Source organism: Pyrus communis, chromosome 14, assembly GCF_963583255.1.
Source record: "Pyrus communis chromosome 14, drPyrComm1.1, whole genome shotgun sequence".
NCBI classification, from domain to species: Eukaryota; Viridiplantae; Streptophyta; class Magnoliopsida; order Rosales; family Rosaceae; genus Pyrus; species Pyrus communis.
The window spans coordinates 7,336,996-7,465,863 of record NC_084816.1 but is presented as its reverse complement, the minus strand read 5'-3'; the positions used below and the strand labels follow the sequence as shown (position 1 = coordinate 7,465,863).

General features: G+C 37.2%; 11 protein-coding genes across 13 annotated transcripts; 5 read left to right on the top strand and 6 right to left on the bottom strand.

The window, feature by feature from the left end:
* Window positions 1-610: 610 nt before the first annotated feature.
* LOC137715326 (small ribosomal subunit protein uS12) lies at window positions 611-2,302 on the top strand. Its single transcript, XM_068454612.1, has 4 exons — window positions 611-741; window positions 1,514-1,669; window positions 1,766-1,892; window positions 2,003-2,302. The coding sequence occupies exons 1-4, from the start codon at window positions 737-739 to the stop codon at window positions 2,141-2,143; spliced, it is 429 nt and encodes a 142-aa protein (XP_068310713.1). The 5' UTR covers window positions 611-736; the 3' UTR covers window positions 2,144-2,302.
* Window positions 2,303-14,340: 12,038 nt separating this feature from the next.
* LOC137715736 (dof zinc finger protein DOF3.2-like) lies at window positions 14,341-16,337 on the bottom strand. Its single transcript, XM_068455078.1, has 2 exons — window positions 15,960-16,337; window positions 14,341-15,315 (listed from the first exon to the last, which is right to left on the bottom strand). Exons 1-2 carry the CDS (start codon window positions 15,993-15,995, stop codon window positions 14,476-14,478), a joined length of 876 nt encoding a protein of 291 aa, XP_068311179.1. The 5' UTR covers window positions 15,996-16,337; the 3' UTR covers window positions 14,341-14,475.
* A 28,261-nt stretch (window positions 16,338-44,598) lies between these two features.
* Window positions 44,599-51,570, top strand: LOC137716494 (arogenate dehydratase 2-like). Of its 3 annotated transcripts, XR_011065683.1 has the most exons (13): window positions 44,599-44,930; window positions 45,031-45,098; window positions 45,972-46,064; window positions 46,752-46,952; window positions 47,033-47,113; window positions 47,314-47,409; window positions 47,484-47,561; window positions 47,668-47,757; window positions 47,855-47,922; window positions 48,134-48,215; window positions 48,329-48,411; window positions 49,797-50,696; window positions 50,891-51,570. XR_011065683.1 is itself a non-coding variant. In XM_068455951.1 (12 exons), the coding sequence occupies exons 1-11, from the start codon at window positions 44,645-44,647 to the stop codon at window positions 48,386-48,388; spliced, it is 1,203 nt and encodes a 400-aa protein (XP_068312052.1). In that variant the 5' UTR covers window positions 44,599-44,644; the 3' UTR covers window positions 48,389-48,411; window positions 48,987-49,417. The 3 variants fall into 3 exon arrangements, 2 of the variants coding, with proteins under 2 accessions (XP_068312052.1, XP_068312053.1); XM_068455951.1 differs by lacking the exons at window positions 49,797-50,696; window positions 50,891-51,570 and adding an exon at window positions 48,987-49,417; XM_068455952.1 differs by lacking the exons at window positions 49,797-50,696; window positions 50,891-51,570 and adding an exon at window positions 48,595-48,976.
* A 119-nt stretch (window positions 51,571-51,689) lies between these two features.
* Window positions 51,690-52,226, bottom strand: LOC137714294 (pentatricopeptide repeat-containing protein At1g62680, mitochondrial-like). Its single transcript, XM_068453538.1, has one exon. The coding sequence runs from the start codon at window positions 52,224-52,226 to the stop codon at window positions 51,690-51,692; it is 537 nt and encodes a 178-aa protein (XP_068309639.1).
* Window positions 52,227-54,526: 2,300 nt separating this feature from the next.
* On the top strand, window positions 54,527-65,495 carry LOC137715776 (V-type proton ATPase subunit a1-like). The gene is made up of 18 exons (XM_068455124.1): window positions 54,527-54,846; window positions 57,076-57,120; window positions 58,009-58,131; window positions 58,280-58,387; window positions 58,776-58,889; window positions 58,983-59,156; window positions 59,282-59,419; window positions 59,696-59,803; window positions 59,942-60,049; window positions 60,161-60,309; window positions 60,881-61,034; window positions 61,802-61,962; window positions 62,704-62,910; window positions 63,032-63,215; window positions 63,303-63,386; window positions 63,657-63,850; window positions 63,940-63,999; window positions 64,425-65,495. Exons 1-18 carry the CDS (start codon window positions 54,703-54,705, stop codon window positions 64,627-64,629), a joined length of 2,460 nt encoding a protein of 819 aa, XP_068311225.1. The 5' UTR covers window positions 54,527-54,702; the 3' UTR covers window positions 64,630-65,495.
* A 2,643-nt stretch (window positions 65,496-68,138) lies between these two features.
* On the top strand, window positions 68,139-72,388 carry LOC137716532 (uncharacterized). Its single transcript, XM_068455987.1, has 5 exons — window positions 68,139-68,568; window positions 68,672-71,304; window positions 71,450-71,558; window positions 71,960-72,040; window positions 72,129-72,388. Exons 1-5 carry the CDS (start codon window positions 68,311-68,313, stop codon window positions 72,207-72,209), a joined length of 3,162 nt encoding a protein of 1,053 aa, XP_068312088.1. The 5' UTR covers window positions 68,139-68,310; the 3' UTR covers window positions 72,210-72,388.
* Window positions 72,389-78,928: 6,540 nt separating this feature from the next.
* LOC137714720 (protein NRT1/ PTR FAMILY 2.7-like) lies at window positions 78,929-82,020 on the bottom strand. Its single transcript, XM_068453863.1, has 4 exons — window positions 81,936-82,020; window positions 81,332-81,549; window positions 80,571-81,112; window positions 78,929-79,766 (listed from the first exon to the last, which is right to left on the bottom strand). Exons 1-4 carry the CDS (start codon window positions 82,018-82,020, stop codon window positions 78,929-78,931), a joined length of 1,683 nt encoding a protein of 560 aa, XP_068309964.1.
* Window positions 82,021-85,682: 3,662 nt separating this feature from the next.
* On the top strand, window positions 85,683-86,784 carry LOC137714293 (uncharacterized). The gene is made up of 2 exons (XM_068453537.1): window positions 85,683-86,179; window positions 86,601-86,784. The coding sequence occupies exons 1-2, from the start codon at window positions 85,683-85,685 to the stop codon at window positions 86,782-86,784; spliced, it is 681 nt and encodes a 226-aa protein (XP_068309638.1).
* Window positions 86,785-87,572: 788 nt separating this feature from the next.
* LOC137714729 (protein NRT1/ PTR FAMILY 2.6-like) lies at window positions 87,573-90,956 on the bottom strand. The gene is made up of 4 exons (XM_068453872.1): window positions 90,872-90,956; window positions 90,278-90,495; window positions 89,479-90,020; window positions 87,573-88,437 (listed from the first exon to the last, which is right to left on the bottom strand). Exons 1-4 carry the CDS (start codon window positions 90,954-90,956, stop codon window positions 87,600-87,602), a joined length of 1,683 nt encoding a protein of 560 aa, XP_068309973.1. The 3' UTR covers window positions 87,573-87,599.
* A 20,671-nt stretch (window positions 90,957-111,627) lies between these two features.
* Window positions 111,628-114,407, bottom strand: LOC137715895 (mitogen-activated protein kinase 3-like). The gene is made up of 6 exons (XM_068455257.1): window positions 114,122-114,407; window positions 113,900-114,029; window positions 113,538-113,675; window positions 113,092-113,424; window positions 112,531-112,714; window positions 111,628-112,415 (listed from the first exon to the last, which is right to left on the bottom strand). Exons 1-6 carry the CDS (start codon window positions 114,277-114,279, stop codon window positions 112,246-112,248), a joined length of 1,113 nt encoding a protein of 370 aa, XP_068311358.1. The 5' UTR covers window positions 114,280-114,407; the 3' UTR covers window positions 111,628-112,245.
* Window positions 114,408-121,517: 7,110 nt separating this feature from the next.
* Window positions 121,518-123,576, bottom strand: LOC137714292 (L-ascorbate peroxidase 1, cytosolic-like). The gene is made up of 7 exons (XM_068453536.1): window positions 123,376-123,576; window positions 122,593-122,641; window positions 122,391-122,475; window positions 122,174-122,254; window positions 121,987-122,089; window positions 121,835-121,893; window positions 121,518-121,730 (listed from the first exon to the last, which is right to left on the bottom strand). The coding sequence occupies exons 1-7, from the start codon at window positions 123,574-123,576 to the stop codon at window positions 121,715-121,717; spliced, it is 594 nt and encodes a 197-aa protein (XP_068309637.1). The 3' UTR covers window positions 121,518-121,714.
* Window positions 123,577-128,868: the final 5,292 nt, after the last annotated feature.

Genomic DNA, 128,868 nt, shown 5'->3' with positions numbered 1-128,868 from the left:
CTTAGTTGAACTTCATACATAAAAGAAAGTGCTTTATATAACTCAACCATTTTGTTAATTCTGAAACACAAAATATTGTGAGAACCAAATCCTTTATAATGTGGTATTTACAAAATAATTGATTCAAATTTGTTGATTCTTATCGGAAAACGCTTGACTCCATACATGCAATAACTCATTCATTTGTACAGATAAACCACAGTTTCACATGTGCCTTTAAATTTTCTTAAAAGTTAGTTAGAATACTTCTCACATACGCATTTTTTTATTTCTTTTTCTGGTTTTGAAATATCTCATAATCTAATATTAAGAAAGAGAATTCGAATTCAGGTGAATAATTAGGAGTAATAAATCACAAATGCTGAAGTGACTATGATTTCACTTGTAAGTGAGAGGTTAAGTTCGATTCTAACCAAAGGAGAATTTTAACCATATTATTACTAGTCCATTGTGAGGCTTAACCTAATCTCTCACAATGCCGTTTGTTAAAAAATTTTTTGAGGATGGTTTATAACATAGTGGGCCCTTTTTAGGTTCCTTACGATGGCCCATTGCCATTCAAAAAATATTTTATGTCAAACTTGTAAGCCCAAAGAGAAGGCGTATATTTAAAGAAAGCGCGATAAGCCCTTAGGGTTTCTCATTGCTGTTAGTGACCTTGAAGGCTTGAAGCTATTCTTCCTGCGGCTCCAAATCTCTCCCTGCGAATCGCCCACTTTCTTCTTGTTCCGTCGCCATGGGGTAAGCTTCTACTTCCTTCGTCAATTCTTTCCACTCTTCGCTCTCTGTTTGTTTCCTCTGAAACTATTTTCTCGATTGAATTTCTCGCTTAAAATCTGCTCTAAATCTCTGTAAATTTGTAAACTTTAGTTGGACGAAGTAGATTATGGAGAAGATTGATTCTTTTGCGACTCAAATTGTATTATTTAATGGAAATTATTACGCACCTGTTTGGATCCGATTATCGACTGCATAAGTGCATATGTTCATACTGCTAAGATGATTTCGATTAAGTTCTTGATGTTTTCATGGGATATGTTTAATAAGTTGGAATACTTTTGTTTGGAGGAAGAGCTTTTTTTTTTCTTGGGATTTTTCCAGGAAGTGTTTTGGTGGTAATAAAGATGGAAGTTCTATACACTTTATGATGATTTAGGTCAAAGACCAAATTACGGTCAAGAAGATTTATTCGGAAATATTTCATTTTTATGATGTATCGAACAGGTGTAAACTTTTTATCGAAAGTTTGTCAGTTGAATGCATTTATCGAAATATTGATCTTCGGTTTTGATGAACGTGTGTCCCGCTACAACTTATCTTCAAAACGAATGTATTCAGTGAGCTTGAATTTGTGCCTGGATGCCATCACTTACTGGCTATTAGATTGCAAGAAAACAATCAAGCATTATACAGTATTCATGTGAAGTAGCTTTTGGTTGGATGTGATTGTTATAGATTATAAGTTGTTGTAAGATAAAAAAAATGCCTTAACCCTGCTGCCAAATTTTTACAGGAAGACACGTGGAATGGGAGCAGCTCGCAAGCTGAAGACCCACCGCAGGAACCAAAGGTGGGCTGACAAGTCTTACAAGAAGTCCCATCTTGGAAATGAGTGGAAGAAACCATTTTCTGGATCTTCCCATGCAAAGGGCATCGTTCTTGAGAAAATGTAAGTAAAATTTAGCTAGATGCCTTTTCCTTTAAAAATTTTAACCAATCCATTTTAGACATGGATTTTACGATATTTGGATGTTTAATTATGCAGTGGTATTGAAGCTAAGCAGCCTAACTCTGCCATTAGAAAGTGTGCTCGAGTTCAGCTTATTAAGAACGGAAAGAAGATCGCTGCCTTTGTGCCAAACGATGGTTGCTTGAACTACATTGAGGAAAATGTGAGTATAGTGGAGAATAACTGTGTTGCCAGAATATGGCATTTATGTTAAATGCTGCCCTTGCTATTTTAAGTTTTTTGGATTGTACTGATTATTGTGGCCGCTTGCAGGACGAGGTTCTGATTGCTGGATTTGGTCGTAAGGGTCATGCTGTTGGTGATATTCCTGGAGTTAGGTTCAAGGTCGTGAAGGTTTCAGGTGTGTCCCTTCTTGCCCTCTTTAAGGAGAAGAAGGAGAAGCCAAGATCTTAAGTTTGTTATAAAATGTTTTATCTGTTGTGCTACTTCGACATTTTGATTTAGAGACAATTTTGTCAGCATTTTATGCACTTTTTGTTTCCCTTTTCCCTTACGATGCTTATGTTTTAACGATGGAAATTTCTGTGGCCAAATATGATTTTCATTTCCTTAGTAGTGAATTGTTTGTGTTCATCGTTCTTGTTCTCTTGATTGTCTGAATGTTCCATTCAGGTTCTGAGTTTGCGGTTTTATCGCAACAACTGTTTTAACTGGATATGCTGTTTGTTTTATGTTGAACCTTGTGGATTTGGTATTGCTGTAGTTTGCTGGTTTCTTGACGCTGTATCTAAGTTAGCATTTTGCTGGTTTCCTCGTGCCCTAGATGTGTTAGCTTCCGATGCACTCTCTGAATAACAGCACCGTGATTTCTTCTCCCAAGGACTTGGGTTGTTATTCGAAAACTTGTTATTTCACCTCGAGTCTTGTTCTTCTAGACTTCATGGTCCAAGAAAATTGTGGTCACCCACAAGTTAACGGTAGGTGACAATTTTTTTGGACCATGGAATCTGAAGAGAATGGGTTTGCATTCTCATTGCACTATCGAGTCTTGAATGTAGAAAATGGTTTGTTTGGTGACCGTGATCTTACATCTGCGTCCCACTTCAACTAGCAATAGATCTTTCAGTTGCACGAGTTTGTTTTCTTTTACCTGGCAATATTTTTATTAATTACTTTAATCCACAGGATCGGAGATTCGAATTAATTTGCGTGTATGTTTATACGATTTTTCAGAAAACTAAAGGCTTGTTTGAAAGTGTTTTTAAAGTGACTAAAAGCCCTTTTGTGAAATTGATTTTTGGTTTCAAATTGATTTTGGGTTCCAAAAGCATTTTAAATGCTTTTTGAAAGAAGTACCAGATATGTGCTTTTTGCAAGAAGCATTTAAAATGCCTTTTTAGGATCCACTTGGATATTTACTAATGATTGGATTCAAAAATATTATCACCAAAAACATTTTTGTCATTTTAAAAGCATTTTCAGATGAGTCCCAAGTCTTTTGTGATAATTTTATATAAATTACACCACTCGCAGGCTCATTTTTTTTTTTTTTTTTTTCAAGCTATTCGAGAATCTGTTCTGTTTGTGTGTTTGACCCACTTCCACCAACCAATTGGGAGGAAAAAAAGCCCAACATTGGAACCCGCAAATGAAAGGCCCATTTCTTCTGCTGCTTCGTATCTCAATGCCCTTATATAAAACGTAACCTCCCTATTGTTACATGTGACTACAGTCCCTCAATTCCATCTTGACCGTTGATCTAGGCATCAAAATGCAACATTCTTGCTCAAACCTCAGGCCCAACAGCTCTGCTTACTTTATCAGGAAGCTCTGCCACTGAATCAAACACATATGTGCATTCTCGTTTATATGTACTAATTAAACCTCTCAATCTGCCTAACGTATCCTCGTCATGGTTTGTTTATTGATTGCTTTCGGAGTCGTTATTAACACTCTAAAAAAATCTGGCAGTCCTCCAGTGTAAAGATACAAGGGTAAAAATTTCACTTGAAGTAGCGTGGATGACATTTTCGGAGAATCATTTTCGTTTGAGAAACGCTAAGGGGCTCTCTCAAAAGTAGGATTCTTCAAAAACTCTTTACCAACTCACAGTTTAACTTCAATTCCTAATCAACATTATAAAATATTGTGTCAAAAACATAAGGTGTCAGAGAGTTCCACTTTTGAGAGAATTCCCTTGTCATTTTTAGAGTATATACTCAAGTCATTAGGATTGTGACATCTGTCAACGTGTGAAAGGCTAGATTACAAGAGTTGGTTGGTTGGTTAGTTAGTCCAAGGTATATGGATTTAGAAGATAAGGATAAAATGTAACATAATCTTACACAAGATATATGGGTGATTGTATTGATCAGATTCATTAAGAAAAATATATGCAAAGATTTCTTTAGAGTATATACTCAAGTCATTAGGATTGTGACATCGGTCAATGTGTGAAAGGCTAGATTACAAGAGTTGGTTAGTTAGTTTGTCCAAGTTATATGGATTTAGAAGATAAGGATAAAATGTAACAAAATCTTACACAAGATATAAGGGTGATTGTATTGATCAGATTCATTAAAGAAAATTTATGCAAAGATTTCTTTCTCTCTCTAAAAACTCTCTCTCTCTCTCTCTCTCTATCTCTCTCTCTCTTTCTATCTCATTCTTCGATCTTCTTCTTCATAAGTCTCTCTAATCTTCTTTGTACAATACAGAGCATTACTGTACTATGGATAACATGGTATCAGAGCCAGGTTGTCCTACGTGTGAAGCCAAATGGCTACATGCGCTCCACGTTACCCTATTGTGTTGTCTATGTGTTAGACTTGAAAATTCGCTACATGTGAGGGGGTGTGTTGAGAATGAGTCCTACATTGATGGGAGGGTAGTTCTTGCACTCCAAGTGTTTGTTCTTATTCCTCAGAGAAAATTCTTCACAATGGTTATTGCTTCTCAACTGCAAATTTTTAGTCTCCGATTATTGGGTTGATTTCTTCTGTATTATCTTATGTGTCGGTTAAGTTGGATGACTCCAACTATCTTCAATGGCATTTTTAGATGCAATTGATGCTTGAAGGATATGGGATCATGGGCTTTATTGATGGTTCGACTTGCTGTCCGCCTCAATTCTCGTCTACTTCTAGTGATTCTAAAGTTTCATCAATTGGCATTGATTTAAGAATTGAGTCAGATGATTACAAAGTCTGGAAGATGCATGATAAAGCTCCTATGTAGCTTATTACTGCAACTTTATCTTATGTTGCCATTTCTTGTGCAATTGGTAGTACCAGTGCTAGATATTTGTGGGTTCGTCTTCAAGAACGTTTTTCTACTATTAGCAAGACTTCAATCTTTCAACTCAAGTCTAATCTTCAGACTATCAAGAAAGGGGCAGATTCTGTAACTCAGTATCTCTAACGGATTAAAGAGGCAAGGGACTATCTTGCGGTTGTAGGGGTTAATTTTGAAGATAAGGATATTGTTATCTTGGCTTTGAATGATTTGCCTGCGGAGTATAATACATTTCGCTGTGTAATTCATGGCAGAGAAAATGTAATTTCTCTTAAAGAATTTTGTGCCAATTGCTTGCAAAGGAAACCATTCTTGAGAGCAATCAAAGTCTACCATGTTCTACTACATTGTTTGCAAAAATAAATCAAGGTTCTAATTCTAGGGCTTCATCTTCTGAGTCTCAGGAGTTTTTCATTTTGGGTTTCAAGCTCCAAATGGTTTCAATGGTAATTCTGGTCGATCTCATTTCTTTAATAGGGGTCACAAGTCTAAATTCAAAGGTAAAGGTAAAGTTGGAAAATTTCAGGGCCAGAAATATTATAATAATCAGGGGCAAATGTATTACAATTCAAAACCTGTTGTTCATGATTTTACTCCTGGAATTCTTGGTCATGTTTCCCAATTTCACAATGATTTATCCTCGTCCACTATTATCTGTCTATTATGTTCTCAACAAGGTCATAGTGCTGCTACTTATGTTTACAGAAACACTGACTCATCAGAGTCCTTTGAGAATTGTCAAATTTGTGATTGAAGTAACCATACTGCTAAAACTTGTTTTTATAGAAATAAGAACATACCTCATCCTTCACAGATGACTACTATGCCAGCTACTTTTCCTGGATATATGCAGCCTCCGTATATGCTCTCTATGATGCATATGGTTTTTCCTAGTATGCCCCCTATGTTGAACATGATGTTTTCAACTGTTTCCCCAAATCTCAATTTTTTCTGCACATATGACTGGTTATACTGCATATGCTCCTGCCACTATGAATGCTTCTACTTCATATGCTCCTGCCATGTCCAATTCTATATCCTCACAAGTTTGGTTGACAGATTCTGGTGCATTCAATCACATGAGACATGACCTCAGCAATTTATCTCTGGCATCTCTATATCCAAATAATGAGACTATTCAAACTGCAAATGGGGAAGGTTTCCAAGTTTCTCATATTGGGAATTCTCTTATTCGGCCATCTTCACAGTCTCTCAAATTGAATTATGTTCTTTACATTCCCAAATTGTCTCATAATTTGTTGTCAGTTCATAGAATATGTCTTGACAACAATTGTTGGTTGATATTCGATGCTTATTGTTTTTGGATTTAGGACAAAACCACAGGGAGAATCTTGTATAAAGGGCTCTGCAACAATGGACTGTATTTAATTCCTTCCTTACCAGGTTCATCATCTCACCTCAAACTAGGTCACCCTTTGAATTCCATAGTCTCTCTTATACTTAGAAAGTCTAAAGTTGCTGTTGAACCAGATGTGTCTCCTATTGTTTAGAGTTGTTTAGAAGGCAAATTTGGTAAATTTCCTTTTTCTCATACTTCTGCAAAATCTGTAATACCCTTTGAAGTTGTGCATAATGATTTGTAGGGACATGCACCTAGTGTATCTGTGGATGGTTTCAAATACCATGTCCTTTTTGTTGATGAGTGTACCAAATTGTGTTGGCTATTTCCTTTAATCAATAAATCTGATCTTTGTTCTGTATTTGTTACATTCTACCACTTTGTTTTTACTCAATTCTCAGCAAGAATTAAGATTTTACAGAGTGATGGGGGGTGAATATATTAGTAAACCTATGCAGTCTTTTCTTGCTAAACATGACATTTCTCATCACAAATGTTGTCCCTATTCCCCTGAACATAACGGTTTAGCTGAGAGAAAGCATAAATATATGGTTCAAACAACAATTACACCTTTACAGAATGCAAATTAGCCTTCTAAGTTTTGGACTTTTGCCTGCCAAACAGCCATCTATTTGATCAATCGAATGCCATCTTGTGTTCTTCAAAATCAATCACCTTTTGAACTCTTGTACTCTGCTATTCCTGAAATCTAGCACCTAAGGGTTTTTGGTTGTGCTTGCTTTCCACTTTTAAAACCCTATAACAACAACAAATTACAACCTAAGTCTACCAAATGTATCTTTTTGGGATATGCTTCCAACTATAAAGGTTATATATGTTTTGAACTCAACCTTGGGAAATATATATATATATATATATATATATATATATATATATATATATATATATATCAAGACATGTCATTTTCAATTAACTTGATTTTCCCTATAGTGCTTTAAGTTCTAAGTCACAATGTTCACAGTCACAATGTTCAAAGCCAGATAGTAGTTCTACCATACTACATTTTGTGATGCCTACCTTGTAAAATGTATTAGTTTCTTCATCATCAGTTCTTCCTTCAGTACATGTACCTGATTCAGTACCACCTCAATCTCCCCAAACACAATCTCCTCCATTTTATATATATATATATATATATATATATATATATATATATATATATATATATATATATATATATATATCCCCTCAGCCATCATTACCACCTCAGTCCATTGCTGCCCAAGATTCTCCAGCTCCTGTGGTTCCTAAAATATAGTTATGAAAGTCTTCAAGTGGTGCTTGACATACCACCTTTGAATTTACATCCCATGCAAACACGATCCAAGAGTGGGATTGTTAAGAAAAAGGTTCTTTTTGCTTCTGAAAACATCTCCATAGTGGTTGATTTGTCTACTACTGAACCTGCCACATATAAATATGCATTGAAAGTTCCAGTGTGGTTTAATGCAATGAAGGAAAAGCTTAATGCTCTTTATTCATAGAAGACATTGAGCTTGGTTGATCTTCCACTTCATAAGAATTTAGTTGGGTGTAAATGGAATTTTAAAGTCAAGAGAAATGTTGATGAGAGTATTGCTAGACACAAGGCTCGTTTGGTTGCCAAAGTATTTAGTCAAGACGAAAATTTGGACTATGATGAGACATTTACCCCGGTTGTTAAACCAATAACTGTGAGACTCATACTTGCTCTTGATGCTCACTATAATTGACCATTGAGACGACTAGATGTGAAGAATGTTTTTCTTCATGGCATTTTGAATTAGGAGGTTTATATATCTCAACCTCCAGGGTTTGAGGATTCTAAGTACCCCTATAAGGTTTGCAAATTGCATAAGTCTTTATATAGACTTAAATAAGCACCAAGGGCTTGCAATGATAGGTTTACTCAATTTTTACCACTGTCGGGTTTCAAAAACACCTATTCAGATTCTTCGATGTTTGTTAAACATGTTGATGGTTCCATTGTGGTTCTTTTCTTATATGTGGACGATATTATAATTACTGGGAGGGCATCTTCTGTTATTCAATAGGTTGTTGCAAATTTAACTAAAGAGTTTGATCTTAAGGATCTTGATCCTTTACATTTCTTCTTGGGTATTCAAATTTCCAGAATTGCTAAGGGGTTGTTTTTGTCACAAGAGAAGTATATTGTTGACTTGTTAAAGAAGACTGAAATGATAGATGCCAAACCTGCAACCACACCATGTTTGCCTTATAGTAGACTTCTCAAAGATGATGGTCAGCCTTTCAACAATCTTGCTCTTTATTAGAGTGTGGTCGGTGCTTTGCAATATCTTCTTTTTACTAGACTTGATATAACATTCTTTGTGCATCAGGTTAGTCAATTTATGCAAGCTCCAATGATATCTCATTTCACTGCAGTTAAACGTATTTTGAGGTATCTCAAAGGGTCTTTGTCTCAAGGGATTACTTATAGTAAAGGACAGTTGTTTCTCAAAGCCTTTAGTGATGCTGATTGGGCTGGGAATCCCAATGATAGGTGCTCTACTACATGTTTGGTTGTTTTTCTTGGCAACAATCCCATCTCTTGGTCTTCAAAAAAGCAGCAAACAATCTATCATTCATCCACTGAAGCTGAATATAGAGCTTTGTCTTCAACAGCTGTTGAATTGGAGTGGATTCAACAGTTATTTACATTTTTGTAACTCAAAATTTCTGATCCTCCAGTACTGTTTTGTGATAATATGTCTGCTATAACACTCTTTTTTAATCCAGTAAACCATCAACGGACTAAACACATTGAAGTTGATGTTCACTTCGTGCGAGAAAGGGTTGCAAGCAAGAACCACTGGTATAATTTGTTTCTTCTTCAGAACAGTTTGCAGACATCTTAACTAAAGGACTTAGTACACGTCTCTTCAGTACACATTGCAGCAACCTTATGCTTGGTTCATCCAAACTTGAGCTCGAGGGGGGATGTTAAAGTTTATATTTAAGTCATTAGGATTGTGACATTTGTCAATGTGTGAAAGGCTAGATTACAAGAGTTGGTTAGTTAGTTAGTCCAAGTTGTATGTATTTAGAAGATAAGGATAAAATGTAATAGAATCTTACACGAGATATATGGGTGATTGTATTGATCAGATTCATTAAGGAAAATATATGCAAAGATTTCTTTCTCTCTTTATGTCTCCTTCAATCTTCTTCTTCATAAGTCTCTCTAATCTTCTCTGTACAATACAGAGCATTACTGTACTATGGTCAACACACATTTCTCTTCTCATTTTTAGGCAATAATTTCAATCCCCTTTTGTCTTTTTCTTTCTTTTGGGGGCAACAATCTCATTCCCAATCCCCTTATGTTGCAGGATCCCTCAAATAAGTTTATCTGAGGCATCTTTCATGGGGCCAACTGCACATTGTATGATTCAACCTTTCACCTTTAAGGTTTTCCTTCGAATATCATATCTCTACCAAAAATATTGAAATCCAAATCCTAAAATACAAAAAATATCCATGTTAAACAAAGAGAATAAAATTGCATATATTGTGTGCTCGATTCCTCGTAATGTCTCTCTTTTTCCCCATCCCCAAGTTCGATTCCCACTTGGGTGGTTCAAGTTTTTCTTTTCTCAAAATTATTTGAGTTGAAGCCTATATATTTTTGGGGGAAAAGCTGGTTTCAGACTTGCAAAAGCAAGCAAGGGTATTTCGTTTTTGTTTTTTCTAATATTTTATTCAGTACAATATGATTTTGTTTAACTCGACAATCCATATATCCTTCCCATATAACAACCCTTTGTCATTGAAGATCCTGCCACAATCCAAACATACCAAATCATATAAAATAAAAGTAAAGTTGTTGGTTCTTCTCATCTTCTATTTTTAAATGGGAAAATTTTTGAAATATTAATCTTAAGTTATTTGTCATATTAATTTTTTAAAATTTTCATATTATTTCAGCTTACTCTGTTAAGTTTTTTTATCCAAATAAGTTGTGTTCAAGGTTATTTTAGGCTTTTAACCTCTTTTCACATTTTTTGTACAAAAATATATATACACACTAAAGAGTGAATGAATAAATTGATTTTAGACTTTTGACCTCTGTGTTCAAAAGTCCTCTATGATACGAACCTTGAAATTTTTGCTAGTAGAAAAATATGATGATGCATTCGTTTCAAAAGCATATAATGAACTACTTAAAAAGTATATTACTCTCAAAAAAATGAAGTTTAGCTAATTGCAATATTTGAGAATTCAACGTGGTTAATCATGTAGATAAAAGAAGTGTTGAAATGTCCAAAACTATCTTGAAAGGTAGCGGGGAGTTGAAATGTCAGAAATAACCTTATAACAAGTCATGTGCAAAGTCATATCACTTATTTGGTATGGAAACCTTAAGGCAGTTAGTATGAGATGACAAATTAATGATTTAGAAAAGTTGATATAACAAATTGCTGAAAATTTTTAGTCTATATGACAAATTGAAAAAGATGTATAAGTTCATATGACAAATTGAAAATTTTCCCTTCTTAAATTATTGTCCCATTCCAATAAAAATGGGTCGCAATTTGTTGTCCCCGTTTTTGTATTTCATTTGTGTCTAGTCCTTAATTGGTTGAAATGCGTCCATAAACTTAAACCAAAACTTAACACCAAGTTTAAATATACCAATACAAAAATAAAAATGCACAAACAAACAGGCAACATCACCAGCCACCTCCACCACTCGTGTCCTCCTCCTCATCCTATAGAATTATTAGAGAGAGGGGCCAACGGCCTACTCTAACAACACCGATATTCTCCACAACTTGGTAATTACCACATGCCCAGTCCGTCAAGTGTGAGGTTTTATCACAAAAGGCCTTGGTATTAGTTGGAGTGGGATTAGGGTATTTAAACTCTTCTTTTCTCATAAATACGGTCGATGTGGGACATTTCAACACGCCCCCTTACGTGGGACCCAATTAGTGGGTCATATGTGGGAGATGTACACATCGACAACCACGTGGAGCCAAGGGGACTCACCCAACACGCGGGGCTAAAGGACTCACCCATCACGTGGCAGTACGATACGAGCCCGCTCTCTGGCTCCAATACCATGTAGAATTATCAAAGATACGGGTCAACAACCTACTCCAACAACACCAATACTGTCATTAACTTGGTAATTACCACTTGTCCACTCCATCAAGTGTGGGGTTTTATCACAAAAGGCCTCGGTATTAGTTGGAGTGAAATTAGGGTATTTAAACTCTTCTATTTCTCATAGATACGATCGATGTGGAACATTTCAACACCCTCTCCCATCCCAATGATTCCTTATACAACCACAATTTACCACACCAATTCTTTCATGTAGACTGCACCACGGCTTCTCACTCACATAACAATATTCCCCGCACCCCTGTCCCAAATAATAATAGGAAGATGAGTTATTCATGTATCTTATGAATTAAAAAGAGATAAATTAGATTGAGAAACTATCAAAATTGAAACCAATAAACCACAATTAGCAAACTCAAGTTTGATGGATGATCAAGAAGCGGAGGAGACGGATGATGAGGAGGTGGTTGTGATGGTGGTTGAAGGAAAGGTGGACAACTGAATGGGGGTTGGATGTGGCTCATGTGATGGTTGGACATTTGTGAAGAGACGAAGGAATAGTGAACGGTAAGGTGCGGTGACCATCAAAGTCGTAGGAGGGATTTGAGTGGCAACCATGTTTCCCCAGCCTTTTATTTTTAGTCTTTATTATTGTTTTATTATTTATTAACAATGTTACTTTCTGAGTTAATGGACGGAACATGTGTCAAATAATTAGAAAGGAGACACAAAAAGGGATAGCATATGCGCAATCATTCAAATGTCTGTCAATTTTCTCAAATAAATAAATAAATTATTTATAAAACTAGAGAAATGTTAAGCGACTATTTCAAAAGTAGGACTCTCTCTTACCTTATGTTTTTTGCATAATGTTTTATACTGTTAACATAAGAATTGACGTTAAATTGTAAAATGATAGAGAATACATAAAAAATCTCATTTTTAATAAAGCCCCCTTAACATTATCATAAAACTATATTCTAAAATAAAAACCAGACACAAGTCACACAACTGCTCTTTGAAATTTTCACATAGACGCTGTTGTGCTGACTAATTCTTTCACGCCCAAATCCTAGCTTGGATTTGGTTTGCTATAATACAAATAAAATATAAGAAAGGCTTTTTAGCCAAAATGGTCTCTAAGATTTGCATGACACATCACTTTGGTATTTGAGATTGAAAATCAATAGGAATGGTCCCTAGGATTGTCTACCATCCATTATTTTGGTCATTTCGTTAAAAACTTCATTAAGTGCCGCGGAGCTCTTGGTCGAAAATTTGGACAATTTTCAAAACTTCGTAACTCAATCGTTTCTTAACCAAATTCGACCCATAATATATCAAAATGAAGATAGGAAAGTGTAGAACAATTATATCTATTTGGAAGCCTAATGGTTGCCAGAGATGGCCGGAAAATGGGTAAACTTTAAATGTTCTTAACTTCTTCAATACTCAACGAAATCGAGTGATTCAAAAACAAAAATCATACTTCTTGACGACATGAAGAGAATGGTACCTTTCTCGATGGCTAAATCGCCGTGGTTTGGCCAAAAATGGATCGAAAGTGGCTGTCTTGGTCTCGATTTAGCCACTTTTGAGCCTTTTTTTGGGCCAAACCACAGAGAATTAGCCATAAAAAAAAAAATAAAAAAAAAAGTACCATTCTCTTTGTCTCACTGAGAAGTATGATTTTCTTTTTTGAATCACTCAATTTCATTGAGTATTGAAGAAGTTATGAACGTTTAAAGTTTACCTTGTTTCCGTCGAGTTTTTCAGTTTTCCTGCAGACCAGTCACTATTTTCCGGCCATCTCCGGCAACTATTAGGCTTCCAAATAGGTATAATTTTTTTCTACACTTTCCTATCTTCATTTTGATATATTGTGGGTTTAATTTGGTTAAAAAATAATTGAGTTACAAATCTTTGAAAATTGCTCAAACTTTCGGCAAAAAGCTCTGTGACGCTTAACATAATTTTTAACAAAATGATCAAAATAATGGATGGTAAACAATCTTAGAGACCATTTTTATTAATTTTCAATTTTAGAGATCAAAGTGATGTATTATGCAAATCTCATAAATTATCTTAAGTAAAAAGCCTATAAAAAAAAATAGTGTTTCACTGAAATTTGTATCGCTTGAGAAGAAGACAAACCCTACCACGTTTCAATTATAATTATAATAATCAATTTATTCCTAGGTAATTTAATAATAATCCCGAGATTAAAATATTCCAAGAATATCTACCTGAAAATAAGAGGTAATGATAGCAGAATATGTTGAAAACTCCACTCACTCGAAATCCAAAGCCTGCTCCTGCTGCAACAACTTTGGCTTTTACATCACTCAGACAGTTCAGATTGCACAATCCATGAAACATCACTGTCCCTCTCTCTCTCCTCTCTCTGTATCTCTCTCTCTCTCTCTCTCCTTTTCTCGAATACGGAAATGAATGAATGATTCTTTGGCAACCTCGCAAGTTTCTTGGCAAGACAAATGAGGTAATCTTTGAAAAATAAGATTTTCTATAAATTTTCCGTTAATTTATATTTTTTTGCATAATTTTTATAATATTAATATAAAAATTAATGTTAAATTGTAATGTTACAGAGAATATACAAAAATTCTGCTTTAAAAAATCTCTTTAATATTTATCTTCTCGACAAATAAAGAGGAATTTTGTCTCACAAAAATTATAGTCTCGGAAAAAAAAAAAATTTCAATTGTGTATCTTGCTTAAAAGATGTTTTTTTTTGTGTTAAAAAATATCGATTGGTCTAAGAAATGTTCACCAGGTGATGGAATGGTGAAACAAAAGATTTCACAAATATAAGATTTCATTGGTTTATCAACCAATAAAAGGTAGATGGAGAAACAAAAGATATATAACTTAGTACAAGCTTAAAAGCACTAAAACTGACATTTAAGTCTCTGATAATTAAGTGAACAAATTAAATTGAAACCTATGCTTTTCTCTTAATTTTTGTTTCTTGCTGATCACAAACACACTAATTAAAAAACCTAGCTGCTCGAGGGTTTTGTTACACTAGGGGAGTTGTGTGCAGAAGTCCATGCTGCCAAGATGAAGCGATCCCGTTCCAGCTATCTCTTCCTGAATCATACTCGTGATTCCCATTCCCCACCATGTTTGCATGATGATCTCCACCGTTCATCTGCCATGGAAACCCCCACAAAACTCTGTTGCTGCTCTCACTTTGGGCATTGAACAGTTCTTGCTTCATTGTTGTAACCGTCACTGCGGTGGTGGTTGAGGTGGTGGTGGCTTCTTCAAATGGGTGGTGGATTCCCATTCCTCCGCCACAATCTTCCACCTCACCCAAATTCCCATTACCATTCCCAAACCCATAGTTATACAAGTTCTGGAAATTACCATTGTGCGACTCAAGAAACCCAGTCCTGAGTCCATCAAGAAACCCAGGAGCTGAATTAGGGTTTCCAAGAATGTTATGATCATCAAACCCTAACTGCCCACCACATGACTGCTGCCTTTGGAGCCTAGCAAATGCAAGGGTGAGGTCATTTGAGTCATAACCTAGAGCAGGGAGTGGGTTGGAATTGGGTGTGAGCGGTTGCTCCTGAGCTCGCTTCGCCGCCGAAGACGATCTCTTGTTCTTCCTGCACCCTCCACCCACAGGAACATTCCTGAGGGTACCACCTTTGGTCCAGTACCTTCTGCAGGACTTGCAGAAGTACCTAGGCTGAGAGAGGCTGTAGTTGTTGTAGTAGCAGAATTTTGTGTTTGTGGAGTCACATCTCGGACATTTTAGAGCTTGTTCTGGCTGAGGCCTGGGCTTCCTGTCTTGCTGCTGCTGTTGCGATTTTGAGCCGACCAGCATGTCCATTGAATGAGCTGACATTTCCTGAATTATCGAGGGGTAAATTCAAAAAGTTAGAAAATTGGGAATTTAAAGGACAATTACGTGTCAAGAAATAGTGTGCTAGCTACATAGATATATTCTAAGCTTTGCTTTGAAGTTACATATCTTGCATTCACATGTATTGTGCAGGCAAATGTGTATGATGATGATGACGGCTTGTGACGGTTTTAGACTGTGAGTCCAAATTGAGAGAGGATGAACTCATAGAAGGTCATACAAGTGAATGTAATTATTAGCAACAACATTATTTCATGTTTGCTTGCTTTTTCAGTTTACTATTTCACCAAAAAGAAACAAACAAAATATCATGATTCCGATCAAGATGAAAATTCAAAAATAACATAAGACACAACTCAAATAAAGATAAAAAATTATTTTCTGGAAAATTTAAGAACTAATCCAACTCAAAGCGCTTCTTGTTTGAAAATTGTACCCAAAACCCAACAGAATCAGCTACCAACTCATAACAATCAAGGTAAATTAAATTTATTTAAAAGAGAAAATCAATTTTAAGTGAAATTTTAAAGAAAGTAAAGACTACCATCCTATAATATTATTGGAAACTATATAAAAGAAGCACAACAAAACAGAAAGCAGCTTCTGAGAATCCTCATGAAATATCCTACCTGTTGTTGTTGTTGTTGTCCACTTGAAGGATCCATTAGTTCATGCAATCAATCAAGCAGTCCACAATTTGCAAGAAGAAAACTGGCTTTTAGAGAGAGAAAGAAAGAGATAGTGATTGAAGAGTAGAGAGAGAGATTGATTGAAGGGTAGAGAGAGAGAGAGAATTCACATGCAGGTGAGGTAATAGAGAAGCTTAAGTCACACCCCAACTCTCCAATCCAATATATAACAAAGCAAACCCAATCTGGAGAGAGAAAGAGGGACAGATAGAGTTTTGATCCGTACAAGAGGGGAGATAATCGATGAGGGCGCAGAGAAAGTGTATGTGTTTCGTGTATGCAGTGGGTGCGTAGAGAAAATTCGAGTCCCACCTTCTGTGCTCTGCAACGGTTTCATATATAGCGAGGCCACACCAACGCACCTCACAGTCTCTCAGCTGCGCCAGCCCCCACTAGCTTCAGCTGCTACTTCCATCCCATTCTCCTGTGGGCCCCGATCTCGCGTGGATGCAACTATTTTTGCAGTGCCCCCACCACCACTACTTCTATTTACAATTTTCTTATTGCTAAACCGCACCCCCGGTCATATCGTATATCCACCGCTCACCCCCCAATACGTCGCCTCCTTCTCGAACTCGTCACTCGTTTTCCTGCAGTGTGCTGCTGCACAATCCTCGTGTTCCAAAAAACATATTATTCATACTATATTTTTATATCATCTTAGATGATATGATGTGGCTATTCACACTGAAAAATTTACAAAAATCAAGGAAATGAAAGAAAAAAATTTTTCGTATACCACAATCATTATTTAATTAACTAGTTTTTTTCTTAATTATTAATTTATTAAATAATGAACTAAATTTAAAAATCTGATTAATTCAAATGATGTGGCTGTTCACATCAAATACCATCTAATATGATATAAAAATATGGTATAAAAATATGATATAAATAACATTACTCTTAAAACAAATTTGTTAAAAACCAAGAAAAACGGAGATTTTGGGTAGGTGATTGTGGATTGTAGTGGTGAAGGGTGGTCCCCACAGAACAATGATGCAGTTTTTTTATTCCTTATTTTTTAATACGAATGACTTATATGGTATATGATTATTGGTATTTTGATACTTTCCTATGTGAAATATTACTCAGGATATGATATAGTTTGATATTACTGAATTAGAATGTTATACGATAGAAAAATTCTTTTGCAAGTGAAACTCACATGGGATGATAAGTTTTAGTTTTATTCAAGAAATGACACAAATGATAACATAGATATGGAATAAATATAATTTTACTCAAATTCGTACGACATTATTATTAAATTCCAACGTCTTATCTTTTTTGGTAATTTGATCTTGTAATAGTGAATGGTTGTTGGTGCCTGTTTTTTTTTAACTGTGGTTGTCTTCGTTGAAGGTTCTTATGATATGGACCGCATGATGAGGTTGGGACCGCCCGGCAGGAGAGAACACTAGTGATTATGACACACAGACACACACAGAGTAAGGATCTTCGTTTCATTTTCTTTTGTCTTATTACTAAAGATTTATTTGAGAAGTGTTTTTAAATGGTTAAAAAAAAAATTTAGAGAAAATTTTATCACGATAGTTAAAATTAATCGGTGAGGTGCCTAAAATTAATTGCTCATAGCTACCTAAAGAGCGTGTTTTTTTAATTTTTTTTTATTTCTATTTTTTAACTAAATAAAAAAGGAAAAGAATAGGTAGCTAGATTTTTGCATTTTTCTGGTTGATCTCGTGGTAGTTGTGGTCCAATTTTGTGACAAGTCGTAATCAACCCTAAAGCAATAGCACTATAATTAACAAGCATTATTTTGTACCCACTGGTACTTGTTTTACGGCTGCTTTGGCATCTGTCTGTGTATTTATGTCTAATTGTAACGCAATTAGTTGTACTTTGCTTACTGCGTGTGCAACCTAGTTTGACAACCATAGATTAGTTTGATTGTGGTAATATAAACAATACAGCTCTAATGACATTAATTCAGTAGAATTATGTGCATTGAACTAAAACTTAATGAAGAAGAATTCAAGAAAATGAAATCGACGAGTGGTGGATTGTCCAAGTAAATATGGTATTTCTTTTTATTTTATTACATCTTGCATTTGAAGACTTCTCTCCCTTAATGTCAAAATGATACTCTTACCATATATTTGTATTCTCTTTCTAATACAGATGAGACTGATATGGTTGATAGATCTATTAGAGAGATGGTTGTTGAAAATAAGTCTCACATTAATGAAAGGATGGACCTTGCATGGTATCACTAGTTTTAGGTTTCCTCTTCCTGGTAAAACCCTAGCCTCCTTCACCCTTTCTCAATTCTTTGCCGTCCCTCCTAAGGTCCAATTCCTCAAATTTTTAATTTTGTGCCGTGCCCACGTACTCCATACTCCACCGTAAAACAATTGGCAATATGGAGGGTAACCCAACTTACTTATAAGCCCATGCAAAGTCCCTCCTCTCATCAATGTGGGATTCATTCTCAACACGCTCTCTCATGTGTGATGAATTTTCAAGCCTAACATGTGGACAACACAACGGGGTGACGTGGAGCGCGTGTGGCCATTTGACTTCACATGTGTGACAACCTGCTATGATACCATGAAGAAAGTTGAGGTTCCACCATAAAACTAATTGGCAATATGAGAAGTAGCCTAACTTACTTTATAAGCCCATGCAAGGTCCCTCCTCCAATCAATATGAGATTCATTCTCAACAATAATACAAATTATCGTACAAATATGTGATAAGTGTAACATTACTCCTGTTAATGTAATTTAGAGTATAAAAATAACTTGTAATTAAAAAAAACAAAATTGATTTGTGAATTTCAAAAATAAGCTCATTGGACAAAGCAATGTGTCAGCGATGTACACAAGTTTGAGCTCTCTCCTAGTATATTAATTACAACATTTTCGAATATGTCATTGTTCAAATATACGCATTGTTATAGAACCCCAACTTGGTTTTTCTGTCCTAATGTTGTTTAGCAAGCTGACATTTTTGTCTATGTGACCTAATTAGAATTATACGTAATGCTACTAATTCATTGTTTTATAACAATACATTAATTAACCACATTCAATAGTTCATAAATATATGAAACCGTATCATAGGATAAAATCAACATAATCAATGATGCATATAAAACGCTCTAACAAGAAAACACTTTTCTTAATCCATGCACCTTTGTCAGGTTAAACAATTTTAGCCTGCAAAAGTGCAATATCGAGCCCAGATCAGATCAAATACTAGCTCAAAAACCATATCTTGTCTTTTTGCTTTGCCCAAAAATTTAAACAAATGTAATTAAAATCTGCTTCTATTGAGGAAGGTTCTTGATTTCTGCAGCATATCGCCTTTAATTACATGTGTTTGTGTGCTAACAATTACACACTCATCATGAAAGTATACAGTTTAATTTTCTTTCCTTTTCCCAGTCAAGTGTGTGAGACTTGTCTGTTTTCTTGAAATCAATGCCTCATTCTCAATGACCTAGCTGAACTCGATACACCGTATCACTATTACAGTGTTGTCTTGATTTAATATCATCATGTCATATGAAGTGAGATTAATGTGACATTATGTTATTAGATCAAAGCGCCAACTGGACGGTTTACCTGATCCAAATAAAGTCGCTCTTCTCACTCTCACGAAACACCAAACAAATTCTTCTCTGTTTTGTAATATTCTTGAATAGTAAGCTTTATTGACATCAAAATCACATATGACTAAAGCATGTTTGGATGCTACGTATGTAAACGAAACAATTTTTTGTCGTTTTCCACGGTCTAACATCAACTTTCTTGCTCTAGAATTAAAGTCTAGCTAGATCATCATTCCTTAAATGTAAATTATTAGCTCACTAATTGGCTTGATTTATTAAATAAATTTAAATTAAGCTCATCATTATCCCGATTTTGTTATCCACATGCAACCCACTTATGATGGTAAGATCGATCATCCAATCAGGTGATGATCTAACGGTTCGTATCTAGCCATCTTTACATGTGTAGAAATATTTTCCATTTATGGAAAAATATTCTTGGAGTAGCTAGCGGGAAACACAATGTTCAAACAAGATTTCAAGTATATTGTGCATGTTAAAATCTGTCAGAAACAATATAATAAACAAACAATGATTGCGACCACCATGATTTAACCTTTGGATCCTATGAAACAAATTTTTTGGCTTCAATCGGCTCCAACCATCCATTCCAAGAAAGAACATTGATCACCATTTTTATAATTAATTAAGGTAATTTAAGGTTGAATAGGATAATAAATTCGATGAGAAAGGAATTTAAACATCGGACTTTCAGCGTGATTGCGAATGAATAAATACGTTTAACGGCTTCAGTTGCAATTTGCAAATATGTTGCATTTGATATTGATTGATGATGTAGTTAAATAAAAAATTCAACAAAACTTCAGTATATGACGTACGACAAATGAATGAGTGTTGAATGTGTTTCATAAAAAATTCAACAACCTGAAATATGACAACTAAACATCTCGTACTATAAACCAGTACATACTAATAAAATATAAATCACTGATTTGAAAGTTTTATAAACTAGTTTGAATAATATAATTTTTTTTAGAAACAAAAAAGGACTGGCTGGTGGCTTTTCATGGTAATTCACTCTTTTAGGGGCCTGGAAGACTCATAAGAAAACTCAGCCTCATTCTGACCATTATTATGCAATTCACTAGAACCAGAAATTAAACTTAGAATGTACCCTACACACTTAAAATTTGTCCCCAATTACCAAGTCACCAGGTAGTTTGAAAATTACGATTCACAAGCAAGCATTAGCACTCTGTGGGTGTAAATGCAAACATTGCGATGGGGCCGGGGAAGGAATGTGGGGCTAAATTTTGAAATGAATATCAGTCAAGTTAGTTGACCGGTCAAATGGAACGGTCAAAGAAAATGCTGAAGGGAGCAAAATTTAGAAAAAAAGAAGTAAAGTGGGATAGGAAACTGTGCCTGCAGGGACAAAAATGATAGATCGTAAAAATATAGGAGGAAGAGGAGGTGGAGGAGATTGCATCTCGTGTGAAGAAAAGAATCTAGCATGCATTCTCATTTGTCACTTAAAGACTTTGTTGGTTGAAGAACAATTGGCAATGAACACGTTTTGGGGCTACGTTTTCAAATGGTGAGACTTTTAATTCGATTGTCTATGGAAAAAAAATTTAGTGATGATTTGTGATACTAATTGATATTGGATTTGTTAATTAAGTTCATCTTTTCACGATTATGTATTTTGGTTTAGCTACGGTGATTTTAACATTATTTTTAATGGTTTTGAAACTTTAAGATTGTTACCGTCCTCTTAAAGTTATGAATTTACGTGCATTATCAAGTAGTCTAGCGCACTCAATTTCTATTGAGCAATTTAAACGTTTTGCTTGACATTTTGGAGAACTGCCGCCTTTGGTTTGTGACATAACTGAACATTGATTTCTCGATTTAGCACCACATTGTTCTTAATGCAAATGATATCCAATGAAATTATGATTTGCTTGACTTATCCTTCTCCAAACATTACTCGTTCGAAATTAGTGCATGCAATTTATAGTACACACGTCACATCTCAACCCGAAACCCAATTTCTTCGTAAATTTTATAAACGTGAGCGTGATTATACTCACTAAAGCAGATGTTCTACCAAAATTCAAATTCCTTTTTGTAATATAAACTATAATACTTTGGAATATAGTTTATATAAATAATTGAAAAATAACGGAATCTTTTTTGGTAAACTTGGAAGTAATGCAATGGAAGTTGGAAGTGTGAACAAAGCAGTGTCTCGTTGCTGGAAAATTCCAGATGCGGGGAAGCAAAGAAACAAGTAGGGACAGCTATAAGTGATATGGTCGGCGTAGGTGGGTTCCACCGGATACTATCCCGCCCCCTTGATTCTGACACGTGGCACCAATAATGCGGCTACGAGACGAATATTTCGGTTTACGAGGAAAGTACACCGCACCGCACTGTGACACACAGCAGTCCTTACGCCTCATCTGTCATGCCCTACTGGGCCGCCTTAGTGGGCTTTGCCTGTAGGCCCCACACTTTTCCTCCCTTATCAAGGAAAGAATGTGTGATTCCACCCAATTCTGAACTAGGATTCTCTTCTCCTATCTTTTCATCCCATTACATCCACTTTTCTCAAATATTTTAATCTTTGTCTTTCTTTTTTTAAAAAAAATTAATATAAGATGTTAACATAATTTAACCGTGACCGTTTAAATAAAAAGAGAGGGAAGATGAGAGAAAAACAGAGGGGAGAGAATCCGACTCCTTTTTTATGCTAATAAGCTGTTTTCAATTTTTGAATGTCGGGTTGAATTTATTAGTTAGAGTGTGGGGAAAGAAAAAAAGATATGTGAATAGCATCATTCAAAAATAATTTTTCACCATTTATCTGTTATTCGTATTTTTTTTCTTCTATTTCTTTTATTAATTCTTATGAGTTATTCGATTTTGGACTATTGCTGTCTTAAGCTTAGTTACATTGTCATGCGCTTCACTATCCAAATAGCATAACGTAATTAGTTTAAGATACTTTTAATAAAATGTTGGTGATAAAACAAATCAACTAATTTAAATAACTATTAAGATTTTCACGGCCATATGTTTGAATACATATGAGTGACTAATTAATATAGAAGTTGATTATTTTGTTGGAATATAATACCTAATAACGAGAAGTAAAATGAATAATTCCGATTATAAGTCGTCGAAAATAACAAATGTATTTATCCTTACGGTTTTGTGATGGACCTGATGGTAGAGAAGAGGTTTTGGTTGGTTATTTGGCACGTGGGAATAACAGTGGGAAGTCACGCGGGTCACGAGAACGGAAAGGGTAGACGTCATCATGGCCTGAATGGAGCTGAGAATCTGAGATCAGAGAGGATTCGGTAAAGGATTGGGTTTTATCGGACTCGAAGGAACGAGTCGGTTTTGGAATATGTTACGTGCAAGAGTCCAAATTTGATTTAACTTACGAGGTTTTGCTAACGTATAATTCAAGGGAACATTTTTATCAAGTCCATCAAGACATATAATCTGGGGAGTGTATTTAATTAAGAGTTTGAAAGATTGTTATGGATTTATAAATCTATGAATTTTTATAGAGTTTAATTGTTTTGTAGAGATTTCATATAAAATTTTGATTCAATTCCCTCGAAATCTCATAGGAAGAGATGAAATTTGTGGATACTTAAAATATACTACGAAATCTCTCAAACTCCCTCTAATTCCTCAACTTTCTCAAATTATTTAAGGGGAGTGTATTCCATTGGGATTTTGAGGGATTTTAATTCTTTTAATGAATCTAGTGGTATTCAATCAGGATTTTAAGTAATTCTCTTAAATTCAATGTGTATTCAATCAGGATTTTAAAATAGCTTATTAAAATCCTTAGAAATTTAGGTGTATTCAATTAGGATTTCAAAGAAGTTTTCAACATTCTAGGTATATTCAATTAGAATTTGATTGTAAAGAATTTCAAAAAGTTGAGGAATTAAAGGGAATTAGAGAGATTTTTTAGTGTAATTTTAAGCATCCACAATTCTCACATTTCCCATGAGATTTCGAGGGAATTGAATCAAAATTTTACATGGAATCTCTACAAATCAATTAAACTCCGTAAAAGTTCATGGATTTATAAATTCATTAAAATCTCTCAAATTCTCAATTGAATACACCCCTCTAAAATCAATTTCTAATTGAATACACCTAGAATGTTATAAACTTCTTTAAAATCCTAATTGGATACACTCGGAATTCTAATAATTTTAATAACCTATCTTAAAATTCTCATTGAATACACCTTAAATTTTAGAAAATCACTTAAAATCCTGATTGAATATCCCTAGATTCATTAAAAGAATCAAAATCCTTCAAAATTCCAATTGAATACATCCTCCTTAATCCAATGGCTACAAATAGGGATCTACTTTTAAAGTTATAATAACTTTAGTCGTTGGATCAAATTTCAAAGATCCAGATTGTGTGCCTTGGTGTACTTGGTAGAAAGAATCCGGAGAGAATCATTTCCCATAATTCAATACATGCATTTCATGATCTTAGCTCAATCTTGATGCATGCATGGACATCATGCATGTTACTATAGCCAAATTCATCCCCGTCCCTCACAAAAAAATGGCAACCCTAAATTGCATAAATCATAAATGTGATGCGTGTAACGTATAATTTTACTTATACGGTAAATAAAATTTGAATAATACGTGCGTGGCTAAGTTCGTTGTTACTCGTTAATGTTAATTCAGATCGAACTTTCCATTTAATTTTCCTAAAATTTAAACTAACTAGAGTAATTGACGTGATTGATCATAAAATGCTCAAAGTTTACAGCTGAAAATTCCAAATTTTTTTCAGTCCGTCAATTTCTTTCTTATCATTTTCCTTTTCATTCCTTAAGTATTAAAATTGTCCCATCAAGTTTTAAAGAAATTTTCACGTGATTAAATGCAGTTCTTTAGAGGACTTCATAAAGAATGTGAAGACTACAACACATATAAGCATGTGAATGAAAAATAATATAAATTCAAGTCAAGTGGACAACATATATAAGGTAGTGATATCCACACACTTATTTTTACTTCTCATATATTTTTCTTAATTTTTCGGTTGTCGAATAAGATGAATTAAAAATTAAAAAATATCAATGACAAAAATTTAACAAAGATATGTGAGAAGTAAAAATGAATGTGTGAATAACACTATTTTATATATATTCCCTCTTTTTGCTAAATTAAATAAATAAATTTTCTTATACGTTCAAAAAATAAACGGGAGAGCATGGATAACGCATGGATAACTAGACGATCTGATATAGGATAGACTTCAAGAATATTGGGTTAAGGGAAATAAAATCATCACACCAGTTTTGTTGAAACTTGTCACATAATGCGCACTTTCCACAAATTAATATATATATATACTGCTAGATAAACAGTCAAAAGGCACAAAAGAACTAGAAGGGAGGATGAATTGTATCATTCTTCGTGATGCTATCAATTTCTATATTTTTTTTGTAGGTAAAATGAAAATCCGTGATTTAAGACATTGGAGGTAACTAATATTAAGCGTTCAACGATGAGCAAAAATCGGTTGAATTTGGCTGGATTCGTTTGTTATATATTTCATTGTGCTAAACTAAAATCTTGCTAATAATCATATTCGGACATAATAAAATAAACAAGCATTGATATTTTGCAGACAATGGATACGGTTGTTAAGAAAAATCTCGCATAGTAATAACAAAGTCATTCTAATAACACTACTAAGTGAGATGTTTTGATGGACTCTTGGTAAGTGGGATCTGCACTTATTATTGTAATCATGAACCTCAATTTTTTGTTTTGGCTAGTGATGCTCTTCGTGGTATAAAAGTTATTGTGAGTATCTGTTGATCCTAAAAATTACAAAACCTACGTGGCGCGCAGGCCGAGTAACTAATAAGCTAACTACGTCCTTCGGTCGAATGCGGGGCGTGCCAACTCGTCGGCCGAGCCTGGCCGAGGAGTAAAATCTGTTGATGTAGCTTTGAGCGCGTTGCGGACTTCTTTAACTTGCGATTGCGACCGAGGAAGGAACACTCTCGGTCTCTGGGTTCTACAGCCTGAAGACAAGGCTGCTACTTCTGCGGAGTTCACAAATCGTCCGAGCCCGATTCGGTCACTGTGATTATATTCGTGAGAGTATAAGCACGTCGAATCGAGACCAAGGTGTATGGGCACAGGTACTCGAACGTGATATATGTCTTGATGGTAAACGTAGTTCGGCCGTCGGAATGCCGAACCCTGAAACTCACCTGTGAGTATCCAATCATAAAACCACTCGGCAACCAGTACGCCGAGCAATGTAATTCGTAACACCTAACTATGCCGAGAAAGCTTAGTAAGGTGACCTCTGCCAACAAAGGTTCGAAAACCTTCCTCGACCGAGACTTGGATAGATAATCGGTCGGCCTCGACGCAGTGCTGTTTATCCAAACTGAAGATGCTTCTTGGTCGGCTGATCCTGCGGCAGCAGTGCTGTTTATCCAAACTGAAGGTGCTCGCCGGTTGCTTCCACAGTGCTGTTTATCCAAACTGAAGGTGTGTCGGCAGGAAAAAGAAAAGGAAAAATCTCAAGGTGATTGAGAGGTTTTGCGCAGGGCAATTGTATGCTGAGTTGAAGGTCCTTTTCCGTTTGCATGATTTCTTGTATTTATAGTGCCCCATTCCTTGAATCCGGCTCCGATTTGGATTGGGAGTCCTTGTCCCACTTCGCCTCTTCCTCGAACAAACCTACTCCCACTGGGATTCTGAATTTTCCTTCTTTTCGGGACTTCATTCCTTGCTGGTCGAGAATCCTAGTTGTACCAGGACTTCCTCGACCTTTCTATTTATCTGGACTTTTTAGGATTTGGCTGACCCTGCCAGCTGGCCCGGGCCTTATTATTCGGCCCATATTATTTGTCATCACCTTGGGCCGAGCGCATCCTGCTGCTCGGCCCAGCAATAATATTTTAGGCCCAAACATTGCCCCCTCGCTTCTGAGGTCGCCGACCGTTAACTCTTGGTCGGGCCTCGACCTTGAAGAAGCGAAAACGTTTATTGCTTTTTGGATTTTACTTCCTTAATGACCGTTATTCCTGCGCATTTATGAGACATGATTGCACTTTCCTCGTTGCCCCCAACGCGTGGCCACGTGTCGATTCTCCGCTGCTCTTAAAACTTTCAATCGTGAGCCTCGAAACCGTGCCCTAACTGGAACGTCTTATCCTCATTAATGCTTTGAAACTGGCGCCGCACGCGATCGTGCGTCCTGGATTTTCGACTCCTCGATCCCCTCTTCGCAGGTTCCCAACATATCCGAAATGATTGGAATCTTTCCGGGTTAAGTTTTCCCCAAAATTAAACCAGTGCTTTTTTAATTCCAGCGCCTTCCGAATTTCAGACGTTTGATATTCATTCTGAAAAGCCTATAAATACCCACTTTTCCACCATTCGCATCTTACGCTTTCAGAAACTCCAAAATCCCAATTCTCTCAGACCTGTTCAAGCCAAAACCCTTCCCGTTCTTCCTTCTGCGATTTCTTCACCAGTTTTCCAAACTATCTCCTATCACCTTTCCAAATGGCCTCCTTTATCTCGAAGCTCTCTGACGAGATCAACAAATGCAAAGATTTCATTGATCGGAATGCGATCAAAACACTACGCTTTGAGAATGACATGGCTACCTCTCATCAGATTCTGGGCCCCCTCTTCAGGGATGCAGTGCCGTCGTGTATCACCAATCTTCTCAAAGAGCAATGCCTAACACCCCTGCTCCAGGGGTTCGACTGGTCCAAATGGTGCTTGGCTCGGCCTCAAGGAGCTTGGCCCTCGACCACTACAGCCTGGGCTGCCTGGGTGGATCGAATGAGATCAACCTTCGGTGAGGAATGGAAAGCCCTCGGCATCTATGATGCCATCCTGTTATCGACCATGGAGATTACCATGGATAAGGAGCTGCTTATGGCGGCCTTGACTCTATGGTGCTCGGCCACCAACACCATGGTCCTTCCATTCGGACCCCTCGGCCCTACTATCCTCGACATCTCGGCTATTCTTGGGACTCCACCATCCGGCCTCCCAATTGACGCTGCTCTTTCTGGATGTCCCTCCCTTCTTGACCTGAAGGCACTTTTCGACGAGCGGGCCGTCGAAACGCTCAGCCGACGAGATCGAGAGCCTTCCAGAGAAGAAGTTCAGAAGCTTCATAAGAACTTCTTCAACTACAACACTCTGATTCTCCACTTTGCCGGCCGAGGCGAGGAGAGTCTCAAGAAGGGAGAACACGAAGCCTTCCTTTTCTATTGGTACAACAAATTTATTTGTTGTACCAAGTCGAACAAGTGCTTGGTCGAGAATATGCCGGTGGCCCAGGCCCTGGCTAGTGGTCATTCTCTGGCGCTCAGCTCGGCTATTCTTGCCAACCTCTTTCGTTGCTTGGCCGAGACGACCATCAACAAGATTGACCCGCACCAGAATGGGCCCCTCTGGGTTTTCCAACTCTGGCTGCAGGTCTATTTCTCCACCCTTCGGCCTGAGGTCCCCGCCTTTCAGCGCTCGGCCGCCCTCGGCCCCCAACTTGCCTCTCGACCGGCTCCTCCTCACCGGGCTGACGAGGTCCTCAAGCACTTTTTCGGCCTTGACGTCCTTTCGGACGACGAGTTCCTGGTGTGCCGGCGCCAGGAGTATCCTGCTTCAATCGGGCTCCCGACGGCAACTTGGGCCGCGGCCGAGGACGCAGGCCTTCGTCAGTCCTGGGGGTCAATCGTACTGGCTCGCGACCTTCCCCTTGGTTGCGATGCCCGCCGAGCCGGTTGGGAGGTCTACCAGCCTCACTTTGTTGCCCGACAGCTCGGCTACCTCCAAGGTTGCCCCGTACCCCTGATCGTCTCTCGTTCCCTCCTGAGCCGGGGACGTCTTTCTGGTTCTTCCGAGAGGGAGTGCCGGTCGATGGAGCAAGAGTTTCAGGATCGGTGCAAGAAGTTCCGTCTTCGGCCAACCGTTCCGGAATCCTTGGGCACCGACACATTTGGGGACTGGTGGGACGAGTACACTGGCGACTTCTTCGGTGCCTCGGCCGAAGACGTGGTGAGCAAAGTGTTTGGTGACCGGCCAAGACCAGCGCCCTCGACTCAAACTAAGGAGTCGGTCCAAGGTATATTGTTGACTAATTACTTTGCTACCCCAGAAACAGAGAAACTCACTTGTACTTGTTACTAATTACTTTGCTATTTCAGGGGGTCGCGGGTCGAAAACGGTCGAGGTGGTCGCCGCGGTGGCAAGGGCAAATAAGCTTGTGCCCAAGAAGAGGACCCTTATCACCGAGCGGACGGTCCCTTCCAAACGCCCCCACCGAGAGGCCGAGCCGGCGGAGGAGGCCCATCGCCCTTCTAAACGCGTCAAGAAATTTGCGAAGAAGGGCGACCGGGAAATTCATGTCGTCCCCAGTGACACTACTGGGACGCCTACTCCCGCCGGCTCTCCTTCTGTGCCGGCTGCCCCAGCCGATCCAATCGTTGCACCTGCTGCAGCTTCGGAGCCGGTCGTGGCGCCTGAAACGGGGAAGTCGGCTGCGCCTGCCGAAGCTCCCTCGACTCCAACGGTCGTTTTGGAGGTATAATTCTGCTCCTACTCTTGGTTGGTTAGGTTTCCGGTCGTAATGCTAAATGATCTCTTTTGTTCAGGATGTCGAGAGCGAGAGTGATGAAGTTCCGTTGGAACGCCGTCGTCGACCAGTCAACTCTCTTCCCGTCCATCCTCCTTCGGTCGTCGAGGCGACCGCTCGACCACGTCCTACTGCGGCGGATCGTGGCAAGAGACCTGTTGTTGATCCTGAGGCCACGGCTGAAACGCCGATCCACCCGCAGGACGAAGACCCTCCCATTCCTCCGCAGGAAGTCTCTTCGGCCTTTGTAAGTCTTGCTTTTTTTTTTTTTTTTTTTTTTTTTTTTAACTATTAAATGTCAGGTGCCCGAACATTCATTTCACCGGCAATTTTATGCGCCGAGGGGCGTTGTTTACATTTCTTGGCCGCTATCGTGGCCATCAAATGTAGATGACCTCCACCGGCCGCGTGAATTGCGTAGCGGTCTAAGGCACTGGGCTCGGCCATTAAGTTCCCTGGGTTCGAGCAATGACCCAGAGGGCATGGCCGAAGTCTCTTCTCGGCAGGTCTAAAACACTTCCCTTTTTTATGCATTATATCACGTTTTTCTTTCCTTCACTAAGTTCTCTTTTTATGTGCAGCCGTCGTGGGAAGTGGAGCTTGACGCTCTTCTTCAGAGCACGACCGGTGAGGCCGGCTCCTCTGCAGCTCCGGCCGAATCGGCGGGAGCCACGCCCGCCGAAGTCTTCGTGAAGCTGTACGAAGTCTTGTCTCTGACTGCCTCCCAAGCTCTCCGGTGCAAGGGCCTTGACTCTGTTGGAGAATGTCTTAATGACCTCGCCAGTGGTGGTCACCTGAGCCCGGAGGGCATCTCTTTCCTAACCGACCTCCTGGAGCGGACTCGGCAACACTTTCTTATCTTCGAGCGTGCCCTACAGGCCGAGGACGATTTGAAGGTGGCCAAGGTCGCGCATGAGGCTGGCCAAGTAGAGATGGAGGCTTTCAAGGCAAAGAAAGCAAAGCTGACCGAGTTTGATCGCCAGATCTCTGACCTCCAGCGTCAGATTTCTGACCTTCGACGCCAAAGGTTGGCTGCTGCTTCCGAGCTTGAGAAGGATTTTGAGGCTAACAAGGCTCGGCTGACGGCCTTCGCTGCCGGCGCACGGCGTATCCAGCAACTGCAGTGCAACAAGAAGACGCGGCAGGCTGAGATAATTTTGAGCGAGGCGAAGTGGCTGGAGCTGAAAGCTGCCCTTGAGACTTTCCTCCCCTCGACCCCCTAGGAGTTTAAATCATTGTATTTGTTCTCTTGTAATGATTCTTTTTGTTATCAATACAATGGTTATTTTGCCATCAATACAATGGTCGTTTTGCTGTCAGTATAATGGTCTTACTCTTGCATTTCCCATGTAATTGGGTAGTACTTCTTTAAAAACTTTCCATTAATCGGCAATTTGTGAACTGAACCCGTCCGATCTCGTAAATGATATGCCCCCTTGCCGAGGACTTTGTGAACGATGAATGGCCCTTCCCAATTTGGCGACCACTTACCAAACCTGGGGTCTTTGATTCCAATAGGCAACACAGTTTGCCAAACCAATTCTCCTTCGCCGAACGTTTTTTGTCTTACACGCTGGTTATATGCTCGTTCGGCAATTTTCTTTTGCGCAATCAACAAGTTACCTGCGTCGATTCGACTTTCTTCTAAGTCTTCCAACTCTTGTCGCATCGCTTGACTGTATTCAGTACTGCACAAATCATTCTGCTCGATTACTCGCAACGAGCTTATACTCAACTCGACCGGTAACATAGCATCGTGTCCATAAGTTAACGCATAAGGAGTGGTTCCAGTGGCCGACCGGGGTGAAGTTCGGTATGCCCATAATGCTTCATATAACTTTAAATGCCACAAACCAGGTTTCTCTTTTACCATTTTTTCAAGGATGCCGATCAACACTTTGTTGCTTGCCTCGGCCTGTCCGTTTGCCTGTGGGTAGTACGGCGTAGATTGCTCGAGTCGGATATTCAAACTTGCCGCGTATTCCCTAAATCTATCGGCCGTGAATATAGTGCCATTATCAGTTATGATTGTTTCTGGCACGCCGAATCTGGTCACAATATTCTCCTCTACGAAGTTGCATACCTCTTTAGCAGTTAATTCGGCGTATGACCTTGCCTCGACCCACTTAGTGAAATAGTCGGTTGCTACAATTATCCATGCGTGCTTCGCTGCCCCTGATGACGGCGTGATTTTGCCAATTACATCCATTGCCCAACCCCTGAACGGCCATGGTTTAGTAACCGAGTGTAGCAATACGGCCGGGGCTCTTTGCACGGGTCCATGAATTTGGCATGATACGCATCTCCGTGCATATTCGATGCAATCCTTTAATATATTGGGCCAAAAATAACCGTGTCGTCGGAGCAACCAGCGCATCTTTCGTCCAGATTGGTGTGCTCCGCAAATTCCTTCATGTACCTCGGCCATTACTTGGGCAGCCTCGTGTGGGCCGAGGCACAAAAGTAGTAAACCATCCTCGCCCTTGCGATATAATTCATTTTGATACGACACATAATTCGTGGCGAGCACCTTCGTTCTTCGTTCGTGTTTCCCATTGGGGTTATCGAGGTACCGTAACATCGTCTTTCTCCAATCATCTGGTTCTACTTCGACGGCACATACTTCCATGGGATCTCCTCGTTCTAGTAGGGATGGGAGCGACATTACCCTTGTACGTATTACGTGCGCGCGTTGGAGAGTTTGTTGATTGATCAAGGCGGGGTACGATCGTTGACCCGTGGTCGCAATTCCCACAATTCGACCTAGCTTGCCCCCCATGAGTTGTGCTCCGGAGGCGATCTGGGCGAGTTCGTCGGCGTCAGTATTGTGAATACGTGAAATGTGTTCAAATGTGATTCGTTCGAATGACTCGGCCAGGTAGGTGGCGACCATGTGATAGGGAGCTAAAGTACAACTCATGCAGCGAAACACGCCGTTCAGCTGGTTAATCACAAGTTCAGAATCACCAAGGACGAGAATGCGGGGGGCCCGCAGATCGTGTAAAACATGGAGGCCGATAATGAGGGCTTCATACTCGGCCTGATTATTGGTGCAGCTGAAATCTAACTTGAGAGAAAAATACCATCGGCAGTGGTCCGGCGACTGAATTGCGATACCGACCCCGGCCGAGGTCGAAGTACTGGAACCATCAAAATGCATAGTCCAATGGTTATCGCGTGTGGTGACGAAACCGATGTCGACGTCGCCCCCCTCAAAACCATAAGGGGATGGGTGTTGTGCCAGGAAGTCGGCGAGGGCTTGTCCCTTGACGGCCTTTTGTGGTACATACTGAAGGCTGAACTCGGATAAGGCGAGTGTCCATTTCCCGATTCGGCCTTTGACCATAGGCCGAGTCAGCATGTAGCGAATTACGTCGGTTTGGGCGATGACCTGCGTAACTGTGGGGAGCATGTAATGCCGAAGTTTGGATGCGGCAAAAAACAGCGCTAAGCAAAGTTTTTCGACAGGTGCATAATTAATCTCTGGGGAATTCAGGTTTCGGCTAAGGTAAAAGATAGCTTTTTCACGCCCGACATTATTATCTTGCGCGAGGAGGCAACCAATGGATTCCTCGGCTGCCGAAACGTATAACTTAAGGGGTTTGTTGCGACAAGGTGGAACGAGCACTGGTGGAGTGGAAAGGGCCACCTTGATCTGCGTAAACGCAGTTTGATGCTCTTCGCGCCATTCAAATCGGTCGGTCTCCTTCAGTTTAAGGAGCGTAGAGAATGCCTTCATTTTACCGGCCGAATTGGCGATGAAACGCCGGAGGAAATTTATCTGCCCGAGTAACGACTGGAGCTGTTTCTTTGTCGTCGGAGGTGGGGCGCTGATGATGGCGCGGGCTTTATTTTCATCGACCTCGATGCCACGATGGTGTACCAAAAATCCTAGGAAATTACCGGCCGAAACACCGAAAGCACACTTGGCCGGGTTCATCTTGAGGTTGTTTTTGCGCATGCGAAGGAACGCTTGCCTTAGGTCGTCCAGGTGTGTTTGACGACGTTTGGATTTTACGACCACATCATCGATATAAACTTCGACGATTGTACCGATTAAGTCGTGGAAGATCATATTCATGGCTCGTTGGTATGTGGCGCCGGCATTCTTGAGGCCGAAAGGCATGACTACCCATTCGTAAGTACCAAGTGCCCCCGGGCAACGGAAAGCCGTCTTGTGGACGTCAGCTTCGGCGATGAAAATCTGGTTGTAACCCGCATGACCGTCCATAAAAGATAGCAGTTCATGATTAGCTGCGGCATCAATTAATAAATCTGAAATCGGCATCGTATATTCATCCTTGGGAGTAGCCAGATTTAGATTACGGAAATCGATGCAAATGCGAAGGGCACCGTTTTTCTTTAAAACGGGGACGATATTGGCCAACCATTCGACATACCGAGCGGTCCTAATAAACCCGGCTTTCAGAAGCCGAACTAATTCTTCCTTAATGCCGAGTTCTACTTCGTTTGAAAATCGGCGAGGAGGTTGTCGAAAAGGCTTACACCCCTCCTTGATGCGTAGCTCATGTTCTACAAGGTTTCGGTCGAGGCCAGGCATTTCATGATAACTCCACGCAAAGCAATCTTTAAACTCATGGAGTAGCTTACGGAGTTCGACCTTCATGGACGGTGGGAGTAACGCACTAATAAATAATGTTCGAGGATCCTCGGCCGTGCCTACGTTAACTTCCTCTAACGGGTCCTTGACTTGAGGTCGATGGTCTTCGAGTTCGGCCGGCGCAGCCTGAACTTTATCGAACGATAGAACGGGGCCGTTATCTGCTTCGGCCAGAAATTCGATCAAATTGATGCCAGAATGTGGTTGCTTGGTAATGGCGTACCAATGGGCCAGCAAACGTTCCATTGTAGACGAAACCGCGGCCTGACGCCGTTCTTGCGTGGTATGCTCAATCATCGGCACTGATGACCAAGTTCGCCAAGCCAAGTCTCGCCGAATCCTGTTGGACAGTCTCGGCGCCGACCTCAATCACTTTTTGTACCGAAATTCTCGTCGGCCGCCCATCCTCGTTAAGGCCTTGGAGGGTGATGTAGCCGACGTGATCATCATAATAGCGAGCCTGAATCATGTTGGTTTCAAATGGTTGGTTATCGGCTGGATGGACTACGACCGATTTGCCATCCCAAAAGATGAGGACTTGGTATAGTGAGGAAGGAATGCAACTGGTTTGGTGGATCCAGTCGCGGCCAAGTAATGCGTTATAATCGGTCTTGGAATCAATGATAAAGAATGCCGTCATGTGTTGACGGCCGGCAATGCTAACTTCCAACGGGAGTACCCCTTTGGTCTGAGATTTGTCACCAACAAAGCTGCTCATAGTGATTCCTGATGGAATGAGTTCATTATCAGAACGACGTAAAGCCTTCATGACGGATATCGGCATAATGTTGACTGTGGCTCCACAGTCGACAAACACTTTAAAAATGGGAAATCCTTCGATGTGAGCCGTGACGTACAACGGCTTCAGGTTGTCCCCGAGGGGGAGCGGGGAAATAGCTCGGCCAAAACGGCTTTAAGGTTGTCCCCGCTCTGGTTTTCTCTATCGTCGTCGTTTGCGACGAAGTCTACTTGTGTTGCTTCCTCGGCAACTACGTCCCCGTCCAAGAAACTTGACTGGTGGGTACTCGGTTGGAATTCAGCCGGTAGGACGTGGACCATACTGATCTCCATATGTTCGAGGACCGAAGGGCCCATGGGGTCATGGTCGTCGTCTTCCGGAGAACTATCCTCTGTAGCAGTCGTCGGAAAATCTTCGATCAAACTTTTGAGTTCCTCGGTAAAAGCCGGTATCCGAGACGTGGGAACCAAATCGAGTGCGGGTGAGCCATTTCCTTCGGCGATGTGTACTGCCGAAGATTTTCGTTGGTCCTTTGTTACACGGGCTCGTTCTTCATATGCAATACGGGCGTTTCTTGTGTCTAAATAGGTATCCAATCGTGCTATCCGTTTTTCCTCGTCGGCCGTGAGGCCGAAGAGCGATACAGCCGAGAAGACTTCGAAATGATATCGTAAGTGCTGAAGGTCTTCGAGCGAAAAGGGTAATTCGGCGGCGTCGATATCTGTATAAGGATCGACCTCAAAACCAAGGACCCGAGCCTCCCGGATATGTTGAAACCTAGCTTTAATGGCTGGATCAGAAGTTTTCTGGATAATTTGCTCGGCATCAGGGCAAGTTAGCGCCAAGTCGAGGGCTTCCTGACATGCCTTGGGGAGCCCGTACAAGTCATTTGCGGAGTACTTCTTATGAAATTCTCGCATGTATTCCATGGATGCACCGAGGAACGGAGGGTGTAAGTTGCGCCGTATTTTGATAAGCGGCTCGCGCGGTGGTAACGGAGAAAGTTTCCTTTCGGCCTCTTTTGTAAAGTACTCTAGACGAGCTCTCGTTTCCCCAGGCCGGAGAAGGATCTTAATACGTTTCTCAGCCTCCTCAATGGTGGTTTCGAAATCAGCCTCCGCTACTTTCTTCCCTTCGGCTAACTCGGTCATGATAGTCGGGGTTGGCCGTTCGCTACTATCTTCCACGGCCTGTTTTGGTTGCCATTGATTGGCCGGGCTGGCCTGCGCTCCTCGTCGCCGAGCCATGCAATCTATTCGTTGACGACGACGTTTTTGGGATTTGGACAGTGCCGTATACAAACCAGTCGGAGAATTGTAACTGTACCAGCGTTGATCCAATGTCCTTGGTGGTTTGAAAGTTTTGCGATTGGCCGGTGAGGCCGAACTATTAGCATTGCGCGAGTAATAATCCTCATTGTAGAAAGGTGCGTCGAAATCCAGACGCCGCCTGACCGAGGTCTGGTCTTTCGGCCGTACTTGTGGGCCGAGTCGATCAAACACTTGATGCCGTGGACTTAACCCTGTCGACGATGTTGTAGGGGCCGCAGGTGGTGTTGAAGATATCTTCCTTCCAGGCTCCACTGGTGTTTTACAATGGTCACATAACACCTTCGATCCATAAGTTCCGTCGGATTTTGACCTTGTCATCGGCTCATCGGCGGGTTGCGCCGATTGTTCCGTTGGTGGTGCATTTGAAAAGATATCAAGCTTTAGTCTTGTTTGACCATTTGGTCGACGGATATGCTGCACCGGGACATATTCGGCCTTCCCTTTGTTTTTGGGAAGGTGAGCATCCACCATACCAATCGTTGTTGAAGGGAAAGGATTAACGTCGACCGCCATCTTTTCCGGAAATTTCAACTTTCCTTTTTCAATCCAGCTTTGAATTGTGTCCCGGAACACAACACAATTATTGGTTGCATGCTTATTAGAATTATGATATTTGCAGTATATCTTTCCTTTTAATTCATCGGCCTTAGGGATAGTATGCCCCGGCCGAAGCTTGATGATTTTTGCTGCCAATAATTGATCGAAAATTGCGTCAGCTTTGGTGATATCAAAAGTGTATACTTTTGATGACTTAGCCGTTTCCTCGGCGGTCAAACGTGTTTTGGCGTCTTTGGTATTTACTTGTGCCAAAGCCTTGCAAACATAGGGTTTGTCTATTATTATCTCGGCTGCATCCACGCTAGCGTACTGAGGGTCTTCACTTTCGGCCGATGCATAGCTCACCGTGGGGTTCTTATACAACGTCCCCCGGGATGGTGACTTTGATATCTTCTCTTCTCGGAGCAGATACTCATATTGTTCGACGTGTTGAGCAAGTTCGTACATATCTCGAATATTTGCCCCCAGAAACTTCTTTTTGTATTCCACGTCTAATCCGTTGAGGGCGATCCTGACGAATTCGACTTCGGGGAGTGGTACTCGGCACCAATTCCTGGCCGATTTAAACCTTGTTAGGTATTCCATTGGAGATTCATCAGATGCTTGAGCCATCCTGGCCAAGGAGGATACGGACATCTCCATCCCTGGCCGATAAAATTGTTCATGGAACTTTTCGACCAACTCTTCCCAACTCTGCACGGAGTTGGTTGGGAGATTAATGTACCAGGCGAAAGCTGAGCCTGTCAATGAAAAGTTAAACAGTCGTAGTTTGTAAAAATCACTATTGACGTCCCCACACTGCGCTGTGAACCGAGCCACATGTTCTAGTGAGGATAATGATGATTCCCCGGCGAAGAGGCTGAAATCGGGGATCTTAAATCCTCGTGGGTATTCAAACCTTTCCACATAAGCCGGGTACGGGTGAATGAATTTTGGAAACTTCGGCCCTTTTTTTAGGGCCGAATCAATCATTCTCTGGACTTCGGTCACGTTTATGGAGGCGACTTCTTCTCCCTGGCTTGGTCCCTCGGCTCTATTCCCTGGTCCTCTTCTTTCTAAGGGGACTGGTTGTGGCCGAGCGGACCTTCTCTCGGCTGGTATGGGCACATTCGTCGGGAGCTGCCGCGGTTGGCCGACCTGGCCATCTTCGAAAGCTTTACTGACTAGTAGTTCAAGCATTCTGGTCTGTGTATCGCTATTACTACGTATTGCGTCTAGCAAATCATTCATCTTCTGACCAATCGACTGCTCGACCTGACGATATTGTTCATCCAGTCGTCTCCGAAGGAATGTCCTAGTTGGTGGATCGGAACCTTCTCCACCATCGTCATCACAATCTTCTACAATCCCTTCCATGAATATTCCAGCTGTTTGATTCGGGACTGTGGGGTTGTAAGGTTGTCCGCCGAGACAGACTTCACTCTCCCGGCGTGTTATACTAGTGGCCTCGGGCGGCGCAATTATGATCGGATTTTTTGTAGAATGCAAATCCTGCCCAAGGCCTTGCACTGGCAAGTCAGTTGTTGACTTTCCCATGGTTGTTTTCTGCTTCGTAGACCGTGTCTCAATGGTCATGAACTCCGAAGGTTTAGCACAATGGTCCCACTGGGCGTGCCAAAATGTTGATCCTAAAAATTACAAAACCTACGTGGCGCGCAGGCCGAGTAACTAATAAGCTAACTACGTCCTTCGGTCGAATGCGGGGCGTGCCAACTCGTCGGCCGAGCCTGGCCGAGGAGTAAAATCTGTTGATGTAGCTTTGAGCGCGTTGCGGACTTCTTTAACTTGCGATTGCGACCGAGGAAGGAACACTCTCGGTCTCTGGGTTCTACAGCCTGAAGACAAGGCTGCTACTTCTGCGGAGTTCACAAATCGTCCGAGCCCGATTCGGTCACTGTGATTATATTCGTGAGAATATAAGCACGTCGAATCGAGACCAAGGTGTATGGGCACAGGTACTCGAACGTGATATATGTCTTGATGGTAAACGTAGTTCGGCCGTCGGAATGCCGAACCCTGAAACTCACCTGTGAGTATCCAATCATAAAACCACTCGGCAACCAGTACGCCGAGCAATGTAATTCGTAACACCTAACTATGCCGAGAAAGCTTAGTAAGGTGACCTCTGCCAACAAAGGTTCGAAAACCTTCCTCGACCGAGACTTGGATAGATAATCGGTCGGCCTCGACGCAGTGCTGTTTATCCAAACTGAAGATGCTTCTTGGTCGGCTGATCCTGCGGCAGCAGTGCTGTTTATCCAAACTGAAGGTGCTCGCCGGTTGCTTCCACAGTGCTGTTTATCCAAACTGAAGGTGTGTCGGCAGGAAAAAGAAAAGGAAAAATCTCAAGGTGATTGAGAGGTTTTGCGCAGGGCAATTGTATGCTGAGTTGAAGGTCATTTTCCGTTTGCATGATTTCTTGTATTTATAGTGCCCCATTCCTTGAATCCGGCTCCGATTTGGATTGGGAGTCCTTGTCCCACTTCGCCTCTTCCTCGAACAAACCTACTCCCACTGGGATTCTGAATTTTCCTTCTTTTCGGGACTTCATTCCTTGCTGGTCGAGAATCCTAGTTGTACCAGGACTTCCTCGACCTTTCTATTTATCTGGACTTTTTAGGATTTGGCTGACCCTGCCAGCTGGCCCGGACCTTATTATTCGGCCCATATTATTTGTCATCACCTTGGGCCGAGCGCATCCTGCTGCTCGGCCCAGCAATAATATTTTAGGCCCAAACAGTATCACTAACTATTAATTAATTCGCTTAATTTTTGAGTAATCTGTTATTCAATTGACTTTTTATAGTGAGAAATTACTTGGTTAGCCTTGCATTAGTCCTATTGTAATTTTTCATTTGATGTTCTTCTAATTTTCTAAGTGGCCTTTCAGTAATTGCATTTACATGAATGAATTATTATTGACCCAAAAAAGGTTTTAGATAAGGAAATCAGATGAAAATAAAAGGGTATAATAGGATGTGGAATGGATTTGATTTTAGCAAAAAAATTTAGCAAGTTTTACTTAAAATTATCAAAATATTATTTTAGAAGCTATCTAAAATAGTTGTACTTCAGTCATGTTTCCTACTTCTTACTTTAGAGAGTCATAATGACTATGAGTCAATATTTAGCCAATAAGAATTAATTATCTAAACTCCATATTGATAAAACCCCATTTGTCAACAAAAGTTCCAGCAAAATACAACTCTAACCCTTACACACCCCGACCTAGAATGTCCACTTGGACATCCGAATCGCGATGTGCTAGCAGACACCTGGAATGCGACGAAGCCATAAAATGTAGTGATATGGAAAATGTGAATAAATTGAAACCTAAAAGTGACTAATTTAGAGTGTGCATGTGAGCGGGATTGAACTTATATCACATAAGCAATGTCAGCATAGATAAATTGCAGTAAAAGAAGAGTAAGGGCATTTATACCGAAAGGAGAAGTCTCCTACGTGACAACTTTTACCAACAATCATTGTCGTCACGAAACCTCTAGCACTAAAATTCTTGAGGGGAGAAAAACAAGGGTGAGTGGGCCTGAAAATAAAGTTTTGTAAAATATTTTCGAAAGGTGTAACCCCTCGCTGTAAAATAAGTATATGGTTTCCCAAAAATATTATAATAATAGTATGTAATAGGTACCCTGCAACACAAGTGAGCTAAATGACGTAGGCACAACCACAAGGTATCTCAACATCAAATCTTAATTCGTTATTATAAGAAATCAATGCTCATTAATTTATGTCGGCACACAAGTCCACTGCAAATATATTCAAATAATGAAACATGATGGATGTATGTTTTACATTCTAGTACTACATCACGTGAGCTACGCTAATTGCATCACATACGAGTCCAAAACATTACACAAAAAGACAGGCTAGCACATAACTCTGAATACAAAGCAAATGTAAATGGTGCATGTAAACTACACGTGAAGTTGATCCTTGGCCCATGACAGTACAAATAACTAAGAGACACCGTGCAAACATGTAATAATGAGCAGATAACACACAAGGATATCATCCCACAAGTTTATGCTCACAAATAATATTCAAAACATAAAGTGTATGAAAAGCCTATTTGTAAGGCTAAACATGACATATCACATCATAATATATAAAAACAGTTATTGGAAAAATCACATATATATATATATATGTAAAAACGAAAAGACCCACTCATAGGTACTTGCGATGTCACATCCTTTCAAGCTAAGAAAGTCGTAGTTCCCGATAGTGGTCATACCTAAACATAATATTGAGACCCATTAGTAAAACTCAACTTAAACGATCAAATTTGAGAAAACGGTGTGCAAATTAGAAATCAGAGCGTTGAAATACTCTAAGAGGGGTCTCAAGCAAATTTTGTAAAGATTCAACGGTCAACCCTAAAAAATCAATCGAGATGCCCCGATGGTCAACTATGTTAAAACTTCAGCATTTTCCTAAACAGATGTCAAAAATAGACTCGGAACATCGAAATTAGCCTAGAAGGGTTTCTGAGAAAATTTCATAAAAATCAACACAAAAAATATTCCAGGCAATGAATATTCTTAGAGCATTCTGAAATATTCCATATGCATTTTATAACCGGGCGGGGCCGGATCCCAGATTCGGATCTTGATCCGGGTCGCGGATCTGGGCTTCCCCATTTGTTTTTTCTTCTCCAACAGGTTGCCTCTGCAACCGCCGGAATTTGGAAAAGAGATGGCCGGGATAAATACCAGCTTCGACCAATCAAAAACTTCACTAAATCTGGCCTTCCAATATGTCAAAGCGAACCTCAGAGAACAAGGAATCGGAATATACCAATGGGGTTCCCGTCCGTGATCGCATTTGGCCCGAAAATGGCCTGCAAGGGTGGAGTTTCTCGCCGGATTCTGGAAAAATTCACGGACAGCATGCATGCAGGTCAAACTCAATGATCTTTAATCAAAAACCGAATGCAACAAGGTTACTAATTACCTGGGTTCGATTTCAAAGGGGTCCGCGCACCCACAGTATGAACTAGCCGGAGTTCGTCCATTCACGCTCGTCGAAAACTGGAAAAGGGATATAGATGTGCATGCAGAGGTTAGGGCTCGAATGCCACTTCAACATTTCACCCAATTTATCATAGAGACAAAGAGGAAGAAATTTGATGTAATAGGGACACCCACCAACTTTGAACTCGACGGCATTGCGCCGGAGTTCGTCGTCGGGGTTGGGCTCGAAGTACAGAAAATGACAGAGGGTAAAACCCTTGAGTTTTCTCATGAAATCAACTTAACAGATCAAGGAACAACAACACTATCCCAGAAATAATGAAAAGGAGGCATAGTTTCACCTGGGTTCAAGTTTGAGAGTTATGAAGCTCTCGGTTTCGATGGTGGATCACTCCACGATGACCCTATGATGCATGCAAACACATATTCATGTTCCTTGAGTCACAAAGATGTTCCATATTCGCGAAGGAATTGAGGTCGGATTAAAGGTTGAGCTCTCGGCTTAGAAAGAGACGGAAAATGTCGAGAGATAGAGAGATGTATTTCAGAAATAGTGAGGGAGGGTTGAGTGGGGTAGAGAGAGAGAGGGAGAGAGACATGAGATAGTGGGAGAGAGAAAAAAAATGAAAAAGAAATGATGTCTCATGAGATAGTGGACAATTCAATATTGTTTTATTAGGGGGAGTTGAGTTCAACGGATGACGGCACAAGAGTGGGTTTTCAGAACCTAATAAAACCATATTAAATTATCCACTTGCTGCACACTTAAACCAACTTTCTTGGTTTCCAACGTACACAACCCACAAGGCTAATCAGAAAATCTAACCAAAGCAGTGGCACACTGCACAAGATTTTTGAATTTGAAATTACCTCAGGTATTTTTACATAATTTTAAACATAACTTATTCGTTATAACTTTGAATGGAGTTTTGTCGCGGCCACATGTTCCAAAAAAAATAAGTGCTATTCGAAAATAGTAAAAAAGACTGAAAAAGTGAAAAGAAAATTGAGGTCTACGTAGAAGGCCTACGCGACATCTTAATGGTATTTTAATAATTTCACTATTATTGAGAATAAAATATAATAAATCTTAAGACGGGATATCACAAACCTTCTCACCAGAACTGGACCAAAAAAAAAGACGTGGACAATTTAGTAATTACGATAACACAAATTTTACCAAGATCACAACCGTATGTAAATATAGCGGATCATATTTAAAAATTTAAAAATAAACCCCAATGTTCTCCTCCTCTTCATGTTTCTACGTTCCCCACGTTCTCATACCTTTTCTTTTTCCGTTTTTTATTTGTCTTTTTCGTTTTTAATTGTCATCCATGCTCATTAATGATAAGTCGTAGTGAAAAAAAAAAAAAAAAGCAAATTTAGTTGCACACGTGGAGTATGTGTGCCGATTGCTAGTTTGTTTTAAAGAGCGACTAGGAGCTCCTTACAGGTGAACTCTTATCTTAGGATATGGATATGGAGCATGATTGAAGTTCATTTTTTTTATTCTTTTTTTAAATGCTTCCTAAATTCTAGTTAAGAATTCATTTAGGGAGCCCATTGAAGATAAACGACCATCGATATGTACAACATTAAAATCTAAGATAAATTTAACAAAAGAAACTTCCTATCACAAACACAAAATAGGATATACAGTTCAATTCCAGCATATAGTTGAAAGCAAAATACTAAGGGTGTGTTTGTTTCACCTCCTTAGGAGGGACTGACTTGAATTGCCTTAACCGAGATTATTATCTTACGTTTGATAAGGTATTGGACTGCAATAAATGGGACTCGCCTCGACTACGAGGCCTTCCCCACTTTGCTAAAACCCATTATCTAGTCCCATACTTTCGCTTGGAATTAAGCGGGACTAAAAGAAAATTGAGGCCGAGATTCAGACCCCAGCTTTTGCTTGCTAAACAACAACATTCAATCCTTGGGCTTCCTTCTTCTTCTGCGGCGTCATCACCATGGCCAGCAGTTTGCGGTGCTTGTTCTTCCTTTTTCCTAAAAAAATCCCAGATGGCTAACTTTGTGGATGAATAGAAAATTTCCAAAAAACCCTTGGGCTTTGCGTTCTTCTTCTACCCATCTCTAAAAAACCCTTTTCTCTGTTTCAAATAATGCTCAAAGCTTTTTTCTTTCTCGATCGACACTTTGACCAACTCATCAGAAAAGGAAAATCAAGAAATTGGAAAAATTAATGGAGTTAGTCAGATAATTGATAGAGATGATGATTGATTGGTTATATAGATTATAGAGTTCAAAGGAAAGATGGGAAGGATCTGGGTTATGTAGGAAAAAGAGAAAGAAAAGGAGAGATGTGATGGAGCTAAAGAGGGGGAAGAGGAAAGAAATTTCTAGAAAGGGGTAGAGATTTTTAGAAAAAAAAAGAAAAAAAGAAAAAAAAAGAAAGATGTTGAATTAATAATGATATATTATAAGAAATGTGTTAAATAATATAATATTATAATTTGTTAATTATCCAGTTTTTTAGTTCGACGCTGCACTAAAATTTTCACTAAGTATAGTCTAAGCCTGTCCAACTTAGTCCCTGAAGCTAGTCTGGTACAACAAATGCATCCTAATAGTATTGGGTTGGAACCTAGAGCAAGTCCTATTCATTTTTTTAAGTTAGATCCAAAGTGGTTAGATTTATATTAGACTCGTCATCTATAATATTCAAATCTAAGATATCTTATTTACAAGAGAATTATTATTAGCACTTCAAAAATCTCATTTTACACTCCTCACAAATATATTTCTTTTTCTAATTACAGAAAATTTAAAGTGCTAATTGAAATTTTTGGAGTTCCAATATTAATTGTCATTTACAAAAGGAATTATTAAACCGTAATATTACGAGAAAACCCTTATCAGTGTGGTTTGATTCAAAGAATACGGTCAATGAAGGCGAATATTGGACCTAAATTTGGTATGGGCACGACGTCCGTTTGATTTGTTTGGGCTTTCGGAAGCCGAAGCCCATAACAGTTCAAGCCCAATAGTTTTCTCATTCGTTATTGTTTTTCTGAATCAAGAATGAATAAGGAACGGGATATCGGAAATATATATATTTTAAGCAAGCGCATCCAACGGTCTTTAAAAATATCTCAGACGCCGTCTGAATCTTCCCAACCGGCGCGCCATGGAGGCATCTTTGGTTGCACGATCCGCCACAACCCCACTCCCACGGCACGTGGTATCGAAACCCTCTCACGCCGATCACCTCCCCAAAACGACTTTAAGCTTCGAATCTCGCTCCGGACGCCGTCGTATTGTCCTGGCCCTGGCCTCTGATCGGTCAGACGACAACACCAGCAAAATCGACGGCGGCGGTCACAGAAATCCGGTTGGAGGTGCTAGCGAATTAAGGAGCGCCTTGGAGGACTTCCCCTATGACGTAGTGTCGAAAGACCTCCACACTCTGCCGAGTACCACTTCTGCCCCTTGCGACCTGCCATTGTTGTCCTTGCTCTGTAATTTTGTGGAAATCGGGTGTCATTTTTATATTTCGTTTGTTGCTTGGTTCAGGACCTTTGTCTTCAACCGACCTCTCCAATCCGGTCTCTGATGGCTCCCGCCTTCGCGTTGCGTATCAGGTAGTACTATGTAGCTGCAACAAGTATTCAATTCACACTGAAAGTAGCAAACTTTTTTTTCCTACCTGAAAGTTAGTTAAGTTAGTTATTTAGAACAACTGATATTCAAATTCTGAAATTGGGTTTGTTATAAAAAGAAAAACAATTAAAGATGGATGAACAGGAACGGATTTTGATATTTATGGATGAGTGAAAGATCATGATTGTATTATATATATATATGTGTGTGTGTGTGTGTGTGTGTGTGTATTGTGTATTTTATTTTGATTAAAATTACAAAGTGCACCTGTTGTAAAAGTAGCTGACTTTATACTTATATCAGTAACTTTTATGTTGTTGGTTTTATTAGAAACCAAGCTTTGGTTGAACATTCTTCTTATATCGATAATGTTTTTATTTTTATTTTTTCAGATGAGGAGCTGTCTTACCTAAATGTGTATGACATTGTTGTTTAGTAACATTTTTTTTTTTTTTTGTTATATAGATAGGTAAAGTTAGATTGGTAGCGGTATCCAATTTGACTTAAAACTTGCTTCTCGTTCATTGGAACAAATATGGACAGCCGAAGTCTCACCTATTGTGTTTCTGAAGTTATTAACTATCTAGATTTGATGTAATTGCTGAGAAATATATCCTTACTTAAGGCTTTTGTTATCTGAACGGTTGATATAGACCACTAGGGTCGTCATTAATTTATTGGCCTGAACTTGAGAGTCTTCAGTTTAGGTTCTCAGTGGATCTTCTTTATGTGTGTATGTATGTGTAATTAATTTGAATAATGCTAATTTTTGGCCTTAGTAATTTGAGTTTGGAAGTGGTTTTAGAATGAAATTCTGACAATTGTTTTGACATAGTTGAATGTTTAAATTTCAGGGGGTTCGTGGAGCATACAGTGAATCAGCTGCGGAGAAAGCGTATCCAAATTGCGAAGCAGTGCCTTGTGAACAATTTGATGCTGCTTTTGAGGTCAGTACCTACTCATTTTTCATCATCACCATCTTTTTCTTATTTTTGGATTAAATTGTGCAATTAATTTCACCAGCATTACATTCTATTTATGTTTGCAATATTTGTTGATGAATAAGACGGACTTGGATTATGGAAATAAAATGATCACCAGGCTCTCAGTTATTTATTATAAAGAGAAACTACATTTGTAAAATTTTATGGATGTGGTTCTCGTAATGCACATATTTCATGAACCTGAAGCCATAGGACCTTGCTAAGTTGGGCTGCAGGCAAAATGGTTTTCTTTAGGGGCATGATTTTGGGAGAAGTAATTGATAACGTGATTTTAAAGAATAGTGAAAATTTGCTTATCCTTTTCTTTAAATTACCATAATTTCCAATTCTGCCATAAATGTTGGCTAGAAGCCTTAGATTATTTGAAATATGGGACCATTGTGTATTCAAAATGATTAAGATTTTACGTCAATTGTTAAAGTAGGGAAGGAGCTTTGACAACATTATTTCTATGCTCTATATTTCTTCCCTTTCTTGTGTTTTTTTTTACTTGTGCATATTTTGATGGCACAAGGAGTATGGTTAGTAGTTTCGTCTCTGATAGAAACACTGTTAAACTGTCTATGTATTTTCAGTCTGGAATGTCGAATCTTTTGCTTCTTAATTCTTTTTCAATTCAACTCAATGCAGGCTGTTGAACGCTGGCTTGTGGACAGAGCAGTCTTACCAATTGAGAATTCATTAGGTGGAAGCATCCACAGAAACTACGATCTTTTACTCAGGCACAGGTTGCATATAGTAGGGGAAGTGAAACTTGCCGTTCGGCATTGCTTACTGGCCAACCATGGTGTTGAAATTGAAGACCTGAAAAGGGTTCTTAGCCATCCACAGGTGTATAAAGCATTTCTCCTAGATTCTCTGTTCATACTGTATTTTATCATGGTTCTCCCCTGTAACTAGTCATATTTCAGGCTCTTGCTCAGTGTGAGAACACGTTAACAAAGTTGGGATTGGTCAGAGAAGCAGCGGATGATACTGCTGGTGCAGCGAAGGTAAGCCCTTGATCAGATAGTTGGACAACTGATTTTCTTCTCAGTAAGTCCTGATGTCAAGTATACCTCACGAGTCAGGATATGCATGTAGTATTTGCTTTTGGTCGCAACTCCCTGAAGAATGTGGACTTACATATATAAATTGTAACTATCTTGACTTTTTTATTAATCTAGCTGACCATGCATTTTATAAATTGTAGCATGTTGCTTTCCACAAATTGAAAGATACAGGAGCTGTTGCCAGCTCAGCTGCTGCAGTCATATACGGTATGCAAATACTTGCGCAGGATATTCAGGTTTGTCTCGGAGAGCATTTGGTGTTTTCATGACTTATGCCGCACTCTCGTGGTTACTTATTTGAAATGTACAGGATGATTCTGACAATGTTACTCGGTTCCTAATGCTTGCAAGAGAACCAATTATTCCTGGCACAGATAAGCCATTCAAGGTTAAGCCCTTTCAAGATTAACAAGTCTTGGCTGTTGTATTGTTTACCTCCTTTTTGTAAATTGATTTTTTTTTGTTTTGTTAATAACATGGTTATTGGATTTTAGACAAGTATAGTCTTCTCACTAGAGGAAGGTCCTGGGGTCCTTTTCAAGGCACTTGCTGTTTTTGCTTTGCGTCAAATCAATCTTACGAAGGTGGGTCCTGGGGCTTTTCCTTTCCCTGTGCCCTTCCTATAGTTTGTTTTGCAAGTGTGGTGCACCTAACAATTACTGAATTTGTTTCGTTAACCAGATTGAAAGCCGTCCTTTGCGTATGCAGCCCCTGCGAGCATCTGATGATAGTAATGGTGGATTATCAAAGTAAATACAGTAACCATATCAACTGAATTATACGTCCATGTTAATGAAATACACACTCACACAGAGTCTATGGCATGAATATTATTGACAGGCCTCAATTCCCTACCCAATTTGATTTTGGCACCAATACATAACTGTTTTGATCTATTTAAGAGTTGTCTAGTTTCACCTTTTATATCTTTTCCTGATCATGTCCCATATTTTCTTACAGGTACTTTGACTATCTTTTTTATGTGGATTTTGAAGCATCAATGGCTGATCAGAGTGCACAAAATGCCCTTCGGCATCTGAAGGTTTTTGTTTTTGTTTTGCTTATCTTATGTTTAGGGCGGTTTTAGCCTTAGTTGAACAATTTCTTTAAACTACGAAGGAAATAAATCTTAAAACAATATACATTTCCTTGCAGGAGTTTGCCACATTCTTGCGGGTGCTAGGGAGTTACCCAATGGATACAAGCATGACATGACTGACTGACCGACCTACATTGTGGTAAGAAACTTGTGAATCTATCATACATATTATACACAAAGTTTGAATCCCAACAAGCTTTATTAGCACCACAAAGTCACACAATAAAAACAAAATCAAGACTGTATAGTCCTCACATTTCGTTTTGATACTTATCATTTCAAAGTGTTACCGGCAATTATAAGAAACTTCCTCCAATTTCAGTGTTTTTCTTCTTGGTGCAAGTGGTACAAATTACAATACATGTTAGTTGAAATTTTGTCACTGCCATCTTTCTTCTTTGTTTTTATATTCCATAGATGTCCAAGTTCAAATAATTGATCGTATGCATCAATGTTTTAAGTATGTTATTGTAACTATTAAAATCTACGTTGACATAAAAAGTTCATGTAGTTTTTGGAAACGGTAAGAAGTTCCTTATAATTTTCCTAAACCTGGATGTAGCTTGATGTAATTACTATATATAAATATTTACAACAGAGACTGTCTGTAAAAGAAAGCAGCAAGTGTATTTTTTCTTCTTAATAGCGACCGTCTGATGTACTTTCATTCTGATACTATTTTTTTCTCTATTGATCGCTGGTGTTGCTGTACAGGGTTTATATTTTCGAAAAGGTTGATTTTCGTTGCGCAGTTTTATCTTCCATTATCGTCAAATTTGATGAAAATTTTCCAAATAAGAGCACAAAATTTCTAAAGTTCGTTTTACTCGCTGTTATGCGTCCCTGCAAGTGCAGAAGTTGGGAAATATCTTGTATTCTCTTACATTTTTTTTCTTTTCTTTTAATTGTTGGAACTACCTAGGTTTTCATTTCATTAAATTTCCCCGTTCTTGAAAATTCAGTTCTCTCCCACCCCAGCATCATTTTCTTCTCAGTTTTTGTTATGGTGAATGCCGGTCGTATGACGTCTGTAATTTATACTTCTGACGTCAACAGTTTTATTGAAATGTACGGCGAGTTGAATCCCAATCAAAATCCATGTGGATGGGACAATGGAAGATATAAATCGATAAATATTTCATACACCAATGGATGTTATTGCGAGAAGTATTCCCCTGTATTCTACTATTCTGTTTGTAAAAATTCCCTTTAATTTGTTTTTATATAAACTTGCCAACCACAAGTTATTATTAACGTGCCTTGAATTGCAAGTAAAATGCTCCAAAGTCACAGGGCTTGTTATGAAGTACTTTTAAAATGACAAAACGTTTTTAGTGAAAATGTTTTGGAACTAGTCCTTAATACAAGTGCAAGTTACGTGTCTGTTGCGGGAAGCACTTGTGGGAACACAGAAACCTCTTCTCTAAAAGCTCTTTCAGTCGTTTTAAAATTACTCCCAAACGAACCCTATGGCTGGTGCGCCATGTTTTCCAATTTTCATTTCTCCCTTTGTATCCTGGTCAGTTTCTGGAAGTAATCCAAAGCCAGAGGCAGCCGGAAGTCAGTTCGCCTGGGGCCATGGATGCTGCCAATTACCGGAAGATACATCATATGGTGGGTGCGCTGCCACACCGCACACTGAGTCGTGTAACCAAGAAGCATGGACCCGTTATGTACCTTAAACTGGGTCAGTTAGATGCTGTGGTCATTTCATCCGTCAACGCCTCCGGGAGGTGTTCAAAATGCATGAGCTTACATTTACTCAAAGGGCTCTGGTTTTGGCAACAGAGGTTATGTCCTTTAGGTCAAGGGAGTATTTTCTTTGCTCTTATGGACATTTCTGGTGGAAGCTGAGAAAGATTTGTTTTTTTGAGCTACTGAGTGAGAAGCGCGTGCAGTCATTCAGTCCGTAAGAGAAGAAGATGCGTGGAATTTTGTTCAGTCCATTGAATCAATAACTCACAAGGGAGTTGCCTTCAATTTAAGTGACAGGTGCAGCAGCTTCACAAGTGCCGTAGTGTCAAAGGGCAGCATTTGGGAAGAAATGCAAAGACCAAAAGGAGTTCCTTTCACTACTAGGCGAAAGCATCAAACTTGCCGGTAGATTTTACATTGCCGATTTGTTTCCTTCATTCAGATTTCTTGAGTTCGTTACTGGGACGATCCCTGCTATGAAAGACATACAAGAAAGCTCAGTACAATTTTCGAAAGCATCCTCGACAATCATAAGATCAAAAGGTCCAAAAAGAACGTGATGATCACTAGTACTAGTACCAGTACTACTACTACTACAACAGGCAACGACAGAGCGGAGGAGGACGAGGATGTCTGAGGAGGAAGATTTTGTCAACGTACTTCTAAGACAGCAAGAGTCCATCAGACGGGGTTCAATTTCACAACCAATCAGATCAAGATATCATTCTGGTAAGAATATAGGTTTTATTTGTAGTGTTACTAACTGCAGATATTTAAGTTTAATCACAAATGGTCGCTTATATTTCGAAAACTCATGATTTTTGTCCCGCCGCACATTGAAAATCAATCATTGTCATCCTGCACTTGCACGTGTCAATATCATCCTTGCCGTCTAACTCGGTCAAAATTTCTGTTATGTGCAGGACATCTTCTTTGCGGGAAACGTGACTTCAGCTACTGCCATAGAATAGGCAATGACCGAGTTGATGAAAACCCCAAAAATCATGGAGACGGCCCAAGCTGAAGTGCGACAATTAGTTGAAGGAAAGAAAAGCAAAAAATGGACCACTTGAAATCAGTGGTGAAAGAAACTCTTGAGGTTCCACTTTTCCAGTCCCTTTGATCCCACGAGAAGCAAGGTAAAAGTGTTGAATCGCCGGATACAAAATACCAGCTACATCAAGAGTGATCATCTGTTGAGTTTAAGGGTTTCGAGTTAATGGCCACCTTAATCCAAGCACAAAACCATATTACAGAGAAGAGTAGAATGATTGGAAGTCATGGAGGGAAAAGTTCAGAAAGAAAAGGCATGAGAGAGAAAGAGTAGGTTGATGAAACCACATAAACAATAAGGTAACCTTCAAATCCATATTACCCAATTACATCAAGCTGTGTTTGTCGACTGTAACATTCATAACTACCATCATTACCGGCGGCAACCCTCATTTCACCTCCCAGAAGCTGTCCCTGCACCAGCACCACCAACTAACTGTCACAATTACCACAAAACCGGACAATAAACCCTCCGGCAATACTAGAAAGCACCCATGAAGATTATATATAAACATTCATACTTTCATGGTATCAAAGGGGCAGCAACTTCAAACTTCATTGTCACATATGCAAATCAACTTTACCATGGCCGTTTTATAAATGCTACCAAAGCATGATCCACTTAATCGTTACACAATTAATCAACAACCATTTCCGTAGTCGATGCATCTACAGAGAAACGCCTCTCCACCATTTCTGTGCATCTTGTATTCTCCCCATCTTGCAAAAGCCATCCATAAGAGTGTTGTAAGTAACTGTGTCCGGAACAACTCCCATATCACACATCTCCAGAACAAGCATTTGGGCCTCATCTACCCCTTTATGCTTGCAATAGCCATTTATCAGTACGTTATAACTACGAGCATCAATCGTGGAGCCCTTGCTAAGCATTAGATCAAAGACTTCTTTTGCCTCATCCATTTCTCCTCGCAAGCAATAACCATCCATGGGCGAATTGTGAGTAACCGTATTAGGTTCAATATCTCCTAGAGTCATCATTTCTACCATGTTTTTAGCTTTCCCGACCAAGCCCTCCGTGCAGAATGTATCAATCAAGACATTGAAGGTGTGCAGATTTGGAAGGATACCTTTGCTCACCATTTCATCGAACAGTCTCGCAGCTTCTTTCCGCTCCCCTAATTTGCATACTCCATGAATCAAAGAAGTATAGGTAATGACGTTGAGAGCAATACCTTTGCTCGTCATTTCTGAGGACAGCTTCAAGAAGAAATTGTTAGTGGTTAGAGGTGTGGTTAGAGGCCGGTGCCATAACAAGAAGAAATAGTCCGCAGCATCTCTGTGAGTTCCAGCGAAAATTGAGTGGTTAGAGGTGTGGATAGAGGTTGAAGGGCCACAAGGGAATCCATTTCTATATTTTGTAAAGGCTAAAGGCCCCTAATGTGTTAGGAAAAAAAAAATTTGTTAGTTTTCCAAATCTTTTGAGAATAGTGAGGAATTATCTTAGGGACGGTTTTATAGCCGTTTTATACTAATGTCCGAGAGAGAGAGGGTTACGATGAATAAAACGATAATTCAACCCCCCTTGTTTGCCACCGGAATTCAAGATTGCAGCTTCTCTGTCAACAATAAAGATGCATCCATGTCACAACTCAACTGCAAAAACTAAATAATTCAATTTGAAATAAGAGGGAGTTATAACATCTTGAAAGGGGATAGAAACTGCTTCTCATGAGCAATTATCTCTACTAATTAATAAAACTCTATTTGTCAATCAAAAGAGGATGAAAGGACAAATTAGTCTTCTATCACAAAAAAAACATGATGGGCAATAATGTAATTTCATAGGTCCAAATTTTACTATTTTTATTGAAACCTTACCTACAGGTGATGTTAAAATATCTTCAATATTAAAAAAAAAAAATTAAAAAACCAAAATAAAAAACCTCCCGCTCCCCCCACATTTTCTCTCTCCCTTTTTCCTTCTATAGACAAAGTGTGTAGACAAATGCTAATATTCCTATAAAGACATGTTTTTGTCTCTCTTCTCAGTTTATGTTGTTCATTACGTGCTCGTCCTATTGAGAGCAAGGACTACGTTGAAACAAAGAGAAGAGAAGAGCAAAGTTTGAATTGAACCACGTTGAGTTCTTTTGCAGTTACGGGCTAATATCAATCTAGGTTAATTTTTTAAGAAAAACTAATTAAAAGGGCTTGAAAACTTTGAGTTTTAATGATAAGAACAAAATAAAGGGTAAAGTGAGTAGTATTATGATTGACTTTTTAGTGTAAAAATATAATTTTTCGTTAAAATGAACAGTACCGTGAGTTTTTTATTAAAGTTCCTTATTTTTTATTGGATATTATGACTAGTTGAGCATGGTTTAATGGCTTTGTTGGTTTCGATACGGCTCAGTAGTGTTGATATTTGGTTTTCATGTTGTATCAGAAACAATCAATCAAAGCATTAAACTCGTTATTTACGCTGCATTTTATTTATCCAATAATTCTGCATGCTTCGTATTGTATCGTTTGTCGTGATGTTCATATTAACTCTCAATCATTTTCGTCTTGTAAAAAATCGTCCTTATAACTAATCGGTGAGTTCTGTCTTGTCATCAGGATACTGGATTGGTTTTTTGTTAATATGGATGATATTGTAGACCATAATTCTGCACGGTTCGTATTATATCGTGTGCATGAACATCCTAAATATATAATGAAAAATATATGCAATATATACATATACATACATACATATATATATATATATATAATAGTAAAACTATATAATAATGTACTAGGATTTATGCATTATGGTGAATGCTTTTATGTAATCAGAGGTTGATAAAATATCAATCTGTGTTTTAAAAGTACATGAGTTGCTGGAAACAAAAGAAAGCTTTTGAATGTTAGTTTTAGAACATCTTTATCCAATGTCGGATTTTCATCTTTAATGCATTGTATCACGTTTAACATAAAAGAAGAAATTGAATCAACATCAAGTATATTACTTTAATAAAAATAAAAAATTAATCATAGTGTGAATAATTGAAACCTAATACTCCTCTGATTGAAAATTGACAAAGTCTTTTTATTGCAGCGCACAGGACGTAGCCTATTTTACTAAGGAATTTAATACAAAGAGAGGGAAGACATGCAGAGAGAAAATAGAGAATCAGGTGGATTATGTAGTGTAATTTTTCATACTTTATTATAGTCGTAAAGAAGGAAGCAAACATTACAATCAGAAAATTATCTAAAAAATATTATAGAATCTCATAAAAATTTACTCGAATTTACACATTTCTTAACTAAATTAAGAATGTAACATTTTTTAAATAATATTAAAATGTAATAGTTTGTCTATTAATTAAAATATTTAAACTAACATGTTCACTTTAACGAATATAGGAACTTTTAACGAAAATTTTTAATACTATCCACTTTAACAAAAAAATTTTATTTTTACATTAAAAAATTAATAATATACTATTCACTTCATATTTATTTCGTGTGATAATATATTCAACTCCACAACGGGGCATGAAAGTGGTGCGATTTCTCCCGATTCCATTGGCAGTTGCCAAAAACACAGCGAAAACCAGGAAATGAAAGTCTCCGAATAACGCACTTCCAAAACACACACTCTCTCAGATAGAGGCACTTACAGATCTGAACGAGGAGTTTCGGATCCGGAGGCAAAGAGAAACGAGCCGAGAAAATGGAGAAGTTCATCGACAACTTACCCGCCATGGATCTGATGCGCTCCGAGAAGATGACCTTCGTCCAGCTCATCATCCCCGTCGAGTCCGCCCACCGCGCCATTTCTTACCTCGGCGAACTCGGCCTCGTCCAATTCCGAGACGTAAGTTTTCGGAAACTCAGATCCGACTCGGTCTTTCGTGAATTCGGTTTGATTTGGCATTGTTCAGTAACGGGAAGTTGGGATTGATTGATTGGCTTAGGATTGATGATGATTTTTACATCAGCTTGTGCGAACGCGTGCTCTAAGTAGTTGAGTTGATAGCGGGAGTTAGTAATTGAGGAACTTAATTTTGGAATTCATGATTTATTTAGTTGAATTCATCCTAAAGTTTTATTTTTTTGGGGGAAAGATTGCGGATTTAGATTGATCTTAATCGGAACACACACACATTGTATTTGATCGCTTTTCGTTTAAATTTTCTTATGCTGGTAATACTTTAGATATCGGTGTGCTGCATGAATTTCACTGAGGGGTTTCCATGGATGCCAATTGTGCTTGATATTAAGAAGAATAATAACCCCTGCATCCCAACTGATGATTTTCTGTGTAGGGTTGAGAAATGCTCAGTTTGTGCTAAGTTGTTGATTAAGAGACCCTCTCCGTAAGGATAGAAGATCATTGTGTACGATATACAGCCGCATGTTTTTCTTACTTGGATTAATTTCCTTTTAAGTTTAAGTTTGTGTACTTGTCATTTGTCAATATTAAGTTTCTATACCAGCTTACTCTATTTACAATTAGATTTGAGGGATTATAATTTTAGATCTTTATTCCATTTGAGTTGACCTAAGTCCTTTATGTTTATATCCTATTATCATTTAGATCAGGTTAGCTAACTTCATGTGATTGACAAAAGTAATAAAGTACTTTTGGGTCTGTGAAACATTAGAACCATTGTGGCTTTGGCTCAATTGCTATGGATTCACATTTCCTAGTTGCCAAGTTTTGCCGATTTTCGGAATTGATTTTTTTTACAAGCCTAGTTTTCCCAAAGGTTTTATCCTGTCATGTAGATGGTTCCCTGCACATCCACATGTATTTGTCGAACTAATTTGAATTATAATCTTTTTGTATCTAGGTTTTTCTCTATCGATCATGTAATTAGATTTATTTGGGTCCCCATATATTATGCAATTAATTTTGTGGATAATTTGAACGATTAGCTATACACGTTATAGTTCCAAATGTTATAGGAAAATTGAGGATGTACATGGTTGGTTGTTAATATTTTAGAAGTATATTATGCTCATAGTCATAACTAATAAGTGGTTTAAGAGTTTATTTGTCGTTATCTTTAGAGATTTACTGGGCTTTCTGTAGCACCTAACTATTCTAAGACTTCAGATTGGACATTGTCAAAATTTATCTTAGTCATTCCAGGGAACCAATTCTCGATTCTTTTGAGTGTTGTGGTATGTTTTTTCAATTTTAATAGCAGTAGGCAGGAAAAGAAAAAGCAAAATCCTGAAACTGAAAACTTTAAATCATATGATGTCCAAATTATAAGTGGTTTGAGATTTCTTTTGTTGATAAAGCTTCAAACCACACGTGGTCTAAATGGTAAGTGGCTTGAGAATTTTTTTTGATATATCTCTTTGAAATCAAAGAATGTACCGGACCATTTGAAGACTTAGAAATAGTTAGTGAAATTTGTCTAGTTTGACCTCTGTTTTCAAGGCTTGAAACTGAATAATTCAAAACCACAGCAGCTTGCAATGTCATAGGAGAAATAGGATATAAATTCCAAGTTTTAAAGAACCCAATGCCCATGAGGAAGAGAAATGATTTTAACATTCCCGTTTTCTCCTTGTGCAGTCCTCCCTCTTTTCCTGGCCTTAGGATTGAATAGAACAATGAAGAATCAACTGACATAAAAAGGAAAGGAGTGTAGAAGGAGAAAATGGGAGTGTGAAATGGAATAGTACTTAAAACTTTCCTCAATCTCCTTAACTGGTTATGTTTAAGAAAATTCTAACCACAATCATTAATGATGCCAAACTGTTTTAAGTTTAGATTATGAAGTAGTGTTTGGCTATTCATACTTTGCTGAGCAACAAAGAGAGCATATAATGTAGTTTTTAGCACTATATGGTGTGTTCCCAGTTTCAGCTTTGCTCTGCTCTGTTTTTACTATTTATTGGTGAAACACCTAGATTGTGTATTGGATATAAGCAATGTTATGATAGCATTGAGATTATTGGTTATTTATTTTCTGGTCTCTGCACATACATATAAGTTCTTAAAATGAATATGCAATATAGTCCTTTTTTCTAATTTTGGTATCTACTGATTGTCATATTTCTTTTCCTCTCTTTTATGTTTTTGCAGTTAAATGCTGATAAAAGTCCTTTTCAACGAACATTTGTTAATCAGGTATATACTCGGATTTGATTAGAACTACAATTGCATTGCAATCTGAATGTTTAGGACTGCAGCATCTATCTTTCTTGAATTGTGGTGGAAGATTTTGCTAATTTAATATTTTAATGTTTAAACCCTTAAATTTCTGATGTTTTAGAGCCTTTATGCTTTCAGTTTTTAGTGTGCAATGTGCATATTCTTAAATCCTGGGTAAATAAAACCTATGCCCCCCTCAACTTTGTGTTCCGTTCCAATTTGTTCCCTGAGAAAATGATTCATTCATTTGCCCTCTGTTTTGTGAATTTGTTGCAATGTGGCTTTTGTGCAACCTCGTCCAAAATTCTTTAAAAATGTGGAAGTTTAATGCAAGGGCGCTGACAGAATCTTGGACGGGGGTTGGACAGAAGATCTACATTGCAGAAAATTCATAATATACTGGGTAATTGAGTCAATGTCTTTTTAGGGAATAAAATAGGATCGATTCCATAGTTGAAGGGGCATAAGTAAATTTTTACCGTATGATTGTAAATTTAAATGCCTGGTCTTTCCACTTCTCAGTGTATTGTGTATGACATGTTTTCATAACTTCATTATTCAACATTAAGACTCGATTGTGCATGCCCCATTTACTTGTTATTTACCAGAAGATAGAAAGGTATGGATCTTACACTAGAATAGTATTCTACGTTAATCCTATTCTCTGCCTAGAATCTGTACAAATTACCCTGTATAGTTGACCTCTATATATTCTCAAAGTGACGAAATTTGGAAGTTGGAATTTAAATTCTTAGAAGCTGGTGATTATAGTTTTATTCTTATAATTCTATAGTTGATAGTGGTGGATCACGGTAATCAATTGTCATTAATTTTTGTTGTATATCCTCTTGAGGAGTTCCGCAGGTAAAGCGATGTGCGGAGATGTCAAGAAAGCTGCGGTTTTTCAGAGATCAAATTAGTAAAGCTGGTCTACTTTCATCTGTACATCCTGTTTTACAACCAGATATTGACTTAGAGGAATTAGAGGTCTGTTTCTATATCAGCACTCTTGCATTTGTTCGTAATCTGAAAATTAAAGTCTAAAATTGCACCGACCAATTGTGCCCTTGTTTAGGGAGCATTTGATTCAGTAAACTTGATAGTCTGAATTGTACGTTGCATGAATCATTTCCAGATACAATTAGCTGAGCATGAGCATGAGCTTATTGAGTTGAACTCTAATAGTGATAGAATTCAACATTCATACAATGAACTCCTCGAGTACAAGATGGTATTGCAAAAGGTAACTGGCTTTATCTTCTCCCTTCAGTATTTGTGATGTATTAGCAGCCTTTTATCAGCTTCCCTTTCTTTTAGTATATTTCATTAGGTGCCTCTTGTGCATGCATGTGTTGTGTTGTTTGAAGCTTGGCCTGTGGTCAGGTTTTCTCCAACACCATTTCGTTCATGAATCTCCTGTATATTGAATTTATTATTTTTAGAAAAGAATTAATTATAAAATCTTACTCCCTTACTCTAGTTTCAATGCTATTTCTGTGCCTTCCTATATGTTGAAGCCACCAATTTTAGAAACGAATCAAATTATGATTCATGAACCCTTACTCCCTAATTCTAATTTCATATGCTTTTATTCGGCGTCTTCTTATATAAATTTATGTGGACATTTTCAGGCAATTGGCTTTCTTGTTTCAAGTAATAGCCATGTAGTTTCGGAGGAGAGAGAACTAGATGAGAATATTTACTCAAATGATCATTATGGTGATGAAGTTTCATTACTTGAGCAGGTACTTGTTGATTATCCCTTACTAGCTTTGATGTGCTTTTGGTGCAAAACCTTTTACTGTGGTTTCATTTATAATTGATTTTGTATTTTACAGGATATTAGACCTGGACCATCAGACCAGTCTGGTTTGAGATTTGTTAGTGGAATTATTTGTAAATCCAAAGCTCTCAGGTTTGAGAGGATGTTGTTTCGTGCTACAAGGGGCAACATGCTTTTCAACCATGCCCCAGCAGATGAACTGATGATGGATCCTTTATCTACTGAAATGGTTTTTTTTTTCCGCCTCTATAAAAAGTCTTTTATTTATTTTTTCATGTGGTTTCTCTTAGTTTTTTTTATTTGTAGAATGAGAATGTCGATGCACTTCTTTACTAATTCCTCAAAGTTGTGCAGGTTGAGAAAACAGTGTTTGTAGTGTTCTTCTCTGGGATGCAGGCAAAAACAAAGATTTTGAAAATTTGTGAGGCCTTTGGTGCAAATTGCTATCCTGTTCCTGAAGATATAACTAAGCAGAGGCAAATAACTAGAGAAGTATATATTCTGTTAAGAATGTTGGAGGTTCATTTATTTTTATATTGGAGACAAGTTTCAAGCTTTAAGAGGGAATCCATTTCTTTTGAACATGTTTACAAAACTTTAATATGTTTCAATGTGTTTTTTTGTATCTGATGTGTGTTTGATGGCATCATTAGCAACTACTCCCCTTAATATTTTTTGTGGTGTTTTAGCCTATACTTGCAGGCCGTGCTAATTGTAACAACAGAAGCTCTATTCTGTTTTGTTGAAAGTTGAGGTTTTGTGTTGCAGGTTTCATCACGTCTTGCTGAATTGGAAACAACCTTGGATGCAGGGATTCGTCACAGAAATAAGGCCCTTGCATCTATAGGGTTTCACCTAGCAAAATGGATGAACATGGTAAGAAATTTCTGCGGCTTGTCTCTGGTTAACTGTTATTTCTGACAAAAAATATTTTGCTAATGTATGACTAATGGCTGCACGAGTGATTTAGTTTTATCCTGACAACTTTGTCATGTTTTCTACCCTCTCTCCTAGGTAAGAAGGGAGAAAGCTGTATATGATACATTGAACATGCTAAACTTTGATGTTACAAAAAAATGTCTTGTTGGAGAGGGCTGGTGTCCTATATTTGCAAAACCTAAGGTAACTTGTGTTGCCTTCTTCATCAAACATTTTTGTTATAAAGTGGGTATAATATATCAAGTTCTATATTTGCAAAAACTGAGGTAACCTATATGTTTTATGGTTCAACAGATTCAGGAGGCACTGCAGCGTGCTACATTTGATAGCAATTCGCAAGTGGGAGTAATATTTCATGTGATGGATGCAATAGATTCACCTCCTACATATTTCAGAACCAACCGCTTCACAAGTGCATTTCAGGAAATTGTTGATGCATACGGGTTAGTTAAAATATGCTGCTCACCACTTTCTTCTGTTTTTTGAAAGGACATTGGCTTTAAATTGATGCTTCATTTTCCTCGTAAGTGATGGATATTCGGGATTAAGAATTACATTCTGTTTTTACATGGTTCACAACTGGTAGGTGTTTATGGTCGACACATTTGGAAGGAAGCCAATATGCTGGTACAATTGATTTAGTACACATCATAGTTATTTTCAGTTGACATTTGAACTAAGAAGTAGAAAATATCTGCTGTACAACGTACTAAAGGGTGGAGCTTTGATTGTTAGGGTTTTGTTTAGGTATGGGATGGGAGGGAGGGGGAGGTGGTGATTTTGCTGCAAATTGTTAAAGAAAATATGATTAGGCAACAATTCTCCTCTTTAGTAGCAGTTCTGTTAGCATTTTTCATACCCTTATGAAAATTGTAAGTGAATCAATTTAAATAAATCAACCCAATAGTTGTTTTCCGCAACGGTTTGTCAAAAACCCAATAGTTGTTTAGCTGCCCAGCAATACCGGAATTGTGGTCTAGCAATAGAACTGATATTTGTCTAAAAATTTGGCAGTGTTGCAAGATATCAAGAAGCCAACCCTGCAGTTTACACTGTTATTACATTTCCGTTTCTTTTTGCTGTGATGTTTGGGGACTGGGGTCATGGAATATGCTTATTGCTTGGAGCATTAGTTCTTATAGCTCGTGAAAGTAAACTCAGTGCTCAGGTGTGTCCTTACTATCCAAAGACATTTTATTTGATTGTAATGAATCATTATTGCTATGGTTAATAAAAAATATTATTCTTCTAGATGCTTCAATCATGAACCATTTTCCAGTTCACAAATGTTGACTATTAGCTTCTATTAAAAATTTAAAAGTACATCTTTTGCACTCTCTGGAAGCAGTCGAATGATATGTTGTAATCCTAACCACTTCACTATCGCCCTGAGCTTTTTCATGGCTGCCAATGTTACTGTGTCTGTACTATTCAGCAACAGAAACAGTGATAGCCACTATCAATATAACAGAGCCCGCATTTATTGGGGTCCAAGGCAACACTGCAGCTATGGTTTAGTTAGCAACCTACCACCAATATGATATCTTGACTTAGATTTGCATATCCCGCATCTTGGCCATTCTTATAGAGGTACCGATGATACAGCAAATAAAAGCAGTAACAGCAGCAGTGGTAATAATATATTTTCTATGGGAGCAAGTAGGATAAGCTTTCATTTCTTATCAAGTGAATTGCTGAAACTATCTCTAGTACTTGTAGCTATTGTTTGAGAGGAATGACCCTAAAAGGACAAGGACTTGATGATAATGCTGTGATCTTTTAACACATGATTTTGATGTTTCAATTTTCGTCTTAACGAAAATATTCTTGTGTCTCAAATGCAAGGAAAAAACATGCATTTAACATGTGAAATAGAAATATAAAATTATCTTTCAAACTTTTATTAACGAAAGTTTTCATATTATTTCCTACCAGAAACTTGGGAGCTTTATGGAGATGTTATTTGGTGGGCGATATGTACTACTCTTGATGTCCCTATTTTCAATCTACTGTGGGTTGATTTACAATGAGTTCTTTTCTGTTCCTTTTCACATATTTGGCGGGTCTGCTTACAAATGTAGAGATACTGCTTGCAGGTAGTCTCTCTAATTTAAGTCTTCTACTTTACAATTGTCTTAATATGTTGTATCTTGTATTAAAGTCACCTTCAACTGGGTTGTATGTTTGACATTGTACTGCTCTGTTCTATTCTTTTAGAGAATTGAGGTTTCTGGAATCTATGTGCTTATACCTGTCTGCTTTTGCACTGCTTGCATTGGCTTAATTACAGATCAATGCTTATAGAATTTTCAATATTTTCCACGTAATCTGAAACTATCAAAATATTCACAAAAATTAATTCATTAATCTAAAGTTATGCTTCACCATTGTTTTGGATGGATTTGGGGTTTCATTGCCTCATCGAGGGGTCATTTCTAAGGCTGAAAGGGGTCATCCCTTGTTTGATCCATGGGGGTTCTCTCCACTTTGATTGATGGAGTTTGGTGGTGTTCTTTTGGAGTTTTTGTCTGGGCCATGGTGCACTATTGCTGTGTCCTACAGAATGTCCAACTGGTTAATGTGCGTCACTGTGGCACTTGCACTCCTTTCTCCCCTTTTACACCCCTGCACTTCTGTTCAAATCTATTACTGACTTTTGATATACTTAATTATAACTGTTAATTTGTTAAGCATTTCTAGCGTTCTATTTGTTTGACATTTTCTCTCTCACTTTTATGTGTAACACTTGAAAACTATCCCATCTTTTATGATAGATAAATTTATGACTTTCCTCAGAAAACTGTATACTTATCATCAATTTGTCTTCTTGTGAGCAGTGAGGTGTACACTATTGGCTTAATCAAGTACCGAGATCCATACCCATTTGGTGTGGATCCCAGTTGGCGTGGAAGTCGTTCTGAACTGCCTTTTCTGAATTCTCTCAAAATGAAAATGTCAATTTTGTTGGGTGTTGTGCAAATGAACTTGGGAATACTACTAAGTTACTTCAATGCAAGGTTTTTCAGCAGCTCGCTTGATATAAGGTGCTTCTCTGCTCTTCAAATGATTTTATTTTATTTTATTTTTTTTTCATTTTGCCATGTGTTTACACTTTTACTTCGAAATGAAGTGTACACAAGTATGACTTATTCTCCATCCTGTTAGGTACCAGTTTGTCCCACAGATGATCTTTCTTAACAGTCTTTTTGGATATCTTTCACTTCTTGTTGTCATCAAGTGGTGCACGGGATCTCAGGCAGACCTCTATCATGTAATGATTTACATGTTTTTAAGTCCAACTGATGATCTTGGTGAAAATCAATTATTCTGGGGCCAAAGACCACTTCAGGCATGGATTCTGCTCCTCTTTTTTTGTTACTTTGTATGTGCAACTTCTTATGTTCGTATTGTGGTTAACAAACCTCTGGTTTTGCAGATCATTTTGTTGCTTTTGGCTTTAATTGCAGTTCCATGGATGCTCTTTCCAAAACCTTTTATTTTGAAGAAGCTTCATACGGAGGTACTGTGGAGTAACTTGCTTAGGCATTTGTTCTTGAGTTTTAAGATGGCAGTGGGATAAAATTACTAGTAAAATTCTCTTTGACGTTTCTGCATTTTTAAATATTTTTAAAATTTGATTAACTAGTGATTAGTATTGTCAACTGGTTATGGGGGACTCAGTTTACTTATGAGAGGTATACTTGTCTTTGACTCACATAGGTATTTGAGGCGAGATATAAGGAGCTTGAGAAGATATGATACGTAATGTTTTTCTTATATTTGTTTCCAGAGGTTTCAAGGTCGTGCGTATGGGATGCTTGGCACCTCAGAGATGGACCTTGAGGTGGAACCTGATTCTGCTAGGCAACGTCACGAAGAATTTAATTTCAGTGAGGTATTTGTACACCAGATGATACACTCCATAGAGTTTGTTCTGGGTGCTGTTTCAAATACGGCTTCATATCTACGACTATGGGCTTTGAGGTATACCTATGTTTATTTTTCTTCTTTTTCCGTGGTTTTCTTTCATCTATGGGGTAGCTTTCGTTTCATATCTGTTACTGCTATTACAGCTTGGCACACTCAGAATTGTCAACCGTTTTCTATGAGAAAGTTCTCCTTCTTGCTTGGGGGTGAGTTCCAACCCTCTAATTCTTTATCGTTGCATACATGTGCATATGAATGGTAGTTCTCCTCTTTTTTTTTCCTGCTTTTTGGATGCACGAAACCTAATCCAGGTTGTAGTCTAGATCTACTGTGATATTTGACTCACACATTATGGAGCTCCAGAGTTTGATTCCCACCCCAAAATCATCTCCCCGGGCCTTAACTACATGCTAGCCGTAATCTGACTATTGCATTTTCCTCAGTTTCTTAGTGAGCATGTTATTTGTCTCACCGTCTTATAGGCTTACTCAAGTTCCTTTTTTCCATCTGGCACTGTACCATATTTTAATTCTAATTTGGCTAGCCATTCCCCAGTGTGACACAGACTGTATTGCATTTGATGCTGCACATATTGGTCAATTGTTAACGTAATTCTGAAAATTTATAACAGTTATGACAGCTTCATTATCCGGTTAATTGGGTTATCAGTTTTCGCCTTTGCAACTGCATTCATACTACTCATGATGGAGACACTAAGTGCTTTTCTCCATGCCCTGCGTCTTCATTGGGTAGAATATCAAAACAAATTCTACCACGGAGATGGCTACAAGTTCAAACCTTTTTCCTTTGCCTCCATAGCCGAGGATGAAGATTAGTCCACTTGTATGTCAGTTTTCTTGTTCTTCGGAAGGAAAGGTATTTAGCGCAAACAAAGGCAGAGCTCTATCTCCAGCCTGAAATGGAATTTGAGAGAGCCATATTTCCTCTCAGGCGGCATAGAGGAGGAAGATGCGCGATTTTGACATAGAAATGTAAAGTCGTGGCTCATATTCTTCGGTGGAATATTGGTGCAAAAGGTTCCAGATAAGAGTCGCGGTTAGTTCCCTTCATAGATGTAGTTACTTTGTTTTGTATTTCGTTTATATCTAATCGAGGAGGGAAATTAGATTCACCGATTGTAAAGAGGAGCTGGGGAATCGTCTTACAGTGTAGCTTTTACGGGACTTTAGTTTCTTTAGCTTACACACACATGCACAGTAAGTGCGGATTTTGCTGGGAATTGGTCCTGGACCCTTTACAGTTTCATGAAAAATCACAGATTCAAGGGAATTGGTTCTGTAAGGATATATATAATTTGGATAAGGGGTGTGCTATCCACACACCTTATTTTACTTCTCACACACCCCTTGATAATTTATGTTCGTTGATCTTCAATTCATCTGATCCGACGGCCGAAAATTAAAAGGGTGTGTGAGAAGTAAAATGGGATGTGTGGATATCACACCCTTTTGGATAATTCCAATCTCAAATAAACCTGAAAATTGATAGCTTATTGTATTTGTCCATTCTTAGTAGTGACCAAAAGGTCATAAATTCAAGTTGTGGAAACACTTTTTGCAGAACAAAGGTAAAATTGCGTATAATAGACGTTCCTTCCAAACTCGTAAGTTTCATGAGAAGTCATGCATGCTAGTTATAACCAATGAGTTTCGTATCTGGACCGAGGCGTATTTGTTGGCACCCAACTATATAGTTGACATTCACCTTCAATCCAGTGTTATGGGTACAGTCTCTCTTTCGTTTAGTAACGTTTAAAGCAATAATATTGTTTATATTAAAAAAAGGTTCATGACCCTTTAGTTTTAACCAACTCATTTAAAATGAAAAGGAATTTGAAGCGAACCGATGCCTCCGTCAAGTTGCGACTTGTGATTGCAAAGCTCATCTCTTTCTTCTTTCCCTTTATACTCTAAATTTAAAAATTTTACGAAATTCATAATTTTTAATTGGTGAAACAGATTGGATAATTTCAATGATTAATTTGTATGCCATGTTTTTTAGCTTAACGGGTTGTTGTTGCGTAAATCCGTTAAGAAAACGGATCATGTCACCATGTTGGAATAAGAGAAATGACCCCATGGAATCATTGATATAACGATCCGTACTTCCATGTTGGCGGTGAAATCACACTTATGCCTAGATTAATCGTCTTCGACTCAAAGTTGACCATTTCTTCCAGAAGGGCGCTTTCGTCATTTCCTCTCAGCAGTCACGTGCTCGCACGGTCTATTTGTCCCCACCCCTCCCGGTTCAGACTTTTGCCGCTCGTCGACCCTTTGAAAAATTGAAGATCCACAAACAAACACACACTGTGCACACTCCATTACTCTACTCTGCACACCCATTTGATTCGACCATTTCTTCCATCCGTAACAACTTCCTCCAATCATTCGATCTTTCTAGATATCCACAGAGAGAGAGAGAGAGAGAGAGAGAGAGAGAGAGAGAGAGAGAGATGGAGTCCGACGTCCCACTCATCGAAATCGCAGGAGAAGACGACTCGCTGCTTCAATTGACCCACGGTGACGCCGTTTCAAGCAGCAGCACCAGAAAAATCTCCAAAGACGACGCCTTTTTCTTCTGCTCGCCTCTCCAAACCCGCAGATCCAAGCCACTCGGTTAGGGTTTTCTCTTATACTTTCGTTGAATCTATGCTTCGTCTCTTGTACTTTGTTTTGGCTGTCTAGGGTTTTTTTTTCCCCTTTCAATTTGAATAATGTGGATTCAATTTGACCTCTGATTCGCTCAGTAGTGCGAAATCTGTCTGCTTATTGATCGATATTTACTTGTTTATATGTATATTTACATAATTGGACCTACATTGCATGACATATAATGAAAAATCATTGAATTGTATTGCAGAAGGTGTGGTGGTGAGTGAGAATTCCAAAAAGCCGAGTTCTACGCTTTGTAGAGAGAGTGCGAATGCGAATAAAGAGAATACGGATGCAAATAAATTAGAAGAGCAAAAACTCAGCCTCCTGCCGCAGCAAATGAAGAGGAAGAAGAAGGGGGGTGGATACAATTTGCGCAAAAGCCTTGCTTGGGATCGAGCCTTCTTTACCGATGAAGGTTTATATTTTGGTTTATGAGTTTGAGAAATAATTTTTGATAGAAAAGAAAAATTAAAGATTGGATTTTTTTCTTTCCCATTTTGGTATTCTGTCAGGTGTACTAAATTCCGAGGAACTATCCATGATTAGCGGGAATGCAAATTCTAATGGGTTGTTGTCAGTTATTGAGGAAGACACAAATAGCATTACTGATTCAGCAGATCTACATGTTATTGAAGAAAATTTATTCAAGGTTTTGCCAGAAAGTCCTTCAAATAAGAAGGATAGGACTGTTGCCGGCAGTCCATTACCAAAGCATGGCTCATCAGCTAAAGATAAAGTAGCACCAGGTTCCGCGGTTAGTTCTCAAATCTCTTATAGGATGGCAAAGTTTTCTTTTAAGTGAAGGTTGTTTGATTGGAGTTGTGTGAAACTAACTTCCTGAGTGTTTCAAAATTTTAGGCCAAGCGGAAGGTGCTTTCAGCTCGGGATATTAATAGAAGTGGCTCAAAACGCAGTGGTTGCCCTCGACCTGTGGCCTCTTCTTCATATCCTTTTGATTAATTTTCTTTTTGTAGGAGTTTTGTTGAATCTTTTGTTACTAAGATGAGATTTAGGGAAAGTTGGCCTTGACTAATGTGAACTGTGAAAAGGCCTGCAAATGTGAAGACCATGAAATCACCAATTAAAGAACCAAAAGTTTCTAAAATACCGGTTCCAAGACCAGATTCCAGTCTGCTTTCTAGGACTTCCAAGAATGTTACAGTTGGTGCAAATGATTTAAAGCGGAATCAGATTGCTCATCCTGGTAACATTTTTATAGACATTGTTACTACAATTCATTACCAAAAATATTTTGCTGTGGTGAGATATCTGAAGAAGATTTGTATATTTTACTACTTCTAGAGGGCTTTGTTGTGTAATATGTTTCTACTTTCTTAAAAGTTAAAGAAATTAAATTTTCACATTTGAATCAGAAGTAAATTATTTGTTTATATTCTGTTAACTACTACTTTCTCATACAGCAGTGAAATTGAACAACACCAAAAGTGGGCCAAATAATGCGAAGGTCACTCCTAATGGAAATTTTTTAACTTCCCAAAGTTCTGTTCGACAGGCCAGAAGGAATGTGGTGAGAACTTGTAACTTATTGTAGTAGTCTGTGTAAATTAACTACTAGATATATTTGGGACTATAACTGGCTGACATTTCCTTAGTATTGTGTGCTGTTTGTTATTTATAAGGATTTATATGCTTCCTGTGTTGTGAATTTCCATAATTTTGCAGGCCAGCTTGGTGAAGGGTTCTCCAACCAAAATATCCTGTCCACCAACTTTTGAAGCAAATAAGGGCTTAGAGGGGATATCAAAACAAGCAGTTCCTTCAAATGGTCATGCAGCATATGGCCTTGGTGACAGATCCAGAAAAACTGCAGTTCCACATATGATTCCAAAGCAAGCCCTTCCTTCTACTGCTCATGCATCACGTGGCCGTAATGACAGATCCAGAAAACCTGCAGTTCCTGAGGTGAACTCAAAACAAGCACTTCCTTCGACGAAGCATGCATCATATTGTTGTCATGACAGATCCAGAAAAACTGTAGTTCCTCTCCCTCTTTCTGGTGTGGTACATCCTCAACCCCCAACATCAAAGCCATCAGGTTTGCGGATGCCATCACCATCACTGGGTTTCTTTCATCAGGTATTTTTCTAACTGCTCTATTGCTGCATAAAAGAATTATGATACTTTCAAATTTCAATATGTCTGATTTTTATTTGCTGCAATTTTGATTATTTGTTTGCAGCCAAAACCTTCTTCTTTGCCTAGTCCTTTGAAGGCAAGCTCTCAATCATGCATTATTCCTAATTTGAGTCAAGCGGGCCCTGTAGATCCAATTCATGAATTTCAGCTGCCCTCTTCAGTTGGAGAAAAGAAAAATGTGACCATGGATGGCACAATAACGGGATATAATGATGTCACAATAACAGGAAAGAATGATGTCCATTGCTCAAGTTTGGATTGCTCCATTTTATCTATTGTGAACCCTGCCACAAAGAAGATAGTGGAATCATTCTCGCTAGTAACAGATATGCAGAAGGCAGATCTGAAGGTTAGGTCTAGCTCAAGTAATTGTCATATGACAGATAATAAGCAGAAGTTCGATAGAATTCCTGTTCATGAAGACCAAATATCTATGGGACAGGCAGAGCCATATATTTCTGAAAAGGTTGTTCACATGGAAGAGGTAGAATTTCAGAGGAATGACAATAAACTTCTTTCACAAAGGGAATCCTGTGAACAATTGGATGAAGATGATAATAGCATGAATGCTGCTTTTGTACTTCCTCCAAAAATTAAAGATACTGATAAATCGCAGGTTACATCCCACCTTAGTTCCACGGTGAAATTTCCTGGTGTTTTTGGCAGAGTCATAACTGACCATCAACTTCTTGAAGACAAACCCATTGTTTCTCTCCAGAAGAATTGCTGTGTTTTTTCAAAGTCCAAGTCTGAAGATGCAAGTTCTGTCAATAGTACTTCAGTATCATATGTTGATCAGTCTAGCGGTGATCATGACAATAAATTGCATGGGGAACAAGTTGATGATCTGTCTAAACCTTTGACCAGTGAAGGAGATCCAATGGTATGGGAAAATAGTGGTAGTTTCACCAAGGAATGTCAAACTTCTGAAGAGATGCAGACCTACAGTTGTGTGAAGGTTGCAGATGTCAGTCCAAAAGTCCAAAATTCTAGTGCAACTGACTCTGAAGCTTTGTGTGACTCTGGATTTGGTGACCGCTCAAATAATGGTGGTACATTTGACAAAATGAGTGAGAACCCACAGGAGGAAGATGCACCAATGCTGAGTCTAAGCGGAAGATTAACAGATGAAATGGATGACGCTGACCGGAGGACTTCTGCTCCAGATAATTGTCAATTGGTGATAACTGATTGTGGAAACAAAAAGCCTGAACAGCTAGACCTTTCAAATTCCTGCTATACCAGAGAACAGGTTTTCCAGGAAAATATATTGCGGTTAGATGATTGTGTATTGGATAGATTCAGTACTATCCCTGAAGAATCCCAGCAGAAAATTGCTCTTCAATGTGTTGATTTAAAAGAAACACAAGGAACTGGTGCCTGCAGAAATGAATCAGAAGTTTCTAAAGCCCTTTCTCTAATGCCACCTGCTATGCCAGATTGCAGGTCCAATGGGGCAGCAATAGTGGAACCCCAGGACAATTTTGCTTCAGTGTCGGAAGACAAAGCAATGGTTGAGAGTTGCAACCTTGACTCTAGGAATGGCTCTCAGCTTAATTGTCAAGATTGTTTGGAGTTGGAGAGTGTGGATGAAGTTCAAGCCATAGGTGCAGTGACTGCTATGGATGCCAGTTTCTTGAAAAGTGCAGATTTCACATCCCAGCTAAACCTGAAAGTGCTATTTCAAGATACTTCAGTAGAGCCGAATAATTTGATGGGTGATAAAATCAATTTCAGTGGAGAGGAAATTGGTGTGATGAGTGCAAGTTGCTTAACTGCAGAAGATAGAATACTGAATCAGAGTCCAGAGGTTCATGTGAGTTCACTTGAAGGTAGAGAATCTTTTGAAGAGCCCCTTAGAGATAACACTGGGAATTGTGCAGATATCAGCTCAAAAGTGAATGATTTAGTTGGAAGTGGTTTGCAAAGTCCCCATGGTTTATCTAAGCATAAAATCTTGGATGAAGAAAATGAACAAGTTGATGAAGGTAGTGACATAATTAAGGAACTAGCTCTTGGAGATCTGCGAGAACATACCTCAGTCTCAAACTACGCATGCTCAGCAGTTGTTAATAATGTATATGAAGAACTAGCTGAATGTCTTGAGCTTCATCATCCAAATATTGATGTTATACGAGTGTCCCAGGATATTAACCCTGGGTCTTGTTTGAATGGTACCTTGCTTGCAAACAACAGTTCCTGTAAGGATTTTGTGGAAACTGTACACGAGGTTGTTTTTAATGACTATAATGCTTGTGGAAGTGAAAGAAAGAGTTCCAAAGTAGGACCAGCAATGCATGATTGCACACCTGATTTGGAAGAAAAGGCTGACTACTTACAGATGGAAGTTGCAGAGGGTTTCAGTCATGACTATAAGCTAAGCAACCAAGCTGCTTCTCTGGAGGCTGATTTGTGTGCAACAACCACCACTGGAGAAACTTCAGTGTCAACTTTGGCATTAAATGCCTGGGGAGGAGAATTATGCTCATCTGTCATTTCTGATCGGACATCATCAAGTGGAAGTATTCTGCAGGATAATGAAGTTAATGCACTGAGAGGCAATTTAGCAGAGGAATCCGAAATTGATTTCAATAATCATACTTTTAACAGTGAACTGCAGCATGAATTAGAAGATTCCTTGCACCCCGCAGAAGATAAGGAGGCAATAAACGAGCTGTAAGTTCCAAAAAAACATAGATCAGTTTATCTGCTTATATTTGTGTCAGTGTGTTGTCCTTGTGTTCCTTTAAGCCATTTGGTGCACAACTTTTATAGATTGAAATTTCCATGCAAAATTCAGTTATCCTGTCTCTTTTTGCAGTAAGAAGCCTGGGAGTGATAGGAAGCCAGAGGGCCTTGTAATAAGGCCTCCATCAGATGCTGTTCCATTCTCTGACGAATGGTTAGCTGCACTTGAAGCAGCCGGAGAGGTAATGCTTGTACTACTAGTCTTTCATCTGCACACTATAACTTATAACACGCAAACTGCTTTTATTATCCATGTCAGCATTTTATAACTTTTTGTTTTTACATACCAATTGTCTCCTGGTACTACAACTACTTTGGATCTTCAAATGTACGTAATAATGTAATTATTGCTTTTTCTTCAAACCAATAACATTACACACTACTAACCACATTTATGAAGACGAAAACAAACCGTAGCAAGTAGTTCTGAACTTCCGGTTGATCCAATGCCTGTGGGTTTTGGATGCCTCTATTTCATTCTGACCGAACATTTTGATTATTCTCTAGTTCTCGGTTTTGATACAATACACATTTTGTAGTCTTTAGCATGATAGTAGTTATCTTATACCAAGTGTTTCTGCAGGAAATTTTGACAAAGAAAAGTGGCGCTGTACAAAATTCACCCCCCAACAAATCTCAACCTCAACTGGGTCCATGGTCTCCGGTATGGTTTTGCTTCCTAGACGATCATCTATTCATTGTTTACAGATGTACCAATGAGCTGATGCGCTTACACTGTTTTTGAATTTCAGGTGAAGCGAAAAGCTAATCAAGTAATCGGACCATTTGATTGTACAAAACATACCAACAACGTCCCCTCTAATTCTCAATAACCTTCGAGAGTAAGAGGATTCCATCCGCCTAATCATTCCATGTCACACTAACCATTTCGCACCATTCTTTTTCTTTGATCCTCTTCTTTTGTTGTAGTCACTAGCTAACTATCTATACAGACATTTTCCACATTTTCTTGTTCTGAAAACATTCAAAATCTAGAAATTGTTTCATTTCTTACCTTATACCGCCATGGTTTTGCCTTCATTTTATCGATATAATGTTAGTTGTACACAATCATGTTACTCTCGTAAACATGGAGTTCAATTTTGAACCTCTTCCGAGAGAGGTTGCCGATCTATCTGTGTACGTAAGTAACAAAGAGAGTGTCCTTTTTAATGCCACGGACAATGCGCTGCTTTATTTGAGCTTCAAACACTGATTCAGCTCGATGTAACAAGAAAATTTTTGAACACTGATTCTTAACCTTAAAGTAAAATTTAGAGATTGAGAGGTCACCTTGAGTTGAATTTGCCAATTCATTTTACAACATTTGTCCCCTTTCGATGTCTCCCGTTATCCGATATATCCATATCATAAGTATGTTCAAACATGTGATAAACAAATCTCTTCAGCACAACCTTGGCTTTTTACTTACAAGAATCTTTGCTATTACCATACTAGTGAACTAATTGCAAGAATCCGTGATATGAAAACAACGATATAACCCCAGACATTACTAGGTCGACAACCCAACACACTTTTGTCATTCGCAACTGCTGAAGTTGACCTTAATTTTCAAGGGTAAAAACGTCAAGAAGATGATGATTTACCTTTGATATGACTAACCTAGACAATGTCGTTCCTCTCTTAGACTTATCATTTTGTATGTCTCTATCCTCTGTAAATGGACTCCACCATCTTCCTCTTTGCTAACCTTTTGTTTTGGGTATATTTTTGCTCACCACCCTATTGATTACCATTGGATAAATTTGATTTAATTTATCAACTGCAAAATTCTCGAAATTTAAACTAATCTAACAATAATTAATAGAGTGGTGAGCAAGATGAAAACTAAAATGAAAGAACTCTCCTAAAGAGAGAATCTAAAATCAACAAATTCTAAGTGAATTTCTTGTAATTATTGAAAGAAATCAAAATAAAAATGGCAAAATAGTGATGCCGCTCCACATCTTCCCGGCTAGGTTCTCGAAAAGGGATTTGGATCCTCTCCTCAGCTAATGGAGAGGATCCTCCTGACCAATCATCGTGGACCGTTAGATTTTTATCCAACGGTTACAATCATTATAACTTTAAAGGAACTCCTTGTTTGTAACCGTTGGATAAAAATTCAACAGTCCACGATGATTGATCATGAGGATCCTCTCCATTAGCTCAGGAGAGGATTCAAATCTCTCGAAAAGCGCCATGTCTCACAGTTCCAAATCTATAAAAAACCGTGACAATATCCCTAGTGTTAGTTGTGTGCGTGGGCCAAAAGATAGGGAGAGAAGGAAGAGAGACGCATAAGGATTTTCGCAACCTCAAGGCTAAATGTAGGGCCGACCACAGAATAATTTTCTTTGTTTCCTCTTCGGACGTCTAGTTTTTTTATTTTTTTAGTTTTTATTTTTTTTTAAGTGATTAAACATTGGTGTTAGCTTAGATATTGTTTGGGAACCAAAAAGTTTAGGATAAATTACATAAAACTACCTTAACTATTAAGTCATTAACAGTTTCATATCTCGTCTTTAAAACGTTTCAACGTCATATCTTATATTCGAATTTGTTGCAATATCATACCTTTCGTTAGTTGTCTGTCAATTCCTCTATTAAATGTTGACGTAGCATGAGATATGGCCCATTTTTTATTAAAAAAATTCATAAAATATTAATTAAATATTAACTAAATATTAATAAATTAAAAATAAAAATACAAAACAAAACCTAGATCCCATCACCCCCCCCCCCCGGCCGGAAACCCCATCCCCATCATCATCTTCCCCATCCGTCATTCCCCATCCCCCTCCCAAAAAAAACCTTCCTTCCAAACCCAGAACCCCACCCCCACCTTGCAACCCACCCCTTTCTTCCCCCTCACGTCTTCCCCAAACCCACTGCACACCCATCCTCCACCTCCTCCTCTGCACCAACCCTTGACCCATCCTCCACCTCCTCCTCCGCGCCCGAGCCCATCCACGGAGGAGGAGGTGGAGGATGGGTGCGCGATGGGTTTGGGGAAGACGGGAGGGGGAAGAAAGAGTTGTAGAGAAGGGGGGTCGGGGAAGATGAAGATAGTTTTTTTTTTTTTTCTTCTTCTTCTGGGTTGCAGGTTGGGCTCGGGTGGGGTTGGGGGGGAGACGAACTGGGGTTTGGGAAAGACGAGAGGGGAAGAAAGGAAAGGGAGGGAGGGTCGAGGGGGGGGGATGGGGGTGGGGGTGGGGTGAGGGAATGATGAATGTGCAGAGGAGGGAAGGAGAGGGAGAAGGGCAGAGGGAGAAGGGATGGTCGGGGAAGATGATTGAGATTTTTTTTAAGGGTAATTTATTATTTTATTAATATTTTAATAGAAAGTGGATCCTGTCTCAAGCCACGTCAGCATTTAACAGAAAAATTGATAGACAACTTACAGAAGGTATGACATTGCACCAAATTCGAAGATAAAGTATGACATTGAAACTTTTTAAAGACGAGGTATGAGACTATTAATGACCTAATAATTGAGGTAATTTTATGTAATTTACCCAAAAGTTTAGTTAACAATTTGGGGATTATAGCAGTATACTAGAAATAGTGCCCGTTGCTGCGGGATTACAAAACGTGCAAGCATAATATATACAGATATTTAAAGAATGATGAAGCTTGAATCAAAGGTGTATAAGGGCTTGTGAAAATGATGACATTCAAACAAAACTCTGAATGAAAGTAAAGGAATAGAAAGAGAAAAATATGACACATACCATTTGTTTGGTGTTAACCAAAGTCATTCAAGAATGTCCATTAAACCGTAAACGACAATAGAAATTGAGGATAAAAAAAAATTAGACAAAATCACATATTTGAAATGAAAGATCAAAGCTATCCAAATACCAAACTATTCATTAAAAAGACTGAAAATTTAAGAATTAGATGAGTACATCAGTGAGTTTTGTAAAATCAAAGCAAAAAAACTTTTTCTTACTTCAAAATTTGATGTCATTGAATTAAACTGAAAGTATAGTAATGTTATTAGATTTTTTTACTTCAAAATTTGATGTCATTGTTTAGGAAACCACTTTTATATGTATGAACTTGATCCTATTACCAAATAGTTATTGGAAATGGTTTGAGTTATAAAAACTGACTCTTATCAATAGCTAACTAATGTTTTCTCTCTTCCTCTCCCTGTCCGTATTCCCTTTGTCACATAAAAGGCAGAAAGACAAAGCTTTCTAAAATTCTAATGACTCCTCTCATTTCTTCCCAAAAAATACAAATTCATTTTAATCCAACAATTATCAGTGCATCCCCAAACTGGAAAAAAGCAGAAGGACAAAAAACGTACCCAAAATATAACAGCAGTGTCATAGATGCTAACAAATCTCAGATTTATTAACTGATCAACCAAAAATACTCTTTTAGCCAAGAAAGCCCAATAAAGCCCCACAACTGACAGCACAACGAAAGCATGTGTGTGCGCGCGCATATTATTTATGAATACTTAAATATACATAAATGTATAAAGAGAGCGAAATCGTTAGGGCTTTATCCAAATTAGCAAAAATCCAAAATAAAAATTGAAAGACAACCATTGTAAAATACACCTTAGCTGAATAACATCTGTTCCGCAGCATCTGATGACAGGCCGCGACCAAAATAGGCTAGAAATCGGCCAAAAATCCGGCCACAACCCAGAAATCTCAGATGGAAAAAAAGACTAACACCGTGAATTCTTGGCCCCACCCCGATCGCAACTTTGGAAACCTTGGAAACCACTTTTGTGAGTCTCCTAAAAAAACCCCAGGTTTAAATAGATGAAGAACAATCGTCGAAGCAGAGACCACAAAGAAAATCCACGAAATTAGGAACTCTTCCTGCGAAACAAAGAACAGAATATCGGAGAGAATCAAGGATTTGAAAAACCAATGGGCAAGACCAAAAGGGTAGAGCAGAAATTAGGAAAGCAAACCAACAGAGAAAAGCTTTAGTGGGGAAGAAGACTCTCGAAGTCGAGAGAATAAGGATGACGGACACACGGACAACACGGGTAAAAACGTCTTTTCAGCGTACGAAGCAGGCTAGACAAAGGAAAACAAAAGATTGACCCAGGGGCAGTTCCGCCCTTTTACTATTTTTGAACAGTGCTAAAACTCAGTTGAGTTTTAATATATATAATATCCAAACAACTACGACATATAAAAACCAAAATAAAAAGGACTGGGAACTACCTGTCGATATTTGGATACTAACGGCATTGACACCCCAATACAACAGTAAAAGTGCAAAACACTTTAGCACGTGGAGAATTTAATTGGGTCACAAATTACAGTTCCCCTTTTTGGTAGCTAATTAGAATTATTATATAACAAGGTGCGCTGAGAGGGAAAACCATGCTTATCACTGCAACTTAAAAAAGAACACAACCATTTGGCCGAAGGACCAACATCGAAGGCCTTTGAAACCGTAACCAGCCCTATGAAAACCAAACACTCCAAGAGCACTGGCACTTACATCATCATGCACTTATCGTCTTACAGAGCCTTTGAAGAGCTAAAGCTATTCCATTCAATCGATCCCACAATATATGTTCGACTGCTGGGTTTACGTTTTGATCCTAACCAATATAAGCTTGTCATAGCCTTTTGGTATTTTCTGGACACAGAAACTCACTACAAGTTTATGGCGGGCACGTCAGATTTATATGACTCGGACCTGTATGCTTTAGCGTGCGAGTCGATCATGTACTTACACTATCTGCATTCAAATTACGCTCCTCTGGCGTCGGAGGAAATTGATTGCCAGTTCCGAACATTGTGTCTTCTTCTTCTTACCAAAAATATTCCACTTCAGTTTGTGTTTGAGAACACGGAGAAGGCCAGGGAAGAGATGAAGAGATTTATCGACAATGTCTTCGACAGAGCTTTTTGGGATATAATTATAGTCCCATCATATCCATATTTGGGTCATATACCCAGTGGTTTCCAGCTAACCAATTTGTTGAATGGTCCAATATATAGTACAAGAAGGGTTTCAGCGTAATTATTCACTTAACCAGCAGGGTGATAATATTGTTGAGGCTTAACCTCCTCTATTGCCACCCCAAGAAGCATATGATGATGTGCATCAACCTAGTGTTGACAACAATGATAGAACTTTATTATTGACATTCTCAAAGGGTCATCCTGTTTCAAAAGAAGAACTCAAAAGCTATTTAAGAAGACGACTTTAGTCTAGTCTCTTTTTTTCATTGATTACTCTAACTTTTATTGAATGGTTATACATCTAATTGCACCAAGGGTTTTTGTGATAGAAATTCAGCAACCGTCGAGATGTGCATGTAGTTAAGTTTGGACAATATCGGTGTGGGTTAGTAGCTGACTGTTGACTAGATATTGAAATTTAAACAGTTTGTACCATCTTAACCGACCATAACATGTCGAATCTCTAATTCAGAGATGGCACAACATATGGTTAGTTGAGATGGTACGACATTTGACCAGTCACAAGACTCGAAGGGCTTTAGCAGCCAAACCCAACAAAACAACCCGGAACGGCTATAGACAAGATAAGGCAGTTGGACTTGAGATTTTGTTCAGAACATAGAGATCCTTTTTGAGAGAAAAATAACATTCTGGTTTTAGTCTGAAGATAGAAGTAATAGATGCCAGTTCTGCAATTGATCACGCATCAACGTTCAAATTTAGTTTATTGTATATATAGACTAGATGAAGTTTTTGGTTTAGAGAAACAAAGGCAGGTTGGTTGTATATGTCTTATTATTATTATTATTTTTTTTTGGTAAATAGTGTATACTATCAGATTTATATGTTGTGTGACTTTTTTTTAGTACAACGATTTAGTTTATTGCATTTCCGACATTCTTTGTTTATTTTCCAAATTATATAATATTTCATTAATTTGGAATCAAATTGTTTACATTAGCTTTCAATGCCATAGCCAGCCACTCGACTCTTCCTATCTATGAAGGCCACCCACACGTGAAACAAAAGACGTCGCTAGATATGTTATCCTATTATATTCTGGAAGAGAAAAATAAAATCTTTTGACCTCAGTTGTTTAAAAAAAATTCTAACTTAAGAGCTGATTTGGTATTGCTGTGCTTTGAAAAAAAAGTTGTTTCTGCTGTGTTGTGAAAATAAGCAGCTGTGAAATAAATCAGCAGAGTATTTGGTAAAATTTTTTGTAAAAGTGCTTTTGAAAAAAAAAAAGAGTAGTATTATAGTGTTTAGTAAACTTTTATGTAAAATAGATGTGAAAAAAGCAGGTTTTTCAGAGCTGGGTTTTGCAGCTTCTTGTTTTTGGCTTTTTTTCACCCAAAACTGTGAAAAAAAGCTGAAGCTGAATGTTTATCAAACACAAAAACAGCTCCCAACTTTTTTTTTATACTAGCTTTTTTCAAAATCACCTCAATACTAAACCAGGCCTAAATATGAAACTAGCTCTTTGGTTCAAATTATGTTTATTACTTTCTCAATACTTGTAAAAGATGGGACATATCAGACAACTTATAACCAAGATAAAGTTTCTTTACTCACCAACGAACACTAATCACTTATCACTAGCTATCAGGGTCAGGACTACCATCTGCACCCTTTACATTTTGATACCTGTACAACTTAGCACACAACAAATAATAGCCGAAGTTTATCACCCCCAGCACAGCTAGCATCCAATAAACATTGTCCAGCTTCCCATTGTTTAGATTGTTTGGTAACCATCCAGTAACCCTTTGGACCATATTAACCACACCTGTGCTTACATAATATGCAATCCCAATAATCAATGAGATCAAGGCCGTCGATGTGCTTCGCAGTGACATGGGAAATTCTTGATAAAACAATGCAACCTGTCCTGGAAAATGAAATGCTTCTCCAATGCCTACCAAAACTAACTGTGGGAAAAGCCAAAAGATCGACATTGGAACAATAGTACCAGGCTGGTCTTGGAGGTGGTGTTCTTGCACTATTTTGAGCCTTTTGGACTCCATCACTGCTGAAACAGCCATGCTGAGAATGGTTAACACATGTCCTACTCCTACACGCTGGAGGGGCGACGGTAACTGACCAGTGAACTTCTGCCAGATGGGGCATAAGAATCTATCAATTAGGGTTAGAAAGATGGATGTGGAGAATAGAACAATGACTATAACAGAACTAGATGGCAATTTAAAATGGGGGCCAATGTGACGGTCCATGGTTAGAGCCTGCAGGACTGACATGCTGGATTGGATTGCTATTGGGGTAGCTAAGAATAAAGCTGTAGACCATAGTGGAAAAATTCTTAGAACGGTCTTGAAATCTTCCACCTGTTGCGTTGTGCATAAGCTCCATGGTTTCGCAATTGAGCCATCTGATTTCACGTCTCCTTCAATTTTCTGTGCTGCACGGTTAAGGAATCTGCATGAAAATATGAAGTCTTTTAATGTCGCTTTTAAATAGAACTCAACTTTACTTTTTGATTTTATTTTTTGTACCATAGCGATGGTGAGGGAGAGGAAATGGTACTAAGAACATCAAGTTCATTGGTAAATGGTTTTAGCCGACTCAGCTAGTCGCTTCGAGAATTCAATTTTACTTTAGTAAGGAAGCAAATAGCAGAAAAAAATAATTACCAAATTGAACCAAAAATAGGTTGAAAAGAATGTCATCGAACATTCTAACCTCTAAACGAACTGAAAGTGGGTAGAGAGACTCATTATCACATATACTAAGTTAGGCTTCATCTCTATAGCGTGACATAATAATCTGACCACGCCCTTCACATGTAAGTCCCTAACAAGTGTCCGTTTGGTTTGACACATGGATAACTTGACTCTATGACCGAGATTGAATTTGAACATTTAATTTGAAATCAATAGATATTGGTGGTAGAAACCATCACATTATATTCAACGTGTATTTCAATGCAATCTCTACTATCATACCATATTGACAAAGGCGGAGCTTTTTTTTTTTTTTTTTTTTGTCTTTTTGAGGAACGAATTAGGATGGTTGAGGTATGTGGCGTTGTGTCTCGGTGTGTGCGGACACATGGTTCGGTTGTTAGAACCCAAAATTTCTCCTTGCACAGAGGTATATGCTCATAACTAATTGTTTGACAAGAAAACACTACCTAGCGTATATAATTTGGTTTTAAAGTCGAGCATGTTAATTTCTCTCTCTATCTACCTTGCGTATATAATTAACCCATACTGTTTGTACCTGAAACTCTTGCTAAGTGTTGCCGCAGCCACATTGTTTGTCACTCCATCATGTCCATAATAATAATCCTTTCTTTCAGTTGATAGCTGTAGACTAGTTTTCCGAACAGAGGCAACAATAACACGACCTAAACCAACAAAAGGACTCCCTTGTGGCTTATCAAATTTATAGAAACGGCTTCCAGAGAAGAAAATGGCCATTCCGATTAAGTTGGCTATGACACAAAGGCCAAACCCCCATTTAAAACCGACGTTGTCTTCAACGTAGACAATGACTGTTAGGGCTACCACTATACTAGAGTACAGAGTGAAGAAGAACCAGTTGAAGAAACTTGCTTGATGCTTAGGCTTGTCAAATTGATTGGCTCCCAGTGTTGCCAAGGTATAGCGGGTACCTCCCAAGCCAAGAGATGCGAGAGTTATGCCGGTGTAGAAGACTGCATACTGTAATGCCGAGGTCGGTTGGCATAACTTTGAGCCGGTGGCACAAGGTTGAGGCTTCAACGAATTCAGCGTTGCGGTTAAAACTAAGAGAACGATGCCCTGCAACGAATTTATTAATTATTTAGAATGCTGCCCTAGTTCATATATTTATGGAGATTATCTAGTACACATTCGTATATCTTATATCAGCTTGCATGTTATATTGTTGGATTGCCAATCTACATGATCTCAGATCAAATTGACAAGAAATTGTATTATCCATAACCACAGAAATCATGTGGTGAAAGCATGTAGCAAAGAAATTGAATTTTTTGTTACCAGCAAGGAAATGCATGAGGATATTGAGATAACGTAGAATGAGCCAAAGAAAGAGTCAGCTATGATTGCTCCAATGATTGGGAAAAAACAGACAGAACCGTAAACTACGTTTGAGATCTGGGCAGCATCAATGCTGTTTACATTGAACTCTTCAATCAGAAACACAATCAAATTTGAGATCCATCCCCCAGCTGCAAGTGTCAAGCCTCCCAAAGCCCCTGCTCATAAACCGACTATTTGATACTGCTTTATGTAGGGAGCAATTACTAAGAAGTGTTTTTCCTAGAAACAGTATATTAGAAAAAGTTAAAATTTTGATTAAAATTCAAGTGTCACTTTTGAGTGGTTATCTGAACAGGTACTTCTCTAGAAAACGTTTCTCAAGTTTTCTGTCAAACACTGTTAAACTAACTTTTCGCTATTCTAAAAGTAATCACAAACGACCTTGTCTTATTTCTGTGTGCAGTCTCATCCCTGCACGTAAAGAATGAGACATTTGTAGCCAATACAATTGTAAATGGACCACACAAATTAATGGAATAGTGATTAGGACATGTGAGAGAGAGAGAGAGAGAGAGAGAGAGAGAGAGAGAGAGAGAGAGACCAATGATGAACGGGAAAGTGATCCAACCACCGCGTCTTCTACCAGAATCTGATGAGATATCGGCGTGGGAGAGGGACTCATCCATGGCGGTGGGTCAAGTACCAAGCTAGCTCAAAGTGTGATATACAACATGAAGCCACTGCATCGGTTAATATAATCCTTCAATCCAACGCCACCACAAAGCACGCACGTTTGCCATTCTTCAATTCTCCATTAGTGGAGAAATTTTAATTAGTATTTTTGTATTTGAACATATACTCTTATACATATTATCATACTTTCATTGATTAAGACATTTTTGTCACTTAACACATATTTTTTTCCATTAAAACAGGTACTTACTACCCACTCAATTATTGTGTTCTAACCCTTAAAATTTAGATGCCCTTTTTTTTTTTTTTTTTTTTTGTTTTTTTTTGTTTTCCAGAGAGAATGATTAGGCGAGATTAGCTCTTCTTCAATAGTCGCGTGCGAGACATCAACCCTCCCTCAAAAGAAAAAAGATTGTTGCAAATGAAAACAATGTGCTTGTGTTAGGGACTGGTGTAAAATATTGAGTAAGCATAAAAACAAATCCCAGATTTTTAGACACCAACGGATGTGGCTAATAAATTTATTTGTTCATATTTGGACCTTGCTTTTCATCATGTTTACTTTTATTAGCTAAAATACTTTCATGTCATTTTGTCCAAAACTTGAAAAGCATTTACTTCTTGTAGCATTTTTATCTGAAGCATTTGCATGCTAATTCTCTATTACTTTCAGCTTAAAGGATTTACTAGTGTATAACACTAGCAATATAATTTCTAGCCTAATGGATGAAAGGCATTTTCAAACACCATAGGGCTACGAAAGATTTGAAGTCGAGATCTCTTCTGAACGTTTAAATGAATCCTAAAACTTGATCATTGGATTAGCCGAGAAGCCTATTCTATGATAAGTTGAAAGTTAATTAATATCAAATACAACATTAGAAATTAGTGGCGGATGCAAGATTTTGTCTACGTGTGCATAATAAAAAATATAATATAGATAAGTTTGCAAATCATTTGGCAATCTGCTCCTCTAGTAAGAAATAGCGGGAAAAAAACCCGATATCTTTTGCTTTTGGATAGTGATGTTCAAACACTCATTTTTATTTCTCATATACTCTTGTTAATTTTTAGTCATTGGTCTTCTTCAATTTATTCGATTCGACGGTTGAAAAATTAAAAAGAATGTTTGAGAAGTAAAAAAATAGTTATGTGAATTGCAGAACTCTGTCTTTTCTCTAAAATTCAGCTGGGACCGTGAAAAAGTTTCCCTTCTTCTAAATCATTTTTATTTGCAAGTCTATGATTCATTTCATTCAAGTTGGTTACAAATCAATGTTAGAGGCCATCATGCCCATCGACAAAAAGATGCTCAGTAGGGCCCTTCATTGAAGCCGTCGTTGTTAATGGAGATTTTAGAAAACTAACAGAATATTGTTAAAAGATGTTTTAAGTTCAAATCGTCCTCGTTCGCCAACTAATTTTTGATTTAGTAATGTTTCTCTTGTACTACAGAAGTGTAAACTTTGAATATCTATCGTCATTGATTAGAAAAAACACTAATTGACTGGTAAACTTGGTTTAAAGCTAAGTCCCATACATACATGCAGGGATGGAGCTAGATACTTTTTTGAATGGGGACATCCTAAAACAACAAAGTAAAATTAAAAAGTTCAACCCAATATACAAACGAACCACTTATATGTTAAGTCATAATGTTTTATGTTTGTGGAAATCACTGTTCTTTATCAAAAACAACCAACATTCTTAAATCAAAATCATTTTAAAATCCAGTATTAAATAATATGCGCAAACAAGAAGAAGAAATACAACAAATAGAGCAAGTAAACAAAAATGATAACATAAATCAATTTGAACGAAAAACTCCGAATTATAATAAAATTATAATACTTATATATATTTAATACAAATCACCCACCTTGACGGTCAGATAGTAGTGATTCTATTAAATACATTTAACTACATGAATTATATTGATCGTCAGATGGTTATTGTATTAAATACATGTAAGTATTGTAACGAATGCCTACAATCATGTCCATTATGCTTCATCTCTATTGTATATGGCATAAAAGAATGGATCGGGGTGTTGTTGGCAAAATGTAAGTTCTATTTCAATAGAGTGGTTATTAAGTGAGGTTTTAGCTTGAAAGTTGATACTACATGTACTCTTTTTTGTTTAAGAACCAATGTGAGTGGGGGCGTCCGCCTCCAGTAAGCCTAGGGTGCATACATAAAGAATATTGCCTTTCGAAGAAGATGACAATATTGCATGTGGTTCATTATTTTAGTGAGTAAGGTGTTGGGTTTTCATCCATATATCTCATGTTCACAGCTATCCATCTCTTAAATTATTGTGATAATTTCGAACCCTCTCTATCCCTTAATAATAATATTTATATATAAAAAGAAGATGGCAATGTTCCTTGATATTGATTTATTTTAGCGGTCGCGATGCTAACAAGAAGAAGAAATACAACAAATAGAGCAAGTAAACAAAAATGATAACATAAATCAATTTGAACGAAAAACTCCGAATTATAATAAAATTATAATACTTATATATATTTAATACAAATCACCCACCTTGACGGTCAGATAGTAGTGATTTTATTAAATACATTTAACTACATGAATTATATTGATCGTCAGATGGTTATTGTATTAAATATATGTAAGTATTGTAACGAATGCCTACAATCATGTCCATTATGCTTCATCTCTATTGTATATGGCATAAAATAATGGATTGGGGTGTTGTTGGCAAAATGTAAGTTCTATTTCAATAGAGTGGTTATTAAGTGAGGTTTTAGCTTGAAAGTTGATACTACATGTACTCTTTTTTGTTTAAGAACCAATGTGAGTGGGGGCGTCCGCCTCCAGTAAGCCTAGGGTGCATACATAAAGAATATTGCCTTTCGAAGAAGATGACAATATTGCATGTGGTTCATTATTTTAGTGAGTAAGGTGTTGAGTTTTCATCCATATATCTCGTGTTCACAACTATCCATCTCTTAAATTATTGTGATAATTTCGAACCCTCTCTATCCCTTAATAATAATATTTATATATAAAAAGAAGATGGCAATGTTCCTTGATATTGATTTATTTTAGCGGTCGCGATGCTAACGGCTCACCTCTCTGTTTTCTTTGCTTTTTGGCTTGGGACCTTTATGTTTTGGGTGTAAGCATATACTTATCTTTTACTAGAAAGGTAAGCAATGTATATGCTTAAACTAAGATGAAGTCTTAAACAAGTAATGCAATTTGCAACTAAATAAAGGATGACATGCCTAACATACGCAATGTAAATGCTTAAACTAAGATGAAGTCTTAAATAAGTAATGCAATTTGCAAATAAATAAAGGATGCCATGCCTAATATATTGGAAATATGATTTATTTATTTCATGGAAAGATAGAGATTCAAAGAGTCCTTATACATGAGTCTCATTGTGACAACCCGACCCTAATTTTATATGTAATTTCTTCGGAGATGTGTAAATTGACATTTATGCCCTTGTTGGCAAAGTGAAGTGAACGTGATTATGCAGCTTTAAATTATTTTCCTCACTATCTGCACTCAAATTTCTAGTCTAAATGCATATAAGACACAGTGTTGGCAAAGTGACGTGGACGTGATTATGCAGCTTTAAAGTGACGTGGACCTGTATGCTTTAGCATGCGAGTCGATTATGTGCTTACACTATTTGCACTCAAATTACACTGATCCTCTGGCGTCGGAGGAAATTGATAGTCAGTTTCGAACACTGTGTCTTCTTCTTGTTACCAAAAATATTCCACTCGAGTTTGTGTTTGACAACAAGGAGAAGGCCCGGGAAGAGATTAGGAGATTTATCGACAATATCTTCGACAGAGCTTTTTGGGATATAATTATAGTCCCATCATATCCATATTTGGGTCATATACCCAGTGGTTTCCAGCATTCCAATTTGTTGAATAGTCCAATGACTTCAATATTACAACATGGGTTTCAGCATAATTATTTACTTAATCAGCAGGATCATAACATTTTTGAGGCTCAACCTCCTCTATTACCACCCCAAGAAGCATATGATGATGTGCCTGATCAGTATCAACCTAATGTTGACAACAATAATAGAACTTTATTCTTGACATTCTCAGAAGGTCATCCTGTTTCAAAAGAAGAACTCAAAAGCTCTTTAAACAGGTATTTCTCTCTAGTTTCTTTTTTTCATTGATTACAACTTATATTGAATGGTTACACGTCTAATTGCACCAAGGTCCTTTGCGATAAAACCCAACACTTGCTGGGCTGTGACCTGATTTAAACAATTAAGTTGAGACAATATTGTGTGATTAGTAGTGGATTGTTGCTCGATTTTGAAATCTAAATAGTTTATACCATTTTAACTAATCATAAATTGTCAAATCGCTAATTAATTTAGAGATGACACAACATATAATTAGTTGAGGTGGTATGACGTATGATCAGTTTTATGTGTCTAGATATATATATATATATATATATATATATATATATATATATAACTTTACTATATATTGACTTATATTATTATCAACTTCAACAATATCTGGATTAACTGTTTTAACTCATCATGTATATGCAGGAAATTTGGAGATTGTATAGAGTCAGTCATTATGAAGAACCCTGTTCATCCAAATGACCAATCACTGTTTGCTCAAGTTGTTGTTAAGGCTGCGTCAGACGCTACAAGAATTCTTGATAAACCGGACCATGAGGGCAAAGTCAAATTCTCAGTTAATGGGAAAGATGTTAAAGCCAGGCGATAAAAGCCATGTCAGAATAAGCAGGGATGGAACCAGTCACAAGACTCGAACGGCTCTAGCAGCCAACCCCAACAAAACAACCCGGAACGGCTATAGACAAGATAAAGCAGTTGCACGCAAGATTTGCCCAGTACAGAGAGCAACTTGATGAGAGAAAAAAATTACTTTTATTGTTTTAATCTGAAGAAAAATAGATAACAATTCATCAAGCATCCACGGTCAAAATTAGCTTGTTGTATAGACTAGATGAAGTTTTTGGTTAGACAAACAAAGGCAGGTTGGTTGTATATGTCTTATTATTTTTTTTCTTTTTGGTAAATAGTATACTATCAGATTTATATGTTAAGTGACTTTTTTTAATACAACGCTTTAGTTTAATTGCATATAAGATACTCTTTGTTTGTTTTTTCTCCAAATGATAGAAGATTTCACATGGATTCAAATTGTTTACATCAGCTTCAAACACCATAGCCATCCACTCTTCCCATCTATGAGAGCTACCCACACATGAAACAAAAGACACATTAGATGTACTACCCTATTACATTCTGCAAAAGCAAAAATAAAATCTTTTGACCTCAATTGTTTTAAAATTTCTAGTATAAATGCATAGGACACTCTTTGGTTCAAATTATGTTTATTGCATTTTGAATACTTGTAAAAGCTGGGACATATGAGACAATTTATACAATAACAGCAACAACAAAGCCTTATTTCACTAATTAAGTGGGGTTGGCAACGTCACTGTTCTAGGTTTGCGCCAAGACTTATGACCCAGATAATTTCTTTAATCACCAACCAACACTAATCACTTATCACTAGCTATCTGGGTCAGGACTACCATCTGCACCCTTTACATTTTGATACCTGTACAACTTAGCACACACCAAATAATAGCCAAAGTTTATCACCCCCAGCACAGCTAGCATCCAATAAACATTGTCCAGCTTCCCATTGTTTAGATTGTTTGGTAACCATCCAGTCACCCTTTGGACCATATTAACCACACCTGTGCTTACATAATATGCAATCCCAATAATCAATGAGATCATGGCCGTCGATGTGCTTCGCAGTGACATGGGAAATTCTTGATAATACAATGCGACTTGTCCTGGAAAATGAAATGCTTCTCCAATGCCTACCAAAACTAACTGTGGGAAAAGCCAAAAGATCGACATTGGAACAATAGTACCAGGCTGGTCTTGGAGATGGTGTTCTTCCACTATTTTGAGCCTTTTGGACTCCATCACTGCTGAAACAGCCATGCTGAGAATGGTTAACACGTGTCCTACTCCTACACGCTGGAGGGGCGACGGAAACTGGCCAGTGAACTTCTGCCACATGGGGCATAAGAATCTATCAATTAGGGTCAGAAAGATGGACGTGGAGAATAGAACAATGACTATAACAGAACCAGATGGCATTTTAAAATGGGGGCCAATGTGACGGTCCATGGTTAGAGCCTGCAGGACTGACATGCTGGATTGGATTGCTATTGGGGTAGCTAAGAATAAAGCTGTAGACCATAGTGGAAAAATTCTTAGAACGGTCTTGAAATCTTCCACCTGTTGCGTTGTGCATAAGCTCCATGGTTTCGCAATTGAGCCATCTGATTTCACGTCTCCTTCAATTTTCTGTGCTGCACGGTTAAGGAACCTGCATGAAAATATATATGAAGTCTTTTAATGTCGTTTTTAAATAGAACTCAACTTTACTTTTTTATTTTTATTTTTGTACTTTATTTTATTTTTTGTACATAGCGATGGTGAGGGAGTGGGAATGGTACTAAGAACATCCCATTGGTAAATGGTTTTAGCCTACTCAGCTAGTCGCTTACAGAATTCAATTTTACTTTAGTAAGCAAGCAAAGAGCAGAAAAAATAATTACCAAATTGAACCAAAAATAGGTTGAAAAGAATGCCAAATTTCATAAAATTTGATTGAATATTCTAACCTTTAAACAAATTGGAAGTGGGTAAAGAGACTCATTATCACATATACTAAGTTAGGCTTCATCTCTATAGCGTGACATAATAATCTCACCACGTCCTTCACATGTAAGTCTCCGTTTGGTTTGACACATTGACTCTATGACCGAGATTGAATTTGAACATATAATATGAAATCAATAGATATTGGTGGTAAAAACCATCGCATTATATTCAACGTGTACTTCAATGAAATCTCTAGCTACTGTCATACCATATTGACAAAGGCGGAGCTTTTTTATTTCTTTTTGAGGAACGAATCAGGATAGTTGAGGTATGTGGTGTTGTGTCTGGGTCCGCACGGACAATGGTTCGGTTGTCGAAACCCAAAATTTCTCCTTGCGCAAAGTTATATGCTCATAACTAATTGTTTGACAAGAAAACACTACCTAGTGTATATAATTTAGTTTTGAAGTCGAGCAAATCTCTAGCTACTATCATACCATATTGACAAAGTCGGATCTTTTTTTTTTCTTTTTGAGGAACGAATCATCATAGTTGAGGTATGTGGTGTTGTGTCTGGGTCCGCACGGACATATGGTTTGGTTGTCGAAACCCAAAATTTCTCCTTGCGCAGAGTTATATGCTCATAACTAATTGTTTGACAAGAAAACACAATCTAGGTACATAATTTGGTTTTGAAGTTGAGCATATTAATTTCTCTCTCTATCTCTACCTTGCGTATATAATTAACCCATACTGTTTGTACCTGAAACTCTTGCTAAGTGTTGCTGCAGCCACCTTGTTTGTCACTCCATCATGTCCATAATAATAATCCTTTCTTTCAGTTGATAGCTGGAGACTAGTTTTCCGAACAGAGGCAACAATAACACGACCGAAACCAACAAATGGACTCCCTTGTGGTTTATCGAATTTATAGAAACGGCTTCCAGAGAAGAAAATGGCCATGCCGATTAGGTTGGCGATGACACATAGGCCAAAGCCCCATTTAAAACTGACGTTATCTTCAACGTAGACAATGACTGTAAAGGCTACCACTGTACTAGAGTACAGAGTGAAGAAGAACCAGTTGAAGAAACTTGCTTGATGCTTAGGCTTGTCAAATTGATTGGCTCCAAGTGTTGCCAAGGTATAGCGGGTACCTCCCAAGCCTAGAGATGCGAGAGTTATGCCTGTGTACAAGACTGCATACTGTAATGCCGAGGTCGGTTGGCATAACTTTGAGCCGGTAGCACAAGGTTGAGGCTTCAACGAATTCAGCGCTGTGGTTAAAACTAAGAGAACGATGCCCTGCAACGAATTTATCAATTATTTAGAATGCTACCCTAGTTCATATATTTATGGAGATTATCTAGAGAACATTCGTACATGTTATATTGTTGGATTGCCAATCTAATATTGAAATGACAGTTCACATGACCAGTGGATGAACAATCTACATGATCTCAGATCAAATTGACAAGAAATTGTATTATCCATAACCACAGAAATCATGTATGTTTTGTTAGGGTGAAAGCATGTAGTAAAGAAGTTGACTTTTTCATTACCAGCAAGGACATGCATGAGGATATTGAGATAACGTAGAATGAGCCAAAGAAAGAGTCAGCAATGATTGCTCCAATGATTGGGAAAAAACTGAAAGAACCGTAAACTACATTTGAGATCTGGGCAGCGTCAATGCTGTTTACATTGAACTCTTCAATCAGAAACACAATCAAATTTGAGATCCATCCCCCAGCTGCAAGTGTCAAGCCTCCCAAAGCCCCTGCTCAACAAACCGACTATTTGAGACTGCTTTATGAAGGGAGCAATTACTCAGAAGTGTTTTTCCTAGAAACAGTTATATTAGAAAAAGTTAAAATTTTGATTAAAATTCAAGTGTCACTTTTGAGTGTTATCTGAACAGGTACTTCTCTAGAAAACGTTTCTCAAGTTTTCTGTCAAACACTGTTAAACTAACTTTTCGCTATTCTGAAAGTAATCACGAACAACCTGTCTTATTTCTGTGTGCAATCTCATCCCTGCACGTAAAGAATGAGACATTTGTAGCCAATTCAATTGCAAATGGACCACACAAATTACTTGAATAGTGATTAGGATATGTGAGAGAGAGAGAGAGAGAGAGAGAGAGAGAGAGAGACCAAAGATGAACGGGAAAGTGATCCAACCACCGCGTCTTCTACCAGAATCTGATGAGATATCGGCATGGGAGAGGGACTCATCCATGGCGGCGGGTCAAATACCAAGCTAGCTCAAAGTGTGATATTCAACATGAAGCCACTGCATCGGTCAATATAATCCTTCAATCCAACGCCACCACAAAGCACGCACGTTTGCCATTCTTCAATGGAACTCCATTAGTGGAGAATTTAATTAGTATTTCTGTATTTGAACATATACTCTTATACATATTATCATACTTTCATTGATTAAGACATTTTTGTCACTTAACACAATTTTTTTTCCATTAAAACAGGTACTTACTACACACTCAATTATTGTCTTCTAACCCTTAAACAATGTGCTTGTGTTAGGGACTGGTGTAAAATATTGAGTAAGCATCAAAACAAATCCCAGATTTTTAGATACCAACGGATGTGGCTAATAAATTTATTTGTTCATATTTGGACCTTGCTTTTCATCATATTTACTTTTATTAGCTAAAATACTTTCATGTCATTTTGTCCAAAACTTGAAAGGCATTTACTTCTTGTAGCATTTTTATCTGAAGTATTTGCATGCTAATTCTCTATTACTTTCAGCTTAAAGGATTTACTAGTGTATAACACTAGCAATATAATTTCTAGCCTAATGGATGAAAGGCATTTTCAAACACCATAGGGCTACGAAAGATAGTCGAGATCTCTTCTGAACGTTTAAATGAATCCTAAAACATGGTCGTTGGATAAGCCAAGAAGCCTATTCTATGATAAGTTGAAAGTTAATTAATATCAAATACAACATTAGAAATTAGTGACGGATTCAAGATTTTGTCTATGTGTGCATAATAAAAAATATAATATAGATAAGTTTGCAAATCCTTTGGCAATCTGCTCCACTAGTAAGAAATAGCGGGAAAAAAATCCAGTATTTTTTGTTTTTGGATAGTGATGTTCACACATTCATTTTTATTTCTCACATACTCTTATTAATTTTTAGCCATTGATTTTCTTTAATTTATTCGATTCGACGGTCGAAAAATTAAAAAGAACGTTTGAGAAGTAAAAAAATAGTTGTGTGAATTGCAGAACTCTGTCTTATCTTAAAATTCAGCTGGGACTGTGAAACAGCTTCCCATTCTTTACTTCTAAATCATTTTTATTTGCAAGTCTATGATTCATTTCATTTAAGTTGGTTTCAAATCAATGTTAGAGGCCATCATCCCCACCGACAAAAAGATGCTCGGTAGGGTCCTTCATTGAAGCCGTCGTTGTTAATGGAGATTTTAGAAAACTAATAGAATATTGTTAAAAGATGTTTTAAGTTCAAATCTTCCTCGGTCGCCAACTAACTTTTGATTTAGTAATGTTTCTCTTGTGCTACAGAAGTCAAAACTTTGAATATCTATCGTCATTGATTAAAAAAAAAAACACTAATTGACTGCTAAACTTGGTTTAAAGCTAAGTCCCATACATACATGCAGGGATGGAGCTAAATACTTTTTTAAACGGGAACATCCTAAAACAACAAAGTAAAATTAAAAAGCTCAACCCAATATACAAACGAACCACTTATATGTTAAGTCATAATGTTTTATGTTTGTGGAAATCACTGTTCTTTATCAAAAACAACCAACATTCCTAAATCAAAATCATTTTAAAATCCAGTAATTAAATAATATGCACAAACAAGAAGAAGAAACACAACAAATAGAGCAAGTAAACAAAAATGATAACATAAATAAATTTGAACGAAAACCTCCGAATTATAATAAAATTATATAACTTACATATATTTAATACAAATCACCCACCTCGACGATCAGATATTGATTCTATTAAATACATTTAATTACATGAATTATATTACTCGTCAGATGGTTATTGTATTAAACACATGTAAGTATTGCAGTCAATGCCTACAATCATATCCATTATGCTTCTTCTCTATTGTATATGGCATAAAATAATGGGTGGGGGTGTTGTTGGCAAAATGTAAGTTCTATTTCAATAGAGTGATTATTAAGTGAGGTTTTAGCTTGAAAGTTGATACTACATGTACTCTTTTTTGTTTAAGAACCAATGTTAGAGGGGGTGTCCACCTCCAGTAAGCCTAGGGTGCATACATGAAGAATATTGCCAACGGCTCACCTCTCTGTTTTCTTTGCTTTTTGGCTTGGGACCTTTATCTTTTGGGCGTATGCATATACTCATCTTTTACTAGAAAGGTGAGCAATGTATATGCTTAAACTAAGATGAAGTCTTAAACAAGTAATGCAATTTGCAAATAAATAAAGGATGACATGCCTAACATACGCAATGTAAATGCTTAAAAAAAGATGAATTCTTAAATAAGTAATGCAATTTGCAAATAAATAAAGGATGCCATGCCTAATATACTGGAAATATGATTTATTTATTTCATGGAAAGATAGAGATTCAAAGAGTCCTTATACATGAGTCTCATTGTGATAACCTGACCCTAATTTTATACGTAATTTCTTCTCGGATGAGTAAATTGACATTTATGCCCTTGTTGGCAAAGTGATATGGACGTGATTATGCATCTTTAAATTATTTTCCTCACTATCGTAATAAATTGTACTCATTGTTACGATCGCGTGAGTGTGAACTAGACTCGAATCAGATTTATAACGAAAATGTTACGTTACGTTAAAGTACGTTAGCAACGGATAGAGTTGTACATGCGTGCGTTAATAATTTATTACTGGAAACTACTGTTTTAGATAGGGTACGTTAGATTTCGTATGATTACGATTGTACAAACCCTATCTGTTTTCTTCTTTAAAATTAGACCCGTGCCCTTAAATCCCTCACCACCGATCGGCGATCACGTCGTGTTTGCGTGTTTGTGTTATTTTTGTGACATACCCGATATCTTAACATATTTGTGTCATTTTGTGATATTTGACATATTTAACATCACATGGTGAAGTAACAATTCACATCATGGATAGATCAGCTTAACAATCAACATGATTGATCTAATTAGGTACACAATTATATCATTAACTATGATACCGATGTAATTAGGTACCTAATTATATTAAATATTTCATTGAATGAACCTACTGACTACATTGATGACCTTCTCTCCGAGAGATTTTTCAATGTGCCTAGAGCACGGGATAATATGCCATATGTCAGTATACAAGTTGAGAGATTTTCTTTTTCAAGTGTCATTCCAATTGTATAATGAGATATGACGTATGTATCAGTGTTCCAGGAACACTGAAAGATTTCTTCTCCTCTCTAAACCTCTCACACATACTCAGACCAAAGAATAAAAAGCTCTCATATATAGTGTGTATCTGGGGTCCACCTCTATTAAATAGGTGCGTAGTTAACAAACAATATGTGATTAGTATATACGTACGGTACAAATAACACTTTCTATTATATTTTGTCTGGAGAGAAATCATGAGCACAACAAATAGGCATGCATTGAGACAAATATACTAACAGGGTTATGTTAGGCAGGTATGTAGAACTCCATGTGCAACTATGTAAATTAACATTATAAGTGATTGGTAGGAAATAATTAAGTTTCGGATGTTTAATCTATTAGTGAAATATTAGAATGGTAGACAAACTAAATCGTACGACGCTGCTTTTGCATGCCCTTTGTGCAATGAGATTTTTTGTTTTTTCTTTTCAAAAAGTAGGAATTAGTTGTAAGACTCATTCTACATCAAACTTTAATAATTCAAATTTTCTATTTTGTAAATTTCGATTCATAAACCATTCTTATAAAATTTCTATTTAATCCAAAATGATTTGCCTATTTAATTATTACGATGAAATTTCATTGGTTCTTATATATTAAAGTGTTCGTTAATTTCTGTGAACCCAATTAGATGTGCCAAATATTTCCGATTTGGTTAATAATTTGCAAGAATGATGTATGATGTGCAACTTGAAAAATAGACTGTTCAAATTATTGAAATTCAATGTGGTGATGACCCCACAACTAATCCTTTTTTTTTTTTTTAAAGGGATCCTCTATATATCAATATGGAAAGATGTAAATTGAATCTAAAGGTGTTCAAAAAAAAAAAACTTAGGGCCGTTTGATATTTAACTTAAGTTCAACTTTTAAAACTCAAAAACACTCTTCAAGTCTTAAACTTTGAATTCTTGTTTGGTATGACTATTTGAAAAGAATGAGGATCCTCTCCGGATCCTCTTTGTGATGATCTCGGGAATCCTCCAATCACGTTCATTCATCGTATATCGTGCGATTAATTTTCATCAGATATTATTTATATTTAATTTTAAATATAAAAAAATTACAATGATTTATGACCGCACAATATATGATGAACGAATATGATTAAAGAATTCCCAGAATCTTCACGAAGAGAGATCCTCGCGAAGAGAATCCTCATTCATTCTAAAAAATTTGACTCAAGACTAAATATCAAACGGGCCCAAAATGGTATTAGAGTTTAATCTGAAAAACTTTTAAACAAATATGATACCCATAGTCAATCATGACAAGTGCATCACCTGCATGTAGGTATTTAACCCTCGATCCAATTTTAGAAGTATGCAGCCAACTAATACAATTTACTCCTCTAGCTATAGTCTACATGGATGCATATGATGATAAATTTACATTAGGTGATTGCTTGATGTCTTGGGATCAAAAGCTCAAGAGACAACAAGATTAGACTAAACGATTACATACAAAATGTTATACTTAAGAAAATTACAGACTCAAGCATTTGAATTTTGGTTTGAGTTGTCAATTTTATACTTACAATACCATATAACACCGTGTCTGCTACCAGAATCTGATGATAAATGGGTTCATGATCCTTGTGGCAGAGGGAGCTATCCATGTTAGAAAGTTCGATCAACAGTTATTCTAGCTCAAACCTCAAATTAACTTTGCTTTGTGATGTTCAACATGAACCCACTGTTTATAAATAGTGTGAGAATCCTTCTGTTTTACACAAACACAAATTAAATGGTGAAGTTAGAGACATTATTTATCTTAATAATATTTTATAGACCACATGATGTGGCAATTGATAGTTGGATTCCTTATTTAAATCATTAAAGAAAATATATAATTATCAACTGCCACAATATATAATCTACAAAATATGGTCAAAAACATAATTTGCTTAGCATTTTCCCAAATTAAATATACATACACATTTACCATCGTTGCGTTGCTATTATAAAATGCAGAAAGAAACCCTGTTTATTTCGAAGAACTCTCTCATACATTATAGTACTTGTTTCAAAAGAAAGTAGCTAGTTTTGTCACTTAACACAACCTTCCTTCTTCAAAACAGGTACTCACTACCCACTTAATAAATTAATCAATAAGTCACCAAATTTCACAGACTACATCCAGATTTGTTACACATTTTTGGTTAATGTGATTTGTCTCGATTGCAATTTTTATTAAGATAATACTTGCATTTTTTAGGGGGAAATGTACATATATATTACGTCCCTTGCGAATAACGTATTTTTACAATATAAATTTTATAACTGAAATTATTTTAATCTTTATTTGAAGACAATCTCTACAAAAATGCATTCAAATTAGAGATCGTTTATGCATCTAATTGTATGAAACAAATCGACGGTGTGAGTATCAATTAACATATTCATGATGAGTTGTTCATTTATTTGATTCTCATGAATGATTAAATGATATTTGATTTGAATGATTTCTGTATCAATGATTTTCAAATTAATGAAACAATAAAAAATTAAACGGTTCCCATTATGAAATTTATATTATGAAGACACGTTATTCACAATGATTAAAATATGTGCATTCCCACATATCCATTCTATTTTCTTCTTTTAATTACCAATTTAAGGACACTTTTTTTTCCTCGAATTATTGGCTTCAAATAACAACCAATAACTTTTTTAAGGTTGAATACCTTAGGCATTCATACCCGCCTTTCAATTAATCATGAGAAGGGAACCTACGAGGTTAGTTTGTCCAAAACAGTTTTTAAATAAAAAAACCTGCAACAACTTTGCCATTAGCTTTAACTTATCCAGGAAGATTTATTTTAGTATAATAATTATTAGGTGTTGTCAACTATAGTAAGAAGAGGAATGTTAGAAAGACTAAATTTATGGATAATATTTTGTAAATTTAATGACATGGAAGTTGAGAAAGCATTTCTTTTTCCATTTTTTTAAAGTGACTTCACTTGCTTGTCAATAATCTAATAAATAATTCTTAAAATGTAGAACAGATGCTTGTATATTAGATTGTTGATTTTTAAGTACTAATTTATTATGTAAATTCCATATTTTATTGGGATCAGATTTTGTGGGTTAAATTGCCACCCCCGGAGGTAGGGGTTGGCATTGGATAGGTTAGTCAGCTTTGACTTCAACTCGTTAGCCAACCAATAGGCTCGGGTTGAGAATACCTCATTTCACACAAGAAAATGGACAAAACCAACCCACCAAAATTATTCTAAGGCGGGTTTGGTCGGACATGTTTCACGAGTTGAGATTATTTACTTTATTTGTTATTCTTAAAGTGAGTATGAGTGAGAAATAATCCAAAATACATGTCATACTAGACTTAAATTATGTGAATTTGGTGTTTAGGAATCATTATTTGTTAATATATATGTCACATCCCAACCCAGGCCCCCACCACATCCCAGGCTCGACTCCATCGTTGCACGATATTGTTCGCTTTGGGTCTCGACCACGCCTTCACGGTTTTATTTCTGGGAACTCACACGAGAACTTCTCAATGGGTCACCCATCCTGAAATTGCTCTCGTGCGAGCTCGCTTAACTTCGGAGTTCTGATGGAACCCGAAGCCAGTGAGCTTCCCAAAAGGCCTCGTACTAGGTAGAAATGAGAATATACATATAATACTTACAGGATCCACTCCTCTGGGCGATGTGGGATATTACAATCCACCCCTCTTAGGGGCCCGATATTACAATACATATAAGTATTGTTGATATTCGAGTGGGTGGGTTTCAATTGGATTAAAAATATTTCAGCCTAACCCAATCAACCTATTAACTGGGTGGTCAAATTTTATCCGAAAATAAATTTTATAATTTACAAACTAACCCAACCCAATCAATTTCGGTTGGGTTGGTTGAGTTAGTTGGTAAACTCACTAAAGTACTCACCCCTACATGGACGACTCAGTAACTTCGCTACGAATAAAAATGGTGGGTAATTTTCACTCTCTTCTTAGCTTCTCACTTATTTCTATTTATTTTTGGCCATCGGGTTGAACAAGTCAAATAGAATCAACAACCAACACTAATAAAAGTGTGGAAGAAGCTAAAAAAATTGTGTAGTTATCATTCCCCATAACATTTCCATGTTAAGGTCTCACTCACCCACTACCAAATACAAATTAAGGGGGTGTATTTAATTGAGAATTTGAGAGATTTTAATAGATTTATAAATCTATGGATTTTTGTAGAGTTTAATTGATTAGTAGATATTCCATATAAAATTTTGATTTATTCTCTCAAAATCTCATGGGGAGAGGTGACATGTGTGGATGCCTAAAATACATTACAAAAACTCTCCAATTCCCTCTGACTCCACAACTTTTTCAAATTCTTTAAAATCAATTTCTAATTGAATAAATCCGGAATGTTATAAACTTCTTTAAAATTCTAATTGAACACATCCGAATTCCTAAGGATTTTAATACTCTGTCTTAAAATCTTAATTGAATACAGGTTAAATTTCAGAAAATCATTGAAAATCCTAATTAAATAACCCTAAATTCATTAAAAGAATTAAAATCTCTCAAGATTCCAATTAAATACACCTCCAAGAGTGGCTCAAAGAAAAAGCTTTCAACCTAGCAGGTAGCAATATAATAGTAAGCCACGAAATATTTCACCCCCAATCGTAATCTGATGGCCAACCCAATGGGTCGAGCTGACACTACATCAAACCATTGCCGCCTAGACAATAGGCAGACCAGCCCACCCAACCTCTTTTCGGGCGAGTTGGGCCAATCCTAATTGCTTGATTATCAATTTTATTGAGCGCGTAACAAACGTATTTAGGCCAAAATCAACAGTAAATTAGTAGTTCTGTGATGATTAAAAGAAACCAACTTTAATTTCAGATCAACACATCTAAATCCCGGGTTTGTAAAACCATTTCCAATCTGAGAACATTCGGTTTGCAATCTAAAACAGAAAAGTTGAGCTCAAAAATAATGGCCGGATGATAATATGATAACAAATCTTGGAAAATTAAAAGTATCGGCTGGATGTTCATGAGCAGCTAGCAACTACCAACATCTCCAAGGATGGCAAAACCTTTCCATAAGGCCTGTCAACAAAATAAGCAACATCCATCGTCAACCGCTATACCGATAAATCACGAGAGCGGATTACTAAAACAAGAAGCATAGAAATAGCTTAACAAGCAAGTTGCAGCTGAAAGCTATTTATCAGACAAGTAAAAATGCAGTTTACCCAGAAAATAAAAGAAACTACAAGTAGTTACAGTTACCTTGCATCATTTTCTCATAAAATTGGATCTCCAACACAGATGGTTCAACTCCTATTTATAGTCGAGGACTTCAATCAATTTTGCGTGCAAACTAATGCCTCTACCATCTCCGGGGCCAGTGAACTCCTAAATGTATCAAGCAGACGCCCTCTAGTGCTAAAGGCAGACTCATACGCAACTGTAGAAATTGGTATTTGCTAAAACATCACTCGAAATGTTTGCCGCAACTTTAAACAGTCAGATTCAGAGGCAACTCTGCGAACTGCACATCCCTTTTGGATACTCTGACTCGTTAAAAGTGACTAGAAATCTGTTAGAGATAAGTTAAAGAGAGAAAAATTATTAGTAAGCGTGTTACTAACTTTATTTTAATACCAGAATTAAGACTATTTATAAGTTGTTCCCTGTAAAAATGCAAGTAATTACAAAAGGGGATGATGCAAGTGAGGAGGCATTTTGACATACTTCATGTGATGCTTCACTGAGTTCACTCAATATGGCCAAGGAGGATCAACATTTGACAACCACATTAACAATATTAGTAAGCATGTTACTAACTTTATGTTACCTCATTTCTACTATTTTCTGTTCTTTCGATACTTTTCAAATGTCGGAGCGAAATAAAGATTTCTAAAGCAGGAGGCAATCTTGTTTGAATTTGGTAGTGAACTGACCACTGACCATAATAATTTCATGCTTGTTAGAGGAAAGCAGCTTGCATACTAATTTCTTGCACCGTAGGTATGGTACTTTTTTCGGCTGGGGCGAAGGAGTGCACTTCCGTTTTCCATTTTCTAGTAGTCGACTCATGCTAAAACTCGAAAATAAATTTCATAATAAAAGAGTTCAATCAAAGTTCAAGTAAAATCAAGACAGTAAAGGATCAAGGTCCAATTAACGAAAGAAGATTGCTTAAAAAACATTACCGAGCCTAAGAATCATTCTAAAACAAAGTAATAACAAAAGTTTTGCACACCCATCAGATGCTTGTGGACTGCCATCCTTCCTGTCACCTACATTATTTGGCAATAATCCTCGAAACTCGAAATAAGACCGATCAAAGACCCGCTAAAGTAAAAAGCGGTGCCAAGAAACACAGCAGTAACCTCAGTCCAGTGAAACAATGAGTCCTCGGAAGTGGAATGTACGCAGCATGTCACATTGGCCCAAAGTTCTAAAGGGTAATTCCTTCTCTTTTTTCCAAAAAATAGTATCACATATGTAGCATAATATCTTCTAGCTATTTGTCCTTGCAGTTCAAAAAAAAAGAGGCATGCATTTGGAACTAAAGCACCAGTTACACAACGAGAAAATTAAGAGGCTTATGCACCAACAGCTTTTAAGGAAGACAGAAAGGTAAATCAATGTGAGGATTCATTGCATGACTTCTGTCTTCCATAGGAAGCAATGCATATTCATATCACTTTTAAATAGGCAAGAAAAAAATTTCTGTTTTATCCGAAACTCAAAGTTGTAACTTCTGCAACCAATACATTGTTCTATTCTTTAGCGTTCTACTGATGCGTGCAACGGTTAGAGATTGCTGAATAGATTTCTTATGAGATGCAATGACATAAAGGCAGTGACTAATCCTGTTCGGGCAGGAATGTCGCTGGGAAGGGTCCCTGGCTCAAGCACATAGCTCCTCGAGGAGTTGGCACTTTGGTTGTTTGTCAGCCTCCTGCTTGTCGGGATGCTGCAAAAGGAGGGCACAATTAGTTCTGAAATGTGCCTTTGTGGGGCTTTAGGTGTAGGCCTTGAGGCTCACAATCAAAACTAATTGAGTGCGGAGGCATGTCACTGCCATCTCTGTATGACAGACGTAGAACAAGCGTATTTAAGCCGATTACTTGCGCCCCAAGTTATTCTGACTTCTTGTTATTAAGGATTGTCGTGGATGGGTTAAGTCCACATTAAGTTCTTTTCTATGCCTTGAGACCAAGGACTATTAGTTCGTTATCTTTAAGGGGTGAAGGTCCAAATCTGATTAAGTCATTAGTTTAATCTACTTTTATGATAGTAAAAGTACTAAGTGAACCAAATCTGAGAGTTAATGGAACTTTGGATCATAAACTGGAATATAAATTGGAGAATGCATTATAACACCAGATCTATTAATTGAAAGACAAAACGAAGAGAGTCGAGCAAGATTTCACCTTGTCGGGCAAGGTTAAACGTCTTGCGGTTTTTTCTCTTGGCAGTTATGAAAGGATTGTATGTTAAAGGGGATGACTGGAAAAGAGTTTATACATGGGAGATTGATACTACAACATTTAGGAAAAAGGTAGTAGAGCTTTTACATAGACAAGGGATGTCTTTCTAAGGAAATCTAAAGCTAAAAGGGTGCATAGTCTAGACAAAGCACGACTTTTTGGGTATTTGCTTGACTGAGAGGCAAGTTGTATATTTGTTTGTTTGATTGGTTGAGTGTCCTTGTCTTTGGGCCCTCTTCCTCTTTTTATAGATGAATTAGCCCGACTGCCTGTAGCTTTGTTCTCGTCCGAAAGCAATTGAAGGGTAGTGACTCATCAATATTTTACTTGTATTGCCATTGAAAAGTACTTTTAGGCTGAGAGTAGGTTGATTTCTATCAGTTGTCACTTCTCTCGTAAGCACCTAGCCTTTAAATTAATGGGGGAGCGCCAATTTGTCTTGAGATGGACGGTCTGGGCTTGGTGCTGGGCTCCGAGTAAAACCTCTTCTTATTGAACTCTTTTGGGCTTTCTCTCCTTTAAGCCTAAAGCTAAATATTAACCCAAACAAATTAAGTTTCCTTACGAACAAGAAATAGGTAAGGAAGGGCAATACACATGGTTATTAGCAAGTAAATATGAACATTTTGTTAATTCAAGGGGACACCTGAAGCTCTTTGAAGGTGTTGAGGGCACCATATCTTTGCCGCTCCATCATTATGGCTTCTCGTGATGATAGACATGGGTCCCATGGCAAAACAATTAAGTCAGCATGAGCACGCAGGCCAAATGCCAACCCCCAAATGACATTTGTTCAGCCATAAGATCTCATGTGTCAACCCACAAGTTGCCGAGGGACTTCCTGGTATGAAAACATGGAATCAGCATACTGCATCTCTAGCATGAACGTCTTTTAGGATCCTGATGTTTCGAGTGAATGTGACCTTTGGATCTTTAAATTTTTCATGTCCCTCGTGTTTTAGTACTGTTTCATGAAGAAGGGGAATGAAATGTAATCAAGAGAGATGTGCTATTGTTCAGAGATGTTTCGAATGAATGTGACATTTGGATCCATAACTTTCATGGGCGGGTTTTGCAAAGTAGATAGAATACATGATCCACAAAAGTTGTTCTCGCACCTGCAACGTTTTGCCCATCTTCCAGATGTTCAAACGTATGGTGTTTTACTAGATGGTTCACGTAAAAACAAACATTTCTCAAGGTAGTGGAATTGTTCAGACAGATGCAAGGTATGAAGTTGGATTTGAATATTGTGATTTACACTATTATCATTGAAGGTTTATGCATAGCTGGAGAAATCGAATCTGCAAGACATCTCTTTTCTGGTTTACCATCAATGAAAATAGTATAAATCACAACATTCAATCCAACTTCGTAACTTACATCTCTCTGAATAATGTCATTGCCTTGGAAAATTGTTTGTTTTTACATAAACCATCTAATAAAACACCATAAGTTTAAAAACATCTGGAAGATGGATATGAGAACAACTTTTGTGCAATCATGTATTCTCCCTCCTTTGCAAAAACCTGTATTCACACTTCCCCAGAAAAAACATTTGCGCCTCATGTTATAACTACGACCAACAACACGGAGCCCGTGCTAAGCATTAGATCAAAGACTTCTTTTGCCTCATCCATTTCTCCTCGCAAGCAATAACCATCCATAACGTATTGTACGTAACTGTATCAGGTTCAATATCTCTGAGTCATCATTTCGACCTTGCTTATTGCTTCCCCGACCAAGCCTCCTTGCAAAGTAAACCTATCGAGACATTGAAGGTCAATACATCTGGAAGATACCTGGCGTTCGTCCTCAAGTTTAATGATTTTCACAAGCAAGCGTGGCTGGTTGTTTCTAGATTTGATTGATTCAGAAGGACGAGCGTGAAAAGGAGCTAAAATATTATTGTTGACGAAACGAATAATAGAGGATTGAAGGCAAGATACCTCTCACAAGTCTGCTGCTGCTGCCGCCGCCGCCGCTGCTGCCATAACAAGAAGAAGAAGAAATAGTCCGCAGCATTTCTGTGAGTTTCAGAGAAAATAGAATGGATGACGGGGGTTAGAGGTGTGGTTGGGGAGAACAGAGGGAATAGCTTATGGATGGTGCAGGTGACGAAAATCCACCGTTGATCGAAGGTTTCGAATTGTCCCGTGCACTCAGGCGATGAAGAATCAGACGGAAGTGTGAGTGTTGAGTTGTGAGGGACGGAGGAGGCAGAGTCTCAACGAGGGACGAAGAAAATGAGAGAGATTATAAATATGAAAAATTACTAATGTCTGGCTACACATTTTGTGTGTGAATATTTTTTAGGCTTACTTTTAGCTAAATTCTATGGAATTTTATTTTAATTTTACTTTAACTTAAAATTTATCATTTTACTTTTTAAAACTCAAAATTCATTCAATTTTAATTTGTGGACGTTCTTTTATCTCTGAAACTTATAGGTTGCCTCTTAAAACATATATAAGACCCAACACCCAATAAGACTATGTCACATGTGCAATAATTTTGATGATAAATATCTATTGTGCATCACCATTCAACAATCAGATATTTTATTTTTTTTTAACAAACAATAAGAAACTAACAGATCTAAAGTAATGTGGAGCAAATTTTGAGTTTTATAGAAACGATTTTCAAGTTTCAAGAAGCAAACTGGGACTAAATCGAATTTCACATCGGCAAAGTGAAACAAATTTTCAGTTTTAGGAAGTAAATTGATGACTTTTAAGTTACAGGAAGTAAAGTGAGGTTAAAATTAAATTCCAGAAGTCGTAGTTAAAAAATAGGGAGGGAGAGAGAATGTGGCAATGGGAGTGGGATGAAAGTTTTTGTTTTTTATTTTTTTTACTTTTAATATTAAATATATTCTAAAATTACAAGTAGGTAAGACTTAAAAAACAAATATTTTTTTTTTTTCATCTGGTTTGTCAATATAAAATTACATTAATGTCTAACATTTTTTCTGTGATAGAACACTAAATAGTATTTTTCACCTTTTTTTTAGTTGACAAAAAAATTTCTATTAATAATTAGTTTAGATAAATAAAATAAAATAAGTTATTATACCATATTTCTTTAGTTATTTAATACAAACTCAATCACAACGATTTTATATAAAAAGTTATCAAACATTTAGACACTATTTTTATCATGAAAAACACTTTTATTATATAAAAAGCATACTAAACACATATACAAGATTGGGAAAAGGATCATTGCCGGATTTTTTCTGTGGATCTTAGCGATCTTGTAATCGTGATCATTCATCGTGTATCATGCATCAATTTTCATTAAGTACTATTTATATTTAATTTTAAATTTTAAATTTAAAAATAATTTATAATCACATGATGTATAATGAACTATCGTAATTATGAGATTACTAGGATCCCTAAAAAAATCCACCGATTTTCCCCAGATTGGATCCAAGGAACCGTGAGCTGTTTTGAGATGCTTTGACTATGACTAATGCAGAAACAACCATGCTTTGAGTCTGACTCCAATTCTCAATTTTGGAGGGGCGTGTGACTAAGACTAGGACTAGGGATAGGCAAACATGGGTAATCACGGTTATCTATCTATTTAAATTTGACGGTTACGGTTATAGATAAACGTTTAGATAAATAAACGATTATGGGTATAACCGTTTACTCGTGAAATTTAAATGGGTAGTTATGTGTATTACTGGCAGTTATAAACGGGTACCCATTTAACCGTTTATTTTAATATATGTAAAACTATAAAATAAAATAAAAAATTAGTTTCTAACTAAGCTTAGTATCCGGAGATATATTTGGTTATAAAGGGCCATATATATATATATATATATATATATTCCTCACTTGAGAGAAAAATATAGTTGATAGAACGGGCTAATATTTAATATATGTGATTGAATGTGCTAAAGCATTAGAGTGTGCAATTTTGTTTTGGAGTCTTTTGGAGTTTTGACTAATTCAAGATAATGATTACCTTGAGCATTTAGAAACATGTTATTATCAGATGATGCGTACCTATATATATTATTAGAGTTGTTAGAGATTGAAGTGAAACAGGAGCCATGTATTATTCTGTTTATTTTCTTCACTAGTATCAAATAAGAGAAATGAACGTAGAGAGGGACAAATGAGGAAAACATAATTATTACTTTCTGCTTTTCATCTTTTTGTACTACCCATACGATACAAGCATACGTCTCTTTTAATGCATGTAAAAGGCTTACACACCAAAACAATAAAAACCAAACTTCTACTATTTAAGCAATATAATTTTGACTTCTATGCTTCCACTTTCCACCCTTAGCCATATGTGGTTGTTTTTTTTATGTGGGCATTCACACCAATTTCACAACAGAAATCATTACTTGAGTATTTATAGTCTCAACAACTACTAATGTTAGTGAGAAACAATTCAAGAATTAATTACAAAAAACAAAAAGGCACAACTTTGAATTACTTGTAGGGCAAGTAACCCCATTATTTTTCTTTAAAAAGACACAAGGTACGGAGAAATATCATCACAGTAAATCCCAAGCCTATCTTTTCTCTTTATGTAGCTCCACCCCTCTCTCTCTCCTTCATTTAAATTTAGGCCACAACGCATTGTTAAATACGCTCCTAAGATTGAGCAAAAGGAACTGAATGCTTGTTTACTACAAAGTCGTTCACAATATTCATCAAGCAATCCAAGTAATCTATAAAACATGGTTTCAATTTTGATATTTTTTTCAGCAATGATTGCATGAAACATTCACCATGAAGCATGAATTCTAATTTTACGGTTTTTTTTTTTCAAATTATAGATTTAGCTTAAATTTATTGTTCTTATAATTGTGGTGAATTGAATATGCGTGAATAAGAGAAGGAAAAAAATGGGATTTTTCAAACCCTACACGCATGGGAGCCACAGCCTGAAACCCCGTTGCCCGAGCCACCAAGTCGTTCCTGCTCCAAAACTCTAAGGTCCAAAACAAAGTCGTTTTGCATCACCTTTCTTACGAACCTGGGCTGCTTGCAATCGACCCGCAACCCAATTAGGCATATGCACCAAACCGTCCCACTTGTTTGTTTTTTTTTTTTTCCTCTTTTCGGCCTTGTTTTTTTTGTTTGGCTCACATGAAATAACAAGCCCATGGGTTAGACCCTATTTTTCAATTTTCCTTCTTAGCCCAATAATTGGGTATATAATATGTTAACCCATTTACTTCTCCTTTGTTGCCCAGCAACCCAACAACCACTCTTTTGGGCCTGTAAACCACGATAACCCCATATTTTGGCTCGTCACTCATTTTTTTCATACATAGGTCTCGAAGTTATTCTCGTTCACTACATATGTATAGTGTGTTTGTTTGCAGGTATCATGAACCTAAAGTTCTTAAACTCGAACTTGAAGTTTTGAAAATAAGTGTCATAGAAATTCAAAGTTTCATAAAACAATACACCCGTAAAAATCCAGAGTTCTTGTAGGCAATTTGTTAAGATTACATGTAGATGATGCTTTTAAAACAATTGTAAAATTTAGTTTGTGCAAATTACTTTATTGTCAATAATTTTATTTTGTGATAGAAGACAAAAATATTTTTTCACCCTCTTATAGTTGACAAAAAAAGTTTCATTAATATGTGGTTTAAATTAACTTCTTTCTTACAAATCTGTTATCTGTAAATAAACTAGCTTGAAATAAGTCCAATTTTATGGAAAGAGATCCTCTCCGGATCCCTTCCACCCAATCAATCAATCAATCAATCAAGACCCTTGAAATTTAATCCAACGGCTACAAACAGGGGTCCCTTTAAAAGTTATGATAATTTTAGCCGTTGGACTAAATTCAAGGTCCGAATTAGGTGATTTGGTGGATTTGGTGAAAGAGATCCGAAAATGATCAATTTCCCAATTTTATGGCCTAACAATTAGATTAGTCCAATTTTTAGTTATTTTTTTATTTAGGTCCATGAATAGGACTCCATGTATCAACACTTTTTGTTGTTAGGTTGATACTTTGCATTGTGATTACTATTTTTCTCTACTATAGCTATTCAATGGAAAAAAAAAAAAAAAAGAAAATGATACGATCAGCACTTTCGTAGCTATTCTTCATGAGGATAATCGCTAAAAAGATAGCGACTAATACTCCAAATAGTCGCTATGTTCATACCGATCCCTCCTCTAAAAAGTCGCTACATTCATACCGATCCCTCCCTTTTCAATTTTTTTTTAAGTTTTTTATTTTTTATTTTTAATTTTGTTAATGTTTCTTTTATTTCTCTTACCATAACAACAAACTATCATATTCGTGTTTTTCAAACTATATTTTTTCCATGCAAAATATATTATAATTCATTTTTAAACACTTGTAATCAATGATTTAAAACCGAAATTTAAAGATATTTTTCTATTTTCTCACTTTAAGAATCAATAAAAAATAGTTTCAGGACCTAATAATCGGTAGGATCACATCCAAAGATTTTGCAATATTTTCCTTAACTCCAGCGCAAAATATTTCTTAAAGCTAAAAATTTCAATTTTTTTTTTTTAACAAAAAATTGTGTGCTATAGCCAAAGTTAGAGTCATTCTATTCGCACCACATATTTCCTAAAATTAATTTAGGACATTTCCAAAATTTCAGACACCTATAAATCTCTTAGGGGGCCTCACTATTAGTTATATTATTTTTCTATTTTTTTTTTTTCAACTCAGGTACCCTTTTAGTCGGTATAAACCCAGATTTCAACTGATCTTTTATAATCTAAACTACCTATCATATAAGTACTTTTACAGTCTAAACTACATGTTATATAAGTATTTGTACAAGCTAAACTACCTATCATATTATAATATTAGTCGGCATAAACTTAGATTTCAACTGATCTTTTATAATCTAAACTACCTATTATATAAGTAATTTTACAGTTTGAACTACCTATCATATAAGTACTTGTCCAAGCTAAATACATATCGTACTGTAACTACCTATCATGGTGGAATAAGTAATTCTACATGATTCTAACAGTAAGATGTAGTCCTCCATCTTGGTAATGTTAAAAGCCCCCGAAGCTAACACAATCAATGTCAAAAGCCTCTTGAGAAATTACTTACGTAAGACAATCAATGTATAATGGTCGCGAATCATGTAGACTAGAATCATTAACAAATACCAGCAAAAATGAAGCTTACTATTGTAAATGACTCAACGAAAACATGTAAAATTACTTGTAGTTCTCATAGCTTCACGCGAATTCAAATTCAAATTCGGACACTAATCTACAGGAATCACGAGGAAAATTCAAAATATGAGTCGGATAGAGTTTTTGATGAAACGACGAGATTTGATGAGTAACTTTTTTTTTTTTTAATACAACAATATATTTTACACTAAAAAAGATGAGATTTTTTAATGAAATGATGAGATTTGATGTGTAACTTAAAGTTCCATGTTAATTCTGGAAGAGTCATGATAAAACATTGAACGACAGTCGATGCAATTTTGTTTTCAAATTATGAACACTTTAATTGCTCTACTTATTAGACCCTACCTATGACTGTGCAATACATTAGACCCATATCAAAACATACAGATCAGGATCCTCTCCTGAGCAAAGGGTGATGTTCCTCCTGACCAAGCCCATCGGACCGTTGAAATTTTAGCCAACGGCTACAAACAGGGGGCCCCTCCAAAAGTTATAATAATTGTAGCCATTGGATAAAATTTCAACGGTTTGATGGGCTTGGTCAGGAGGATTCTCAGTGTAGGACACACGCAACTGAGACTTTAAAATGTGATCCAATGTGAAGGAGAATATTTTTACCAAATTGTCAATTAATTTAGGTTTTTGAAATTTGATTCAACGATTAAAATTATTATAATTTTTAAAAGAGCCTTCTGTTTATAGTCGTTGGATCATATTTTAAGGATCCAGATTAATTAATGGGGAGGATTTGGTGGAAAAGATCTGAAGAAGATCTGTTTCCCAATGTGACGGTCCTTAGGAGAAAATTTTCATTGTGACAAGAACATGAGTGGTACACCACGTATTTTTATATAAGTGCTAAAAAAATTTATATTTTAAGTTATTAACTTTTTAATACACATATCTCACCATTTATATTGTGACACAAGATGTATCACCCCGTGTGTCAGTCACGCTGAAAAATCTCTCATTCTTTAGAGCTTAGAGGACCGTTAAGCTGCTTTGATTCGCACACAATGTCATTAGTTATGTTCTGATTATCTTTCTTATTTGGCCTCGTAATTCAAAAAACAAGAGGCGTGCAATAAACAAGACACCAAGGTAAAGATCAATGTGAGGAAGCGGAACATGTGGAAATTCTGGTACCTGAAACTCTTTTTAGTGCTGCAGGAGTCGTCTTTTTAGGTGCTAAAACTCCTCTTTAATCTTAATATAAACTCCAGATATTTCGAACGGACAAAAATCCTAACGAGCAAACCCTACCCACAATGATAAGCACATCTAACATCTTCATGAAGTTCCAACTGTCAAGTAATATGTATCTTTTTGCAATCTGTAAGATGGAGAAGCTTTTAGATTTCAAAAACAAAATTATAAAAACAATTTCTAAGTCTTGGCGCAACGGAAAGGCTTAGGGTCGCCCATTTAAGTATTCATATAGTTTAATTTGCAATATATATTTTATATATACACACACACTAGCCTTCATGCACGTGCTCACGCGCGTTAGAAGATATTTTTTGAATCACAACGTGTTACGCGCGATTTACACGTTTTAAATGTATTTATATGCTTAAATTAACAAAAGGAAAGTCAAATATTTGAAGTAAATAAATAATCTTAGATCATGCTAGAAAAAACCCCTCACAAACCAATCAAAACATCTGAATTCACATAATAAAATCGGTCTTTCAATTTTCATCTACATTCTATTAAATTTGCATTAAGAATACATAAAATAATATTTAATAAACAACTGATTGAATCACATTATTGCTAGCCCATTGTGAGGCTAAGCCTATCTTCTCTCCTTTAGTGTAGATAATATCGTTTTTGGCGCATTTTTGTTCAAAATTTTTTGGTGAAGCTTGTGACTCCAAAAGGGATTGTTGACTTTATATATAAAGATATATTATATGGAATTCAAGTTTCAACATTGCTGCTTAACCAATGAACATTTTAAGCTTAAAACCTAAAATTGGTCAAATGAGCCAGTGAGTTTACAAAAGTAGTGTAGAAACCAACGCATGAGCATAGCCAATGGAATTTTACATTACCAGCGATTTTTCCTTCCAAAATAATGCAAGGATGAGCATAGGGGCAGACCTCTATCACACTCATTTGACATAAAACTAAATTTGGAACAGTGAAACTTTTATACGTACCAAGAGCGACAATATGACATTTACAACCGGAGAAAATGGACTCAATCTAATTAATCGCAAGCGATGACAATCGTTAGTTATGCTGATTCATGAATAAAGTGAAATGCGAACAAAATATTATTAGACACGTAATGTTTTCACAGACAAAACAAAAAAGGCATGGGAAAAAAGCATATAAACACTTTCGACTGAATGATGGGAAATGATAAAACGTTTCAGAGATCAAAATACCTTATGTAAGTGAAAGAAGAGCAAAGATCTATAGCAATAATGCAAAAGACAAATGATCGCAAATGAAGATGAAAATATTAGGTGAAGAAGAAAAAAGAAGTTAGAAACAAGTGGCTCTGTAAACACAATTCAACATAACTAACTCTGTGCTAATGATTACGGTATTACGGCATGGTTATCCATATCACAATAGCCAGAGTATTTCTTTTATTATTTGGTTTATCAATAACAAGAGATTCGCTAAGGCTCAAGCCATTATAAGTGCATACAAATGTTGTTTGTATCTGAGTGTCAAGAGTTGCAGTTAAAGCAAATAGGACCAATCCCTGCAAAGAATACATGTGTTAAGTTTGTTCAACAGGAAAATTAAAAAATGTGACCATGTGTGAGGGAGGCAAAATTGTGGGCGTGACGGCCACAATTTCACGTGGTGGTATTATTAATCCACAAGTTACAACATAGATTTTGATATAAAATCTTTCTATTGATCAATGATACAGAATTATCCTTTTGGTGAACAACAAACTAGAAAAGAACTGAACAGCAGTAGAATGTCACAATCATAAAATTAATCCATCAAAGAAAAGATCGATAATTTGCGAACAAAACTCCCAAATTTGCCTCACAAGGAATAAAGGTATTTATTGAATCGTAGTTAGGTCCGTCAATACAATCGTGATATACATGATACATCTTTGGTACAGCAAAACAAAAAACAAAACAAAAAAATAAAGATACAAACAAGATAAATAGAATACAAGTTCAACCGCCAAAAAGAAAAGAACAAAGAGGAACTGACCTCAAAAATAACATAGAGGTCTATTAAAATCGACGTGTGATCATTGTTGAATAATCAACAAACCCACCTTAGTAACGTTAATGAAATAGGACGATCGCAGTTACTTGATCAGCAGCCTACTGATGATTGCAACATTTTGGTCATAAGAACCTTTTTGATCAAAGACCACTGGAAGTGCAACTCTTTCTACTTTATAGATGTATAAACCAACTGCTAATGCTGCTTTTCATCAAGCATACTCTGGATTGAGTGCTATAGCCTCTCTGTAAATCATATCTTTCATTTGCTCTTCTCCCAAGGGTTGTTGCTCGAAATCAAAGGAGAACGGCTTGGTGCAGATTGGTTCATCAGCTACGTCATGTAGTCTTTCCAGGTAAGGATGAGCTAATGCTTGTTCAACTGCAGAAGCACAGGTTGCACAATTAAAACCCACATTCAGGACCTCAACGCAGCAAACATTCTATGCATATTTTTGTCGGAAGCACCAAAACATTGACATAGGAACAGAAATTACCAGTTATCCTTTTAGTAGGATCAAACGTCAACATTCTGTCAATGAGATCAATGGCCATCGGATGAACATGTGGGAAAAGCCTCTCCAGTGGCTGACGGGGAAGCGGGGCGAGCTGCCTTATATATCTTCTAGCATCCTCATTCCGAACGAACCCAAGATCAGACTCAGTTGGTGTTCCAAGAAGCTATAATAGAAAATAAAAAGTATGTATTAGTATTCATCCAGCAGATATTGCTTTCCAAAAATAGCTAAATAATTTAGTCATGTACGAACATGGATGAAAGCAGAAAGTAGAACTCAACTAACTACTATAGATACGTAGATGATTTCAATGAAGCATTCAATACTGTAACATCATGGGTTTTATTGCTATGTACTTAATGCACGTGCGGCGGCCACTCTAAATTGAGCACAATACTTCACTACGACAAATTCCGAATGAGTACCTTAAGTGATTTCATTTCTTCTAAACTGTGATTGTTCAATAATGCAGTCAAAGACTCAAAGTTGGGTCATTTCGAATTCAAATTTTATTTCTACTTTGTCTGTAATTCACCTTACCTCTGTCAATAGACGCATCTGATGCACATGATCTTTGCCTGGAAACAAAGGCTTCCTATTCATAAGCTCCATAAAGATGCAACCCACAGACCACACATCAATTGCAGCGGTATAGTCTGAAGAGCTCAACAGAAGCTCAGGTGCCCTGTACCATCTGGTGACAACATACTCTGTCAATAACTCGTTTTCTGCAGTCGGACGAGCAAGGCCAAAATCACATATCTTAAGATCGCAATTGGCATTCAGCACGAGGTTGCTAGGCTTCAAGTCTCTGTGAATAACATTCGCCGAGTGTATATATTTCAGCCCTCGCAGAATCTGATACAAGAAGTACTGCAAAGCATTCCGGCATACACCAATCAGTCCTCAAATAATACAACCATTTATTTCACTCACTACCAATGGAACTTGGTTGATGAAATCAAAAAGTAAACACTAGCAAGTACCTGACAATGCTCCTCCGATAGACCCTGATTCGAGCGAATAATTTGATGCAGATCGGTATCCATGAGTTCCGTCGCAATGTACACATCTGAAAATTCTCTCCTTAGAGGTGGAGGAATCACATCCTTGATAGCTATGACCTGTTTGACAATCGTAAAGTTTCTACTTTTAGCAAGTAATTCTTACAAAATTCTCCAAATATTTCCAAAACCTTCTACTTCAGCTAATGAACTAAATACAGTAATTTTCCCGTTTTAGAATCTCTAACCAACAAATGTAAAACTAGAAATAATAAAATCTAAAGAAGGCAACTTTCTCATTAATACAAGAAATTAGCATTAATTACAAAGCAATTTAATCTCACATTTTCGTGATCCAAATGGCGAAGCAGCTTAATCTCGCGGAGCGTGCGCTTGGCGTCCATGTGATTGTCGAAAGCGTTGGCGATTTTCTTGATCGCCACCCTCTCCTTCGTCTCCGAATTCAAAACCGAGCTGGAAAGAAACTCCGATGATCAAAAACCTAAATCGCAAAAAAATAAAATAAAACAAGAAGAAGAAATTGATACCATGAAAAAACGACGTACCAGACGATGCCGTATGCGCCGCGGCCGATCGGCATGATCGGAGGGCGGTACTTGTTCGTGATCTCGAAGAGGTTGCCGAAGATGTTGTACTGGATGTACTGGCCGCCGTGCGACGGGACCGCCGGGAAATCGCCGTTAGCGGGAACGAGGTCTGCCATTTCGAAATACTCTGGGAGTCCCAGACGCGACTTTCTCTCTCTAGGAGTCTTCAGTTTATCTCTCTAGAAATTTTCTGCTGATGTGTTGAGTCGGTGGTGGTGGAGGTGGTGGTGGTGGAGTTGACGAAGAAGAGAGAGGAGCGCTATTTAAAGCAGATTGGAGGAAGAAGAAGAAGGCGACGTGAAAGGGCGCCAGAGAGAACTGCGAGGACGCGTTTGGGGGAAAGGATCGGAGGGCTAGGATTTCGGCCGCCTCTGATGGACGGATGAGAATCGTTCAAAGTTTTCAACGGCCATCATTTTGGTTTATTTTATTATTTTCTTTTGTGACTGCTGTTTGGAATTTTATTTTATTGGAGTATTTTAAGGGACAGTCAGCGTTAGTGGATTTGGTTATAGACGAAAATATGTGTTATTATTCGCATTGGTTTTGTTTTTTTTTTTTTCAAGTAAAGAGAAAGAGTTGTTTGAATTTCTTTTTTAATACAAGAGATGTTATTATTTATTTTATAGCTTACGTCAAGTGAAGAGAAAGCAAGAAATAGGATCTATACGCTCAATTTTTTGTGGGGATTTTATAGTTTAGTTCCTTTTAGTAAAGCCTTACGACCCCAATGTGTGATTTTGTCTTTCTAATAGCAAGGTTTTAAAAGACGATAAGCGATAGTCGGTTAGCGGGCTGAGACCTAATGCCTAGACGGCTAAACAGCACCTAGGTAGTTAGACGGTGCCTAGACGGATTTAAGTAAATTTATTATATGTTGGATGCCCATTATACTTTAAAAACCACATAATCGTATTAGATACATAAATTGCAAAATAAAAAGACATACATATTATAAAGTATTAGAACACATTGAAACATGGTGAACAACCATATAATGAGTGTTCATCTAAGTATTCAACAAGTTTCCTACATTTTATTGACAGAATAAAATGCACAATAAAAGTTATCAATTTTCTACCTAAGTGAAAGTCGCGACTTAAGCGGATGCCTAGACAGGTTTAGGCGCGCGCTAAGGTGGGCTAGCGTCCACCTAAACGGGTCTAGGCGCATTGTCTAAATTTTCAAACGTCTGGGACTCATAAGGATGGTAACCAATCGCCCATCGCCTAGGCGAAAATTTTTAGAACAGTATGTAATAGTTAAGATTTACATACTCTTTCCATTATGTTAGATAACCACAATTTTTCGTAAACTTAAAAATTGAGATGCGTGGTCTAGGGTTCATTACTTAAAGTTTAGAAATAACATAATAATTAGTTAGAATTTAGAAGCCTAGTAAAGAAAAATTAGTATAAATAATTCCCTTTACACGGTTTTAAACTTTTAGTATTCAACATTCAAGCGTTAACCACTTTTTTGAGTCAACTACAAACGTACGTACCTCATAATTCTAACTATTCATCATCTTTTAGATCATGATCATTCAAACTAAGATAGTCTTTACCCAAAAAAAAAAAAAAAAAAAAAAAAAAAAAAAAAAAAAAAAAAAAAAACACTAAGATTAAAAACGTTGGATTATCAAAATATATTTGTGGAAATTTGAGGCATCTACAAGACTACAACGGTGCTCGAAATATATTAATTTGTGGAAATTTTTGCATCAACCGTCTATAAATTTAGATTCAAAATTTGAAGAGTTTAGTAGATAGCGTTATTTCTATTTTATTTCAAGTAATTTTTCTTAAAAAAGTATTTTTATTGAGACTCACTGCAACAGCATTTCATGTGTAGCTTGATGTTTTAGAACTATTTTAAAGAGAACTATTAGTTTTTGAAGAATTTTTGTTTGTTGGAAGAGAGAGATTGAAGACGCTCGTGCATTTCTTCCGTCTTTATTTTGATTAATTTATAAAATAATATCTCGTAAAAACAGTCAACTTTTAAGAAAAGGAAAGAAAGATGAACAAATCACTTGCTTACGTGTCCATTGGCATCGACAAGAACAGGATAAGAGTTTTACTGCAATGAGCTAAGCCACGTGTAATCACACAAGGACAAGATTCGAAAGATGACAGCGAAAGAATTTGCGTGTGTGCGTGAGTAAAACAATCTCGTACAAAAAAGTCAACTTTTAAGAACACGTTTTTCAGCCAATTATTCCACCAGAGATTTTTTAATATGATCGATACACGATGTGGTATACTACGTATTATTATACATGATGAGATATATGTGTTAAAAAGTTAATAATTTAAAAAGTAAAATTCCCCAACACGTGTATAAAAACACATGATATAACATTCGTGTTCCTATCACAATAAAAAATTTCTCCAACTCCACATAGGCACATACCACAAGTGAGATTTATTATTAAAGAATAGAATGTCGCATCAAAGATATAATTAAAATATCGCTCATTGTATGTATGTGACTTTTCATTTTTAATATCATGAGACGTTTTGTGATAAATCTCTTTCTAATGAATTTTGATACAACAGTAGTATTGGTGGTGAACTATTCCAAGCTTAAAAGTTTATCATTTATAAAAAGCGACTTTCTTGGAAGATTTTAGGATTTCGGTTTGGAAAACATTTTGGACTAGGGTTTGCAGAATTCTTCATTCAAGGAAGTGGATTTCATGAGGAAACTTCTTATCCATATTCCCATGTCACGACTAATCACATAGAAAATTAGGCTAGAAGAAGCGTGTAAGCAAACAGATTTGGTCAAAGTAATTTGGTTTTTTTTTATATATATTATCTGGTACAAAAAGGAATGGAAAAGGAGGAATGAATTTATTTTTTCTTTTCCCTTTATTTTATTTTAAAAAGTCAATTCCCAGATTCATACAATGCATGTAGCTTCATTTTTTTTTCTTATTTTTTTGTTTTTTTGGGGAAGATAAGCAGATCATGAAGCTACATGCTAAAATTCATGGTGAGCAATTTACTTTGGCAAGCATTGGCACTTTTCCAAGCACAAAAGTCAAATATTTTCAAACTCTCTTTCTAAATCCGTTTTAAAAAGCTCGACCATTTGAGCAAAGAGGTCATTATTATATTCCCTTCTATGTGATTTAAAAAGTCTCAATCAATTATAGTCTATCTTGAAGACTCAAGCTAGCTAGCTAGATTTGGTCTAATGATGGTATTCTCCTTTCGATTTGGAGAGGTTTGAGGGTTTGCTCTGTTAGACCATCTCCAACCCTTATGCTAAAAGCTAAAAATTTTAGCTCTGAAAATTTAGCTTTTAACTTAGAAAAAGCTTTTCTATTCCAACCCTTCTGGTAAAAAAAATTTAGCCCGAGATTATCAAAGAATAAATTTAGGCTAATTTTTTGTTTTAAATTAGCTTTTTAAAAAAAAAAAAAAAATTATGTACACTATCATAAATTAATTTTATGAATATTTTAACCAAAAAATATTTAGATTCCAATAAATATTGAAAAATTACTAAATCGTAAATTATTCTTGAGTTAAATAAATTTTTTAATTATTTTAGCCGTTGGATTTAAATTTGAGCCGCTACACCTTTTGTTTACCGTTTGATTTGATTATATTCGATCTCAACCGTTGAATTCAATAAATATATAAATATAAAACTAAAAAAAATTGTTTGAATCTAGGCCGTTAGATTAACCAACGGCCATTTAATCCGGCCGTTGGATCACAAATATAGCCATTAGGCTATCCAACATTCGAGGGACAAGCCCACGTGGGTGGGGTCCCACTGTGATTGTCTCTGGCGCGTTCTGCGCATTGGCAAGTGAGGGATCGGCAAGTGGGTTTCACAACCCACTTTTCAATCACACTGGTGGGGCCCACACCGAATCCTGGGCTAATTCTTCCCCGGGGGGGGGTATTTGGTTTTTATTTGGCATTTGGCTTTTAGCCCAAACTTTTAGCTTGGGTTGAGTTGGTGTTGGGAGGGGGAATAAATGGGAAAATTTGACCTTTAACCTAGGATTGGGTTTGGTCTTAGAGAAATGACGATGTATGTTTGTGAGAATTTTAATACCTATTGGTGATTAACCTTGTATTAGTAGACACTTTTGTTGTGGTATATGCTCATTGTAAAAAGAGGCATACACCGTAGGGTTGTATAACATGTCGGTTGCGCCACATAACAAGAATTTTTCATCACGTGGCATATTAACATGGAATTGAAATTAACTAAAATTACAGTACATTTACGATTACTAATATAGAATCCTAAACTCTAAATTACAATTTAGTATGTAATAATTTAGGGAATTCGTAACATTACATCAGCATATCACATGGTATTGTCGATCTGCTCATGTAATCATTACCTGGAGTGAAAACAAAGTTTTACACCATATATGAAGAAAACTCGAAACTGTTTTGCTCTTATAATTTAGGAGAGAGGATCCTCGCCAAATCCTCTTTGTGAGGATTCCGAGGATTTTTCAATCATATTCGTTCATCGTATATCGTATAGTCAGTTTTTATCAGGTATTGTTTATATTCAATTTTAAATAAAACAATTTACAATGATTTATGGTTACACAATGTACGATGAACAGATTTGATTGAATAATTCTCAGGATCCTCACAAAGATAATCCGACGAGCTTCCTCCTAGATAATTTAGGGCTTTATTTGACTCCTAGTTAGGTTGAGATCGATGCTTAAAAGTGGCACGTGGCCTCAGAAATCTCTCTTCATTCAAGATCGAAATACAACGCAGAAAATGGGGAAAGTTGACCAGTCTTGACCTTGACATTTATGCTTGCAAGTCGATGAGCTATTTTATGAGATGGATCCAAGCAAGCATGCATGAAGTTTGTATCGATCAACGATTGCTACTCCCCTCCATACACACACAACTTTTTATGGTGTTCGGATACTCTGGACTTTTGAACTGTTAAATTTTTAGGATAATTACTAATTATTATGAAAGTGGTGTTAAGATATAAAAATATATGACAATACTATTCTTACCGTATTTGTATCATTTCTCAAATAAAGATGAAATTGACATGTGTTTGTTGACCTTACCTTTATTAGAAAGGTTGTACAAATGCAGTATAAAAATAGCATTACTAAAATTTATATGCAATTCCTTGATATATCCAAGAATGAATCTGTATTCATTCCTCTCTTATATATTCAATATTCCCTTATTCACTAACTTTACTATTTGGGTATACCAATGAGACTATAACTTTATCACTTAATACTACGATTTAGTAATATTTATCTTCAGTTGTAAATAAAGTCTTGAGTTCAAATCTCGTGATGACGAGTTCAAAACCAATTTATTCTTCCACCCTTATTGTAATATATTGTTTGCATCAAAATGAGACTATGCTTTCAATAGTGGTCTTTCCCTTTAATTAAAAGGAAAACTAATGAAAATGGCTTGAAAACTTTGAGTTTTAACAAAAATGACAAAATAAAGGGTAAAGTGAATAGTACCATGATTAACTTTTCAGTGTAAAAATATGATTTTTCGTTAAAATTCTCTTTATTAAATTAATAGATTAGTCATTGTTTATTATCCTAAGAGATTCCTTTTCTATGATTGGTGACCTCCAATCATAAATGTATGAATACTTTGTGCATGAAAACACAACGGTTTGGTGAAGTATCATGTTTTCGAAACATTATAGTATGATAGTGGACACTTTTTACTAGTTATGGATGAAATTCAATGAGGAATGTATCATATTGAAAAAAAAAATTATCAATAAAATTATACTTCAAATTGTCATTCTAATTAATATTCATAAGGTTTACATTCTAATTCTCTATCTTTTACCATAGTAATGTGGAAAATAAATTCCTTGACCAAATTGTCACCACATTACACTATTGGATAAGTTTGATTTAATCTTACCATTCTGTGTGTGTTTTGTATTACGCTACTCAATACAAGAAGCAGTCACACAACATTTACAAAGGGAAATATTTACATGCACTTTTCAAGATGTCACCATGACGCTTAAAGTTAATAATACAATGTTATGTCTGACTTTCTCTTCCAACGATAGATTCATGAATCATACAGCATGAGTTTTTAATATAAAAGTTCAAAACTTTTCTTTGAAAAAAAAAAAAAATTTGTTGGCGGCGTGCAAAATTTTTTTGAATTCATACGGTTTCTGCTATGTATGTCAATAAGGCATTTTGTCAAGCACATAGTGGAAATGTCGAGATCTGCCGGGGCCATGTGCCTGGCCTATCAACCTGCCGAGTCCTGTCGATCATGTGATTCGGAGATCTTCCTAGCCGAAAAGGTTTTGACTTTGCAGCCCAAATTAGAAGTGTGAAAACGTACAGCCCAACCCAAACCAGAAAGTGTTCGCTCCAACAAGAGGAAGTAGTAGTGGTTGTACGAGACCGTCTATTGGTCAACCTTGGTAGCCTCGAGCTGCTTTTAACTGTATCGTTATCCAGTCAGCTTGACATTGTTGAAAACCCAACAGGATCCTCTTCGCATCTTTTGATGAGGATCTGGAATTTCTGAACAGACATCATACGATCAGTTTTTATTAGTTACTGTTTATATTTAATTTTAAATAAAAATATTTAAAATGATGCTTGACATTGTTGAAAACCCAACAGGATCCTCTTCGCATCTTTTGATGAGGATCTAGAATTTCTGAACAGACATCATGCGATCAGTTTTTATTAGTTACTGTTTGTATTTAATTTTAAATAAAAATATTTAAAATGATTTCTGACCGTATGATATAAGATGAACAAATATGATTCACGAATCTCCGAAATCCTTATTGTGAAGATCCGAATTCATTGAAAACCACCCCCTAGCTCCCCACCCTCCCAAAAAAAAAAAAAAGCTTTGAGTTCAAGCCACACGAATCAACTAAGAGAGCTTACATGTACAACGATACTACAATAATACAATAACGACTCATGAGAAAAACTTACATGACACAAATAAAATAGTACAATAACAGCTTGTGCCAACAAAATAAACACATGTAATTTGTGTAAGTTTTTATCGACATTTTTTTGTTTCATTGACAAGAAACATCCCGTTGCAATGTACTTGTGCTACATAAATTTTTCTCATCAACTAGACCAAGAAGTTGGCAAAGTACATGGAAAATGCAACTTCCAACACTTTTTTCTTTCTTTCAATGAAGTAGAGAAGATAACACTACCATTATATGTTTTACACAAGAACGTTTCAGGAGTTTTCTGTTCAACGAGCCTATCTATTTACTTGTTATGGTCTAATTGGTTCCAAATTATGAAAGCCCTTACGGCGCCTTTCTTTCATTTCAAAGTCGATTGAAACATAGTAGTAATACCGGGTACAATGTTTCACTGAATACTACAATCTAGTGATACTTCTCTTCACTTATAAGTAAGAGGTTTTAGATTTGATTCTTGCCAAAACCTGATAGAAAAAAAAAATAGAAAAAGAAAAACACCAACTGCCTAAAACGCAAGGCGCACAGGCATTGGCATCATCCCTTGTAGTTCTCCGGCTCTGCTTAGGCCTCAGCAAACCTACAAAATTCGAGCAACAAATCGTATTCAAAACCAATTCCACACTGATTAGAACATTAAGAAACCAAAACTACTCGTGAAAAATATTGTAATTTAAAAATTACCCAAGCTCGGAAAGCTTCATGTGAGCTTCAGCATAGTCGGCAAAGAAAGCATCTTCGTCCTGAGAAACAAAAAGGATAAATTTGACAATCAGTAATTGCACGTAGGTGATGAATAAGAACACAGAAGAATAAGTTCTACTGAAGACACGCACCGCAGCATATTTTTCCACAAGAGGGCGGAAGACAGGGTCATCCAGAGGAGCCTTGTCACTTGGAAGCATCAGAAGACCCTCCTGGTCTCCACCGAGAAGCACCCTATATATTCGAACAGCATTATACATGATTTTTGTAGCTCAATGCAGCTAGACTGAGAAAACACAGTAGGGAAACAGAACTTACTTGAAGTAGGAGTTGTCAAAGATAAGGGTGTTGGGAGTCCAAGGTCCTTCAAATCCAGATCGCTCCTTGTGGCACCTTCCCCTGCAACATACCATATTGCCATCGCACAAATAGAAATCGGTATTGTCATTGACCAAATAACAACGGATTTCCGATCGACTACATAACCTGGCACAGTTTTCAGAAAAGAAATCAAGAGAATAAAAGTTAACGTACCAGGGTGTGACCACCGGAGAGAGCAACAATATCCTTGTCGCTGATGCCCATGGTTTTGCAGAAGACATCCCTCAAATGGTCATTACCTACAGCATTTCAACAGTAATTTTTAACTCAGTGTGGACAAAACATCCTCGCCTAGAATACAAGAGAAGCATAAACTAAAACAATTGAGATAAGATCATGTCAAAATATATATTTACCCTTGGTCGCGTCAGGATGACGGGCCTCTGGTGATGGCTCGGGGGCATCCTGGCACAAGAAGAAGAATATCAATACAACTAGTACTGTACTAATATTATAATATGATAGGTAGTTTAGCTTGTACAAGTACTTATATGACATGTAGTTTAGGCTGTAAAAATACTTATATGATAGATAGTTTAGATTATAAAAGATCAGCTGAAATCTGGGTTTATGCCGACTAATAGGATACCTGAGTTGAAAAAAAAATAGAAAAATAATATAACTAATAGCGAGGCTCCCCAAGAGATTTATAGGTGTCCGAAATTTTGGAAATGTCCTAAATTAATTTTAGGAAATATATGGCGCGAATAGAGTGACTTTAACTTTGGCTTATAGCACATAGTTTTTTTGTGAAAAAAAAAAAAATTGAAATTTTTAGCTTTAAGAAATATTTTCGCTGGAGTTAAGGAAAATATTGCAAAACCTTTGGATGTGATCCTACCGATTATTAGGACCTAAAACTATTTTTTATTGATTTTTAAAGTGAGAAAATAGAAAAAATATCTTTAAATCTAGATTTTAAATCATTGATTACAAGTGTTTAAAAATGAATTATAATATATTTTGCACAGAAAAAATATATTTTGAAAAACACGAATATAATAGTTTGTTGTTATTGTGACATCCCGTCCCGAAAATATCGAAAACGTACGTGTGAAATGACAATTTTGCCCCTAGTTCGTTTCTTTTACGTTTATTGGTTGTTTTTGTGTTGTTGGCATGCTTTGAGCCACACATACCTTCCCACACACCTCACACCCTTTCTCTCCTGTTTCCCTGCTCCTCCCCCGTGTTCCCTTTCCTCCCATTTCCCTTGAAAACGTACGGACATACACACAAGCATACCAAATCTCCACAGATCGAGGGAACCAAGACCATAGTCGAGCTCGTGAGGCTGAGAGGAGTGCAGCTGTACCATTTTCAGGTAAGAAAACCACCATTTTCACGTCGATTTCACGAAGTCAGTTTTGAGGTACTATTCATGCAAACGTGAATCCTCACGTTTTAGGGAAAATGAAGCTTGTAGGTAGCTTGGTGAGGTCCCAAGGAGTCTTGGAGTAGTTCGTTTGAAGGAATTGGACGTTGGAATCGCCGTGTTCGAAGTTAGCCGGAATTGGAGTGTGGTGACAGGTGAGATCTCGTGATTTTTATCCCTTAAAAGTGGTATATTTATGTTCTCTTAGGTCTAAGCTTCATTTTGGTGCAAAAATCATGAAATTTGGGTGAAAAACGGACGAGATATCAACGTTTGAAATTTTTCCAGTTTTTCGGCGCCGGCAACGGCGCCGGAGTCTCGCCGGAGAAGGAGACAGAATATTCCGTCAAGTCTGACGGAATATTCCTGACGCTGTTAACGGAATCTGTCAAAATTGACGGAATATTCCTAACGGCGTCAGTTGACGCCGTCAGCGTGCCAGGCACGTGCTTGCGCGTGGCCGGCGCGTGGGGGCGCGTGCGGCGGTGAAAAATTTTTCTAAAAATATGGGGATGTTCCTGAGGTTGAGTAGGTCACGTTGGTATATTCATTTGTCCAATTTGAGTAATGTATGAGAAGTTATTACGAGAAGTTGGTTATGTGCTTTAAAACTTACGTTTTTATAGTTGTTTCGCATATAGGTGATACGTATCCCGAGGACGAGCGAGGTTACTCGAGGCAGGGGGGCTACGACCCTTCCACATACCAGTGAGTGGGCTTTTGGTTTTCCGTATATACCTATATACTATATTTTTTCCCAGAAATTGATTAAATGGTTATCAGTTATATGCCATGCATTACATTATCGTTAGTCATGCATTGTTGGTTGCATTAGTAGTTGCATATATATATATATATATATATATATATATATATATATATATATATATATATACATATGCATATTGGGTGCTGTGGACGCACAAGTAAGTGCCAGGTAAGTGTTAATCATGTTTATTTTCAGTAGTGTTTGAGATGCTTAGAGAGCTCATAACCTGCACCCCCGGTGTTAGTGCTCCCGCCCAGAGTAGGGCACAGTCCTTCACGTGATGTTCACCTCCCGCACCACATGCTCAGCTTGGATCCAAGTTAGGTGCACAGTCCTGTCGTACAGACCACATTAGGTGGTTCCGACTCGTAGGTGACCCGCGATTATTCGCACAGCCTTCACGTGATCGTAGCACTTGAGCGTATATATATGTTACACCCAGGCCTGTCGTACAGACCACTTTAGGTGGTTCCGACTCGTGGGCAGGTTCAGTTATTGAGTTTGAGATTTGAGCTCTACATGCAGCCGTACAGGTCACGTTAGGTGACTCCGGCTGCCAGATTATTTGTTATTGATATGATTTTATACCTGAGCATTTGCATTTCATTCTGAGGTTCCGACATGGCATATTATTGAGCATGATTGGCATATATACTATACGTATATTTATTTTTCTGGGAAGTATACAGGTTTTACGGCGAGGGGTTAGAATGTATTTTACTAAATGGTTTTCGAAAATCTTTGTTTTTGCCCACTCACGCTTTTGTTTTGCGCCCCTCCAGGTTCTAGTTGTCTAGCAGGTTCGGTGGTTTCCCATAGGGCTTTTCCGGCATTTCTGACAGACACTCACCAGCGTAGGGTCACCTTCGGGTGTACTGTTGTTGTATCACTTTCTTTTGGACTGCTGTAGGCTTATACTCTGAACTTAGCGTCTCACTTACGCTAGCACTTGTTTTTATTACTTTGTATGCTAGTTTTTAATTATTCGTATTTTTTATATTACTATTTTATTAGCTTCCGCACGTGCACATGGTTACGTCACCTTCGCGTGACGGCCAGCACGCCCTGACCTCGGTCGGGGTGTGTCAGTTATGGTAAGAGAAATAAAATAAATATTAACAAAATAAAAAACTGAAAAAAAAAATTGAAAAGGTAGGGATCAGTATGAAGATAGCGACTTATTTGAGATTAGTCGCTATCTTTGTAGCGATTATACAAACAAGAATAGCGAGCAAAGTACCAATCGTATCATTTTCTATTTTTTTTTCTTTTTCCATTGAATAGCTATAGTAAAGTAAAATAGTAATCACAATGCAAAGTATCAACCTAACAACAAAAAGTGCTAACACATGGAGTCCTATTCATGGACCTAAATAAAAAAATAACTAAAAATTGGACTAATCTAATTGTTAGGCCATAAAATTGGGAAAGGATCATTTCCGGATCTCTTCCACCAAATTCACCCAATCACCTAATTTGAACCCTTGAAATTTAGTCTAACATCTAAAGTAATTATAACTTTTAAAGGGGCCCCATATTTGTAGTCGTTGGATCAAATTTCAAGGGTCTGTATTGGTTGACTGGGTGGATTTGGTGTAAGGTATCTAGAGAGGATCTCTTTCCATAAAATTGGACGTATTTCAAGTTAGTTTATTTACACATAACAAATTGGTAAGGAAGAGCTTAATTTAAACCACATATTAATGAAACTCTTTTTGTCAACTATAAAAGAGTGAAAAAACATTTTTGTCTTCTATCACAAAATAAAATTATGGACAATAAAGTAATTTGCACAAACTAAATTTTACAGTTGTTTTTAAAAGCATCATCTACATGTAATCCTAACAAATCACCTACAAGAACTCTGGATTTTTACATGTGTATTGTTTTATGAAACTTTGAATTTTTATGACACTTATTTTCAAAACTTCAATAAGTTCAAGTTTACGTACGAACTCTAGGTTCATGATACATGCAAACAAACACAATATACATATGTAGTGAACGGGAATAGCTTCGGGACCTATGTGTAAAAAGAATGAGTGATGACCCAAAATATGGGGATGTCGTGGCTTACAGGCCCAAAAGAGTGGTTGTTGGGTTGCTAGGCAATAAAGGAGAAGTAAATGGGTTAACATATTATATAACCAATTATTGGGCTATGAAGGAAAAGTGAAAAATAAGGCCTAACCCATGAGCTTGTTATATGCAAGCCAAAAATAAAACAAGGCCCAAAAGAAAAGAAAAAAACAAGTGGGACGGTCTGGTTCATATGCCCAATTGGGTTGCGGGTTGACTGCAGGCATCCCAGGTCCGTAAGAAAGGTGATGCAAAACGGCTTTGTTTTGGACCTTAGAGTTTTGAGCAAGAATGACTTGGTGGCTCGGGCAGCACGGCTTTAGGCTGCGGCTCCCATGCGTGTAAGGTTTGAAAAATCCCTTTTTTTTTTTTCTTTTCTTATTCACGCATATTCAATTCACCACAATTATAAGAACAATAAATTTAAGTTGAATCTATAATTTGAAGAAGAAAAAAAAACGTAAAATTAGAGTTCATGCTTCATGGTGAATATTTCATGCAATCATTGTGGAAAAAATATCGAAATTGAAACCACGTTTTATATGGATTGCTTGATGAATATTGTGAACGACTTTGTAGTAAACAAGCATTCAGTTCCTTAGCTCAGTGTCAGAAGCGTGTTTAACAATGCGTTGTGGCCTAAATTTAACTGAAGGAGAGAGAGAGGGGTGAAGCTCATAAAGAGAAAAGATAGGCTTGGGAATTACTGTGAATATTTCTCCGTACCTCGTGCCTTTTTTAAGAAAAATAATGGGGTTACTTGCCCTACAAGTAATACAAAGTTGTGCCTTTTTGTTTTTTGTAATTAATACTTGAATTGTTTCTCACTAACATTAGTAGTTGTTGAGACTATAAATACTCAAGTAATGATTTCTGTTGTGAAATTGGTGTGAATGCCCACATAAAGAAAACAACCACATATGGCTAAGGGTGGAAAGTGGAAGAATAGAAGTCAAAATTATATTGCTTAAATAATAGAAGTTTGGTTTTTATTGTTTTGGTGTGTAAGCCTTTTATATGCATTAAAAGAGACGTATGCTTGTATCGTATGGGTAGTACAAAAAGATGTAAAGCAAAAACTAATAATCATGTTTTCTTCATTTATCCCTCTCTATGTTCATTTCTCTTATCTGATACTAGTGAAGAAAATAAACAGAATAATACATGGTTTCCGTTTCACTTCAATCTCTAACAACTCTGATAATATATATATAGATACGCATCATCTAATAATAACATGTTTCTAAATGCTCAAGGTAATCATTATCTTGAATTGGTTAAAACTCCAAAAGACTCCAAAACAAAACTGCGAACACTCTAATGCTTTAGCACATTCAATCACATATATTAAATATTAGACCGTTCTATCAACTATATTTTTCTCTCAAGTGAGGCATAAATATAAATATATATATATATATATATATATATATTATATGGCCCTTTATAACCAAATATATATCGGGATCCTAAACCTAGCTAGAAACTAATTTTGTTTTTGTTTTTTTTTTTTAGTTTTACATATATTAAAATAAATGGTTAAATGGGTACTCATTTATAATTGCGGGTAATACCCATAATCGTCCATTTAAATTTTACGGGTAAACAGTTATACCCATAACTGTTTATTTATTTAAACAGTTACACATAACTGTAACCGTCAAATTTAAATGAGCGGATAACCGCGATTACCTATAACCAATAGGTATTTACCCATCCCTACTAGTACATGCTTAAGTTACAAACTGAACAATGTCACAAACAAAAGTTACAAAACAAACGCATCAATTTGAAGAAGAAAATAAAATCCAAAACATTCACAAATAATCAAAACAGAATACATAATGTCTATCGGAAAACCCAAGACTAATGATTAATGAGCTCAATTACTGGAAACGAGGATAACCTGGACTAACCGATTGAATCATGTAGGCGCATTCAGGCAAACATGATTAATCCGACTAAGAAGACAAATTCCAGTCTCTTTTAACAAAATCATTGAAAAGAGATGACTGTCAAATGCAATACAACTTTCTACCTCGAACACATTTGAATAAATGAATGCACCAGAAGCAAAAAGATAACAAAAATTTCAAGTGACCAAACAAAAACACATCAAACATCGAAATATCACAAACATGAATTCAAATGCAAAGCAAGATTTGATATATGTTCTAAAAATCCCCGCCTAACGCCTCCAAGATTTGATATATGTTCTAAAAATCCCCTCTAGCGCCTCTTAGGCGCTAGGCGGCTGGTCACCGTCCCGATTAATGCCTAGGCGTTTGAAAATTAAGAAAGGATGTCTAGACCTGTTGAGGCGCCCGCCTAACCCGTCCAGACCCACTTAGGCACCTGCCTAGGTCGCAACTCACTGAGACAAAAAATAAATAATTTATATTTTGTATT

Excerpts from the sequence above, each read along its gene's own strand:
- LOC137716494 (XM_068455951.1), top strand. The coding sequence starts at position 44,645 with ATGGAGGCATCTTTGGTTGCACGATCCGCCACAACCCCACTCCCACGG. Across the intron at positions 46,065-46,751 it reads AATTTGATGCTGCTTTTGAG|GCTGTTGAACGCTGGCTTGT; the intron begins GTCAGTACCTAC and ends AACTCAATGCAG. Across the intron at positions 46,953-47,032 it reads GGGTTCTTAGCCATCCACAG|GCTCTTGCTCAGTGTGAGAA; the intron begins GTGTATAAAGCA and ends GTCATATTTCAG.
- LOC137714720 (XM_068453863.1), bottom strand. The coding sequence starts at position 82,020 with ATGGATGAGTCCCTCTCCCACGCCGATATCTCATCAGATTCTGGTAGA. Across the intron at positions 81,113-81,331 it reads CCTCATGCATTTCCTTGCTG|GGCATCGTTCTCTTAGTTTT; the intron begins GTAACAAAAAAT and ends AATTCGTTGCAG. Across the intron at positions 79,767-80,570 it reads ACACTTAGCAAGAGTTTCAG|ATTCCTTAACCGTGCAGCAC; the intron begins GTACAAACAGTA and ends ATTTTCATGCAG.
- LOC137716532 (XM_068455987.1), top strand. The coding sequence starts at position 68,311 with ATGATTCCAAAGCAAGCCCTTCCTTCTACTGCTCATGCATCACGTGGC. Across the intron at positions 71,559-71,959 it reads CACTTGAAGCAGCCGGAGAG|GAAATTTTGACAAAGAAAAG; the intron begins GTAATGCTTGTA and ends GTGTTTCTGCAG. Across the intron at positions 72,041-72,128 it reads AACTGGGTCCATGGTCTCCG|GTGAAGCGAAAAGCTAATCA; the intron begins GTATGGTTTTGC and ends TTTGAATTTCAG.
- LOC137714292 (XM_068453536.1), bottom strand. The coding sequence starts at position 123,576 with ATGGTGGTTTTCTTACCTGAAAATGGTACAGCTGCACTCCTCTCAGCC. Across the intron at positions 122,090-122,173 it reads TTTGACAACTCCTACTTCAA|GGTGCTTCTCGGTGGAGACC; the intron begins GTAAGTTCTGTT and ends TCGAATATATAG. Across the intron at positions 121,894-121,986 it reads TTGTGGAAAAATATGCTGCG|GACGAAGATGCTTTCTTTGC; the intron begins GTGCGTGTCTTC and ends TTTGTTTCTCAG.
- LOC137714293 (XM_068453537.1), top strand. The coding sequence starts at position 85,683 with ATGTGCTTACACTATTTGCACTCAAATTACACTGATCCTCTGGCGTCG. Across the intron at positions 86,180-86,600 it reads CTCAAAAGCTCTTTAAACAG|GAAATTTGGAGATTGTATAG; the intron begins GTATTTCTCTCT and ends ATGTATATGCAG.
- LOC137715736 (XM_068455078.1), bottom strand. The coding sequence starts at position 15,995 with ATGGATCCTTCAAGTGGACAACAACAACAACAACAG. Across the intron at positions 15,316-15,959 it reads GACAACAACAACAACAACAG|GAAATGTCAGCTCATTCAAT; the intron begins GTAGGATATTTC and ends TCGATAATTCAG.
- LOC137715776 (XM_068455124.1), top strand. The coding sequence starts at position 54,703 with ATGGAGAAGTTCATCGACAACTTACCCGCCATGGATCTGATGCGCTCC. Across the intron at positions 54,847-57,075 it reads GCCTCGTCCAATTCCGAGAC|TTAAATGCTGATAAAAGTCC; the intron begins GTAAGTTTTCGG and ends ATGTTTTTGCAG. Across the intron at positions 62,911-63,031 it reads AGCAGCTCGCTTGATATAAG|GTACCAGTTTGTCCCACAGA; the intron begins GTGCTTCTCTGC and ends CCATCCTGTTAG.
- LOC137715326 (XM_068454612.1), top strand. Across the intron at positions 1,670-1,765 it reads GGCATCGTTCTTGAGAAAAT|TGGTATTGAAGCTAAGCAGC; the intron begins GTAAGTAAAATT and ends TTAATTATGCAG. Across the intron at positions 1,893-2,002 it reads TGAACTACATTGAGGAAAAT|GACGAGGTTCTGATTGCTGG; the intron begins GTGAGTATAGTG and ends GGCCGCTTGCAG.
- LOC137714729 (XM_068453872.1), bottom strand. The coding sequence starts at position 90,956 with ATGGATGAGTCCCTCTCCCATGCCGATATCTCATCAGATTCTGGTAGA. Across the intron at positions 90,496-90,871 it reads CACTTTCCCGTTCATCTTTG|GGGCTTTGGGAGGCTTGACA; the intron begins GTCTCTCTCTCT and ends TTTGTTGAGCAG. Across the intron at positions 88,438-89,478 it reads ACACTTAGCAAGAGTTTCAG|GTTCCTTAACCGTGCAGCAC; the intron begins GTACAAACAGTA and ends ATTTTCATGCAG.
- LOC137715895 (XM_068455257.1), bottom strand. The coding sequence starts at position 114,279 with ATGGCAGACCTCGTTCCCGCTAACGGCGATTTCCCGGCGGTCCCGTCG. Across the intron at positions 114,030-114,121 it reads GGCGCATACGGCATCGTCTG|CTCGGTTTTGAATTCGGAGA; the intron begins GTACGTCGTTTT and ends GTTTCTTTCCAG. Across the intron at positions 112,715-113,091 it reads AGATGCGTCTATTGACAGAG|CTTCTTGGAACACCAACTGA; the intron begins GTAAGGTGAATT and ends TTTCTATTATAG.
- LOC137714294 (XM_068453538.1), bottom strand. The coding sequence starts at position 52,226 with ATGACGAGCAAAGGTATTGCTCTCAACGTCATTACCTATACTTCTTTG.